Source organism: Parambassis ranga, chromosome 21 (assembly GCF_900634625.1).
Source record: "Parambassis ranga chromosome 21, fParRan2.1, whole genome shotgun sequence".
Lineage (NCBI taxonomy): Eukaryota > Metazoa > Chordata > Actinopteri > Ambassidae > Parambassis > Parambassis ranga.
The window spans coordinates 16,015,795-16,127,261 of NC_041041.1; the positions used below are offsets into that span (position 1 = coordinate 16,015,795).

Here is a 111,467-nt window from a genome sequence, read left to right on the forward strand (position 1 = left end):
CTGCCTGTCCCTTGGTGCGTGCTGAAATGGGAATGCATCTCAGCAGACTGAGGAGGATACCTCATCCAACACTTAATGAGCTGCCAGATTCTGCAACACAATTAAAAAGGAGCTTAGGATGAATGGGCAAGTGTGGCTTAATGCTGTCACTGAAGAAACCATTGATTGACTCAGCAGTTAACTCACCAATCTCCAGCTAGTTTATTAACTTTATACATAAGCTTTACATTACAAAACTTGTTTAATTTCTACTTTATCTCACAATTACATACCTTTTTATCTAATGATTAATAAATGATTTATTATCTTATCATGTAGCTTGTTATTATAACTTTCACTTTTAACCTTGTGCTAACAGGAAGCTTTTGCACTATTATGACATAACGTCTGTATATATTACATTTCTTATTGAAGTGGCAGACACAGCCTACATGGGCATAGTTGTGCTAGAGTGTTTGTTTAATGAGTATGTAATTGCCCATTGTACCCTTTGAGCTAGCCTGGCCTAACCTGGCAAACACCAGCAGTTGTTCAGTTTGCACTGAGACGCATCACAGGCTGCAACATGGTTTGCTCTGTAGCATTGTTTTTCCTCCTTTGTTATTTGTCTACACACAGAGTGGATCATGCTGTGTAATTACAGAGGAAATTGAACGTAAATGTTCACAGTGGTGTCAGTCACTGGGCTACGGCATTGTACACTTAGTGCAGAGCAGCAGGTGTCTGCATGCAGCTGGAGAAAGTTTCTGTTCTAGCATTTATAATAAGGAATAAAAGATTTCTGGGTTGCAATATGGGAAATAAAAGACCTAAAGTTTTAGTCTCTATCTCGTCTATATCTCATGCATCTACTGCTTCAGAAGATCTTTTTTTTTTATCTCTTTGAGTCTCTCACCACTTTAAAGTCATGCCATGCTAAAATGCTAACTCACCACAATGAGACTTTTATGCTGTGTTATACCAAAGTTTGACCTCTGCAATGTGTGTTCATGATCCACCTTGGATGCACATTGCTCTCAGAAGGACACAGTGAAGATGGACACTCCTCATTCGGCTGCATGTAATGTAAGCGAGGGCTGAAAATATCTGCACTCCTCTCCATTATTTATATCATGCTATAAATAATACAGTGTGCAATGAGAATAAGTAAGGAGTCTGTTTGTATCTAAACAGTTTAGTAGCTCTCTCACAGCCAGTGGATGTACATATTTATGCTCAGTGCTTTATTTTTATTACAGAGGTTCTTGCTGTAATGGATCCCTGAGTGAAATTGGCTTCATACAATACAGACTCATTTATCGGTGTGTGTTCTCAATTGGTAAAGAAAGATTGTATCATTTATTTAAAACTCTCTTTTACTCTATGTCTGCATCAGTGCCAACATTTTCACTGGATGGGAACGATGCTTTTCGTTATTGAAGTGCTTCATAGCTGTCACAAGCATTCACTTTCTGTTTATGCCCTACTTGGAGTTTAGGGTTAGGCATAAAAACTTGATGTGCTTCATTTTCAGCAAGATAATCCTCACTAATGAATGCAGCTTGTATGATTAAGTTTAAATATGAAAGACAGAAGTAAAAAGCTCATTTTATGCTATAAAAAGACATGGTCACATGACTTCTGTGGCACCACCACTAAGTATAGATAGATAGCTATTTTGTCCAAATGCCCAGATGTGCCATTCGGACAATCCAGTGTAAACGTAGCTTTCCAGCTTTACCCTCTGAAGCCTGCTTTCATAAGGACAGAAATTGCAGTCTAGTCTTATGTGAGACATTTTAATTCCAAACAACATTTGGGGTTTCACTGTATTCCAACTGCTGAAAGATGTACTACGAGGTGATCTGCCACTTTAAACAGAGTACTAGTTAAAAAGACTTGTACTTAAAACATCTCTCCAAAACCAGACAGTTCAGAGTGGCCCTTATTTTTAGAAAGCATTGTTAACGGGGCCCACAGGGCCTCTGACCATGTTGAATCTTTTTCAGAAGCAACTTTTCCCAAAAATGAACACATACAAAAACACATACACACACACACTGGCAGTTGCTCTGTGTGCCTCATCTGTACAATTTTCAGGTCACTATCACATTTTATCAGGAAACGCATGGCTGACCTTCTGTCAGATCAAAGAGCTTTACAAATTACATACATGAGTGTGTGTGTGTGTGTGTGTGTGGGGGGGGGGGGCTTAAAGTGAGAGTGGGGATTTGCACAGACACATGGCTGTGCACATGAATTAGCTTTTAGTATTTAATAATTAAGTTACTGTACATAAAAATGTGTCTCAGCCCAGTCTCATCCTCTTTTATAACAAGATCACAAGATGATTATATATAACAGATGATTGAATATCATCTTGTCATTACAGGAAGTTATACAAAGACCTTGACAAATGATCCATTTTCACCGTCTGTGTATTTCCCTGTTCACATGATAATATAGTGCCTGTTTTTATTTTTTTCTAATCATACTCCTGTGCTAGAACATGTTGGACATATACGAACACTTTAAAACCCCATCATAACACCAATGAAAAACTCTTTACAATCTACTGATTTAGTTGTAAGGCTTTTAAAAAATTGTGGGAGTGCACAACCATGAAGATTAAATAAAAGGTGCAATGCATGCAATAATGCATTATTAAATGATGAAAAAGAAATTGAATCAAAAGAACCTAAATGAGAAAGATGAAGATGTCTTCTGTACTGTCCTTGCTGGCTGGCTAAGACTGATGTTTGGGCAGGACAGGCTGGTGTAGGAGGAAACACAGCAGGGTGCAAAGCTCCAGGCTTTACAGCATCACTTCCCCACAGAGAGAGTGAGAGAGAGAGAGAGAGAGAGAGAGAGGTTTTCGAGGATGAGCTTCAGTTTCATCATTCTTACCTCTGCTGTGTACAAGATGACATTCACATTAGCAACACAACTAGCGCAACTAATTGGATAACCTATATATTTCTCTGTGTCAACAAATTTAATTAAAAAAGACCAACAATGAATAAACCACAAGACTGTGTCCATTAAAGCTCGATATATCTTATTCCCCAATGCCACATTAATAAAAGTCATCAGCAGGCCACAATAACTGTCATTTGAAAATTTAACATTAAAAGTTTGTACTACAATATCTACTACATGCTCATCAGTAAATAACACTGACCATGTGATTTGTATTCATAAAATAAAATACTATGACTCTTAATTCAAAATTAATGAAAGCTATTCTCCCAAACTCATCTGTGCTGAGGATTTATGCAGTGTTACTGTGAACTGTGAAGCTGTAAACACTTAACTGTGAGTTATTTGGCATTCAAGCTGGCATGTTTGTCTGAAAGAACAGGAGCAGTTCAAGGGGCAATTACATACCCATTAAACAAAGTTCACTTTGTCAGCCTGGAACACACATTCACTACACACACACACACACACACGGAGAAAAATCATAAATATTGCATATTCCCATCCCTGATGGGAGAATCAGAATGTCTTGACATGCACACGCCTACCATCTGTGAGTTTCATCCCATTGAGAGAAGCTGAGTGGTGATGAACTGTGCCATTCCTGGTGAGAGAACATAACAAACTGGAGGATCAAAGGAGTTTGGGATTAAGCCAAGATGAAATATGATATGTGCTGAAGTGAGTTTCTTGTTGGATCTAATTCATGACAAGCCCAGGGGAGCTGGCTACAATTTGCACTGTAAGGATTAAGTGAAAATAAACTTTCTTCCATCTTAAAGCTTCTTTAAATAGGACATTTACACAAGGGAGTCAAAGTCTGTTTCACCTCTGACCACACCAAGCTTTACTGACTGAGAATGACGGCGTGATCTCTCTCAGCCTTTATGTAATAGTGTACTTACACACACTTCACTGGTGCCTTCAGATGTAGCTATGGCGACATCTTGTTTTTTGGTGCCCTCTGGTGTAGCCACGGGGGCATCTTTTGTTTGTTCTCAACAGCCAAGGACATCATTGATCTTTGGACACTGAGTGGAGCATCTCCTGTTTCTTCTGTGTGACTGCAGGAAGGCTGCTCACTGGTGGTGAGATTCTGGATGTTGATGTCCATTGCATCACCATGTCATATGGTATTTGGAGGGCAGGTGGTGGCACAGAATAGATGCAGATCAGCATCCAGATGCAGTGTTTCTTTAATCAGTTGGACTAACAGAGGCTGATGTTCTGTCATCCATGCCATCAAATCCTTAATGTCAATATGGCAGCCAAGTCACACCTGCCATCCTCTGAATACTAACCTATTTCGTCACAGATGTTTTCTGGAGTCTTGAAGCTCTAGCACTGTTGACCGTTGTCTTGATGCTGGGAATTATATTCAGTTCTATTCCCTCGGTTCAGGATGTGATCTGCTGGCTGATCCTGAACATCCCATCCAAGGGATTATTTCAAGTTTATTGCTGAGAACCACAAAACACACCGGCAAACACCCTGAATCACACAGACATGAGAGGTGGTCAGGGATGCAGGTTGAGCATCGGCCTCAGTTCCCAGCCCTGAAAGCTGCACCCAAACTGCACCTCTCAGTGCTGAGAGCTGTAAATGCAACAGCAGATGACAGGTATATAAAACCATCATTTATTTAAGATGATTTTTTTCTGCTTTTCAGATTGCACTCTGAGCTGAGCTTCCACTTCCTCACACATCTTTACCTCAACCTCCAGCACCAGGCGCCACAGGTGCCCGGTCGGCTCAACATCCCTTCATCACACATTTTATCCACCAGGTCATCATCCAGGTTGGTAGTTGGATCATTTCTATGCTAGGGACACATTTGATACTGCTCCTGCTTTTTTGTTGGAATGAAGCCAGACTAAATGCAACATCGGCTCAATATTCAATCTCATGGTGAAGCTGAAGCCCTGCTTGGGATTCAGAGGGTTAAATAAAAACACAATCTCTTCCTGACCTTACCCAAGGTACATTTGTTGCCTAAACATAACCACATCTAGTAAACAACACAGAAATACTGGCAGACCAATGGTGCATCCCAAACCTCCAAAGGTCCCTCAGGCAGTATCCTCCTTTCCTCTGAGGTGTGGAAACATTCGTTTTTCTGACAGCCAGAGGCGATCCTATCACTGAGCAAAAGTAGGTCCCAAAGAAAGAGAGATAGTGTAAGAGGGTATTCATAACTTTGATTAAAAAAGAAAACTTTTCAATGCGACAACTTTGCACTTGATAGCATCAACATTAAATGAATGTTGAGGTGTGAGATCAGATTAGATGTAGTTGAAATCTCTAAAATACTTTATATGTAAGTCAATAAATGTTGAAGTAGTAGTAGTAGTACAATGCAGGCAGACATCAAACACAACATATCCTATAGGCTATATATACAACACTGTTTCCTGGCTCTTTTATTCTTTCACACTGCAAACCCCGCAGGAATACACTGAGAAAATGTACTTAACACTAAACAGGTGGATTGAAGCCTTAAAGCACCCACAGGGAAAACAGCTACAGTGCTCAGGCCTAGATGACCTAAATGCTGAATGCACAGTGACAACACACAGCTCGACCTGATTTTAAACAAGCAAATGTCTCATTTTGTAGGAACACAAAATGGGTTTGTTGTCTGCAGGGACCAACAGTCAGAGTCAAAGATTTATGGTTGGAACTGATGCAGCTCAAGAAGTTTTAACAGGCTGGATGGATTAGGTGGAGAAGTGTCCATTCACCCACAGTCCATACTAGTGAATCGGTCATTTATATTTATATATTGATCAAGACTGACCATCATGCATGTGGCTTGTCCATGGTGCTATATCTGATGCTTGTCTGATGCTGCTTGATTTTCTCACCAGTGCTGAAACATCTGTGTCAACAGTCAGATGGTTTTTCACTAGTTTTTGTTGCTAGGTTGCAAAACAAGCAGAAAGGTTAGCTAAGACTATGTAAACACATCGCATCATGGCGGTGGAAACAGTTCTGGGTATGGACACTTCAGTCACTGCTGCAGTCAGGGGTCTCATGGAAAACTGTAATAACACAATTAACTTGCAGTTCTTTATCTTCTCTCACACAAGCAACCTCTGTGTGTTTATTTGTGGAAGGGTGGCTGACTTATTTAGCAAAGGTTGCTGCGGGAATGTTTTGTACACTAGCTGTTGTCACTGTCACCTGTTGCAGTTTTGATTTTATACCTGTTTGCTTTCAGCTATTTGCTTAAACATCAAATATAATATATAGATTCCAGCGGAGGCACATTTTAAACCAGCACTCTTATAGTAGAAAATATTGAGTTTTGTTTTTGGTCTGGTGTTTCTCCTGCAGATTGCAGCCCTGCTGTGTGCAGAAATACTGTTTAGAATAAATCTGCAAACAATTACTGTGCAGGCAGTTGAACAAGTGGCTTAATCAGGACAAGCAGGCCTCCATTAACAAAATCAGAACACAGGGCAGCATTCAATAAGTGGACATGGAGTGCAGATAATCACCCCAACATTACAACTAATCATCAGCGAACAATACCACAAAAACAACAACATGATGATGGCTGTGTTAGAAATGTACAGAGTAATAACTCAGGTCAGCAGGGTGTTCTAAAACACTCCCCTACAATCTTAGATTGTGTATGCATACACAGATCTACTGTAGAAGTTTACAGTAGATATCAGAACCACAGCCAGGTAATAGGACTGAACATAATGCATTGTGGGATAGAGTTGGCCACACAGTGGTGTAATTGCTACTTTTGGTCATCGTATAACAGTCTGAGTTCTAGTCTTGAATGAGCTCCCACATACAGTCAGCAGTTGTTGGCTGCTTTTCCTTCACTCATCCCAACCCCTCTCAGTTTAGACTGGATTTAGGTCATTTGAGCAACACTGTGCTTCCTGGTCAGAAAAGTGTTTACAGAGCCAGCCTAGAGTTTATGGCTCAGTATCCTGCTGAAAAACAATGGGTCCATAGACCAGATAGGCTGGTGTGGTGTGGTGTGGTGTGGTGTGGTGTGGTCCCTGTCACTGTGTCACAGGATGTTGTGGCCATGTTGGTTAGACTTAAAATGAATTTTCTGACTGAAACAAATCTTGTTTTATCTGATTCAGTTTGACTGATTCTGGCTGTAGTGTTGCTCGTGGCTGAGCCTGTATTGCCGGCTGTGTGGCAAAGTTCATTTATTATTTACATGGACACATTTACTGTTGACAGAAAACATGGACATGGTCGGTGGATGTGCTCTCTTAATGCACAGCAGTGATAAAGTCATGATTCACAGTCACCTCCCTGTTGACACTGGAAACACTGATGTGTGCTCTGATCAGAGCTGTGATGTCTCCACTGCGTCAGAAAGAACTGACCTGGTCCTCAAGACGACCAGATTCATCTTCGTGTTTGATGGTTTTTCAGACGGACAGGTTTCTGTCTTTAACTAATAACATTCTGTGTCTTTTTGTTTAATGTAGGGCTGTCACAATAAAGATGTTATGGAATAAAAATAATAGATTATATATATATAATATTACCACAAGAAAACTGCAGGCAACAGGCATGTGTGTAGCTGGTGCAATACTAAATTGCAAAAGAGAAGCTTTTCCACAACCCTGAAGCTTTCAGGGCCAGGTGTCAATGATTGTCCTCCGTCTTTGTGTCTTTGTTGTCTGCCCCTGAAAACACCAGCAGAAAATATTCAGGCTGCTTACACTGCTACCGCTGTAGTAAGATTACATTATTATTCAGTTCTCCGGGACTCACACAGTGTGCGAGTGAGTGTATGAAGTGAACCGGAGAGTGAAAGATTGCAGACTAGAGAGCAGCATTTTGTAATAAAGCAGGTTGTTTGTGCACAAAGCAAACACTGAAATCACAGAACATAAAATCACATTTTTATCATTTGAGCACTTCATAACGGATATGTCCTTCATGTGGTAAGATATGATTCATTCATGTATATAAGAGATTCTCTTTCAACATTTTTAAGCTATTAACATGGCTCGTTTGCATTTCTCTGATCCTCTCCATTAGCCTTTATCATAACAGGGAGCCTGGTCTCTAAATGCCTGAATTATTAAGGATGTGACAAGAGAACAGAGGTATAGTTCATACCTTTAACAACAGTATTCTAGGCTTGTCATATGTGGAGCGCCGTGTGTCAGAGGAAGCTTTCTTCTTAACTGCTGATGAACATTTCAGAAAAGAAAGACAAAGATAAATGTTAAGCTCACATTGGGGAAACAGGTATTAAGAGGCAGGTCAGAATTTTATTTGTCTCTTGACCAATCAGTGCTTCATATCCTTACCAATTATAGATTCAGTTCTCTATCAACTGCAGCGCCTTGTAACTACCTTTGTAAAGGGAGGGATGCTGCTTCCCAGTGGTGACTTCAGTCACTGCAAAATCACATACAACAGAAGTACAGTTCATTACCAATGCAGTTGATTTTCTGCAGAGATGCATTGCGAAAGAATATCAGTGCACAGAAGCCAGGCAGTACAAAAACATGTAAATATATATAAAACTAGAGAGGAAAATAGAAATAAACAGAGGGGGGATGAAAAAGGGACAGGAAATGTATTTTTCTTTGAGGAGAAGAGAGGGAAAAAATAAAACTAAAAGGCATGGGAAGCAAAACAAACATTAAAAGAGAGGCAGTTAGTACTGATATGCAGCCCTCACTTGTATGTGTGAGCAAACATGCCATAATGAGGGCATTTGCAGTGAACACACTGAAGTGCTCTTACAGATAATAATGCTGTATAGGGCTACTTTTGAAGGTCATCATCGAAACACACTTATATGTAGAAAAAAAATCCTGTCTTTTCTCAAAATGTACATGTTTACAAGCCCTCATGTTGGAATACAAAGAAAGAGCTTGTTGAAGGGTTGACCTGTCATTAATAAGGCACAGAAAAAAGGCATCTGCAAATTGATGCCAGAGGCAGGCCTTCATTCTGAGGGTGAGTCCAAAGCTGCAGGGGGAGAAAATGAAGTGTGTGTATATGGAATAGAAGTTAATGTGTCTTTACTTTAGGCATGTAAATTATTTTAAAGTGATGAAAGCTGTTAATGGTTCAGTGTGCGTAAAAGATGCCTGTGATGCATTTCTTTGTATGTTCATATCCAATTCAAATCAGGCATTTGTGTAATGCATTCCGCATGTCTACACATCTTAACACATATTTGACACAAGTCAATTTGTCAAATTAGCTGTTTGTTGTTGGTCAAAGAATAAATTCTATCTAATAAAAATAGCACCTTGCAATTTGGCCAATGGTTACCTGCAGAAAAATTATAGGTCTTTAAACCAAATACAAGAAGCAATTCAGAAAACATTGTGGCTTTAATTTGAAGTTGCACCTTGTAGCGTTTTTACACATTTATATCGCAAACATTGTAATATATTCCTGTTAATGCAGAGGAGAACCAAAGCTTGGTAAATGTATTTATAATGGCTAAAAAAATAATCTGTCAGTGAAAGAATATTAGAGCTGTGCTGCTGCTGTCAAGCTATTTTTTAGAGGGCGGAGAGAAGAAAGGTGTGTAGTCAACAGCTTCAAAGGAAATGGGAAGATCAAAAAGAATTAAAATACAGAAATCCCCAGCACTGGCAAGGAGGAGAGCGTCTTTAGGCAGTCCTCACCGCACCGAATCCTTCAATACTTGATTGAGAAGATGACAATAAAAGAATCAATCTGAATCTATGGGTTTCTTCAAAAGTGACAATATTATATCTAACAAGCTGGAAAACATTTTTAAGTGACAACTAATCAGTTAAACTGTCTTTTAATGTATTTTAGCACACTATTGTCAAACCTTAAGATGATTAGGTCTGTTTTTATTTTTGTCCTTCTGATCTGTTAAAAATTGTGTTTTTCTTGTAATAGTTTCCCCTTTTTGACAATTTGGCGCCTCTCCATATGCGCTTTATTTATTGACTCCGTTTACGCCAAGGATTTCCACAGGCTGTATCATTGCGTTGCAGTTTGTTTTTCGGCAGCAGGGGGCAGAAACACTCCCGGCGTCCGGCAAATTTTCAAAATACAGATTCAGAGAAGAAGAGCTTTCCGGTGTGCAACAGCTAGGCATCACCATGCCTACTGCTGTGATTATGGAAGAAAATTTTGATAAATTATTAGAGCAGTGTGAAGCTCAAGAGCTTGAGGTAAGCACCGAACCGCAAAATTAATATGTGTATTTTTTTGGTCAACAATGAATGTCTTAAAGTGTCTCTGTAGAAGAGGAAATCATGTTGCTAACGGCTTGTTTAGAGTAGTTATGCTAACGTTTTGGTCAAGACACACACACATAGTCTCATTTGACTTTTTGCTTACCGTGGAAAGTTGCTTCCAAAATGACTAGTTGTTTGCTGACGATGCCATAACATATCATTGGTAGTGGAGAGCAACGGTGTAGCGTCTGTCCTATTCAGCTTATGCCGTTAGCATGTAGCAGGAAGCTAGTTAGCCGGAATCTATTGGACAATATTGTTACAGACATAACAGTATTAATTGATTTATTTGTGGTCTTTGGATGTTATTCTCGGTGTGTGTCTTTGTGTCACTTCTAAGACCAAGCGGGTTTTCTCTAATTATCTCGTAATAGCTTTTACAAATGTTAGCAGAAGCTAATATCATATTGGATAGCAGGTGTTAGTTGTCGTAGCCATAGTTTGTTGCTAACATTACGTAGCTAACATGTATTAGCGAATGATCTTTAGCATTTGTCTGGATAACTTTTGGTTTTCTATGTATTACTGTTCCAGTTTTTAATATCACGCCCGTATTTACTTTGACAGGCTCCAGGGGGCATTGCAACACCTCAAGTCTATGCACAGCTGCTGGCGCTTTATTTACTAAATAATGACATGTAAGTTAACTGTGTGTCTGTCATGCCGTACAAAGTCTACTATTTACTACATCAAGCTTTATCTGTGGGTCATCACAGAAAGGGATGGCTTTTCACATGTTACTGTATTTATGTTGAAACTAGCCTACTCATGGTTGTGCATGTTTTGTTTTGCTGCGCTGCATGCACCTCTGTGGATTGACTTGTGTGGATGTTGGTCCTACAGGAATAATGCCCGGTATCTATGGAAGCGAATTCCCCAAGCAATAAAATCGGTAAGCAGCACTGCTTTGTAGTTAAAACAGAAATGAATGTACAGCGCATCAATGTATAGCATTTAAGTGTCCTTTCATGCTATTCCATGTTCCTCCATGTCCAACACACTGCTGGGTACAGTACTGTTACTGTGTACAGCTTCAATTAAACCCTGTTTTAAACTCAATTAGTCAAAAAAAAACAATCAAACGGGAGTCTAAAGTGCGTTTTGCACTGTAGTTAACATAGATAACATGTTGTTATCTGCCTAAATACTAGAAGATTGAAAGGAAGTTGTTTCCACACAGGTCATGACTTCTGTTTTGGTTCCTCAGATTGTAAGACAAATGCAATTTACTTTTCAATTAGAATTTCAAATGAACAAGAGTTAAAAAGAGATCATCCATACAACCACCGTGGACCAGTGCCCTAAAGATTTGGCTGTGAATGCTCTTTGGTATAGCATAAAAGTATTTTTGCTGGTTAAGTGTAGCATACTTAAAAAAATTTGAAATATTTCTGTCTTGTTTCATGCAGGCAAACCCAGAATTAGCAGCAATTTGGGCTGTTGGCCAGCGCATTTGGCAAAGAGACTTTCCAGGAATCTACACAACCATCGCAGCATACCAATGGTCAGAGAATATCCTTCCTGTCATGGAAGCCCTTCAAGGTAACAACAAAAAGCACTGTCCCTCTAGACTTCTAATCAAATCATTTAATCAATTTGATTAAGTTTTTCAGGTTAATAAACCATTTAAATAATGTTTAAATCATTTTACACATTTAGCGTTTCAGGAGCTAAACCGAAATTCTCTGTAGTGACTTTAAAGTGAATTAAATATTTACATTCGCTATAAATGATGTGAAATCACAATCAGCAGGGGGCACCAGCGGAACATAGTGTAACTATGATGCAACACAGCAGTGGCAAAATAAAAACATGTTATAAAATTAAAGGGAGCTGATTCAGTTGCTTTTAACCGCCCAGGAGTGTTGCTTACAAGTATCAGACAGGGAAGGGCCAATTGCTCCAATGGAATAAGCTGTATCCCAGTTCACGTACATACTGTCTCATAATGAGAAACACAACAGATAGACACTTATGTCATGTGATGGTTTGCTTGTGCAAGAGTTTAAGAATAGCCTCACCCTCATGTTTACGCCACTTCTTGTTGATCTGCCATTGATGCTGCCATTTGATATCAGTTAGATAACAACTTTGATTACATGGTTAGATAACACTATGATACTCACCATTATAGTGATCATATTGCAATTAATAATACAATTTTTAAATCTAAATAGCCATTATTTTAATCTTTGAAGCCAAGTCCCAACCTGCTTGTATTACTGTTACATATAATATATTTTTAAGATTTATACACCGTTCAAAAGTTTGGGGTCAAATGGAAATGTCTTTATTTTTTCAAAGAAGATAACATTAAAGTAATCAGACATTGTTAATGTGGTAAATGACTATTCTAGTTAGAAAAGGCTGATTTTAAATGGAATATATACAAAGGTATACCGAGGCCCTTTTTCAGCAACCATCACTCCTACGTTCTAATGGTACATTGTGTTGGCTGATCGTGTTAAAAAGGCTAATTGATGATTAGAAAACTCCTGTGAAATTATGTTAGCACAGCTGAACTGTTATGCTGATCAGAGAAGCTATAGAACTGGCATGGTGACCCCAAACTTTTGAATGGTAGTGTATAGATGTCTTTTAAAAAACATAAAACCCTTCATCTGACCTTCATGTTTCTTTTAAATTAAACTTAGAACAGTTCTTCTTTTAATACCAAATGGAAAACTCAAAAAAGATAGCACTTAAAGAGGTGTCACAAGATGTTGTCATTGACTTGTTTACTAAGTAGACTGAGGCCTGTTTCTCAGGCGGTGGCTGTCTGACACAAACAGGATCCATGTGACTGACCCTGTTTGTCTCACTTCAGTCCACCACTTCTGTCACTGTCAGAGGGGACACAGTGGCCACCGTGACATGTGACACATGCTGCTCTGGGAGGGAGGAGGCCATTTCTGTGAAAATATCCTAGGCCAGCAAGCGGGCAGGAATGTGTGCTCTCATTGGTGGAAGGGATCGGGTGTCACCAGCTGTGAGGGACTGGTATAAAGGACAGAGCTGTTAGCTCTCAACCAGAATAGATATCAGCATCTAACAAGTAATAGCACACCGAAGATAAGTTCTTCCAGTCTGCTCTCTAGTTTAAGAACCTTTTTGAAAACAACTGAGAGGGCAGGTTTTAGTTTTCTACTTGTGGAAATTGAAAAAAAGCTTAGCTGAGACGTTGGGAGATACTTCCACCATGGACGTCCAGAGGACAGGATCTATGGTTCGGCCCCCCAGCCCTATGGATAGCCTTGAGAAGCAGCTGAGCTGCCCCATCTGCTTGGACATGTTCACCAAGCCTGTGGTGATCCTACCCTGCCAGCACAACCTGTGTCGTAGTTGTGCCAGCGACCTGTATGACTCACGCAACCCATACCGCTTTTCTGGAGGCGTCTTCCGCTGTCCTACTTGCCGGTTTGAGGTTGTGCTTGACCGCCATGGTGTGCACGGGCTCCAACGCAACCTGTTGGTTGAAAATATCATCGACATCTATAAACAGCAGCAAGAAGGTAGCAATAGTGGAAGCACAGAAACCTCATTAAAGCCTAAAGAATCCAAAGAACCAATGTGCCAAGAACATGAGGATGAGAGAATCAACATCTATTGTGTGACCTGCCAGACACCCACCTGTTCTATGTGCAAAGTGTTTGGCCAGCATAAGGACTGTGAAGTGGCACCTCTAGCAAGTGTTTACCAGACCCAGAAAGGTGAACTGAGTAATGCCATTGATACCCTGGTGGCCAGCAATGGGCGTCTGCAGGCTCTGCTCAACCAGATGGAAGATGCCTGCCGCGCTGTACAGGAGAATGCTCAGCGTGCTAAGCAAGGGTTAGCAGAACGCTTTGATCTGCTATATGCTATTTTGGAAGAACGCAAGACCATCCTACTGGAGCAGATTGGGAAAGAGCAAGATGATAAGGTGGCAGCTCTGCGGGCACTGGCTCAACGTTATGGTGAGCGGCTGCAAAATTTCTCAGAGCTGACTGATACAGCTGTCAGGGCACTGGAGCAAAGTGGAGCTGCTGAATTTCTGTTGGCTTCGAAGGGCCTCATCACACAAACCAAAGATGCAGCCAAATCTTCATTGGGAGAGGAGAGGCCAGAGCCAGGCTTCGAGAAGATGGACCACTTCAGTTTGTCCACAGAGCATGTTGAAACAGTCCTCGCAAAAATGGACTTTGGAGTGGGGGGAGATGATGAATTTGAGGATGCAGAGGAGGAAGAAGAAGAGGAGGAGGAATAATGAGAACTAAAAAGATTTTGGACCTCTAAGAATTTGTTTTTTTCTTTTTTGGGGGGGGATGGGAAAGTGTTCATTACCAGAACTTTGGATGTGATATGGAATATAAGATAAGGTGAATGTGGGCTTAAATGTCTTGCCCTTACTTTCAGTGCAATATTTAATTTAAATGTTGTATTCATGCCTTTTCTTAATTTGTTTTTTATATACTTTTGTACTCTAAGGCAGGTAAATGTAGTAATATAGGTCGAATGGAAATACTGAGGGTCTGATGATTGATTGCACATCATTTTCTTCATATGAAGCTTATTGAAACGGTTGTCGTTGTATTTATGTGGTGATCATCTGTTCTATATTCACCAAAGAGACATTGAATAAAGCTGCATGAAGACAAGAACCAACTTGGGTTGTTTCTTAATTAAGTAAACCTAGGCCTAGTTACATTTTTTTTCAAGGGGGAAGAAAATGGCCTTCTTTTTTTTTTTTAAATTGTATAATTTTTCCTTTAAGTGTTTCTATCAGAATGTTTCCAAGTCTGTTGCTGCTCTTACTTGGCAATGGACTGTATGTAAAAATAAAAGCCCTTGCCCTGTCCTGTCTGCTTTGCCTTTGCTGGTGAAAAGTGAGGGCTATTTTTAAAGAGGTGAGAAATGATAGCGGCCCTGGAATAGACTGTCAGGGAAAGACAGGCCAGGTCCTGTTTCTCCAACATAAAAACCCTTATCCTCCCACTCACGGACATCTTGCTCAGCATCTCCAGCCTGTGTGTCAGAAGGGCATGCTAAGAAAAGCAGCTTACAGTTGCCTAGTGGCCAAGAGGCCATGATAAAAATACATTCTTCCAGGGGACCAAGTTACAGAAAGCCCCTTGAGTTGACCTGCTTTGCTAGTTTGGGAGTTTCCTCATCTGCAGCCAAATAGTCGTTCGGTGAGAAAAAGCAGCTTTATGCGCTGTGACACATAGTTCACGTTTATCGAACAGAGACCCCACACCTTTATATTTAATTTTCTTCGTATTTAATTGTTTGTATTTAAGTGTTGCATTACTAGCAGATATTCCTCTACAGCCATATTTCATAACTTCTACCACCAATATAACAATTGGCTGATATGTGCTGAACTTTTTTACAGAACATAATGCAGAAAAAGCTCATTTTTGCCCCTGGGTGGTTTGAACGTGCCTTAACTCCACTATCAGTAGTCAAAGTCATGCCCATTCCAGTAGACGACCTTGCACCTTACTTTGTAAAACTTTATAACATTGTGTTATACCACTGTGTACATTGTCTAAACTGGCGATAACATAGCTCACTAGCTCTGTTCTCATTTTGTGTTTCCCAACATTTCTGGTTTTTGGTTGTCTGTCAGTCTGTTGTTCAAGGTGACATTTGACAGTGACAATGCATTGGTGAAGTTTATTGCAATGCAGTTCGCTAAGCAGTTTTCATACTAAACCATCATACTTATTTTTTTCTCACTCCTCAAATGGGATGAAAAAAAAGTGTTGCCACAGACCACCTATACCCCCAACATTCATGCTCATTCAACATGTTCACTATAGTTAGATATTGGACATATATTCAGATATTCATTATTCTTCATTCATTCATTATATTTAAATTGTTACTGGAATAACCTCCCAAAATCAATTATTGGTCAGGTTATGTACCCTTGAATGTATTGTAGTTTTCAAAGTGCTATCTTAACATTCTCCCTCCTTTTTGAGTACAAAGCACAGATGGCAGGAAACTCCTTAGACATCAGAATAGGAAAGTGCTCTTGATAAATCTCCAGCCTTCTCCTGCACAGCTGTCTTTTCTCATCCCACTTGTTATTGTTACTGCTGCTACAGACTAAGCGCTGACTGTTGGTACAAATAGCCCGTTGCTAGGCTATAAAACACGAAAGGCCGCAACCCTGAGGCATTTACGTGATAGCTGCAGGAGCAGCAGCAGCAGATACATGGCCAGCCTGTGTTGTTGCGAGGCCCCATCACCCTTAAAAGTAATCTCCATAATTAGAGCAGCATGTCAGAGTCAGGATAGATAAATAGGACTGCTTTAGAAGCCAAAGCCAGTGCATGCTGATAAAGACTTCAGCGGGCTCTGCTTCACACCAAACCTCACATTGTCTTGAACAAGCTTCATTTAGCAAGTGTGCTTGATTGGGGAATTTCTTTTAGTTCATATAAATAAATCGCATCATTTATTCCAAAGAAAATCCAGGTGGTAAAAGCCGACAGCACAGAGCTGTGTTTTATTTTTATAACCCAACACTACCTCCTCATAGAGCTGTAGTTGTGTGTGACTGTGTGTTTGTTCAGATATGCACAATTGCTATACATAACGCTCTGCTGTTAAAATGTTGTACCAGCACTGTCCCCTAGTTTCTGGAAGATCACAGTATGTTGCTGCTACACGTGTGCTGTACGCTCTTGAAATAGAAGCTGAACAGAGATTTAGCTCATATGTGCTCCATATGCACCTATCTAATATTGATGTCTTCACAGAGAGCACACGGCAAAGGGCATATGGTCTAGTGGCCCAGGCGTACACTTCCATCACAGCAGAGGATTTTGCTGCTTTTGTGGGCTACTCTGTGGAAGAGGCCGTAAAGGGTAAGGTCCTTTTGTTGTAGTTAATTTTCTGTTTTTTTTCCTGCAATTTCTGCATTCACTGATTATCCTGTTGTTCTTCTTCGTCCAAAGGTGTGGTGAGCCAGGGCTGGCAGGCAGACCCCAACACTAGGATGGTGATGCCCAAAAAGCCAGGTAGGGGGCACTGTTACTCTTATAATAGTGCCCATCATTAGCCTTGTACTCTGGTTTTCTCTTCATGAGTAACCCTGCACCCCCTCCCTGCTCTGTGCTTCTCCAGCATTTTATTAGACACACAAAAATGTTGCAGCCAGGGTTCAGTCTGAGAAAAAGAGACAGATGACATTTCCTCCTTCAAGAATCTTTTAAAAGTTTTATTTGCTCTGTGTTTGTCCACTGTCCCGCCCCTTTTCTTCTCCTTTGAACAGCATCACATGTCCTTAAGTCAGAGACTCATGGATTGATCCATCCGATTTGAGGACATATATAAGCAAACCTGTTGAGTCTGTGGTGCATCCCCCTCTCTCTCGCTGGACCATACTACGTTATTGGAGCATCTGCTGTGCACATGTTCACATCTAACATATTCATTACTGTCTTTGTGTCTGCCTCCCCAGCACCGCTGGAACGTTAAAGCTGTCTTTGATTTTGGTTGTAGATTGGCATTCGCACAGGAAATCTCTGGTTTGGTTGAATTTAAAGTCTCACTGTCACTGGGTTAGATTCTAAAAGTAGTGTTGCTAAACACTTAAAACCTGCGTCCCACTGACACTCTGAGTCAGAACACGTGGGCTATAGCTGCTGAGTTAAAACCAGAGATGCAAGAAGATCGATAGCAGTTGGCAGAATAAGGAATCCCCCTCTGACTCAACTTCTCCTCTTCCTGTCTTTCTGCTCTCTCAACAGATCCTCCCCCTGTCTCTTTGGTTCCAAATGAGCAGCAGTTGGCCAGACTCACTGACTACGTGGCTTTCCTTGAGAACTGATAACCCGTTGAGACCACCGCCACCCAATTTTACCCACCTGGTACTAAGGGGGAATACAAATTTGGATAGACTCCTTATCCTTCCTGCAAGGTCCCACTTCCTGACACAGACATCTTGCATGAATGCTGCAAGCTATTCTCTCCCCATGACATGCCTATTTATGATGAACATCGAAGAAACCCTCATTTTATTAGCCTTCACGATGCTGTATGATATTCCTTCTTGTTCTCTTGTCACCCGATATGTAAATGTGATCTTACATCAGAGGACGTACGACAGATCACTGTCTCTATAGACTCAAAGCGGTATATGCAGTCCGGCCATTTAGTTTTCAGCACTTAAAGTTTGCCTTGAAACAAACGTCATTTGGTAACAGGAGTCTTGTCATGCATGCACCACTGCGTGGAGTTAAGTCGTCAGACCTCATGTTGAAGTTTTATGTTATGAATGGTGAATAAATATTTTGCTGTTTCTAATGTTGTAGTCTTTTGTTTAATTTAAAGCTGCTTTCTGGCCACATCAGATATAAGAGAATATAAATATTAGAACAAATAACACTATACTCCAACATAAGCTGCTCTGTAATCATATACATACATAATGCTAACCTTTAATCCTCAAAATGTTTGCTAGAAAAGTCACACACAACTGAGAGCTGATAGACAATTCTGTTTTCTTCCCCTGTAAAAGGCACGCCTGGCTGCCATCTGTTCATCTGCTTTAAAACAAATGTCTGCTACTAATTTTGGTCTGTCCACTCTGCGTCCTGTTTTAACAGAGTTTGAAAGATACAGTACTTTTTGTTTTATTTTACTTTTTGCATGGTGTTTTTAATGAAGTAGAGTGACACATAATGTGAGTTTTCATGTGAAATTGTGGAGATCATTCCTTGCATGTCTGTGGCTGAATGGGGCACATTTATTTCATGGCACGGTTTCTGTTGTTTTGAAAATGGCACATTTAAGATGACTGCTAGTGTGGGATAAAGCTTTTCTCTTTACATTTCCTTCTGCATTTCAGCCTGTTTTAGGCAGAATGGTGCATGTAATCCACTGATTTATAATTCTCATCTGTGTATGTAGGAGCATACAGGATCTGTTGACAACATAGCTGTATACAAATACATGTAGACTCCAGGCATGTGTTGAACCAGCACTGGATCCATGACAGAGCAGCATGCCAGTGTCAGTCAACACGAGTGCAAGTAGGTAACTGACCCCAGTCATCCCACAGTGTTTTAGGTGTTCTTGAAGAGTCACCACAGAGCTAAATTTGTACAAATGTGCACGTGTAGACATACACACATGGCTGTGAAGGGCTGATGAAATCCTGAGGTAAAGTTTCAAACCCTGAGCCCGGTGCTGTCAGTGTATCTACACAGCCACATTTTTAAATGAGCAGATCAGACTGGGCAGGGTTTGTCTAATAAACAAACATGTGCAGTGACTTAAATGTAAACTTTTGAGAACTACAACTCAGCTTGAATTGCACTTTGCAAAAATCCAGAGTCCTGTCTGTGTGCATGAGAGACACATGATGAAAATTCCTCAGATTAAAGCATTCCTCAGACCTCCAATTATACTCTGAATGCAGTATAAATCACAGCATTAAACTGACAGGCTTTGTGCAGCCCAGAACAGTTTGAGGCAGTCAACAAGAGATATTAGGTAATTTGAAAAACCTGTATCCTGCAGCAGATACTAAATCAGTCTTTACAGTGCGATTTCTGCTGCGCTGTAAAAGCCTGTCAGGGGTCAGTGTAGAGTAACTTGATGCATGCCCATATCCAAGACAGTTTTTCAGGTTTCTATAATACATAAAGTATGTCAGACAGTGTTCTGAACCAGCCGGGAAAAAAGGCTTTGAAGTGAGGACACAAGGTCAAACTGTGTTTCCAGAATTGGCTCTGAGGACTTTCTGCTGTGGGTCTTGGAGAGAGGCTTAGTATTCACATGCTGGTTAAAAGAAGGCCAGTGAGGATGTGGCCTTGTTCTCAGTAGCCATGGCTCTGTGTACAGCTGTACACTCTTAAGTTATTTCAATATTGCAGTGCTGCACTGAGAAAGGAATGGCCTTGTATGTTTCTAACTTAGAAGGGTGGGTTACCAAGTTGGCAAGGAAGCCGAGAGATTAATGTTGGTATTGCCACCAGCATGAACTATTGCCAGCTATGCAACAAAAGCCCAGTAGTGCCATGTTAACACAGGTTTATGTGAAACCAGACAATTGTCATACAATAACCCAGGCTAGCTAACTGATACCAGCTAGTTTAACAGCAATAATCTAACATCACACAGTCAGTACAGGTTGAATGAAAATATTTCTTGATCCAGCTAAATGTGCATTACATGTGTGTGTTTGTGTTGTCAGTGTGTTTATGCAGTTTTACGGCCTTACTGTTTTTTACTACATCCTTGAGCAATGGTCAGCCTCAGTTTCAGATAGCATCTGAAGCCCATTGTGTCAGGTTACTATTTTTAACCAAGCATTCACCCAACCTACAACCCAGCAAACCTGAACCCAGCACTTGAGTTTTACAGTGTATGACCAAAAAGACTAGTAATAGTAACACCTCTGTTGGGAAAAAAGGCTGAATCTCTGGAGTGATTTCTCATTGAGTGTTGCATAAATATTACAGCTGGTGTTGCTAAATAATGGCCTCCACACCCCTGATGTCTTTTCAGAAGTCTTCAGTCCTGCCTGCTTCTCTTGAATTGGCTGAAATCATTGCCTTGCATTTTGTGTAGCCCCTTTTGTCTGAGGTGAGCTGCCACAAAAGAAAGGCAGAGGCACACACAGAGAATCATCTGTTTGTTTTGTCATTGATTATTTCATTAAAACAAAGATCTGGTGGGACGTGAATCAGCAGATTATAGTGTCCTTTGCACAGATGCTTACAGAGAACTGGGAGCTCTCGCTGGTGAGGTCATTTTTTCCAGGGGGGTCAAAAGTGACTGCTGCCTCACATCACAGCACATGCCACTGACATGATGTTATAGAAGGCTGCAGGGGTGGTATACACAAAGTTCTGTTTAGCTGTGGGGCTGCAGCTTGAGACCTGCTTTTATTTGTTTTGCACATTGGAACAAATAAAAGTGTGCATGATGGCAATTAGCCATTCCTGTTCGCATGAACGTGACACATTCAGTTACTACAAAGAAAAATGTTTTCACCAAAGACATGAAGATGTTTATCATGAGTGTATTTATGGCATCAGATATCAGTTATGATTCTAAGGAGGATGGATTTGATGCAAATTGTAGCAATATGGTGTGAATGGATTTATTGTACATTACTTTTCTCCATGAATGGGTGTTACTTTTACAATTCCAACCACTGACTATGTTGATGACACATTAAATGACAGAAACAAGCTTCCTGTTGTTTTTATAACATGAACATAAAAACACTTACGGACTGGTTAATCATATAACCATGTTTGTTAACATAGCAGATGGATAATGTGTCTACATCCTCCATGGAAGTTGATGAATTATGCAGAGAGTAGTAGTGTAGTGTTTTTTTAGTTGTTTAGATTGCAGGATGATCAGAGGATGTGTTCTCAGACGTTTAACCTATGTACTGGATGGACAAATAGCAAGCAAGAAGGGCTGAGCCAGTAGGGGGCAGTGTTCACTGACAGATGATCTCAAAGATAGAAGTTGTCTGACATGATACACATCCTTTGTGTGTGTGTGTGTGTGGGGGGGATGTTTAAATATTCATTAACAGGAGTTAAAGCTCCACAGAGAAAATGTTTCCATGTGGAATGATGAGTCATGAGCATGAGACTGAGAGAAGACTCCAAGAGGAGAGGATGTGGGAGACTGAAGAGAGGACGTTGATGAGAAAAAGAGCGGGATCAGAGAGGAGGAGGAGAAGAAAGATGGGCCGGTAGGAGCCAAAGTGAGAGAGGTGGTGGGAGGAAGAGTAAGGAGGGGGAAAGATTGCAGAGGCGTTGCTGCGCAAGAGCCAAGTGGACAAATGGGCACAGCTAAAGACCAGAGATCACATCTGATCATTTTACTTATTAAATGTTCTTTTTTCCAGCATTCACTGAGATTATGGGATTATATTATTTTTGGAGATCATGGCTTGCTTGATCTATGTAAACAAATTAGAAATGAATCTGTGACACCACAGTTTGCCTTAGTATAGGGTTTTGGTGTTTATATTTTACCTAATCTAGCATTAGGAATTATAGGTTTTCCATGGAAAACCGAAGCAGCATCTTTAAAACACTCATGAGAACCAGCAGAACATGAAAAATGCTTTCTCACGAATGGAGATTCTGTTTTTCAATGCAGCTGTTTTCCAGGGCATGTGACCTTGGTTAAGAGTTCCCAGATAATGGCCATGGGGCTCCGTGTCCTCACATCTCTAATCCATAAGATTTCCTAATCTGCTTTTTAAAAGTGGAGATATCCAGCAGGACTTGACTTGGCTGAAATGCTCCGACTGCCAGCCAAACCCTGAATGGCTCTTTTATGAGCCCAGCGTGCGCCCTTCATTCATGTCCGGCTTCTGAGGACGTCACCTTTACACTTTGTGTAATTGCAGAGGAAATTAAGTGAGGAAAATGAATACAGATCACTGGCAGAGCTCACTGAAGACACACAAAAGCAAGTTTTATTTTATAAAAGCTGACTTTGAAAAAAGTTAAATATAAACTTGCTCAGTGCCAAAAACATTTTTTGAATTAGGTGTTGCATAATACTTTTTGGAAAGTATTAGGCTGAGAGAATGAAGGGGCTGGGGGCACGCAGCAGAGGTGGCTCTTGCAGCATGCAGGCCTCAGCCAGCTGGAAAACACACACAGTCCACTTCATCACAGACTGTCTATTTCTGTCATTAGTGTGACTGTAGTTCCAGGCACAATCCCATAAATCAAATGAATTTTTCTTTTTTGTTGCACACAGGCGTCTGCACTTCTATATTTGTCACATTGTAAACAAATCCACAGAAACACAGAAAACAACACCACATGTATCCTGGTAACATGCACTCCATGTACTCAAAGCCTGTTATAATATATGTCCATTGCACATCAGTGAACCATGCTGTCGCACTGTTCTTTAATTACTATAAACACACTGTAACTTATTCTGACTGTGGTGCAGCCAGCAGTAATCAACGGGCCGCCAGATCTGCTTTAATCCACAGCTGACAATAATCCTTCACAAGAGCACAGATTCATCTGTTTGAGAAGCACATATAAAACTATAGCAACAGTTTTATGAAATATAATATAAAGCCGCAATGATGGTTAGTTCACTGCTTTCAGTTAAATAATTACAAATACCAAAACATAAATGCTAAGACATACATGAAAAGCAACTGCAGGTCCATCTAAATCCCAGCAGACTTCTAGATCACAGGTTCCAGACTCTGAAGAACCACGTCATAAACATAATAAATAAAATGGCTAACAACTGTTGCCAGTAATATGTTTGTTTGAATGTTGTGCGGCCAGGACCTGCACTTCAGACTGCTGCGTTCTGCTCCCTCACTCTATTCATATCCTGAACTCCAGTCAGAACAGAGAAAACATTTAGACATAATACTGTCACGGTAACCAAAGATGTAGGTAATACTATCACTGTGTTGGACAAGTGATCCAAAAGAAAATCTCAGCTAGGCTGTTACACAACTGCATCCTGTTATAAGATAACATCATGTTATTATTTTTTACTTTCTCTGATTTCTATAGTTATTTATTGGTTTGTATCACACAGTGGGTCTCAGGAATGTATTGTCATGTGACATGACATCGCACTTGATTTCTGTCACACAGAATGTGACTTATGGGAATCAGGCTTGAAGTTGGAAACTTACTTGAAAGCTAAATGCAACTGACTTGTCGTTATGTGAATAGACTCTGGCTCATACAGTTCTTGCTTCTAGCTGGACTGTTAAAAATTAGTTCATTCAGTTTGCCCCTGTGTCTTTGAATCGGGTGCCTGAGATCCTGTGTTAGAGTTGACATGCACAGACAGGAGTATGTGTGCAGCTCCACAACTTGGATGATGTGACTCCCTACAGTCTAAACTGAAGTAGCTGTTCAAGATAAGGCATGAATCGTTTCTTAAACTCAGCTGCCTCCCCTTAGATAGACCCTGAGCAGGAGTCTGCACAGAAAGCTTCAGGATGTCCTTTGGGGACAGTTATATGAATCTTATCAACATTGATTTAGTGTAACAGATGTTTGGAATATATAAGAGGATAAACTGAACAAAATGGTTTGGTATTGATGTTGAGCTGGCCCATGTGTAGATGCATACTCAGACTGGGCCTGCAGAAAGTGACACACTCAGAGGACAAACACAGAGGAAGCTGCAGAGGTTTTGCTGGATATTTTCCTTTTAATTTGCTTGGTTTCATTGGTACTCCCTCATGTGCAGTATTTGGAATCAGTCACCGAGTAATTACAGCATGAGGATGCAAGTTCCAGATGAATGGTTAAATCCAAATTTCAACCAAAGTGCTGCTCATTAATTAAGATAAGACAGAAAGAGGTGCAGCTCTGCTCAGAAAGCTGTTTTACTGTGTGGAATGTTAAGATGTTTTCTCCGAGCTGACCTTAAATTTCAGTGCAAACACCATCTTCTGACATCACAAGCAGACTGAAAACTAAACAAGTGTGATGTGGGCACTTGACTCCTCCGGTGCACGTAGCAGACATCTGCTGTGCATACACACAAATATGTGTATATTATTACACTGTTAGTTTTTCCATAAGACAGAGAGAAGACATACATCTAATCTTAAGAATTTTTATTGAAAAACCACATCAAACAGTTATCATTTTATATGACTTTAAGCCTGTCCGGAGGGCAACTTTAAAAAATAAATTAGTGTCAGATGTCCCAGAGAGGTGCCTCCTCCTGTTTGATGCAGAGGACATTTCTTTGGTCTGCCTATGTGGTGGGATGTGTAATGTGAAAACACAGCAGTTTCCCACAAATTATATTTTCAGTTAATTAAATCTGTTTATGTAGAAAAAATAATTATTGGAGGAACAAATTCATTCATTGAAATTGTTTAATTTGACTGTCATGCCTAATTTTGTTAACATTAAAGGTAGGGTAGGAGATTTCATTCTGATGCACTTTTTGTTAAATTAGTTTAACTTCTCTTTTTATAATCCGATAGCAACCGATTAGTTTGTCAGTTTTGCTTTAAAACGAAGAATATTAATCATCTGTGGAAGGTATAAAACGCTAAAAACATCAGCCAATCCTCCGGGTGGACCCTGCACAGAGTATGGCTGGTTGTCACTCTCTTCCTGCTCTGCGTGCACCAGAGAGGTACGTGCATGATGGTCGAAGTCACAGACTTGTGACTTCGAGAGATTCGAGAGATTCGAGAGATTCGAGAGATTACCTGAAGACTCGTCTTCAGGTAATGCTCTAACTCCGTCTAAGACTGAGGCTGATTAACATTTAAGTAGGAACATGTAACTTCCAGTCAGGTAGTTTTATACATGGCAAAATGAAGAACGTCTGTTTATGAACGTATTCAAACATTGTTTCTGTGTGTAAAATGACCGTTGGTTGCATTGTTTAAAATATATATTATTCTGTCATCATTACGTTCTGTTTTCTTTTCTCTAAATAGAATAACGCTGATGTGAATGTTGCTGTGACAATCTGGACATTTTTTATTTACATGTAATCTGTATTCTCTAACAGAATATGATGTGTCATAATGTCATGTGTTCTCAGCCACTATTATTTTTATTGTGTGTGTGTGTGTGTGTTTTGTGGTGCAGAAATATTGAACTAGAAATCAGGCTTTACAGAATAGAGCTGGGTGTTATCCTAGACTTTGAACTGAAAGATCAGGACAGTGTCATCCATAATTGTGTCACATATGTATACATGGTATGTGCCACACAGCTGACAGCACATCTCACAGTGTGAGTGGTAGACCATTTTCAGTGAAATTGGTTAAACAATGAATTAAATGCTGTGATACTGTGTCAGGGGTTTCACCCATGATAACTGAGACCCAAACTATGATCTCAGTTTTAAGCCATCTATTTTCTTTCTCTAGTGGTGGCTCACAGGGGAAGCAGCCTAAGCATGGCAGCCCAGGTCACCTTCTTCCTCTTCTGTGAAGATACCAGGGTGTTCCTCTGAGGGAGTCTGGCCTCATTTCACGCTCAGCTGAAATGAAAGCTTGCCATTTGACTTTCTCTCTTCACCACATTGGACCGGAGCAATACCTGTCAATCTCCCACTCCATTCTCCCCCCATCTGTGAACAAGGTCTTGAGATTTGAACTTGGCCACTTGCGGCAGTAACTCTTCCTCACCCCAGAAAAGGCATTCCGCCCTTTTTTGACTCATAACCATGGCCTCTAGTTTAGATGTGTTGATTCTTGTCCCCCACCGCTTCACACTTGGCTGCAAACTGCTCCAGTGAGAGCTGGAGGTCATGGCTTAAGGAAATCAACAGGACCACATCATCTCCAACAAGCAGACACAATGCTGAGGTCAGCAAACGGGACCACACTCTCTTCTTATCAGTCAGGGAAGGTGTGTACACTGAAACATAGGACAGCGCATGCACCTTTTAAACAAATGAGGGAAATCAGTTCAGAAATAGATTTATACAGATGAATTTAAAAAGCCACTAAGTAAGCACAAAGCCCATAAATGATAGCAGGGCTTGTTCTTAAACCTCTGAAAAAAACAGACTCCAGACTGGTGCTATTATAAAACAAGTCAACAAAACCACTTCCAGAGGATCTGTGGACATGTGACTTGGCACAGTTTGGCAATCTGGCATTAATACTGTTTAACCAAAAACTGCTCAAAAGAAATCTGTTGTTGTCCTCTGGCCTTTCCGTGCCAGCATCCATCACTGTATAACACAAACCCTCTGACTAATGCAGGCTAATTTGGTCGACATTGGTTGTGGCATGCAATTTGTAAAGCTCTTTTACTTTGTATGCAACGTTGTATGCAATCATAATGTTTATGCAGATTGTGATGCCACTTATATGTTATCAGCTTCCCTCCCTGTTGTTATTATCTGAAACGCGATAAAAATAAAGGCTTCCCTTGCTGATTTAACTTTTAATCTAATTATCTTCCTGTGGACACTTCACACCACTGACTCAATATGGAAAGAATGTTTTCCTTTCAGACAGGAAATGAAGGAAGTTTTACTGCTGTCTGTTAAAGTTCCACAGCATGGAATGGAAAAGAAGAAAGTGAAGTCATGTTTTGTTTGTTGTTTGTTGTTTATTTGAGTTTCTGTGCATCATGTTATCACCAAGGGCTCACATCAAATGTTTGTGGAAGACATGTAGACATGCAACTTAAGTCAGGAGCAAGGCATGTTATCGGACAAAGGAAGGTCAGTTTAGATTAGATTTTCCTGGTCAACTTCCATCCATGGGGAAATTACATGACCTCATTAACGTACCAGTAATAATGAAGAAAGTGACGCTGTCTCAAAGAAGTCTTATTATAGTGTATAGTACACTACAGCTGTCATAAAAAAGGAAACTTATCAATAGACATATTTGTTTCATTTTTAAATGTTATTAGAATGAAATTTTTCTTGCCTTTTCCTTTTCATACAAGCAGCTGTCATTTTTATTATGTTCAACATTCAACATTTGTTCAATAAAAAATCTGTCAGAATTGTTGTACTATTGCGTTTCAAAGCTTTGCATTGTGCAGTGCAGAACTACTTTAATGCCACGTCAGATCATTGGATGTCTGCTTATGTTGGACTCTTACTTCCCTGCCTCAGTTTTGTAAGGCTTAAGACTGTGCAGCAGAGGGCCTGCCAGAGTTATATCTCTGTCACAGAGGAATGCTCAGAGTTCAAATCTCCTCATCTATCACCTCTGTCCTTCTTTTCTTCAGTGTGATGACATTTCCTGCCTGTGTCTCCAGACAATTGTGAGTGTATTAAACAAATAACACCACAAGGCCTTAATACAGTCATGCTTCAAACAGCAGGAATGTCCAGTGATCTAAAGTCACCACTGCTGCATCCTGCAGGTGGCTCCACAGATGAACAGGATTAGCATCACCAGGATCAGGTCATGTGATCAGGGGGTCATTTAGGAGACATATGGATAATGGGGTCCCAAAACTCTTTAGCCTAACATATGGACCAGTTATGTAATGTCTTACATAAGCCTCTGGTTGGATCAGCCTGTGGGTACATGGCCAGTTTGAACAGAGAGAACAGTGAGATGTACGTAAGTGTAGAAGTGAATGTCTCACACACAGGAGGAAGAGTGGACTCTTAATCTGATCAGACCTGTGCAAGATATCAGACAAACAAATATGTGTCTTTACATGACCTTAAAAAGATTTGGCAATTTCCTTATTCCTATTTTTTTTAAATATTAATATTATTTGTCCAAGCTAAGAAACTCTGTTTAGTCGGCTCATGAACAGTGTAATGAAGGGTTTTGTTGACATTCTGCATTTTCCTGGCACTCTGCAGTCGATTAAACATTGTCAGACTGAGAACATCTGTCGCTCTTTAGAGAATCTAAAGAATGCAGTAAGAAAAGTCTCTTTATCAGAGTGTGTTTTCACTATCAGTCTCTGCAATTCATCTCCTGATTATGCTGTTACATTAGCTGGAGGTCAGGGGCCTGAAGGAGTCAGGATGAAAAACTCAGTGCTGAGTCGTCTGCAGAGTAAATTGTGAGAGATTTCTTAAATGTCTAGTTAACAAACAAGCATTTATGGTTTTAATGTATGTGTGTAATTGAACTGATTGCAGACAAAATGGCTTCTAATCAGTAAGTTCTGTTCTGTGTTTGTTGTTGGAGAACCAACCTATTAGAGCCTGACTGTAGAACTCATTTGTGGGAAGAAAGTGGTACTTTATGGCAGATGGTTACAATCATTTCTGAAATTATGTAGTTAGGTGTTTTTTATGGAGCATAAACAGAATGCAGTTTGAAATAGTCACATCATAAACTGACATAATTTCATAGAGGTTCAGTTTTGCTTCATGAGCCCAAAGAAACTCTTTTCAGGTTTCTCAACACTTAAGCAACAACAACTCTTCCTCTGTATACATAAAAAAGAGTCAATACCTCCAGGGGTTTCAAACAGTGTGGATGTATGTGGTGCCTGCCTGTTGCATCCATGGTGTTAAGTTTGTGTCAAAGGAGCTGTTACTATTTCAATCCAAACCACCAACAAAATCATTTTAATACTCATATTTTAACTGTTACGTTTTTAAGTTAGGCCTGGTGAAAGTCTGGTGAAAGCCTACAGCCAACCTCTGCACATTTGTGAATTTTTTTTTGGATGACCTTTTTTTCTGTGTGGACAGTCCAGAGAGAAAAACTGGACTTTATAAACCATTTCAGTTTCATGCATACCAACAGTTGCTGTTTGTCTGTCTGCTGAAATCCCATTTTTCACACATTCCACAAGCCAAAGTAGCACTGTGGGTTTTTGGAACCAACATTGTACATGAATGTTTGAGTGAGAATGAATTCCGTGTTGGTACAGATTGTGATATATCTGTTTCATGATAATTGTCATATATATTGTTTCTTCTGCTATGTGACATTTCATAAGAACTATAATGACCCTAATGACCTTACCGTCCTCCCAAAGTTATATAACAAAGTTATATATAAAAAAATCCAGAAGCTAGTGAAGTAACTTTTGTTCCTTCTGTTCTCTCAGATGCCTTTCGTGGCAGACATTTAACTTGGCACTGATCAAAGGTTACCAATCCAGGGAAATTTGCAGACTGTATGCTCAGCATTCAGCCTGACCAGGAATGGGCAGTAGCTGACTAGCATGTCAGGGATGCCACAGAATGGCCATGTTGTGCCAACAGAACCAAAAGAGACAATGAGAAAGGGGAATTAAAGAGTCTTTATGTGGCTTCTGCTCTGACTCAGGAGCTGCAGATAGTTGTGCATTTACAGCTCTGCTGCTCAATGTGAAAGTCATTACAGGCCCCTGACTTTTATGGCCCTGGTGGAAAGACGCAGAGCCAGCAGTGTGAGTCATCGATGGATGCATGTGTGCTGCTACGGCAGTTAAAAAAAAAAAAAAATCCTCTATTTTCCCCTCCCCTTGTTCTTTTGGATGAAATCGGCATAAGGTCGCCAGGGATGGAGCAGAGCTCCCACGCTCATAGTTTACTCTTGCCAAGTTCATCAACTGGAAAGTAGTTGAACAAACCAGATACATGATCATTCACCAAGGCATCTTCAAGGCCTGCTTAGCTTGATTTTCCTAGCATCAAACATAGTTCAAACCCTCTAATTATTATTAAAAAAAGTCATACAGTCAAACTAATGCCCTTTTGGTTTCAAGGTTTCATCAGACCACACATTTTTCAGTGATCTGTATGAACTGTGTAAGTTAGTGGCAGAAAGGCTCTTTTCTCCAACAGTGTTTACACTGGCAGTCCTCAGGGCCTTTATGAATCATCAGGCAGAGGAGGTGACCACAGGCACCATATGGTGGAGCCAAAGGAGCCCACTCGGTGCACTGCCAGTGATGAGAGCCTCTGTCGTCTGACCGACTCCTGATAATATTACCCTGTCACTGGTTGGATGCAAAAATGTTGCACTTCAGGACAGAAGGTTTTTGTTTGTGAGTTAAGAGATGAAAGAAAAGGCTTTAAATACAAGGAAAGAATATCAGCCTTTATTTGGTGGCAAAGCATTTGCTCATTTACAAATGTCTGCACTCACTCAAATGCCGAGTCATCATGTTGCACAAATATATGCATATCAAGCTTTTGTTCACTATAGAAGTCCTATGGAATACATGCTGTTGACAGTTCATATAAAAGACACACCCCTCAGCTACGTAACATGTAACACAGCTGCCAGTGACAGCACCAGTAATTCAATCCTACTATATACTTTTTTCTTTGCTTTTTAGTTAGTCTGCCATTTTGTTGTTTTGTTTTGTTTTGTTTTGTTTTAATGGTTGCTTATTAAAGCTAGAAAAAGTTAACAGTGAAAAAACCTCCAGCAGCTACTTACCCAGCTAATGAGCTTCAGTTGGTCAGGATTCCTTATCAACATGTATTTGACACATTGTGAAATAACTGATGCTAGTAGTGTTTTTTACTTTTATTACTTATCACCAATGCCCTCAGAAGGTGCATACTGTTACTGCACACACACTATGGTGTCACAACATGGCAGTTTGAACTGTGACCTACTTGATCAGCTGAATAGTCTCTCTGCAGCTCATGTGTCATAGTTTCCTCTGCACAGAGGATTGTGGGTAAGAAAAGACAATAAAGTCTGCTAGCTTAAGTATTGCAAAATGTGGCTGGATGTGGCAGAACATGCTCGTACTCCTGCCATCTGACATACTATGTAATGGGTCTCTGAATAGTATTGAATATGAACCATGGAACACAGCCAGAGGAAGATGATACAAGAAAAACAGGAGAAGGAACCGAGCTAAAAAGACATTCCAGCTCTTCACATGTCCTTAATGACCCATCCATTACCTTCCTGAAAGCAGTATAATGATTTGCTCTGTTTAAGGTGCTGAGGATATTTGTTTTATTTCACACTGCCTGGTGGCTGCATGTTGGAATAGAGCGGGTGCTTTGCTTTGGCCTGTGCTGAATGTGGCCACAGTGAGCTGCTGTTAGTCACGTTCTGCACACTCCGGAAACTCTGACACAGAATTTACCAGTACTGTGGCCCCCGTTTCTTCTACCACACAAGACCACTGGCAAGGTGTTTAACCTTCTGTAGCACAAAAGTACTTTTAATGAAAGTGTCACACCAAAAATGTCACAAAGGCCCTGTGTTAAACCAAACAGGGATCTGTGAGGGTGGTGGTATGGAAGTATGGAAGAATGTCTAATCCCAAAACACTACAATAGGGATTATAAAAGGAAATTACAACAGTGACGAAATTATACCAATCATTTCATAATTTTTTTCTCTAGTTAGGTTTATGGATGAAATTTAAGGTTAGGGTCAAAAAACAAAACTAAATGTTTTTGATCTCTGTTACCACAGTTACTCCTGCCACAGTGTTTGCCTGAACAAAAAACTGACTGACACGGTCTCATGGTGTTTGGTCCTTTTGCTTAAGCACTTCCATTGAAGTCTATCAGATTATCATTCTTGTTGCAGATTAGCAGACCCTAATCATGCATGTGACATCACGGAGTCTGGTTTAGAAGGGTCGACCATCTAACAAACAGTGTTTGTTAGATGTTTCCAGTTGCGAAAAACTATCACCCATTGTTTACTGGATGACTTAACAGAGTGGGCAATACATTATCTGTCATTCGATGTAAACTAAGCATGACGTGAGCTGTGTGTGTGTGTGTGTGCCTGTGTCAGTTGATATCCAGTATAACATGGTCAGAAAAAAGTAACACTAAAGATGAATTGTATAGTAGTGATGACAGCACCAGCACTTCATTAGCATTAGTATGTCATCACATTTCAGTATGATCCCTACTGTAAAGGTTCCCAGAGAGAGAAGCAGCTGCTGAGACAAGTGTGGTACTGATCATCTCCCAGTAGAGCACCATACATACCGCACAGTCAGCCGTTACACTGTAAAAACCAGTGTATGGGATACTGATAGCATGTTTGCACATCTGAATCTAAGATGCAGCGCAACTGCTTGACATGTCACATCTGTCCAAAAGTATGAATCCCCACCCACTGGGAGCACCAGTGTAAATATATCAAGTAAGTCCTGACATTAATTGTGAGCAGTTGTTTTCTGTTAGAGGGTTGAATTTGAATAAGTGCCTCTAGAGTGATGCTGACACTGTATGTAATGAGGAGTACCGAGTGCCACATTAATTAAAGCCTTGTCAGTGAATTTTACAAAACCATAATGACCAAATGTGAGATTAAAGCCAATCAAAAAGAGCCAATGCAGACTAATTAACCAGAAGTATGCAGACAGTTAAACATGCGACTGCAAGGAACAGACATTATCTGCAGCTAAAAACAGACTTTACTCTTTCTTTCTTCTTTGGAACTGCAGGATGTTTCTCCCATAGAGCATTAGTGAGATTCATCACTGATGTTGGATAGCTCTCAGTCTGCATTCAGGTTCAGGTTTCTGAGAAAAGACCGTTTCTTAATGGACACTTCTGACACTATTGAAAAACACTATTGTCTAAAAACTGAAACTGCTCAGTCTGCATCATGAATACTGCATGAGACCAAAAACAATAACAAAAAAATCCTAATTTTATTATTGCCAGAGGATTATATGATCCATTAGGTTGCATCTTGGGAATAACTGTTGTGGTGTAAAACAATGAAGCGAAGTGGTCATCTGGAGGTTTTTCTAGTTTTGAATAGAAAGCACGTCATCGGGACATTTGGTTTCTCAGACCAAATATTTAATCTCCTCTCCAGAAAATGACCAAGCCTCTTCTTACTTTGTTTGCTTATAAAGGATTATCTGATCACTCTGGGATGCTTTTGTCCAAACAAATCTGTGAGTGTGCAGTATAACATGCTCATTTAGTGCTTACACGGTGTAATGTTTACAGACTTCATGCAGTGTGCAGTACGTTAACGTTTTATAGATGAAACCTGTTCCTTTCAGAGGTGTGGCCTGTGAGAAGAAAATCGATTTAATTTTTTTGCAAGTGTAAACGTCAGTGGCGTCTCTGATGTCTGCAGTAGTCAGGAATTTTTGTTCATGTGAAATAATGATGCTCCCTGTTTATCTTCAGTTTTCTTTTTAAGGCATCCACATAAATAATAAGATCCCCAGTGTAATTCTACTGACGGCAGGGTGATCTCACTCTTTTAGCAGTAGGGAGACACCAAGAGAACAGCTGCCAGGCGATCCTTTCTCAGGGAGCAAATCATATTGTAGAAGGGCCAGGAGTTGTAACTACAGATATGCTGCTAACGTTAAAACAACATATCTGATATCTGATTCATTGTGAGTTGCTTCTCTGAAACTGTAATATTTAAGAATCCCAGTTTTCTTTCCAATCATCTTTCAAAGCTGTTTAGGAGCATGGTGGTATCTAATATTATTGTATTATATAATCAATACTTTATTTGCCAAAATGTGTACTTTCTGTCTATAAGGAGGTTTAAAACCACTTCCATTCATATAATTGATGCACAGTATAAATGCATGAAAGACACAGCTCCCATGTTGAAAGAATAGAAAACATATTGTCTTCTTCTGGATTGTTTTTCTGGTGGACGACATTTAATTCAAAACAAGGAAGAAAAGAATCAGTTGCTCATGTTTATTAGAAAGTCTAATTCATTTTTATTTCCCCTCTTACCCAGATGAAACACAAATTTCAGTAAACCCAAATGAAAACAAAATAAAAACAAAAACAGCTTGACAAGTACATTCTGTTTCTTAAAAGCTGGAAATTGTGTGTTTGAGGCCACATATCCATAAGTGCACTTAAAGCTTCATCAATGTTTGCATCCAAACAGTGTGCCATTTAAACACACACACTGCTGTACAAGCGCTGTGTAAACATTGCTGTGGATTCTGTGATGTGAGATAGTGAAGTAATGATTCCACAGGGATCAAGTGAAAACAGTATAAGCCAATGTGAATGTGGAATGTAAAAAATACAATATAAAAAGCATTACTGCATTGAATGCTGGTCCTGCATGTACTGACTTATTGCTAATCTCTGTCCAAGATATTCATATATGTTTCTTTATTATAAAACTGCATTAGAAAACGTATAAGATGTTGTTCCTGGAAACTTGATTTTACAAAACTAAATGCACTCATCTCCATCTGTAAACTACTATGTAGCACCAGTAGGTTAAAACAAATCATGCAGCAATTTGTGTTGCCTTCTTTCTTGTTGTGAACTTCAAGAATGTTTGGGGACAAAGTTCATTGGTTGTGGAATCCAGTGCAGCCACCATTGCTTAGGTATTGCATCTTTACAGTATGGCCATGTTCAGATGGTTCTCCTCAGAATCCCCTTACTGGAGGTAAAAGCTGGCCACGTCTGTCACTTCTGACCTATGTTCTTATTGAGGCAATGACTCCCTGGTTGACTGGTGCTGGTGATGAATGGAGAAGAAAAACATGGTTAGCTCTTCAGTACACAATTGAACATCATCTGCAGTCGTTTAATCTGACTCAGACTTTGACTATAATCTTTCTTCCTATGTAAACATGGGGATGACACAGGAAACACTATGTGTATGTTAGGCTAGCAGCTAAGGGTGTCTGTGTGTTCCCACATGTGTCCATAAATTAATGGACACCCCTGTGGAGGTCCATGTGTAGCTCAGCATTTGACAGCACCAGTGTGCACGCCAACTATGCCTGTAGAGTAAACTGTTCACTTTGTGCACCATGTGTGTGTCATTATGTTTTCTCTGTTACTGCTTGTTTCTTTTTTCATGCTGTTCAGCCAAACACAATATACACAGCAGCTTGTCTGCTGCCAATGGAAGGTCACCATCAGCTTTACTAGTATGGATCTTGTTTGTCTTTACACCCCACTGATTGAAGCATGTACATAGACATGTGCTATAAATCATAGGTACAGCAGCAACCAGCTGATACTGTTGCAAAAAAGATGGACTTGCCTCAGCTGTTTAGTGTCTATAGAGCAGAAAAGTGGAAATATTTTGAAATTGTTGTTACAGGACCTTTGTGGGGCTTTGTGGTTCCATTATGTCAAAGATGTAAACATCCAGGATGCACTGCCCTACAACGCAATGCTCAGTAACCTTGGTGCAAACATGTTTACTGACAGTTTTGATGTGAAAGGACATTTTTTAGGACTACTTTACTGACTGAATTTAGATATGATTGATTAGTCCTATTGTATTTAGTGCAGTGCATTATGAGTGTTCTACCATCTTTCCACTCTACAGATTCTCAAGATTGATGACGTCTATCCTTTCAGCAGCAAAGTATCACTTTGAAGTTTTGCATATTTAAGAGGCATAACTGCTTTGAGTGACAGGTTAGCATCAGATCATGAACTTCCTGCTTCCTGCCTACCTCAGCTCTACTTATGCTACACCCTATTTGCCCATATTTGGATTCTGAGCTTTAAAACCACTCTTCAGAAACCTTTAGTCACAGAATGCTCTTCCATCTTTATTCAGTCTATATGGGTTAGCTTAGGGTTGGTTGAAGTTGGTGTAGTATTATGTGACAAATGTGGACTACAAACAGTTCAAACCATGTTATAAATCAAAGATGATACTGTCTTTCATTTGAGATAAATCGTACCTGGTTTTCCACAAGCCTTCACACACTGCTCGTGTGTGTCAAAGCGATTCTGGTTTCCACCACAGCCTCCATACCAGAAGCGTGTGCAGCTCTTGCTGAGGGCATCATAATGCCACTTGAGGACAAATTTGGCACAGGTGCCTTCTTCTTTGGGAAGCTGGCAAATGTCCACGGTTGTAGAAGACACTGGATAGGAAATGACAAAGAATAATAATCAGTGAAAGTATGCATCTACAAGACATGCTAAGTATGCTTAATTACACCTTGTGCAAATGCAATCACCTGTTAGTGTGTGTCATTACCATTATAGTAATTGAAATGATGGATCTGTCATTAAACTATGTTGTAGAAATGAGTATGACGCCATTAAACTTTTCAGGGATGGAACCAAATCACTTCCAGCATAGCAGACTTTTATTTTTCCATAATCATGAGATAAAGTGCATTTGGCTGAAAGCAGATTTTGTATTACTATGCTGTATGTGGGAGTTTATTCCAACACTGATGAGGTACTGACAAATTGAACTCTGTATGAGGAGTGCTGCCAAAAACACAATGAAGCGGTGAACAAGGCTTTCCATTCATTTTCTCTGTGGTTATGACTTGGCTCACTCCTCTGACAAAAGCATAACCTTCTCATTTTTCCATGCTTGGCTTTTCACTCGCTCTGGCTTTCAGATAATCTGATGAGCAGCAGAGCAGGCGAGGAGCGTTTGTGGTGGAATACAAAAGGTTTCATTTTTTTCCCAAAGTAAGTGGAGTTTGTGGAAATTGAATTATGTAACTCTGATATAACATGCAAGGCTGGTAACTGTATGTCCGGATATATGCCCAACATTAAGGGTGGTCTAAAACGGTTTGTTTTGATGTGGATTTGCTTGACACTCAACCAAAAGAGGGAAGTGTTTTGTTCTTTCTTTCCAATGGCCAGCATGGCAGAACATACACGTGCACTCACATCAAAGTCTGTTAAGACTTTCAAATAGGGGGCTGGAATGGATGAACTGTAACTTAATATATATATATATATATATATATATATATATATATATATATATATATATATATATATATATATATATGCTATTCTCAGTCTGTGTGTATCTGATCTCACCTGGAGCAGGGAGGATCTCCACCTGTTCAACCAGCTGCTGCTGCTGCTGCTGCACATTTGATTGAGGCTCTGGCACTGTGAAAACATAAAAAACATGTGGTTTCATCATCAGGAGGATTTTCATTGTAGAAGGAATTGTGTGTAAATCTGTCACAAATCACCAATCAATTATGTTAAGACTTAGTCCATATCCCAGTGCCTCTTCAATCAAAACCTAATTATGAAAGTTCCTTTAGAACGTCTAAATTAACATTTTAATTGGCTTTTTCTCTATGCCTATTTTACAATACTTATCAACATAATAATATAAGCTAAAAGTACAGTTACTATCACATGATCAGCACCTGTTTTGATAAATATAAGCTATTACTTCAAAAGTTTGCATGACATAATGTGCTGCATGACACCGTCAGCGGCACATCCCCGCACTGACAACCACTCACCTGACCTCATGCAGTTTTTCAAGCAGAGGGACTCAGTGTCGAACCTATTTTCATTCCCTCCACAACCTCCATACCAGAACTGAGCACAGAACCCGTTTTTTCTGTCAAAGAACCACTTAGCCTGATAGTCTTTGCATGGCATTCCAGGGTCATAGTCAAGTGAGCATGGGTCTGCAAGTTCATTAGCTAGAACATGCAACAAACAAAACAAACAAAACAAAAAAACAAAGAGGTAACGTGAAGACAGACAGGGAGAGAGGATGAGTTTGTGTTAAGATCAAATGTACAACGACATGAGAAATACAGCAGATACTGAGTAAACTGTTAAAAGGTTGCAGGTAAAGACAAAATGAAAGGTTGGCATGTCCAAAGGGTCCTGTATGGTTATGAGTTATACATAGAAAGGAAAAGGAATTACATTCATCCTGGCTCTGCAGTCAGTAGAGGGGGCAGAATATTATATATGATTATTAGAGTTGTCAGTAGAACAAGAGGATGAATTCTGTGTTTTTACAGGTGAATTAAAAGTGAGTGCTAACTACTGTTAAATGTTAGTTAATTTTAGTTATCTATTGTGAACAGGGCTATGTGGCCCAGCAAGTGTTTCTTTCTGTTTAAACAGAGGAGTGGCAGTAAAATGTTTAGAGTCATTAACCGTTATATTCCGTTAATATAACTCAATGCCTGAAGGGTGGGTGGAGAATGTGTAGCCTGTAAAGATGTACTCATGTCTGAGTTATGCTTTCAGTTGTGTGTCAATTACAAGAAGCAGCAGCTGTAGGGCTACAGTCCTAAAAGAGAAATGTGTAATGTAAATCTTCTCCAGTATCCATCCATCATCTGAACCCGCTTTGTCCTGCAGTCACAGGGGGCTGGAACCTATCCCAGCTCTTTCTAGCTAAAAATGTTCCAGAGGTATTTAAGTCTGGTCTGCTTTGTTTGTCACAACACATTATGGAAAATAGTTCATCTACAAGCACTGACACTGAGCTGCAGATTTAGTAAGGCTTTCTGACCTGCAGTGCAGTCTGGCCATGTACACAGGAGGATGATTAATAACACATTTATGTAGAGTTAAATTATTGCTGCATTACAGCAAAGCACTTTATGTTCTTTGAATTGAACCATCAGGTTTTATTTAAAACCCTTTTAGTGCCGCACATCCAAAGACGACATTATGAACTAGGTAAAAAAAAAACATTTAGTTGAAAAGCTCCTCTAATGTCAGGCTGCTGATAAAATATTATAAAAACTACACAGACAGACACATGCGCAGTCACCCACCAGTTTCTGGTTTGTCCAGTGGTGTGGTCTTAACCATACTGCTGCCTGAGCTGGCTGGCTTATGCTCTGCTGCTTCTGTGAAGAGAAACAAAGTAGCCGCATTAATAGAAAGAAGTTACTTACTTACAGTATTTAGTTTTGCTTAATTTACTTGCAAAGAGACAAAACAAATGTTTGTGCTTCTGTCAGATTTAAATAATCTAAATTAGATTAAAAACTCAGAGGCCAGAAACCAAATATACAACCTGCTCTTGTGGCACAGTTGAATGCGGAACTATACTAATTTCAAAAAGAGGCAAGTTAATTGGAAAATAAAATAGAACGCTAGAAACTAGATTTTATAATCTGGCTTTGTGGAAATAAAATGAGCATAAAACTGCTTCAGAAGGTATTCAAATCCTATTCCCTTTGTTCTTCCCTAGGTTCTTCTAAGTATAAACGATTGCTTTTGATAAATTGTGGATTTTTTTTTTTTTTTTTTTTTTTTTTTTTTTTACTCACTGGTCATGACGACACCTTTGCGAGTGGAGACAGTGTGACCCTCTGCTGTGTGGGCTGTGACTACAGCATGATACGTCTGAGCACTTTCCACGTTGTCCACAGAAATTTCTGTGCCCGACACATTAGTCTTCAGCACCAGGGCGTGGTCCGACAGGCGCGTCACCACTACCTCAAAGTAGACGAAGTGCTTGGCGTCCGGGCTGCTCCAGCGCAATTTAAAGCTGCTGGAGGTGACATTATAGACGTGCAGCTCGTCTGTGTCTGAATGGTGAAGGTGTAGAGGTGTCAAGTCAGAATCAAGTGCAGTAAAATCAGGAAAAAACAATAGCATATCTATACTAGATGAATGTAATGAATGTGACAGGTGTTTCCTCCTGTAAAGAAAACGAAACTTTGAGCTTACCTTTGTGCTTACTTTCATGGACAGTTTGGTGATGTTCATGATGTTTCTGATGTTTCCTAGAAATGCAGCGATGAGATATGAACACAACAATGTTAAAAACAAATCAACAATGAAACAGTGTAAAAAGATATGCAATCTTACTCATGTTGCTGTGACGACATAAGGGCTGTTTTTAGCGGCTGATCACTCTGGACCCACTTGCAGTTTTTGGAGAATTCAGGAGACATGTAGAAGGCATTTTCAACTAAAACGCATGAAACACACTGATTAGAGGAATGTAACAAGTTGTATTGATACTAGAACATACAAACATACATATACAATGACCAGAAGAACAACCAGGCATTGAACTTACTGCTGATGTACTTTGGCAGTAGCTGGCCAAATGTCTGGATATATCTGTCATAAAAGAGTGAGATGCTCTCCAGCCTCTTGAAAAAGACATCTGTGGGCTCGCTCGCCATACGTGAGAGAACACTAGCATCCCCAGCAGTGAGTGTTTCACCCACTCCAAAGATGACTAGGATGTAGCCTCTGCACTTGACCTCAGTTGCAATACGCAACAGCTGTTCCTCTTCTTCTGCCACACTTCCTGTCACAAAGAGCATGAGGACTTTCTTGTCACGTTGGAGAGGTGCCTTCTCAAACACCTGCTCCACTGTTGATTCAATGGCTGCTGCTAGGGCCCGGCCGCCCTCTAACTGAGGCATTTTCTCCAGCAGGAATTTGACAATATCCTGAGCAGAGCGGTGCTCAGTCAACCCAATGTCCACATGGATGGGAGAGCCAGTTTTGTTGTTGAGGAACTCGTATGGTGCTTGCTGGATTACAGACACTCTGGCATGGTGAACTGATGACACCGGTTCAGAGGACACATGAAGCTGCTCCACTATGTGAGCTATGTAGCGCTTAATCTCAGTGAAGACAGCTGGGTAGGTAGACTCAGAGCTGTCCATCACAAATGCCATGTCAATATCCATGTCTAAGGTGAATGATCTTCTATCTCGACTGGCTGCTGGGGGCACGTAGTCACACATTTGGTCCGGAGAGCAGACCTCTGACAAAAAAAAAAAAAATAAACGATATACATATATATAAAATATGATTACAACTTTAAAATAGAAATGTGGCTATGGTTCTGCTTAAAAATGTAAAAAGGGACAAATCATTCCAAATTATATTTGCCCTTTGAAGCAACAAAATATATAAAATATAAGAAAAAAGCAGACTCTTAGAGCTCTTACCCAGGCAGACATGGCAGTTCATAATTTTTTGGAAGACTGACTTGTACTGTGCACTTCCAGCGGTGGGAAGGACAATTACTTGGGCCAGTGCTGTGTTGTTGACCTGGTGTTTGAGGACAAGTAAAACAACGTTATAATGTGTGTGTTCCTGAAGGCACCTGAAGTTCCCCTTTGAGATATTGGTGTTCTGTTACCTGCACTGCTCTGCTGAGTGCTCTGTCCTCACGGTTGACCAAGAACAGAGTGGAGATTCCAGCATCATGGAGGCGGAGAGCTGCACTAGTGATGGGTTGCGTCTGACCAACCTGATCACCAACAAAGAAGATGGCCACCTTCCTCATGAGGAAACCACTGCGCACCCTCTTGAAGGTGTTCTGAGCCACAAAGCTCATGGCTGTCTCCAGGCTGCGGGGCTTTCTTGTCTGTGGTATCTGCAGTCCCTCTATGCGCTCCACAAGGGCTCGTTTCCTCAACGCGTCAGCGAAGCGGACCTCAGTGGTCACTTCATTGTTATACAGGGTCAAAGCAATCCGAGCTCCTCTTGGACAGTTGCTCTCAGTGATTGTGATGTCATTGACAATACTCAGGACTGTGTTACGCATGTTGTTGAAAATTGGACGGCCAAGGCCCTGAGACACGTCCAGGGCAAAGGCCAGCTCAGTGGGATAAAGTGGGCATTCCTGTTTACCTGAGGGTGCAAACACAAAGAGAATTTTAACTGGCAGTGGAAACAACACATACATCGAACACATTATGAAATGAAATCCATGTTAGTACTTACCATAACAGCCAGCTGGTAAATAAAAATATAAAGAAAAAACACTGTTATTATTTGTATCACACAAGCATTAATATCATTACTTCAACATCCTAATAATTGGCATTTTTGAAAGTTATAAAATTATCCTTACGACAGTTGTCTCTGATCTTCTTGACCAGGTCACATTGCTGAAAGGATAAAAAACAAAACATGTGTTTGCACAGGCTGTTATGAACCTATGTATTCAAGTATGTGCTACCACTACAGGGCTCAACAAAGAGCTCTGTTTACGTTCTGTATATATTGTCTGCAAATGTGTTGACAGTTGTGTACAACTGTGGTCTTCAATCAAGTAATTGTTGTTTATTCTACACATATTATTCTACACTGATTATTTTAAGTGCATAGCTGTATTTAGATAGAAAAGTAGGGCAACTTGGTGTGAAACAATGGACACTTCTGACCTTCAATGGTCCCCATTTTGGATACATATTAAATTCAGTTGAATTAATGTAAATAAATGACCACATACCACAACACCTGGTCCTCTAGGCCCTTTGAGACCCTGTGGGAGCAAAAAAAATCTGCTTTTACAAATATGAATACATTTGCAATATACACATTGTGTTCAAAATCACAAGAAGACACAACTGGCAAATGACAATGTCATGACAATACCACAGTTATTGTGTACAGTAATTTATAATATCCATGTTATCACAATACACCACCTGCAACAATGTATTGTGTGTATTTAAAGATGCCATTGATAACTATTTTTTTTGTAGTAGTACGTTTGTATTGTGGAAACGCTAAGTGACACCACATTATTAAAATAGGATTTACAAAAGTACTGCATAATTTAAGATGCTTACATATGGACCAGGATATCCAACTTCTCCCTTCTGTCCTGGTGTCCCAATACCTCCAGAGACACCCTGGAAAGAATCAATAGTGTGATTTAAAATAAAAAAAATTGTTAAAGCATTTAGCTGCTAATAGTTCACAACAGCCTGACTTTTACAGTTCACTTACTTCAAAGACTGAAACAACATTAATGTCCATGGAACTTACTGCGAGGAATGTATGCTTTATGTATGATGCAAAAATGATGATGATGATGATGCAAAACCGGTTCTCCGGTGGACTGCACCAAACATGTGTAGTAATGCTTTGGAACAAGCTTACCCTCTGTCCGCGGTTTCCTCTTATTCCAGGTCCGCCCTTGGAGCCAGGGTCTCCGGCTGCTCCCTGAAATGATGTGAGAACCATTGCAAATGAGTAACACAAGAGATAGGCCTACTTTGGCTGATTGTACAGTGCAGCATGTTATTCAGTCTTTTCCATTACCTTAGCTCCTGGGAATCCTGGGAAACCTTCATCACCCTGTAAGGACAAAGACATGCGTACCTGAAGTATCGTTTGCCAAAAGTTTCACTTCAAACATACAACACCTCACAAACCACACACCTTTCTTCCTTTAGGTCCTGGAGTGCCAAGTCCATCTCTTCCATCTTCACCCTATGAAATCACAAAACAGTGTCAGTTCGAGGGAAAAGGGTAAACCATTCCTCTTTTCTCTCTCTCCCCTTTCGAAATGTGAAAAGCACTACAAAACTATGAATTCCCTAATTATAAACATACCACATCTTTTTCAGGATATATACTTCACAGCAACATAAGTCTTTATTTTGATGGAAAGACATTGCTTCTTAGACTTGAAGCCAAGTTGCAGTAGCAAATTGTACTACTGTCAATGTGTTCTCTTTTTCAGCTCTTTTACATGCAGTAATAGTACATGCACTGGAGATATGGTTTTGTTCTTACAGGCTCTCCAAGGGGGCCAAGGGGTCCAGCAACACCTTTAGGTCCTGGATCTCCTGGCTCTCCCTACAAAGACGCAGAGAAAAACACATCAGAAAATGTGATAAAAACAAAAATAGCTTTAAATTCAATGTGCCAAATCAGTAAATTAAGAATGAAAAATGTCAGGGATGCTGCTATAGATTTAATTTAGCTCATATGCTTTTGTGAGCAGGGCCTTCATGTTTTCTTTCAGCGACTTCCTGTCTGCTCAAATCGACTACACATGTGTGTCTAGTAACGTGAGAGAGCTTGGCTTTGGCCGGTGTGTTTATAATTGAAACAATCCTTTAGGCCAGCAAAATTACATCCCATCCAGTACCTTTCGACCAAGAGCTCCTCTTCTGCCTTTATCTCCAGCTGGGCCTGGGCTGCCTCCAGGACCCTACACAATAAAACATTAGCATTAGGCATTAGCATTTACAACATTTACAGTGTTGACTTCAGTTGAAAAACTGAACTATCACTTACCCTAGGTCCAGGGTTTCCATCTTCTCCTCTGGGTCCAGGTGCTCCATTTGGTCCGGGTGGACCCTTTAAGAAAACAAACCAGACCCCAAAGATGCACCAGTGTGTCTGATGATGTAATAATCTGCCACTTGTCAACTATTGCCAACTTACTCTAGATCCTCCAATACCAGGCTCTCCCTGCACACCGTCAGCTCCTGGTTTTCCGGCAACTCCCTTTAATGTAAGCAGCACAATGTTATGGTTACTGTCATGACTGGAGTTACTCCAACAACCATAATTTGCCATAAATTTAGGTGCTTACAGCTGGCCCTGGTGGGCCTCTTCTGCCATCAGGTCCCTAAGAGGGTAGGAGTGGACGTAAGTCTTGGTTTAAAAAAACAACACAACAACAAAAAGGTAAACAGCTTTGTTGGAAAAAATAAGACAACTGTTTACCCGTCTTCCAGGTTCACCAGGGCCTCCCTGCTTTCCATCATCACCTGGCTGTCCCTATCATTTTAGAACAGACATCTCAGCGAAAAGACTCCAAACAAACACATTTAAAACATGTTATCGTTAAAGGATAACATGCGTATGAATACATAGTGTCATTACCGCTGGTCCAGCATCGCCGGAGTCTCCTTTAGGTCCTGGTCGGTTGTTATCCTTTCCACTTGTTCCCTATTGGATGGACAGCACCTTTTCAGTTTGTCACTTCAAAAACTTAATTGTTTAAGGCTAGAGCTCACATAATATCACATAAAACCACTGCTGAGAGCTTAGCAATGGCTACTGAGAAATGAATGAGTAATTCAGTATTCGAAAAATTCAATCTGGTCTGAAAATTCACAACTGCTGATGTTTGACTTTTGGCTTATCATGTGCAGTATGCATACAAATAATTGATCATGTACATAATTTCACTTTATATATGCGTCATCAAAGACATGTCATTAATACTTACAGGATCTCCTCTGATTCCCTTTTCTCCCAAGTCACCTGCTTGTCCTTTGGCACCTTTAGGACCCTAAAGAAAAAAAAACAACATCAACGAGATACAATTAAAATATTTTAGAAGATGAACATCTATTCAAACATTTACTCACTCTTCTGCCAGAGTTTCCTCTGTCTCCTGGTGGCCCAACCACTCCACTTTTGCCCTGAGAACAAATGAATGATGGAAATTGAAGTCAACTCTGAATCAAAGCAGACTCACAAGTCACATCAATATATTTGTGGGACTCATTTGTAAGACAGCTGAAAGATGGTATAATAGTACATAACACTCTTACCTCTTCACCGTTGATGCCATCAAGCCCAATTTCTCCAAGTTCACCCTGCATAATTGTAGCAGTTTGATTAGTTGATTGTTGGTCAGCCTTTTCTTCCCAGTAGTTTTGGTTAAAATGCTTAAAAAATACTCACCTTTTCTCCTGAGTAGCCACGAGAACCCTGGTTAGAAGAAGAACATTGAACCATGATATTGTATATATAATAATCTATATTCACCTTTTATTATTACATATTAAAGAGAGAAGTTAATATTTACCTTGATACCTCTCTGTCCAGGACATCCCTGGAAACCCTGTGTTCCATTCACACCAGGAGGACCTCTCTCTCCCTGTTATCACATGAGAATCATAATAAAAGGGACAACATGAAGAAGTGGGGAAACAAAAAACAATTACAGATCAGGACAGTTTATATGCCACAGGCATGAATGCAGCAAAAAGGCATTTAGACTCACAGGGCCGCCCTCATCTCCAGGGTGACCTTGACTTCCAAGAAATCCCGAGCTACCCTAAAAGACAAAACAATAAAATAAGTTATTTAAAATGCTATGATGCAAGGTCTTTGTACTCCATGATTAAAAAAGTACCTTAGATCCTGGCTGCCCAACTCCTCCTCTGTCTCCTCTGTTTCCCGTACATTTGCATGCCACTCCACAGCATTGCCTTTCAGCAATGTTGTCCTGTGCAGCAAAAGGAAGAGTATGTCATGTGGTTTAAGGAAAAAGGTAAATAAAAAACTTTCATTTGACAGCAAAACTTTAAAGAGTGACTTGTTACTCACAAGTTCTTCCATTAGCTCATAATCCAAGTCCATGATATTGAGCCGTAGGGGTCTGGTGTATCTGAAGCCACGACCAAATTCCAGCAGTACAGCCTCCTCAAACTTTGACACCCGCTCCAACCCAACAAGAATGAAACTGTTGACTCCTGTTTTGGTTCACAAACATATTAACCCTCAAGTTTCTTTTAAATTTTTTGCTCATTATTTAACCATTGGGGTAGATGGTGATGAGTATTGTTTATCCTGAAGTATCTTTTTACCTGACAGCCGAAGCTCCTCAACTCGCCTTTTCATTTCATTATATGGAGCATCGAGACCATCAGTAAGGTGAATGACAACCTTAGGGAGAAAAGAGGAAAAACACAATTCAGTTTCATATAGATAGGTTTTATCTTAGCACATTTACACCATACCAACCTTGACAGTGTTGTCCTGTCTGATTTTGAACCTATTGGTGTAGGCAGTGATTGTTTTGCCATTGAGAATAAAGGGGCCACTGTTACGCAGGTTTCTGAAGGCCTCAAACAGCTCATCAGCATTGTCTCTGAAGTCTATCTGGACAGTGTCAGAGGCAGAATCCAGTGCCAACATGCCCACTTGAATAGATGGACTCTGATCACCTAGGCAACTGATAGGTGCTATTTTGGAAATTCTCTGCAGAATGGCACCCATTTTGCTCTGAAGGTTGGTCTGTGCACTAAATATGTTCTGGGCAGATACATCGAAGCCTACCAACACTTCTATGCTGCAGGCTGTAAAAAAAAAAACATGGCATTACTTTTGATGTTTTGGAAAGACATTTAACTCTTAGCAGAGAATTTCTTGTGAAACTGCTCAGTCAGGGAAAAAATGTGCTACTTTTCTTACATCTAGGCTCTTCAGTTATCCCAGTGCATAGATTCCCTTTTACTTCATCATCCAGCGTCTCCAGAATCTGCTCATTGAGCTCTGAAAGTTCCTGAAAGTTGCTTGCTCGAGCCACAGTGGTGGTGTCACTCGCTATGTTTTCCAACTCATTCTGAATGTTGCCCACTCCCACAGCAAAGATTCTGACACCTTGTTTTTTCAAACCAAGGGCTGCTGTCTTGCTGTCATCAGCTGAGCGTCCTCCAGTGATCACCATAAGGATCTGAGGAACACGCTCATCCATCCGGCTGCCCTTTGCTTTGGTAAAGTAAACATCTTGAACATGGCGAATGGCTGCACCAGTGTTAAGTCTACGTCCACCTTTGTACTCTACCCGTTCAATGGCGCTTAGAATGTCTTGCCTGTCTTTATATGTGTTAAGGTAAAAGGAGTCTATCACATCTGCAGCATAATGTGCCAAGCCAATCCGTAGGTCATCTCTGTCAGTGAAGAACAGATCAATGAGGTTGATGATAAACTCCATCACTTGCTTAAAGTTGTCCCGGCCCAAATTGATGGATCCATCCACCAAAAACACTATGTCAGCCTTTTTAGGAGGAGGCAGGCCTTCCGCTATGGGAAGAGAAATAAAGGCATTTTACAGGCTGCTTAGATCATAACCAAAACATAAACTAATTGTCATTGTATTTGTATGATGTGAACATTTTGTCAAAACTTACTAGGAGGGTCAGGTGTCACTGGTAGGATGGTACCACTCAACCTGGCAATAAATGTGTCCTGTATCTTTGGCAGTTCAGGGAATGTAGGAACCTGAAGGATATCCTCTGAAGTGGTGGCTATCTGTTTTAGCTGAGTTGTATCAGCTCCACTAGTTCCAACACCAATGCAGTTTACCCGTGAGCCCTTAAGCAGAGGTCCATAGATAGAAACATCCTGGCTTGACCGTCCACCTGTTAAAACCACAAGATGCTGGGAGGCCTCCGATGGACGAACTCCAGCAGCAGGCTTTAACTCATTCTGTATGACATACTCAATGGCATTAGCCAGTTCAGATGACCGCCCACCCATCTGACGGAGTCTTTTGATAGCAGAGATTACAGCTGGTTTGTTGTTGTGTGAGTTGAGTGAGAACTCAGTTTTAACTCTGTCTGCATATTGGACAACAGCCACACGCACTTGATCAGGCTGCACGTCAAGTTGCTGAACAATGTTGAGGATAAAGTCACGGATATGAGCAATCCCAGCAGGACCTGTTTTGTCTGAGCCATCAATAAGAAAGATAATGTCCTTTTTTCCAAGATTCAGGTTGTCTGCGGACAAGCACAGAAAAAAAAGATCAACTTTCTATTTTTAGAATACTGTATACAGGTCAAATGATTCTCTTACCTATGAACACTGTAGGAGGGACATAACTGGTGATGATATCAGAAGAGGATATTGTTTTGACTGAATCAATCAGCTGTGACTCCACTGTTGGAAGCTGTCGGAAATTATCAACTGTATATACAAGCTCTGGCTTTAGGGAGATTTGTCTAAGTTCATTTGCATCTGCATTCCTGGAACCAATGGCCAGTGGTGCAATGTGGTTTCTTTTAAGTTGATCAGCAGATGTGGAGACATCATCTGAAGACTTTCCACCTGTAACTAGAATGAGGAACTGAGGCACGCCATCCTCGATGCGGCTTCCTGCAGACCTCTGATAGATGTTTTTGGACACCCACTCAAGAGCACGACCAGTATTCAGATTATTTCCACCTTTGCTTTGAAGTCTTGTCACAGCCTGGCGTACCTCATTCTTAGTCGAATATTCATTAAGCAGAAATTCTTGAGTTGGTTCATCACTGTACTGCACCACTGAAATTCGGACCTTGTCCAATCCAATATCCAGTTTCTCCACAACTCTTCTTATCATTTCACGAATGGAAGGAAATTCACTTCGCACTGCTGTGGTGCCATCAATTAAAAAGACAACATCTCTCTTTTCTCCTCCAGTGGGCACTGGTGTGGCTACTGTTCAAAAAGAACACAAGCACATGAACACGATTTGATTACTGGAGTTACAAATACGTATACATACCATATGAATGAGGATAACAAAACATGTCAGTCATTTGTAGTATACAAATCTCATTTCATTGCAGCAATCGAAGTGATGTATGTGAGAATGTACAGAGAACATTTATTTTAATCAAAATTCAGTCACTCAAATTACCTTCATATCTTGGGAACTCTGGACGCAGCCTTGCCAAGTCGTCATCTGACAACTCAGTGATAGTGTTGATCAAGTTTTCTTGGACTGTGTACAAACCCGGGAGGTCATCCACAGGGAGGGCAAATTTGGACACGTAAGATACAACACGCAGCTCTATAGGGTTAACATCCCTGGTTCCAATGCTGAAAGGTACAACTCCCGATCTTTTGAGTGAAGATGCTGCACGACCAACATCATCTGTAGAAGACCCACTGGACACAACAATCACAAACTGTGGGACACCTTCTTGCTTTCTGCTGCCTCGTGCTGCCGTCAGAACATCCTGACTGACAAACTGCAAGGCCTGGCCCAGGTTTCTTTGTAGTCCTCCTCGCTGGCTCATTTCCCTGATGCCATTTAAAACACCTTCTTTGGTTGTGTGTGTGTTAAGATACATGTCAGCCTGAGCATAGTCACCATATTGGACCACTCCGATCCGGATCTGATTCTCGCCCACATTGAGACTCTCTACAACCCTGCGGATAAACTCCTGAATGATAGCAAATTCCCGTCCAACCCCATCGGAGCCATCAACAAGGAAAACAACATCCTTCTTGGGGCCCTGTCTCTCCGCTAAAGGAAAAAGAGAAAGGATGTGTTAGGCTTCATTTCAAAACTGATGCAAAAAAGGGTAAATAAAAACATTACAGAAACAATTATTAATGTCTTACAACTGTAAGACTGTAATCTTTCTCTCAATTATGATCTCTCATTTATTTATTAATTCCCTCCATAACACGACAATGACTATATAAAACTGAGGTCAGCTGTTGAATATTTAGGGGTCAATTTAATTAAGTTTTGACTGTTTTTTTATCAGACATAAACAATATCTTAAAAGCTGATATTGGGCTTCAGTCACTTTAGTTTAGATTAATCTAAAAGAAACACGCCACCGTTTTTTAAAATTCTGTGGGCAAACACATTTTTATGTCAGTACATGCTTTGTACTGACATAAAAACTGATGCAAAACAGCATTTGCTGACTTATCTAACTAGGGAAAATTGTGAATAACTGTATCTCATAAAATAGTGGCATGTTCCTTTAATCTTACAGCGTTTTTCTAAGATCAAAATGCTCATAAGGCACTTCTGCAAACCAGACCAGAGTTTTTTTAGTTCTTTTTATATTAGTTTATGTTTTGAGTGTGTGCATTATATATAATAATAATATAATTTTTCATCTTTGTATTATGATGAAAAAACATGTTGCTCAAAGAAATGGTTAAAAAAAAAGTTTAAAGATACCAGCTCATGATGTTCCAGAAAAGGAAACGAATGTTGAGAGCTCACTTGTAAAAAAAAAATCAGACAAATGTGTCAAAAAAAGAGAACATCAAGTGAAATGAGAATGATGATCTGTTAACAACAAGAATGAGTGAAGAATTTGCGACCAGTTAAAAGAAAACATGCCAGAAGGATGTCCTTTTTTCTTTTTTCAAAGCTGTTATGAAGGTTCAAGTAGATCAAAGAATAGAGTTTCCCTACTGAAAGGATCAATATAATTTTTTTTTGGGATTGTCATTTTGATACTATTTGTAATATCTAATTGTTTTGGGTTTTATTTATCCTGTGGATGGTATATACAAGAGTGTAAAATAAAGTCAGATACATTTATGACATAATAGTGTAAATAAGTTTCTTCACTGCCCCAACTGGCAACATCAGGTATACTAAGTCCATTCTACTTCAGAACTGCCTTAAATACAATGGATAACATCTTCAGAAGACTATACAGTGAGTTCACATTTTGTTCTGATTGTTTCAAGAATGGGTCAGAACAATGAAACGTGATGAAACTTAAGAGCTGTGCAGTCCAATTGCAAATGTATCTGCTTACATACCAGGTCTGGTTGGTGATTCTGGGGTTACGTCAACAGTCACACCTTCCAGGGAGGACTGAAGCTGCTGTTGGACACTGGGGAGCTCAGTGAACTCAGACACAGATAGAGCATTGCTGGGGTTGTGAGCTATTCTCTGCAGTTCTCTGCTATCAGAGCCTCTGATTCCAACTGCATAGGTCAAGACACCCAGCTGTTTGAGAACTGCAGCTGGTGCATCAACACTGTCAAAAGATCGTCCACCACATAGCAATATCAGGACCTGTGGAACACCTTCCAGGCGCCTGCTTCCAGCTGAGGTTGTAAAGACATTGTCCCTCAAGTACTGGAGAGCTGCTCCAGTGTTTAGAGGTCTTCCGCCTTTGTGCCTCAGACCTTGGACAGTGTTAAGGATCTCACCCTTTGTCACGTACGTGTTCAGATGGAACTGGACAGCTGGATCTCTGCTGTACTGAACCACTGAGACACGGTCTTTGTTGTCATCCACACTGAGTGTCTCCACTAATCTCTTAACAAAGTCTTTCATAGCTGGGAATGCATTTCTAGTGCCATCAGATCCATCCAGCAAGAACACCACATCTCTTCCTGGTACTTGTCTCACCACTAGGGGACATAACATTTGGGACATAGTTTAGTTTATGATGTCACAGGTTTCCTGTGCAAAATGGGCATGGTGAAAGCTAAGCTTTCAAGTTTACACCATACTCTGAGCTAATAACAACATAGTTTTGTCAGTGCCAGTACCGCTGACACTGGCCAATGGCACTGGTACTGGCACTTAAATCCTGTCCTACAGTGGCTGCGGAATATACAAGTTGATCAGTTTCTTACCCGTCACTGTTGGTGTCAAGGGCGTGGCCCTGAGCCGCGCTGTGCTCAATACAGAGGACAGCTGTTCTTGGACGTTGGGGAGATCAGTGAACTCAGACACCGATACAGCGTAACTAGGCTCATATGATATTTTCTGCAGCTCTCTGCTATCAGCGGTCCTTGTTCCAATGCCAATCACAGAGATGCCCTGCTGTCTGAGGGCAGAGGCTGGAGTGTCAACTTTGTCAAAAGACCTGCCACCTGTTAGTAGGACCAATATCTGTGGCACATCTTGGAGGTGCCGACTACCAGAAGAGTCTGTAAAGACGTTGTCCCTGACATACTGCAGGGCTGCCCCAGTGTTCAGGGGTCTTCCTCCTCTGTGTCTAAGCCCTCTGATCGAGTCGACAACATCCTCTTTTGTGGTATACGTGTTCAGATAGAAATGGACCTCTGGTTCTCTGCTGTACTGGACCACAGAGACACGCTCTTTGTTTTCTCCCAAGTTCAGTTTCTCCACAACTCTCTCAACAAAATCAAGCACAGCAGGGAAGCCATTCCTTGTGCCATCAGAGCCATCCAGAAGGAATACAATGTCCCTTTTGGCAGTGTCAACTGAGAAAAGACAGGAAGGCAAAACATAAAAACACTTGCTAAAGTTACGCTCATGGCCTAGTTATAATTGTCTGCCTACATATGTTAGAGGCACGTAGCCCTGCTTGCTTCCCCCTTTAAACAGTTGTTATGCACAGATGGAGCTAAGTGATATCAGACGCAGTTTCTTTCCCTCTTTGTATGTAAAATAAGTCAGGTAATATTTCAGGAGAGTAGCAGGCCATGTTTGATTACATACCAGGTCTACTTGGTGATTCTGGGGTTAGGTCAACAGCCACAGCTTCCAGGGAGGACTGAAGCTGCTGTTGGACACTGGGGAGCTCAGTGAACTCAGACACCGATAGAGCATTGCTGGGGTCGTGGGCTATTCTCTGCAGTTCTCTGCTATCAGAGCCTCTGGTTCCAACTGCATAGGTCAAGACACCCAGCTGTTTGAGAGCTGCGGCTGGTGCATCAACACTGTCAAAAGATCGTCCACCGCATAGCAATATCAGGACCTGTGGAACACCTTCCAGGTGCCTGCTTCCAGCTGAGGCCGTAAAGACATTGTCCCTCAAGTACTGGAGAGCTGCTCCAGTGTTAAGAGGTCTTCCGCCTTTGTGCCTCAGACCTTGGACAGTGTTAAGGATCTTGCCCTTGGTCACGTATGTGTTCAGATAGAACTGGACAGCTGGATCTCTGCTGTACTGAACCACTGAGACACGGTCTTTGTTGTCATCCACACTGAGTGTCTCCACTAATCTCTTAACAAAGTCTCGCATAGCTGGGAATGCGTTTCTAGTGCCATCAGATCCATCCAGCAAGAACACCACATCTCTTCCTGGTACTTGTCTCACCACTAGGGGACATAAGATTTGGGACATAGTTTAGCTTATGATGTCACAGGTTTCCTGTGCGAAATGCGCACGGTGGAAGCTAAGCTTTTGAGTTTACAACATACTCTGAGCTATTGCTGGCAAAATAATTTTGTCAAAGTGCCACTGGCCAATCTGAACCGATTGAAATTGACTTTGGTGCACCTCAAATCATGTTCTACAGTGGCTGTGGATATACAAGTTGATCAGTTTCTTACCCGTCACTGTTGGTGTCAAGGGCGTGGTCCTGAGCCGCGCTGTGCTCAATACAGAGGACAGCTGTTCTTGGACATTGGGGAGATCACTGAAGTCAGACACTGATAGAGCGTAACTAGGCTCATATGATATCTTCTGCAGCTCTCTGCTATCAGCGGTCCTTGTTCCAATGCCAATCACAGAGATGCCTTTCTGTCTGAGGGCAGAGGCTGGGGTGTCAACTTTGTCAAAAGACCTGCCACCTGTTAGTAGGACCAACATCTGTGGCACACCTCGGAGGTGCCGACTACCGGAAGAGTCTGTAAAGACGTTGTCCCTGACATATTGCAGGGCTGCCCCAGTGTTCAGGGGTCTTCCTCCTCTGTGTCTAAGCCCTCTGATCGAGTCCACAACATCCTCTTTCGTGGTATACGTGTTCAGATAAAAATGGACCTCTGGTTCTCTGCTGTACTGGACCACAGAGACACGCTCTTTGTTTTCTCCCAAGTTTAGTTTCTCCACAACTCTCTCAACAAAATCAAGCACAGCAGGGAAGCCATTCCTTGTGCCGTCAGAACCATCCAGAAGAAATACAATGTCCCTTTTGGCAGTGTCAACTGAGAAAAAACAGGAAGGCAAAACATAAAAACACTTGCTAAAGTTACGCTCATGGCCTAGTTATAATTGTCTGCCTATATATGTTAGAGGCACGTAGCCCTGCTTGCTTTCCCCTTTAAACAGTTGTTATGCACAGATGGAGCTAAGTGATATCAGACGCAGTTTCTTTCCCTCTTTGTATGTAAAATAAGTCAGGTAACATTTCAGGAGAGTAGCAGGCTGTATTTGATTACATACCAGGTCTAGTTGGTGATTCTGGGGTTAGGTCAACAGCCACAGCTTCCAGGGAGGACTGAAGCTGCTGTTGGACACTGGGGAGCTCAGTGAACTCAGACACAGATAGAGCATTGCTGGGGTCGTGTGCTATTCTCTGCAGTTCTCTGCTATCAGAGCCTCTGGTTCCAACTGCATAGGTCAAGACACCCAGCTGTTTGAGAGCTGCAGCTGGTGCATCAACACTGTCAAAAGATCGTCCACCGCATAGCAATATCAGGACCTGTGGAACACCTTCCAGGCGCCTGCTTCCGGCTGAGGCCGTAAAGACATTGTCCCTCAAGTACTGGAGAGCTGCTCCAGTGTTGAGAGGTCTTCCGCCTTTGTGCCTCAGACCTTGGACAGTGTTAAGGATCTCGCCCTTGGTCACGTATGTGTTCAGATAGAACTGGACAGCTGGATCTCTGCTGTACTGAACCACTGAGACACGGTCTTTGTTGTCATCCACACTGAGTGTCTCCACAAATCTCTTAACAAAGTCTTGCATAGCTGGGAATGCGTTTCTAGTGCCATCAGATCCATCCAGCAAGAACACCACATCTCTTCCTGGTACTTGTCTCACCACTAGGGGACATAAGATTTGGGACATAGTTTAGCTTATGATGTCACAGGTTTCCTGTGTGAAATGTGCACGGTGGAAGCTAAGCTTTCAAGTTTACAACATGCTCTTGAGCTATTTCTGGCAAAATAGTTTTGTCAAAGTGCCACTGGCCAATCTGAAACGATTGAAATTGACTTTGGTGCACCTCAAATCTTGTTCTACAGTGGCTGCGGATATACAAGTTGATCAGTTTCTTACCCGTCACTGTTGGTGTCAAGGGCGTGGCCCTGAGCCGCGCTGTGCTCAATACAGAGGACAGCTGTTCTTGGACGTTGGGGAGATCACTGAACTCAGACACTGATAGAGCATAACTAGGCTCATATGATATCTTCTGCAGCTCTCTGCTATCAGCAGTCCTTGTTCCAATGCCAATCACAGAGATGCCTTGCTGTCTGAGGGCAGAGGCTGGAGTATCTACATTGTCAAAAGACCTGCCACCAGTTAGTAGGATCAACATCTGTGGCACACCTTGGAGGCGCCGACTACCGGAAGAGTTTGTAAAGACGTTGTCCCTGACATACTGCAGGGCTGCCCCAGTGTTCAGGGGTCTTCCTCCTCTGTGTCTAAGCCCCCTGATCGAGTCCACAACATCCTCTTTTGTGGTATACGTGTTCAGATAGAAATGGACCTCTGGTTCTCTGCTGTACTGGACCACAGAGACACGCTCTTTGTTTTCTCCCAAGTTCAGTTTCTCCACAACTCTCTCAACAAAATCAAGCACAGCAGGGAAGCCATTCCTTGTGCCGTCAGAACCATCCAGAAGGAATACAATGTCCCTTTTGGCAGTGTCAACTGAGAAAAGACAGGAAGGCATAACATCAAAACACTTGCTAAAGTTACGCTAATGGCCTAGTCATAATTGTCTGCCTACATATGTTAGAGGCACGTAGCCCTGCTTGCTCCCCCTTTAAACAGTTGTTTTGCACAGATGGAGCTAAGTGATATCAGACGCAGTTTCTTTCCCTCTTTGTATGTAAAATAAGTCAGGTAATATTTCAGGAGAGTAGCAGGCCATGTTTGATTACATACCAGGTCTACTTGGTGATTCTGGGGTTAGGTCAACAGCCACAGCTTCCAGGGAGGACTGAAGCTGCTGTTGGACACTGGGGAGCTCAGTGAACTCAGACACAGATAGAGCATTGCTGGGGTCGTGGGCTATTCTCTGCAGTTCTCTGCTATCAGAGCCTCTGGTTCCAACTGCATAGGTCAAGACACCCAGCTGTTTGAGAGCTGCGGCTGGTGCATCAACACTGTCAAAAGATCGTCCACCGCATAGCAATATCAGGACCTGTGGAACACCTTCCAGGTGCCTGCTTCCAGCTGAGGCCGTAAAGACATTGTCCCTCAAGTACTGGAGAGCTGCTCCAGTGTTAAGAGGTCTTCCGCCTTTGTGCCTCAGACCTTGGACAGTGTTAAGGATCTTGCCCTTGGTCACGTATGTGTTCAGATAGAACTGGACAGCTGGATCTCTGCTGTACTGAACCACTGAGACACGGTCTTTGTTGTCATCCACACTGAGTGTCTCCACTAATCTCTTAACAAAGTCTCGCATAGCTGGGAATGCGTTTCTAGTGCCATCAGATCCATCCAGCAAGAACACCACATCTCTTCCTGGTACTTGTCTCACCACTAGGGGACATAAGATTTGGGACATAGTTTAGCTTATGATGTCACAGGTTTCCTGTGTGAAATGCGCACGGTGGAAGCTAAGCTTTGCAGTTTACAACATACTCTGAGCTATTGCTGGCAAAATAGTTTTGTCAAAGTGCCACTGGCCAATCTGAAACGATTGAAATTGACTTTGGTGCACCTCAAATCATGTTCTACAGTGGCTGCTGGATATACAAGTTGATCAGTTTCTTACCCGTCACTGTTGGTGTCAAGGGCGTGGTCCCTGAGCCGCGCTGTGCTCAATACAGAGGACAGCTGTTCTTGGACAGTTGGGGAGATCACTGAACTCAGACACTGATAGAGCGTAACTAGGCTCATATGATATCTTCTGCAGCTCTCTGCTATCAGCAGGTCCTTGTTCCAATGCCAATCACAGAGATGCCTTGCTGTCTGAGGGCAGAGGCTGGAGTATCTACATTGTCAAAAGACCTGCCACCAGTTAGTAGGATCCAACATCTGTGGCACACCTTGGAGGTGCCGACTACCGGAAGAGTCTGTAAAGACGTTGTCCCTGACATACTTGCAGGGCTGCCCCAGTGTTCAGGGGTCTTCCTCCTCTGTGTCTAAGCCCCCCTGATCGAGTCCACAACATCCTCTTTTGTGGTATACGTGTTCAGATAGAAATGGACCTCTGGTTCTCTGCTGTACTGGACCACAGAGACACGCTCTTTGTTTTCTCCCAAGTTCAGTTTCTCCACAACTCTCTCAACAAAATCAAGCACAGCAGGGAAGCCATTCCTTGTGCCGTCAGAACCATCCAGAAGGAATACAATGTCCCTTTTGGCAGTGTCAACTGAGAAAAAGACAGGAAGGCATAACATCAAAACACTTGCTAAAGTTACGCTAATGGCCTAGTCATAATTGTCTGCCTACATATGTTAGAGGCACGTAGCCCTGCTTGCTTCCCCCTTTAAACAGTTGTTATGCACAGATGGAGCTAAGTGATATCAGACGCAGTTTCTTTCCCTCTTTGTATGTAAAATAAGTCAGGTAACATTCAGGAGAGTAGCAGGCCGTGTTTGATTACATACCAGGTCTAGTTGGTGATTCTGGGGTTACGGTCAACAGCCACAGCTTCCAGGGAGGACTGAAGCTGCTGTTGGACACTGGGGAGCTCAGTGAACTCAGACACAGATAGAGCATTGCTGGGGTCGTGTGCTATTCTCTGCAGTTCTCTGCTATCAGAGCCTCTGGTTCCAACTGCATAGGTCAAGACACCCAGCTGTTTGAGAGCTGCAGCTGGTGCATCAACACTGTCAAAAGATCGTCCACCGCATAGCAATATCAGGACCTGTGGAACACCTTCCAGGCGCCTGCTTCCGGCTGAGGCCGTAAAGACATTGTCCCTCAAGTACTGGAGAGCTGCTCCAGTGTTGAGAGGTCTTCCGCCTTTGTGCCTCAGACCTTGGACAGTGTTAAGGATCTCGCCCTTGGTCACGTATGTGTTCAGATAGAACTGGACAGCTGGATCTCTGCTGTACTGAACCACTGAGACACGGTCTTTGTTGTCATCCACACTGAGTGTCTCCACAAATCTCTTAACAAAGTCTTGCATAGCTGGGAATGCGTTTCTAGTGCCATCAGATCCATCCAGCAAGAACACCACATCTCTTCCTGGTACTTGTCTCACCACTAGGGGACATAAGATTTGGGACATAGTTTAGCTTATGATGTCACAGGTTTCCTGTGTGAAATGCGCACGGTGGAAGCTAAGCTTTCAAGTTTACAACATGCTCTTGAGCTATTTCTGGCAAAATAGTTTTGTCAAAGTGCCACTGGTCAATCTGAAACGATTGAAATTGACTTTGGTGCACCTCAAATCTTGTTCTACAGTGGCTGCGGATATACAAGTTGATCAGTTTCTTACCCGTCACTGTTGGTGTCAAGGGCGTGGCCCTGAGCCGCGCTGTGCTCAATACAGAGGACAGCTGTTCTTGGACGTTGGGGAGATCACTGAACTCAGACACTGATAGAGCGTAACTAGGCTCATATGATATCTTCTGCAGCTCTCTGCTATCAGCAGTCCTTGTTCCAATGCCAATCACAGAGATGCCTTGCTGTCTGAGGGCAGAGGCTGGAGTATCTACATTGTCAAAAGACCTGCCACCAGTTAGTAGGATCAACATCTGTGGCACACCTTGGAGGCGCCGACTACCGGAAGAGTTTGTAAAGACGTTGTCCCTGACATACTGCAGGGCTGCCCCAGTGTTCAGGGGTCTTCCTCCTCTGTGTCTAAGCCCCCTGATCGAGTCCACAACATCCTCTTTTGTGGTATACGTGTTCAGATAGAAATGGACCTCTGGTTCTCTGCTGTACTGGACCACAGAGACACGCTCTTTGTTTTCTCCCAAGTTCAGTTTCTCCACAACTCTCTCAACAAAATCAAGCACAGCAGGGAAGCCATTCCTTGTGCCGTCAGAACCATCCAGAAGGAATACAATGTCCCTTTTGGCAGTGTCAACTGAGAAAAGACAGGAAGGCATAACATCAAAACACTTGCTAAAGTTACGCTAATGGCCTAGTCATAATTGTCTGCCTACATATGTTAGAGGCAGGTAGCCCTGCTTGCTCCCCCTTTAAACAGTTGTTTTGCACAGATGGAGCTAAGTGATATCAGACGCAGTTTCTTTCCCTCTTTGTATGTAAAATAAGTCAGGTAACATTCCAGGAGAGTAGCAGGCCGTGTTTGATTACATACCAGGTCTAGTTGGTGATTCTGGGGTTACGTCAACAGCCACAGCTTCCAGGGAGGACTGAAGCTGCTGTTGGACACTGGGGAGCTCAGTGAACTCAGACACAGATAGAGCATTGCTGGGGTCGTGGGCTATTCTCTGCAGTTCTCTGCTATCAGAGCCTCTGGTTCCAACTGCATAGGTCAAGACACCCAGCTGTTTGAGAGCTGCGGCTGGTGCATCAACACTGTCAAAAGATCGTCCACCGCATAGCAATATCAGGACCTGTGGGACACCTTCCAGGCGCCTGCTTCCGGCTGAGGCTGTAAAGACATTGTCCCTCAAGTACTGGAGAGCTGCTCCAGTGTTGAGAGGTCTTCCGCCTTTGTGCCTCAGACCTTGGACAGTGTTAAGGATCTCGCCCTTGGTCACGTATGTGTTCAGATAGAACTGGACAGCTGGATCTCTGCTGTACTGAACCACTGAGACACGGTCTTTGTTGTCATCCACACTGAGTGTCTCCACAAATCTCTTAACAAAGTCTTGCATAGCTGGGAATGCGTTTCTAGTGCCATCAGATCCATCCAGCAAGAACACCACATCTCTTCCTGGTACTTGTCTCACCACTAGGGGACATAAGATTTGGGACATAGTTTAGCTTATGATGTCACAGGTTTCCTGTGTGAAATGCGCACGGTGGAAGCTAAGCTTTCAAGTTTACAACATGCTCTTGAGCTATTTCTGGCAAAATAGTTTTGTCAAAGTGCCACTGGTCAATCTGAAACGATTGAAATTGACTTTGGTGCACCTCAAATCTTGTTCTACAGTGGCTGCGGATATACAAGTTGATCAGTTTCTTACCCGTCACTGTTGGTGTCAAGGGCGTGGCCCTGAGCCGCGCTGTGCTCAATACAGAGGACAGCTGTTCTTGGACGTTGGGGAGATCACTGAACTCAGACACTGATAGAGCGTAACTAGGCTCATATGATATCTTCTGCAGCTCTCTGCTATCAGCAGTCCTTGTTCCAATGCCAATCACAGAGATGCCTTGCTGTCTGAGGGCAGAGGCTGGAGTATCTACATTGTCAAAAGACCTGCCACCAGTTAGTAGGATCAACATCTGTGGCACACCTTGGAGGCGCCGACTACCGGAAGAGTTTGTAAAGACGTTGTCCCTGACATACTGCAGGGCTGCCCCAGTGTTCAGGGGTCTTCCTCCTCTGTGTCTAAGCCCCCTGATCGAGTCCACAACATCCTCTTTTGTGGTATACGTGTTCAGATAGAAATGGACCTCTGGTTCTCTGCTGTACTGGACCACAGAGACACGCTCTTTGTTTTCTCCCAAGTTCAGTTTCTCCACAACTCTCTCAACAAAATCAAGCACAGCAGGGAAGCCATTCCTTGTGCCGTCAGAACCATCCAGAAGGAATACAATGTCCCTTTTGGCAGTGTCAACTGAGAAAAGACAGGAAGGCATAACATCAAAACACTTGCTAAAGTTACGCTAATGGCCTAGTCATAATTGTCTGCCTACATATGTTAGAGGCACGTAGCCCTGCTTGCTCCCCCTTTAAACAGTTGTTTTGCACAGATGGAGCTAAGTGATATCAGACGCAGTTTCTTTCCCTCTTTGTATGTAAAATAAGTCAGGTAACATTCCAGGAGAGTAGCAGGCCGTGTTTGATTACATACCAGGTCTAGTTGGTGATTCTGGGGTTACGTCAACAACCACAGCTTCCAGGGAGGACTGAAGCTGCTGTTGGACACTGGGGAGCTCAGTGAACTCAGACACAGATAGAGCATTGCTGGGGTCGTGTGCTATTCTCTGCAGTTCTCTGCTATCAGAGCCTCTGGTTCCAACTGCATAGGTCAAGACACCCAGCTGTTTGAGAGCTGCAGCTGGTGCATCAACACTGTCAAAAGATCGTCCACCGCATAGCAATATCAGGACCTGTGGAACACCTTCCAGGCGCCTGCTTCCGGCTGAGGCCGTAAAGACATTGTCCCTCAAGTACTGGAGAGCTGCTCCAGTGTTGAGAGGTCTTCCGCCTTTGTGCCTCAGACCTTGGACAGTGTTAAGGATCTCGCCCTTGGTCACGTATGTGTTCAGATAGAACTGGACAGCTGGATCTCTGCTGTACTGAACCACTGAGACACGGTCTTTGTTGTCATCCACACTGAGTGTCTCCACAAATCTCTTAACAAAGTCTTGCATAGCTGGGAATGCGTTTCTAGTGCCATCAGATCCATCCAGCAAGAACACCACATCTCTTCCTGGTACTTGTCTCACCACTAGGGGACATAAGATTTGGGACATAGTTTAGCTTATGATGTCACAGGTTTCCTGTGTGAAATGCGCACGGTGGAAGCTAAGCTTTCAAGTTTACAACATGCTCTTGAGCTATTTCTGGCAAAATAGTTTTGTCAAAGTGCCACTGGTCAATCTGAAACGATTGAAATTGACTTTGGTGCACCTCAAATCTTGTTCTACAGTGGCTGCGGATATACAAGTTGATCAGTTTCTTACCCGTCACTGTTGGTGTCAAGGGCGTGGCCCTGAGCCGCGCTGTGCTCAATACAGAGGACAGCTGTTCTTGGACGTTGGGGAGATCACTGAACTCAGACACTGATAGAGCGTAACTAGGCTCATATGATATCTTCTGCAGCTCTCTGCTATCAGCAGTCCTTGTTCCAATGCCAATCACAGAGATGCCTTGCTGTCTGAGGGCAGAGGCTGGAGTATCTACATTGTCAAAAGACCTGCCACCAGTTAGTAGGATCAACATCTGTGGCACACCTTGGAGGCGCCGACTACCGGAAGAGTTTGTAAAGACGTTGTCCCTGACATACTGCAGGGCTGCCCCAGTGTTCAGGGGTCTTCCTCCTCTGTGTCTAAGCCCCCTGATCGAGTCCACAACATCCTCTTTTGTGGTATACGTGTTCAGATAGAAATGGACCTCTGGTTCTCTGCTGTACTGGACCACAGAGACACGCTCTTTGTTTTCTCCCAAGTTCAGTTTCTCCACAACTCTCTCAACAAAATCAAGCACAGCAGGGAAGCCATTCCTTGTGCCGTCAGAACCATCCAGAAGGAATACAATGTCCCTTTTGGCAGTGTCAACTGAGAAAAGACAGGAAGGCATAACATCAAAACACTTGCTAAAGTTACGCTAATGGCCTAGTCATAATTGTCTGCCTACATATGTTAGAGGCACGTAGCCCTGCTTGCTCCCCCTTTAAACAGTTGTTTTGCACAGATGGAGCTAAGTGATATCAGACGCAGTTTCTTTCCCTCTTTGTATGTAAAATAAGTCAGGTAACATTCCAGGAGAGTAGCAGGCCGTGTTTGATTACATACCAGGTCTAGTTGGTGATTCTGGGGTTACGTCAACAACCACAGCTTCCAGGGAGGACTGAAGCTGCTGTTGGACACTGGGGAGCTCAGTGAACTCAGACACAGATAGAGCATTGCTGGGGTCGTGTGCTATTCTCTGCAGTTCTCTGCTATCAGAGCCTCTGGTTCCAACTGCATAGGTCAAGACACCCAGCTGTTTGAGAGCTGCAGCTGGTGCATCAACACTGTCAAAAGATCGTCCACCGCATAGCAATATCAGGACCTGTGGAACACCTTCCAGGCGCCTGCTTCCGGCTGAGGCCGTAAAGACATTGTCCCTCAAGTACTGGAGAGCTGCTCCAGTGTTGAGAGGTCTTCCGCCTTTGTGCCTCAGACCTTGGACAGTGTTAAGGATCTCGCCCTTGGTCACGTATGTGTTCAGATAGAACTGGACAGCTGGATCTCTGCTGTACTGAACCACTGAGACACGGTCTTTGTTGTCATCCACACTGAGTGTCTCCACAAATCTCTTAACAAAGTCTTGCATAGCTGGGAATGCGTTTCTAGTGCCATCAGATCCATCCAGCAAGAACACCACATCTCTTCCTGGTACTTGTCTCACCACTAGGGGACATAAGATTTGGGACATAGTTTAGCTTATGATGTCACAGGTTTCCTGTGTGAAATGCGCACGGTGGAAGCTAAGCTTTCAAGTTTACAACATGCTCTTGAGCTATTTCTGGCAAAATAGTTTTGTCAAAGTGCCACTGGTCAATCTGAAACGATTGAAATTGACTTTGGTGCACCTCAAATCTTGTTCTACAGTGGCTGCGGATATACAAGTTGATCAGTTTCTTACCCGTCACTGTTGGTGTCAAGGGCGTGGCCCTGAGCCGCGCTGTGCTCAATACAGAGGACAGCTGTTCTTGGACGTTGGGGAGATCACTGAACTCAGACACTGATAGAGCGTAACTAGGCTCATATGATATCTTCTGCAGCTCTCTGCTATCAGCAGTCCTTGTTCCAATGCCAATCACAGAGATGCCTTGCTGTCTGAGGGCAGAGGCTGGAGTATCTACATTGTCAAAAGACCTGCCACCAGTTAGTAGGATCAACATCTGTGGCACACCTTGGAGGCGCCGACTACCGGAAGAGTTTGTAAAGACGTTGTCCCTGACATACTGCAGGGCTGCCCCAGTGTTCAGGGGTCTTCCTCCTCTGTGTCTAAGCCCCCTGATCGAGTCCACAACATCCTCTTTTGTGGTATACGTGTTCAGATAGAAATGGACCTCTGGTTCTCTGCTGTACTGGACCACAGAGACACGCTCTTTGTTTTCTCCCAAGTTCAGTTTCTCCACAACTCTCTCAACAAAATCAAGCACAGCAGGGAAGCCATTCCTTGTGCCGTCAGAACCATCCAGAAGGAATACAATGTCCCTTTTGGCAGTGTCAACTGAGAAAAGACAGGAAGGCATAACATCAAAACACTTGCTAAAGTTACGCTAATGGCCTAGTCATAATTGTCTGCCTACATATGTTAGAGGCACGTAGCCCTGCTTGCTCCCCCTTTAAACAGTTGTTTTGCACAGATGGAGCTAAGTGATATCAGACGTAGTTTCTTTCCCTCTTTGTATGTAAAATAAGTCAGGTAACATTCCAGGAGAGTAGCAGGCCGTGTTTGATTACATACCAGGTCTAGTTGGTGATTCTGGGGTTACGTCAACAACCACAGCTTCCAGGGAGGACTGAAGCTGCTGTTGGACACTGGGGAGCTCAGTGAACTCAGACACAGATAGAGCATTGCTGGGGTCGTGGGCTATTCTCTGCAGTTCTCTGCTATCAGAGCCTCTGGTTCCAACTGCATAGGTCAAGACACCCAGCTGTTTGAGAGCTGCGGCTGGTGCATCAACACTGTCAAAAGATCGTCCACCGCATAGCAATATCAGGACCTGTGGGACACCTTCCAGGCGCCTGCTTCCGGCTGAGGCTGTAAAGACATTGTCCCTCAAGTACTGGAGAGCTGCTCCAGTGTTGAGAGGTCTTCCGCCTTTGTGCCTCAGACCTTGGACAGTGTTAAGGATCTCGCCCTTGGTCACGTATGTGTTCAGATAGAACTGGACAGCTGGATCTCTGCTGTACTGAACCACTGAGACACGGTCTTTGTTGTCATCCACACTGAGTGTCTCCACAAATCTCTTAACAAAGTCTTGCATAGCTGGGAATGCGTTTCTAGTGCCATCAGATCCATCCAGCAAGAACACCACATCTCTTCCTGGTACTTGTCTCACCACTAGGGGACATAAGATTTGGGACATAGTTTAGCTTATGATGTCACAGGTTTCCTGTGTGAAATGCGCACGGTGGAAGCTAAGCTTTCAAGTTTACAACATGCTCTTGAGCTATTTCTGGCAAAATAGTTTTGTCAAAGTGCCACTGGTCAATCTGAAACGATTGAAATTGACTTTGGTGCACCTCAAATCTTGTTCTACAGTGGCTGCGGATATACAAGTTGATCAGTTTCTTACCCGTCACTGTTGGTGTCAAGGGCGTGGCCCTGAGCCGCGCTGTGCTCAATACAGAGGACAGCTGTTCTTGGACGTTGGGGAGATCACTGAACTCAGACACTGATAGAGCGTAACTAGGCTCATATGATATCTTCTGCAGCTCTCTGCTATCAGCAGTCCTTGTTCCAATGCCAATCACAGAGATGCCTTGCTGTCTGAGGGCAGAGGCTGGAGTATCTACATTGTCAAAAGACCTGCCACCAGTTAGTAGGATCAACATCTGTGGCACACCTTGGAGGCGCCGACTACCGGAAGAGTTTGTAAAGACGTTGTCCCTGACATACTGCAGGGCTGCCCCAGTGTTCAGGGGTCTTCCTCCTCTGTGTCTAAGCCCCCTGATCGAGTCCACAACATCCTCTTTTGTGGTATACGTGTTCAGATAGAAATGGACCTCTGGTTCTCTGCTGTACTGGACCACAGAGACACGCTCTTTGTTTTCTCCCAAGTTCAGTTTCTCCACAACTCTCTCAACAAAATCAAGCACAGCAGGGAAGCCATTCCTTGTGCCGTCAGAACCATCCAGAAGGAATACAATGTCCCTTTTGGCAGTGTCAACTGAGAAAAGACAGGAAGGCATAACATCAAAACACTTGCTAAAGTTACGCTAATGGCCTAGTCATAATTGTCTGCCTACATATGTTAGAGGCACGTAGCCCTGCTTGCTCCCCCTTTAAACAGTTGTTTTGCACAGATGGAGCTAAGTGATATCAGACGCAGTTTCTTTCCCTCTTTGTATGTAAAATAAGTCAGGTAACATTCCAGGAGAGTAGCAGGCCGTGTTTGATTACATACCAGGTCTAGTTGGTGATTCTGGGGTTACGTCAACAACCACAGCTTCCAGGGAGGACTGAAGCTGCTGTTGGACACTGGGGAGCTCAGTGAACTCAGACACAGATAGAGCATTGCTGGGGTCGTGGGCTATTCTCTGCAGTTCTCTGCTATCAGAGCCTCTGGTTCCAACTGCATAGGTCAAGACACCCAGCTGTTTGAGAGCTGCGGCTGGTGCATCAACACTGTCAAAAGATCGTCCACCGCATAGCAATATCAGGACCTGTGGGACACCTTCCAGGCGCCTGCTTCCGGCTGAGGCCGTAAAGACATTGTCCCTCAAGTACTGGAGAGCTGCTCCAGTGTTGAGAGGTCTTCCGCCTTTGTGCCTCAGACCTTGGACAGTGTTAAGGATCTCGCCCTTGGTCACGTATGTGTTCAGATAGAACTGGACAGCTGGATCTCTGCTGTACTGAACCACTGAGACACGGTCTTTGTTGTCATCCACACTGAGTGTCTCCACAAATCTCTTAACAAAGTCTTGCATAGCTGGGAATGCGTTTCTAGTGCCATCAGATCCATCCAGCAAGAACACCACATCTCTTCCTGGTACTTGTCTCACCACTAGGGGACATAAGATTTGGGACATAGTTTAGCTTATGATGTCACAGGTTTCCTGTGTGAAATGCGCACGGTGGAAGCTAAGCTTTCAAGTTTACAACATGCTCTTGAGCTATTTCTGGCAAAATAGTTTTGTCAAAGTGCCACTGGTCAATCTGAAACGATTGAAATTGACTTTGGTGCACCTCAAATCTTGTTCTACAGTGGCTGCGGATATACAAGTTGATCAGTTTCTTACCCGTCACTGTTGGTGTCAAGGGCGTGGCCCTGAGCCGCGCTGTGCTCAATACAGAGGACAGCTGTTCTTGGACGTTGGGGAGATCACTGAACTCAGACACTGATAGAGCGTAACTAGGCTCATATGATATCTTCTGCAGCTCTCTGCTATCAGCAGTCCTTGTTCCAATGCCAATCACAGAGATGCCTTGCTGTCTGAGGGCAGAGGCTGGAGTATCTACATTGTCAAAAGACCTGCCACCAGTTAGTAGGATCAACATCTGTGGCACACCTTGGAGGCGCCGACTACCGGAAGAGTTTGTAAAGACGTTGTCCCTGACATACTGCAGGGCTGCCCCAGTGTTCAGGGGTCTTCCTCCTCTGTGTCTAAGCCCCCTGATCGAGTCCACAACATCCTCTTTTGTGGTATACGTGTTCAGATAGAAATGGACCTCTGGTTCTCTGCTGTACTGGACCACAGAGACACGCTCTTTGTTTTCTCCCAAGTTCAGTTTCTCCACAACTCTCTCAACAAAATCAAGCACAGCAGGGAAGCCATTCCTTGTGCCGTCAGAACCATCCAGAAGGAATACAATGTCCCTTTTGGCAGTGTCAACTGAGAAAAGACAGGAAGGCATAACATCAAAACACTTGCTAAAGTTACGCTAATGGCCTAGTCATAATTGTCTGCCTACATATGTTAGAGGCACGTAGCCCTGCTTGCTCCCCCTTTAAACAGTTGTTTTGCACAGATGGAGCTAAGTGATATCAGACGCAGTTTCTTTCCCTCTTTGTATGTAAAATAAGTCAGGTAACATTCCAGGAGAGTAGCAGGCCGTGTTTGATTACATACCAGGTCTAGTTGGTGATTCTGGGGTTACGTCAACAACCACAGCTTCCAGGGAGGACTGAAGCTGCTGTTGGACACTGGGGAGCTCAGTGAACTCAGACACAGATAGAGCATTGCTGGGGTCGTGGGCTATTCTCTGCAGTTCTCTGCTATCAGAGCCTCTGGTTCCAACTGCATAGGTCAAGACACCCAGCTGTTTGAGAGCTGCGGCTGGTGCATCAACACTGTCAAAAGATCGTCCACCGCATAGCAATATCAGGACCTGTGGGACACCTTCCAGGCGCCTGCTTCCGGCTGAGGCCGTAAAGACATTGTCCCTCAAGTACTGGAGAGCTGCTCCAGTGTTGAGAGGTCTTCCGCCTTTGTGCCTCAGACCTTGGACAGTGTTAAGGATCTCGCCCTTGGTCACGTATGTGTTCAGATAGAACTGGACAGCTGGATCTCTGCTGTACTGAACCACTGAGACACGGTCTTTGTTGTCATCCACACTGAGTGTCTCCACAAATCTCTTAACAAAGTCTTGCATAGCTGGGAATGCGTTTCTAGTGCCATCAGATCCATCCAGCAAGAACACCACATCTCTTCCTGGTACTTGTCTCACCACTAGGGGACATAAGATTTGGGACATAGTTTAGCTTATGATGTCACAGGTTTCCTGTGTGAAATGCGCACGGTGGAAGCTAAGCTTTCAAGTTTACAACATGCTCTTGAGCTATTTCTGGCAAAATAGTTTTGTCAAAGTGCCACTGGTCAATCTGAAACGATTGAAATTGACTTTGGTGCACCTCAAATCTTGTTCTACAGTGGCTGCGGATATACAAGTTGATCAGTTTCTTACCCGTCACTGTTGGTGTCAAGGGCGTGGCCCTGAGCCGCGCTGTGCTCAATACAGAGGACAGCTGTTCTTGGACGTTGGGGAGATCACTGAACTCAGACACTGATAGAGCGTAACTAGGCTCATATGATATCTTCTGCAGCTCTCTGCTATCAGCAGTCCTTGTTCCAATGCCAATCACAGAGATGCCTTGCTGTCTGAGGGCAGAGGCTGGAGTATCTACATTGTCAAAAGACCTGCCACCAGTTAGTAGGATCAACATCTGTGGCACACCTTGGAGGCGCCGACTACCGGAAGAGTTTGTAAAGACGTTGTCCCTGACATACTGCAGGGCTGCCCCAGTGTTCAGGGGTCTTCCTCCTCTGTGTCTAAGCCCCCTGATCGAGTCCACAACATCCTCTTTTGTGGTATACGTGTTCAGATAGAAATGGACCTCTGGTTCTCTGCTGTACTGGACCACAGAGACACGCTCTTTGTTTTCTCCCAAGTTCAGTTTCTCCACAACTCTCTCAACAAAATCAAGCACAGCAGGGAAGCCATTCCTTGTGCCGTCAGAACCATCCAGAAGGAATACAATGTCCCTTTTGGCAGTGTCAACTGAGAAAAGACAGGAAGGCATAACATCAAAACACTTGCTAAAGTTACGCTAATGGCCTAGTCATAATTGTCTGCCTACATATGTTAGAGGCACGTAGCCCTGCTTGCTCCCCCTTTAAACAGTTGTTTTGCACAGATGGAGCTAAGTGATATCAGACGCAGTTTCTTTCCCTCTTTGTATGTAAAATAAGTCAGGTAACATTCCAGGAGAGTAGCAGGCCGTGTTTGATTACATACCAGGTCTAGTTGGTGATTCTGGGGTTACGTCAACAACCACAGCTTCCAGGGAGGACTGAAGCTGCTGTTGGACACTGGGGAGCTCAGTGAACTCAGACACAGATAGAGCATTGCTGGGGTCGTGGGCTATTCTCTGCAGTTCTCTGCTATCAGAGCCTCTGGTTCCAACTGCATAGGTCAAGACACCCAGCTGTTTGAGAGCTGCGGCTGGTGCATCAACACTGTCAAAAGATCGTCCACCGCATAGCAATATCAGGACCTGTGGGACACCTTCCAGGCGCCTGCTTCCGGCTGAGGCCGTAAAGACATTGTCCCTCAAGTACTGGAGAGCTGCTCCAGTGTTGAGAGGTCTTCCGCCTTTGTGCCTCAGACCTTGGACAGTGTTAAGGATCTCGCCCTTGGTCACGTATGTGTTCAGATAGAACTGGACAGCTGGATCTCTGCTGTACTGAACCACTGAGACACGGTCTTTGTTGTCATCCACACTGAGTGTCTCCACAAATCTCTTAACAAAGTCTTGCATAGCTGGGAATGCGTTTCTAGTGCCATCAGATCCATCCAGCAAGAACACCACATCTCTTCCTGGTACTTGTCTCACCACTAGGGGACATAAGATTTGGGACATAGTTTAGCTTATGATGTCACAGGTTTCCTGTGTGAAATGCGCACGGTGGAAGCTAAGCTTTCAAGTTTACAACATGCTCTTGAGCTATTTCTGGCAAAATAGTTTTGTCAAAGTGCCACTGGTCAATCTGAAACGATTGAAATTGACTTTGGTGCACCTCAAATCTTGTTCTACAGTGGCTGCGGATATACAAGTTGATCAGTTTCTTACCCTGTCAAAGTGCCACTGGTCAATCTGAAACGATTGAAATTGACTTTGGTGCACCTCAAATCTTGTTCTACAGTGGCTGCGGATATACAAGTTGATCAGTTTCTTACCCGTCACTGTTGGTGTCAAGGGCGTGGCCCTGAGCCGCGCTGTGCTCAATACAGAGGACAGCTGTTCTTGGACGTTGGGGAGATCACTGAACTCAGACACTGATAGAGCGTAACTAGGCTCATATGATATCTTCTGCAGCTCTCTGCTATCAGCAGTCCTTGTTCCAATGCCAATCACAGAGATGCCTTGCTGTCTGAGGGCAGAGGCTGGAGTATCTACATTGTCAAAAGACCTGCCACCAGTTAGTAGGATCAACATCTGTGGCACACCTTGGAGGCGCCGACTACCGGAAGAGTTTGTAAAGACGTTGTCCCTGACATACTGCAGGGCTGCCCCAGTGTTCAGGGGTCTTCCTCCTCTGTGTCTAAGCCCCCTGATCGAGTCCACAACATCCTCTTTTGTGGTATACGTGTTCAGATAGAAATGGACCTCTGGTTCTCTGCTGTACTGGACCACAGAGACACGCTCTTTGTTTTCTCCCAAGTTCAGTTTCTCCACAACTCTCTCAACAAAATCAAGCACAGCAGGGAAGCCATTCCTTGTGCCGTCAGAACCATCCAGAAGGAATACAATGTCCCTTTTGGCAGTGTCAACTGAGAAAAGACAGGAAGGCATAACATCAAAACACTTGCTAAAGTTACGCTAATGGCCTAGTCATAATTGTCTGCCTACATATGTTAGAGGCACGTAGCCCTGCTTGCTCCCCCCTTTAAACAGTTGTTTTGCACAGATGGAGCTAAGTGATATCAGACGCAGTTTCTTTCCCTCTTTGTATGTAAAATAAGTCAGGTAACATTCAGGAGAGTAGCAGGCCGTGTTTGATTACATACCAGGTCTAGTTGGTGATTCTGGGGTTACGTCAACAGCCACAGCTTCCAGGGAGGACTGAAGCTGCTGTTGGACACTGGGGAGCTCAGTGAACTCAGACACAGATAGAGCATTGCTGGGGTCGTGGGCTATTCTCTGCAGTTCTCTGCTATCAGAGCCTCTGGTTCCAACTGCATAGGTCAAGACACCCAGCTGTTTGAGAGCTGCGGCTGGTGCATCAACACTGTCAAAAGATCGTCCACCGCATAGCAATATCAGGACCTGTGGGACACCTTCCAGGCGCCTGCTTCCGGCTGAGGCTGTAAAGACATTGTCCCTCAAGTACTGGAGAGCTGCTCCAGTGTTGAGAGGTCTTCCGCCTTTGTGCCTCAGACCTTGGACAGTGTTAAGGATCTCGCCCTTGGTCACGTATGTGTTCAGATAGAACTGGACAGCTGGATCTCTGCTGTACTGAACCACTGAGACACGGTCTTTGTTGTCATCCACACTGAGTGTCTCCACAAATCTCTTAACAAAGTCTTGCATAGCTGGGAATGCGTTTCTAGTGCCATCAGATCCATCCAGCAAGAACACCACATCTCTTCCTGGTACTTGTCTCACCACTAGGGGACATAAGATTTGGGACATAGTTTAGCTTATGATGTCACAGGTTTCCTGTGTGAAATGCGCACGGTGGAAGCTAAGCTTTCAAGTTTACAACATGCTCTTGAGCTATTTCTGGCAAAATAGTTTTGTCAAAGTGCCACTGGTCAATCTGAAACGATTGAAATTGACTTTGGTGCACCTCAAATCTTGTTCTACAGTGGCTGCGGATATACAAGTTGATCAGTTTCTTACCCGTCACTGTTGGTGTCAAGGGCGTGGCCCTGAGCCGCGCTGTGCTCAATACAGAGGACAGCTGTTCTTGGACGTTGGGGAGATCACTGAACTCAGACACTGATAGAGCGTAACTAGGCTCATATGATATCTTCTGCAGCTCTCTGCTATCAGCAGTCCTTGTTCCAATGCCAATCACAGAGATGCCTTGCTGTCTGAGGGCAGAGGCTGGAGTATCTACATTGTCAAAAGACCTGCCACCAGTTAGTAGGATCAACATCTGTGGCACACCTTGGAGGCGCCGACTACCGGAAGAGTTTGTAAAGACGTTGTCCCTGACATACTGCAGGGCTGCCCCAGTGTTCAGGGGTCTTCCTCCTCTGTGTCTAAGCCCTCTGATCGAGTCCACAACATCCTCTTTTGTGGTATACGTGTTCAGATAGAAATGGACCTCTGGTTCTCTGCTGTACTGGACCACAGAGACACGCTCTTTGTTTTCTCCCAAGTTCAGTTTCTCCACAACTCTCTCAACAAAATCAAGCACAGCAGGGAAGCCATTCCTTGTGCCGTCAGAACCATCCAGAAGGAATACAATGTCCCTTTTGGCAGTGTCAACTGAGAAAAGACAGGAAGGCATAACATAAAAACACTTGCTAAAGTTACGCTCATGGCCTAGTCATAATTGTCTGCCTACATATGTTAGAGGCACGTAGCCCTGCTTGCTTCCCCCTTTAAACAGTTGTTTTGCACAGATGGAGCTAAGTGATATCAGACGCAGTTTCTTTCCCTCTTTGTATGTAAAATAAGTCAGGTAACATTTCAGGAGAGTAGCAGGCAGTGTTTGATTACATACCAGGTCTAGTTGGTGATTCTGGGGTTACGTCAACAGCCACAGCTTCCAGGGAGGACTGAAGCTGCTGTTGGACACTGGGGAGCTCAGTGAACTCAGACACAGATAGAGCATTGCTGGGGTCGTGGGCTATTCTCTGCAGTTCTCTGCTATCAGAGCCTCTGGTTCCAACTGCATAGGTCAAGACACCCAGCTGTTTGAGAGCTGCGGCTGGTGCATCAACACTGTCAAAAGATCGTCCACCGCATAGCAATATCAGGACCTGTGGGACACCTTCCAGGCGCCTGCTTCCGGCTGAGGCCGTAAAGACATTGTCCCTCAAGTACTGGAGAGCTGCTCCAGTGTTGAGAGGTCTTCCGCCTTTGTGCCTCAGACCTTGGACAGGTGTTAAGGATCTCGCCCTTGGTCACGTATGTGTTCAGATAGAACTGGACAGATGGATCTCTGCTGTACTGAATCACTGAGACACGGTCTTTGTTGTCATCCACACTGAGTGTCTCCACTAATCTCTTAACAAAGTCTTGCATAGCTGGGAATGCGTTTCTAGTGCCATCAGATCCATCCAGCAAGAACACCACATCTCTTCCTGGTACTTGTCTCACCACTAGGGGACATAAGATTTGGGACATAGTTTAGCTTATGATGTCACAGGTTTCCTGTGTGAAATGCGCACGGTGGAAGCTAAGCTTTCAAGTTTACAACATGCTCTTGAGCTATTTCTGGCAAAATAGTTTTGTCAAAGTGCCACTGGTCAATCTGAAACGATTGAAATTGACTTTGGTGCACCTCAAATCTTGTTCTACAGTGGCTGCGGATATACAAGTTGATCAGTTTCTTACCCGTCACTGTTGGTGTCAAGGGCGTGGCCCTGAGCCGCGCTGTGCTCAATACAGAGGACAGCTGTTCTTGGACGTTGGGGAGATCACTGAACTCAGACACTGATAGAGCGTAACTAGGCTCATATGATATCTTCTGCAGCTCTCTGCTATCAGCAGTCCTTGTTCCAATGCCAATCACAGAGATGCCTTGCTGTCTGAGGGCAGAGGCTGGAGTATCTACATTGTCAAAAGACCTGCCACCAGTTAGTAGGATCAACATCTGTGGCACACCTTGGAGGCGCCGACTACCGGAAGAGTTTGTAAAGACGTTGTCCCTGACATACTGCAGGGCTGCCCCAGTGTTCAGGGGTCTTCCTCCTCTGTGTCTAAGCCCTCTGATCGAGTCCACAACATCCTCTTTTGTGGTATACGTGTTCAGATAGAAATGGACCTCTGGTTCTCTGCTGTACTGGACCACAGAGACACGCTCTTTGTTTTCTCCCAAGTTCAGTTTCTCCACAACTCTCTCAACAAAATCAAGCACAGCAGGGAAGCCATTCCTTGTGCCGTCAGAACCATCCAGAAGGAATACAATGTCCCTTTTGGCAGTGTCAACTGAGAAAAGACAGGAAGGCATAACATAAAAACACTTGCTAAAGTTACGCTCATGGCCTAGTTATAATTGTCTGCCTACATATGTTAGAGGCACGTAGCCCTGCTTGCTTCCCCCTTTAAACAGTTGTTTTGCACAGATGGAGCTAAGTGATATCAGACGCAGTTTCTTTCCCTCTTTGTATGTAAAATAAGTCAGGTAACATTTCAGGAGAGTAGCAGGCCGTGTTTGATTACATACCAGGTCTAGTTGGTGATTCTGGGGTTACGTCAACAGCCACAGCTTCCAGGGAGGACTGAAGCTGCTGTTGGACACTGGGGAGCTCAGTGAACTCAGACACAGATAGAGCATTGCTGGGGTCGTGGGCTATTCTCTGCAGTTCTCTGCTATCAGAGCCTCTGGTTCCAACTGCATAGGTCAAGACACCCAGCTGTTTGAGAGCTGCGGCTGGTGCATCAACACTGTCAAAAGATCGTCCACCGCATAGCAATATCAGGACCTGTGGGACACCTTCCAGGCGCCTGCTTCCGGCTGAGGCCGTAAAGACATTGTCCCTCAAGTACTGGAGAGCTGCTCCAGTGTTGAGAGGTCTTCCGCCTTTGTGCCTCAGACCTTGGACGGTGTTAAGGATCTCGCCCTTGGTCACGTATGTGTTCAGATAGAACTGGACAGATGGATCTCTGCTGTACTGAATCACTGAGACACGGTCTTTGTTGTCATCCACACTGAGTGTCTCCACTAATCTCTTAACAAAGTCTTGCATAGCTGGGAATGCGTTTCTAGTGCCATCAGATCCATCCAGCAAGAACACCACATCTCTTCCTGGTACTTGTCTCACCACTAGGGGACATAAGATTTGGGACATAGTTTAGCTTATGATGTCACAGGTTTCCTGTGTGAAATGCGCACGGTGGAAGCTAAGCTTTCAAGTTTACAACATGCTCTTGAGCTATTTCTGGCAAAATAGTTTTGTCAAAGTGCCACTGGCCAATCTGAAACGATTGAAATTGACTTTGGTGCACCTCAAATCTTGTTCTACAGTGGCTGCGGATATACAAGTTGATCAGTTTCTTACCCGTCACTGTTGGTGTCAAGGGCGTGGCCCTGAGCCGCGCTGTGCTCAATACAGAGGACAGCTGTTCTTGGACGTTGGGGAGATCACTGAACTCAGACACTGATAGAGCGTAACTAGGCTCATATGATATCTTCTGCAGCTCTCTGCTATCAGCAGTCCTTGTTCCAATGCCAATCACAGAGATGCCTTGCTGTCTGAGGGCAGAGGCTGGAGTATCTACATTGTCAAAAGACCTGCCACCAGTTAGTAGGATCAACATCTGTGGCACACCTTGGAGGCGCCGACTACCGGAAGAGTTTGTAAAGACGTTGTCCCTGACATACTGCAGGGCTGCCCCAGTGTTCAGGGGTCTTCCTCCTCTGTGTCTAAGCCCTCTGATCGAGTCCACAACATCCTCTTTTGTGGTATACGTGTTCAGATAGAAATGGACCTCTGGTTCTCTGCTGTACTGGACCACAGAGACACGCTCTTTGTTTTCTCCCAAGTTCAGTTTCTCCACAACTCTCTCAACAAAATCAAGCACAGCAGGGAAGCCATTCCTTGTGCCGTCAGAACCATCCAGAAGGAATACAATGTCCCTTTTGGCAGTGTCAACTGAGAAAAGACAGGAAGGCATAACATAAAAACACTTGCTAAAGTTACGCTCATGGCCTAGTTATAATTGTCTGCCTACATATGTTAGAGGCACGTAGCCCTGCTTGCTTCCCCCTTTAAACAGTTGTTTTGCACAGATGGAGCTAAGTGATATCAGACGCAGTTTCTTTCCCTCTTTGTATGTAAAATAAGTCAGGTAACATTTCAGGAGAGTAGCAGGCCGTGTTTGATTACATACCAGGTCTAGTTGGTGATTCTGGGGTTACGTCAACAGCCACAGCTTCCAGGGAGGACTGAAGCTGCTGTTGGACACTGGGGAGCTCAGTGAACTCAGACACAGATAGAGCATTGCTGGGGTCGTGGGCTATTCTCTGCAGTTCTCTGCTATCAGAGCCTCTGGTTCCAACTGCATAGGTCAAGACACCCAGCTGTTTGAGAGCTGCGGCTGGTGCATCAACACTGTCAAAAGATCGTCCACCGCATAGCAATATCAGGACCTGTGGGACACCTTCCAGGCGCCTGCTTCCGGCTGAGGCCGTAAAGACATTGTCCCTCAAGTACTGGAGAGCTGCTCCAGTGTTGAGAGGTCTTCCGCCTTTGTGCCTCAGACCTTGGACGGTGTTAAGGATCTCGCCCTTGGTCACGTATGTGTTCAGATAGAACTGGACAGATGGATCTCTGCTGTACTGAATCACTGAGACACGGTCTTTGTTGTCATCCACACTGAGTGTCTCCACTAATCTCTTAACAAAGTCTTGCATAGCTGGGAATGCGTTTCTAGTGCCATCAGATCCATCCAGCAAGAACACCACATCTCTTCCTGGTACTTGTCTCACCACTAGGGGACATAAGATTTGGGACATAGTTTAGCTTATGATGTCACAGGTTTCCTGTGTGAAATGCGCACGGTGGAAGCTAAGCTTTCAAGTTTACAACATGCTCTTGAGCTATTTCTGGCAAAATAGTTTTGTCAAAGTGCCACTGGCCAATCTGAAACGATTGAAATTGACTTTGGTGCACCTCAAATCTTGTTCTACAGTGGCTGCGGATATACAAGTTGATCAGTTTCTTACCCGTCACTGTTGGTGTCAAGGGCGTGGCCCTGAGCCGCGCTGTGCTCAATACAGAGGACAGCTGTTCTTGGACGTTGGGGAGATCACTGAACTCAGACACTGATAGAGCGTAACTAGGCTCATATGATATCTTCTGCAGCTCTCTGCTATCAGCAGTCCTTGTTCCAATGCCAATCACAGAGATGCCTTGCTGTCTGAGGGCAGAGGCTGGAGTATCTACATTGTCAAAAGACCTGCCACCAGTTAGTAGGATCAACATCTGTGGCACACCTTGGAGGCGCCGACTACCGGAAGAGTTTGTAAAGACGTTGTCCCTGACATACTGCAGGGCTGCCCCAGTGTTCAGGGGTCTTCCTCCTCTGTGTCTAAGCCCTCTGATCGAGTCCACAACATCCTCTTTTGTGGTATACGTGTTCAGATAGAAATGGACCTCTGGTTCTCTGCTGTACTGGACCACAGAGACACGCTCTTTGTTTTCTCCCAAGTTCAGTTTCTCCACAACTCTCTCAACAAAATCAAGCACAGCAGGGAAGCCATTCCTTGTGCCGTCAGAACCATCCAGAAGGAATACAATGTCCCTTTTGGCAGTGTCAACTGAGAAAAGACAGGAAGGCATAACATAAAAACACTTGCTAAAGTTACGCTCATGGCCTAGTTATAATTGTCTGCCTACATATGTTAGAGGCACGTAGCCCTGCTTGCTTCCCCCTTTAAACAGTTGTTTTGCACAGATGGAGCTAAGTGATATCAGACGCAGTTTCTTTCCCTCTTTGTATGTAAAACAAGTCAGGTAACATTTCAGGAGAGTAGCAGGCCGTGTTTGATTACATACCAGGTCTAGTTGGTGATTCTGGGGTTACGTCAACAGCCACAGCTTCCAGGGAGGACTGAAGCTGCTGTTGGACACTGGGGAGCTCAGTGAACTCAGACACAGATAGAGCATTGCTGGGGTCGTGGGCTATTCTCTGCAGTTCTCTGCTATCAGAGCCTCTGGTTCCAACTGCATAGGTCAAGACACCCAGCTGTTTGAGAGCTGCGGCTGGTGCATCAACACTGTCAAAAGATCGTCCACCGCATAGCAATATCAGGACCTGTGGGACACCTTCCAGGCGCCTGCTTCCGGCTGAGGCCGTAAAGACATTGTCCCTCAAGTACTGGAGAGCTGCTCCAGTGTTGAGAGGTCTTCCGCCTTTGTGCCTCAGACCTTGGACGGTGTTAAGGATCTCGCCCTTGGTCACGTATGTGTTCAGATAGAACTGGACAGATGGATCTCTGCTGTACTGAATCACTGAGACACGGTCTTTGTTGTCATCCACACTGAGTGTCTCCACTAATCTCTTAACAAAGTCTTGCATAGCTGGGAATGCGTTTCTAGTGCCATCAGATCCATCCAGCAAGAACACCACATCTCTTCCTGGTACTTGTCTCACCACTAGGGGACATAAGATTTGGGACATAGTTTAGCTTATGATGTCACAGGTTTCCTGTGTGAAATGCGCACGGTGGAAGCTAAGCTTTCAAGTTTACAACATGCTCTTGAGCTATTTCTGGCAAAATAGTTTTGTCAAAGTGCCACTGGCCAATCTGAAACGATTGAAATTGACTTTGGTGCACCTCAAATCTTGTTCTACAGTGGCTGCGGATATACAAGTTGATCAGTTTCTTACCCGTCACTGTTGGTGTCAAGGGCGTGGCCCTGAGCCGCGCTGTGCTCAATACAGAGGACAGCTGTTCTTGGACGTTGGGGAGATCACTGAACTCAGACACTGATAGAGCGTAACTAGGCTCATATGATATCTTCTGCAGCTCTCTGCTATCAGCAGTCCTTGTTCCAATGCCAATCACAGAGATGCCTTGCTGTCTGAGGGCAGAGGCTGGAGTATCTACATTGTCAAAAGACCTGCCACCAGTTAGTAGGATCAACATCTGTGGCACACCTTGGAGGCGCCGACTACCGGAAGAGTTTGTAAAGACGTTGTCCCTGACATACTGCAGGGCTGCCCCAGTGTTCAGGGGTCTTCCTCCTCTGTGTCTAAGCCCCCTGATCGAGTCCACAACATCCTCTTTTGTGGTATACGTGTTCAGATAGAAATGGACCTCTGGTTCTCTGCTGTACTGGACCACAGAGACACGCTCTTTGTTTTCTCCCAAGTTCAGTTTCTCCACAACTCTCTCAACAAAATCAAGCACAGCAGGGAAGCCATTCCTTGTGCCGTCAGAACCATCCAGAAGGAATACAATGTCCCTTTTGGCAGTGTCAACTGAGAAAAGACAGGAAGGCATAACATAAAAACACTTGCTAAAGTTACGCTCATGGCCTAGTTATAATTGTCTGCCTACATATGTTAGAGGCACGTAGCCCTGCTTGCTTCCCCCTTTAAACAGTTGTTTTGCACAGATGGAGCTAAGTGATATCAGACGCAGTTTCTTTCCCTCTTTGTATGTAAAATAAGTCAGGTAACATTTCAGGAGAGTAGCAGGCCGTGTTTGATTACATACCAGGTCTAGTTGGTGATTCTGGGGTTACGTCAACAGCCACAGCTTCCAGGGAGGACTGAAGCTGCTGTTGGACACTGGGGAGCTCAGTGAACTCAGACACAGATAGAGCATTGCTGGGGTCGTGGGCTATTCTCTGCAGTTCTCTGCTATCAGAGCCTCTGGTTCCAACTGCATAGGTCAAGACACCCAGCTGTTTGAGAGCTGCGGCTGGTGCATCAACACTGTCAAAAGATCGTCCACCGCATAGCAATATCAGGACCTGTGGGACACCTTCCAGGCGCCTGCTTCCGGCTGAGGCCGTAAAGACATTGTCCCTCAAGTACTGGAGAGCTGCTCCAGTGTTGAGAGGTCTTCCGCCTTTGTGCCTCAGACCTTGGACGGTGTTAAGGATCTCGCCCTTGGTCACGTATGTGTTCAGATAGAACTGGACAGATGGATCTCTGCTGTACTGAATCACTGAGACACGGTCTTTGTTGTCATCCACACTGAGTGTCTCCACTAATCTCTTAACAAAGTCTTGCATAGCTGGGAATGCGTTTCTAGTGCCATCAGATCCATCCAGCAAGAACACCACATCTCTTCCTGGTACTTGTCTCACCACTAGGGGACATAAATTTGGGACATAGTTTAGCTTATGATGTCACAGGTTTCCTGTGTGAAATGCGCACGGTGGAAGCTAAGCTTTCAAGTTTACAACATGCTCTTGAGCTATTTCTGGCAAAATAGTTTTGTCAAAGTGCCACTGGCCAATCTGAAACGATTGAAATTGACTTTGGTGCACCTCAAATCTTGTTCTACAGTGGCTGCGGATATACAAGTTGATCAGTTTCTTACCCGTCACTGTTGGTGTCAAGGGCGTGGCCCTGAGCCGCGCTGTGCTCAATACAGAGGACAGCTGTTCTTGGACGTTGGGGAGATCACTGAACTCAGACACTGATAGAGCGTAACTAGGCTCATATGATATCTTCTGCAGCTCTCTGCTATCAGCAGTCCTTGTTCCAATGCCAATCACAGAGATGCCTTGCTGTCTGAGGGCAGAGGCTGGAGTATCTACATTGTCAAAAGACCTGCCACCAGTTAGTAGGATCAACATCTGTGGCACACCTTGGAGGCGCCGACTACCGGAAGAGTTTGTAAAGACGTTGTCCCTGACATACTGCAGGGCTGCCCCAGTGTTCAGGGGTCTTCCTCCTCTGTGTCTAAGCCCTCTGATCGAGTCCACAACATCCTCTTTTGTGGTATACGTGTTCAGATAGAAATGGACCTCTGGTTCTCTGCTGTACTGGACCACAGAGACACGCTCTTTGTTTTCTCCCAAGTTCAGTTTCTCCACAACTCTCTCAACAAAATCAAGCACAGCAGGGAAGCCATTCCTTGTGCCGTCAGAACCATCCAGAAGGAATACAATGTCCCTTTTGGCAGTGTCAACTGAGAAAAGACAGGAAGGCATAACATAAAAATACTTGCTAAAGTTACGCTCATGGCCTAGTCATAATTGTCTGCCTACATATGTTAGAGGCACGTAGCCCTGCTTGCTTCCCCCTTTAAACAGTTGTTTTGCACAGATGGAGCTAAGTGATATCAGACGCAGTTTCTTTCCCTCTTTGTATGTAAAATAAGTCAGGTAACATTTCAGGAGAGTAGCAGGCCGTGTTTGATTACATACCAGGTCTAGTTGGTGATTCTGGGGTTACGTCAACAGCCACAGCTTCCAGGGAGGACTGAAGCTGCTGTTGGACACTGGGGAGCTCAGTGAACTCAGACACAGATAGAGCATTGCTGGGGTCGTGGGCTATTCTCTGCAGTTCTCTGCTATCAGAGCCTCTGGTTCCAACTGCATAGGTCAAGACACCCAGCTGTTTGAGAGCTGCGGCTGGTGCATCAACACTGTCAAAAGATCGTCCACCGCATAGCAATATCAGGACCTGTGGGACACCTTCCAGGCGCCTGCTTCCGGCTGAGGCCGTAAAGACATTGTCCCTCAAGTACTGGAGAGCTGCTCCAGTGTTGAGAGGTCTTCCGCCTTTGTGCCTCAGACCTTGGACGGTGTTAAGGATCTCGCCCTTGGTCACGTATGTGTTCAGATAGAACTGGACAGCTGGATCACTGCTGTACTGAACCACTGAGACACGGTCTTTGTTGTCATCCACACTGAGTGTCTCCACTAATCTCTTAACAAAGTCTTGCATAGCTGGGAATGCGTTTCTAGTGCCATCAGATCCATCCAGCAAGAACACCACATCTCTTCCTGGTACTTGTCTCACCACTAGGGGACATAAGATTTGGGACATAGTTTAGCTTATGATGTCACAGGTTTCCTGTGTGAAATGCGCACGGTGGAAGCTAAGCTTTCAAGTTTACAACATGCTCTTGAGCTATTTTTGGCAAAATAGTTTTGTCAAAGTGCCACTGGCCAATCTAAAACGATTGAAATTGACTTTGGTGCACCTCAAATCTTGTTCTACAGTGGCTGCGGATATACAAGTTGATCAGTTTCTTACCCGTCACTGTTGGTGTCAAGGGCGTGGCCCTGAGCCGCGCTGTGCTTAATACAGAGGACAGCTGTTCTTGGACCTTGGGGAGATCACTGAACTCAGACACTGATAGAGCGTAACTAGGTTCATATGATATCTTCTGCAGCTCTCTGCTATCAGCAGTCCTTGTTCCAATGCCAATCACAGAGATGCCTTGCTGTCTGAGGGCAGAGGCTGGAGTATCTACATTGTCAAAAGACCTGCCACCAGTTAGTAGGATCAACATCTGTGGCACACCTTGGAGGCGCCGACTACCGGAAGAGATTGTAAAGACGTTGTCCCTGACATACTGCAGGGCTGCCCCAGTGTTCAGGGGTCTTCCTCCTCTGTGTCTAAGCCCTCTGATCGAGTCCACAACATCCTCTTTTGTGGTATACGTGTTCAGATAGAAATGGACCTCTGGTTCTCTGCTGTACTGGACCACAGAGACACGCTCTTTGTTTTCTCCCAAGTTCAGTTTCTCCACAACTCTCTCAACAAAATCAAGCACAGCAGGGAAGCCATTCCTTGTGCCGTCAGAACCATCCAGAAGGAATACAATGTCCCTTTTGGCAGTGTCAACTGAGAAAAGACAGGAAGGCATAACATAAAAACACTTGCTAAAGTTACGCTCATGGCCTAGTTATAATTGTCTGCCTACATATGTTAGAGGGACGTAGCCCTGCTTGCTTCCCCCTTTAAACAGTTGTTTTGCACAGATGGAGCTAAGTGATATCAGACGCAGTTTCTTTCCCTCTTTGTATGTAAAATAAGTCAGGTAACATTCCAGGAGAGTAGCAGGCCGTGTTTGATTACATACCAGGTCTAGTTGGTGATTCTGGGGTTACGTCAACAGCCACAGCTTCCAGGGAGGACTGAAGCTGCTCTTGGACACTGGTGAGCTCAGTAAACTCAGACACAGATAGAGCATTGCTGGGGTCGTGGGCTATTCTCTGCAGTTCTCTGCTATCAGAGCCTCTGGTTCCAACTGCATAGGTCAAGACACCCAGCTGTTTGAGAGCTGCGGCTGGTGCATCAACACTGTCAAAAGATCGTCCACCGCATAGCAATATTAGGACCTGTGGGACACCTTCCAGGCGCCTGCTTCCGGCTGAGGCCGTAAAGACATTGTCCCTCAAGTACTGGAGAGCTGCTCCAGTGTTGAGAGGTCTTCCGCCTTTGTGCCTTAGACCTTGGACAGTGTTAAGGATCTCGCCCTTGGTCACGTATGTGTTCAGATAGAACTGGACAGCTGGATCTCTGCTGTACTGAACCACTGAGACACGGTCTTTGTTGTCATCCACACTGAGTGTCTCCACTAATCTCTTAACAAAGTCTTGCATAGCTGGGAATGCGTTTCTAGTGCCATCAGATCCATCCAGCAAGAACACCACATCTCTTCCTGGTACTTGTCTCACCACTAGGGGACATAAGATTTGGGACATAGTTTAGCTTATGATGTCACAGGTTTCCTGTGTGAAATGCGCACGGTGGAAGCTAAGCTTTCAAGTTTACAACATGCTCTTGAGCTATTTCTGGCAAAATAGTTTTGTCAAAGTGCCACTGGCCAATCTGAAACGATTGAAATTGACTTTGGTGCACCTCAAATCTTGTTCTACAGTGGCTGCGGATATACAAGTTGATCAGTTTCTTACCCGTCACTGTTGGTGTCAAGGGCGTGGCCCTGAGCCGCGCTGTGCTCAATACAGAGGACAGCTGTTCTTGGACGTTGGGGAGATCACTGAACTCAGACACTGATAGAGCGTAACTAGGCTCATATGATATCTTCTGCAGCTCTCTGCTATCAGCAGTCCTTGTTCCAATGCCAATCACAGAGATGCCTTGCTGTCTGAGGGCAGAGGCTGGAGTATCTACATTGTCAAAAGACCTGCCACCAGTTAGTAGGATCAACATCTGTGGCACACCTTGGAGGCGCCGACTACCGGAAGAGTTTGTAAAGACGTTGTCCCTGACATACTGCAGGGCTGCCCCAGTGTTCAGGGGTCTTCCTCCTCTGTGCCTAAGCCCCCTGATCGAGTCTACAACATCCTCTTTTGTGGTATACGTGTTCAGATAGAAATGGACCTCTGGTTCTCTGCTGTACTGGACCACAGAGACACGCTCTTTGTTTTCTCCCAAGTTCAGTTTCTCCACAACACTCTCAACAAAATCAAGCACAGCAGGGAAGCCATTCCTTGTGCCGTCAGAACCGTCCAGAAGGAATACAATGTCCCTTTTGGCAGTGTCAACTGAGAACAGACAGGTAGGCAAAACATAAAAATACTTGCTAAAGTTACGCTCATAGTCTCCGTTAGAGACTAGAGTTAATTGTTATTTTTTTAAACAGATATTGATTAGATGTCTGAAAAGTGTCTCACATTCACCTTAGTTTTTTCATACAATCTTATAATATTAAGTCATTCTTACCTTCTGTAATTTCCTCATCTACTTCAATTCTATTTAGATTTCTCATTAAATCCTTCTGAATACTTGAGAGATTCACAAAGTCAGGGATGGAGTAAGTGTTCTTTGGGTCTGAGGAAATAATTTGCATCTCAGCTGGATTTGACAATCTTGATCCAACTGCAAAAGTGACGATCCCCCCTGCTTTCAGAGTACTTGCTGGGCCTCGTGGAGAATCTCGAGACCTTCCACCAACCAATATGATTAGTATCTGCTTGGCCCCTTCATGATGACGACCTCCAGCTTTTGAAACAAAGACGTTGTCCTTAACAAACTGGAGGGCTGCTCCAATATATTGAGGCCTTCCACCTTTTGGCTTTAGGTTCTCAATGTGCTTTAGAATATCATCCCTTTTGTCGTAAGTATCCAGACTGAAACTGAGTTCAGCATTGTTGCTATACTGTACAACAGCAACTTTATCTTTTTTTTGTTCCAAGTTCAAGAAGCCAACTGTTTTTGCAATAAATTCACGTATGGCTCCAAATCTACTTCTGACATCATCAGATCCGTCAATGAGAAATACAATATCTCTCTTCATGCTGGGATGTGGACCTAAGAAAAATCAATAGCCACTCAACATAAATCTGATAATTGTTAAACTTGACAACAAATACAATTTACGTTTCTTCAAATATGTTTGTTTGTAATTCTCTTATATGATTATAAAAGTCACACTCACCTACATCTGGACTGATTGTGTCTTTTACAGAGATAATGTCAGAGAGCAGCTGTTCTCTCACAATAGGGAAGTCTGAAATCTTCTTGATAAAATACTCAGCTCTAGGAGCTATTTTTTTCATTTCAAACCTATCATTATTTAGTCCAACACCAAAAACTACAATTCCAGCATTTTTAAGTGCATCCATTGGACCTAAAACATTGTCTCGTGACTTTGTCCAAGTTAAGAGGACCAGTATCTGTGGGACACCTTGCAGGGCTCTACTTCCAGATGAAGGAGTGAAAACGGTATTTTTCACATGATCAAGGGCTGCACCAATGTTCACGGTGGACCCTCCTTTCAATTTTATGTTGCTCAAATGACTCAAGACATCATCTTTAAGTGAGTATTTGTTCAGGAGAAAATGAGTAGTTGGCTCTGTGCTGTACTCGATCAAAGCAACTTGTGTTTGCCTTGGCCCAATTTCTCTTTGCTTGATGAAGTCTTTGACAAACTCCAAAATGTGTTTTTCATTTGTTTGCATATCATTCGATCCATCAAGGAGAAAAACAATATCAGCCCTCTGGAACTCAACCTCTGTAGTTGTGGGAGCGTCTGAAATAAATAAAACATTTTTTTTTGCACATAACGTAATATAACCAATGCGTACAATCACAATCTCAATGCTGTTTCTTACCAGTTACAGTTGGAAGTTCAGTTGTTTCCTGACTGCCTCTCAATGTGGCTTCAATAGATGTATGTATGTTCTGCAGACTGTTAAAATCTGTGACATAAAAGTAATTTGCTGGTGTGTAGGAAATGGTTTGCATTTCCAAAGTATCAGCATTCTTTGTTCCAAAACTAATAGTCTTTATTCCATTGTCTTGGAGTGACTGTGCTGGACCTCTAACATCATCACCTGATCGTCCGCCGCTAAATACATATAGATACTGAGGGACCAAGTCTGCTCGTCTACCTCCAACAGAAGCGGTAAAGACATTGTCTCTGACAAATTCCAGTGCTTTTCCAATGTTGAGAGGCCGTCCTGACTTATGTCTCATTGTTCTAATAGAGTTGAGAACATCATTCTTGGATGAATAGGAATTCAAGTAGAAATTCACGGTGGCATCACGGCTATATTGGACAACAGCCACTTGGTCTTTATCACTACCAAGATTTAAACTCTCAACCATTTTTTCAACAAAGCCTCTTATCTCTTCAAATCCATTTTCTGAGTCATATGATCCATCAATTAGAAATACTACATCATTTTGTTTGGAATCTGTAGCACAAAACAAAAATATAACAGCAGGTTACTGGCAAAGTCTCTCTTTATAGTGATGTTATGTCTGAGTAAAAAAAACTTACCAAAACTTGGGGTGGGAGCAGATTGCTCTACACGATGGGAAGCCTCTCTCAACAATGACAACACATCCTGCTTAGCAGTAGGAAGTTCCTCATAGTCAGTAATTGAGAGTGCATAATTGGGTTCATGAGCTACTGTCTGTAGCTCTAGAGTGTCAGCATCACTTGTTCCAATGGCCACTGGAATGACACCAATTTCCTTCAGCTCTCTGACATGAGTTCTTATGTCATCTGCTGATCGTCCACTACTAAGTAGTACAAGTATCTGTGGCACTCCCTCTCTGAGTCTACTTCCAGACTCAGGAATAAATGCATGTTCTTTCACATACTGGAGAGCAGCTCCAATATTGTGAGGATAACCACCTTTGTGACTTAGACCTCTTACTGCATCAAGTACATCATCTTCTGTGGAGTACTGTCTCAAGTTGAAATTGATCTCTGCCGTGTTACTGTACTGGACCACAGCTACACGGTCTTTGCTTGAATCAATGTCTAGGTCCATCACTGTTTTCTGTACAAAGTCTAAAATATCTGGAAATCTTCGCTGAGTACCATCTGAACCATCAAGCAAAAAAACAATGTCTCTTCTGTTGGGATCTGTAATCACATAGGAGTTTAAACAAATCAGATTATGATGAAAATCTGATGCAAATGTTTAGTCATACAATACTGAATAACAGAGCATGCACAACTTAGGTTTTTTTAAAAAGGACATTTTATTGTAATCATTATCAATTCACAGTAATAAATCTATGGTAATTAAAATGTTTGAGTAAAGCCAATGGTTCTTGTCTTGATGATGCACAAAGTAGTGTTTCCTTCATTCGCTCTCATTTTAAATGAGTGATTTCTGGCCCTGTAATTCCTCAAGTTGTGCACACCTTTAAAAAATATATATATTCATTGAAGCCTTACCATATAATACTGGTTTGGTAGAGATGATTTTGTTGTTCTTCATAGTAGAAATTAGTTTCTCTTCAATATCTGATAGATCACTAGAATCTGCTACAAAGAAAGCATGGCTGGCATCCTGTGAAATAGACTGATTCTCAAGGGTGTCTGCATTCTTTATTCCCACCACAAAAACAATCACACCAATTCCTTTTAGGTTTTCTACAGCATTCCTGACATCATCACTTGACTTTCCACCAGTTACAAGAACCACAATCTGTGGTACACCCTGTTGGGCCCTGCTTCCAGAAGAGGCTGTAAAGATATTATCTTTGACATGCTGGAGGGCTGCACCAGTATTGAGTGGTCTTCCTCCTTTGTGCCTCAAACTTCGCACACTGTCAGCAACACTCTGCTGTGTTTTGTGCGTGCCCAGAAAAAAATCCACAAATGGTTCTCTGCTGTACTGAACCACAGAAACATGATCTTTGTTCTCATCCACATTGAGTTTCTTCACCACTCTCTCGACAAAGTGAAGCACTGCCTGAAAGTCATTCTGCATTTCATCAGAGGAATCCAGTAAAAACACAACATCACGTTGGAGGTGTTCAGTTTCACTTGCAGATTCTTGGTAGACATGAGGAAATAAATAAATTAGACTTATTTATTAAGTTCCGATAGACAGATAGATACATATAGATAGATAGATAGATAGATAGATAGCCTTACCTATGACTTTCTTTGGTTCTACCTTCAGCTCCTGTCGTGGCACTCTTTTTACAAATGACACAAGTTGTTGATGGATGCTTCCATTATCATCAAATTGAAGCACAGAGAAGGCATAGGAAGGGTTATGTGCAATCATCTGGAGTTCGAGTATGTCAGCATTTCTTGTACCAACACAGAATGGAACAACATTGTCCTGTTTCAGGGCAGCAGCAGCACTTGCAACATCATCTTGAGATCTGCCCCCACTCAACAGAATCAATATTTGAGGGACACCTTCTCGGTGCCGACTCCCTGAGGACTCAGCAAAAGCTGTTTTCCTCACATAATTCAGAGCTGCACCAGTGTTGAGAGGTCTGCCACCTTTGTGGTTCAGTTGTTGAATTGCATTAAGGACATCTTGTTTTCCATTATATGTATTCAGACTGAAATGTGTCTGCTGATCATCGCTATATTGAACCACAGAAATACGATCTTTGTCCATACCAACACTGAGTTGTCCAACCACTCTTTGGACAAAGCTTTTAATTGCTGGAAAGCCACTCTGTGTGCCATCTGACCCGTCCAGGAGAAACACTATATCCCTTTGAGGAGAGTCTAATTCAACTAAAAAAAGAACATGAAAAACCATGTTTAAAAGTCACATACAAAATACATAGCCTATCATTTCACAGTATAGGCATATACTATACAAAGCCATTGGAGATATTGGTAGGAAAGAAACTAACTAAGTAAAAAACAAAGTGTTAGAGACAAGACTGTTAAAGAAAACTAATAGATGAAGAAAAATGAGCATATTCATCGCTTGAAGATGAAAACCGAAAAACGTGTTTCACTCAACAGTCAGTCAATGATGTGATTATCATTGGCTCAAGGAAGAGCTAAAGAAAGAAAGGCTCTCTGGGACACATGGAGAGAGATGATGAGATCCAAAGAAGATACACTACCAGGAGTTGCATCTAGTCAGTGGAGAGAGCTTAAGGAATGCGAAACTGATCTTCTGATTCTCAAGAAGATGATGCAGTTTCATCACAATTCAGAATATAAAAGACCAAATGTACAAGCAAGAAGTCAGTTTAGTTCTCAACTAAGAATCTTACCTACAACAGTGGGATGCTCAGTTTGTATATCCACCTGGACAAAAGCAGCTACCTGTGGCTGAATGGACAAAAGTTCGCCAAAGACAGGTAAGTTGAAAAGAAATTTTTGAGAGAAGGCAATTTTCTGAAGTTCCTTTCGTTCAGCACTTTTCATTCCAATGGCAAAAGACAGAACACCAAGTTGCTTAAGGTCAAATGCAGCAGTGGAAACCTCGTCATTAGATTTTCCTCCCGTCAGTAAAATCAGAATCTGAGGAATTCCCTCCAGGCGTCTACTTCCAAATGAAGCCGTGAAAACATGGTCTCGGACAAAGTGTAACGCTGCTCCGGTGTTGCGAGGTCTTCCTCCCTTATGTCGAAGACTTCTAACAGCATAGATGATGGACTTCTTAGATTTGTGAGTTATCAGGTTAAAATAAACTTTGGGGTCATTACTGTACAGTACAACAGCCACTCGGACCGTATCTTCACCAACATCCAGCTCTTCTGCCATTCTTCTGACAAATTCTCGGATAGCAGGAAGCCCATTTCTGGAGTCATCTGACCCATCAAGGAGAAACACTATGTCCCTCTTGTTGGTCTTTGTGTCAACTAGGCAATAAATGGATAAATAGAAAGAAGATTCATGATCTATTGTATGTTTTTATGCTCATATATGTACATGAGGATGGTCTCAATGACTAAAAAAAAGAAGCTGGAAAGACATGAGCTTTTGCTCTAAAAGCGTGTCAAGCAAAACTGCGGACGAAGCATCTTTTTAGAAAAAAAGATGTTTGAAAGAATTGGTTGGCTAATCTCCAAAGTACCATTGAGATGGATAATTGAAAAAAGAAGACAAACAAAAACAGTTTTCTCAGAAAATAGATATTACAGGGAGGAGTCACAAATGCCATGCAGCTGAAATGTGCAATATAATTTGTAGCCATTTATCATGTTTAATCATTTTTGATTAGATTAGTATTTTGTTACAGTTTTAGTGCTTGAGAAACATTAGCTCTTCTGATGATTAATACTGTAGTTCTTACCTACTAAATCTGAGATTCCATTAAGGGTTTCTGCAGCGTCTTTGTTTATATTCAGTGCAGCAATGAGTTGTGATTGGATTGAGGGTAACATGGAGAATTCAGTGACCTTGTGTGTTGCACCAGGTTTAAAAGCAATCATTTCCAATTCTGAGAGACTGGCATCTCCAACACCAACCCCCACTGACACAATGTCATGCTCCTTAAGAGCCAAAGCCGGGCCTCTCACATTATCAGTGGATGGTTTGCTGGTCAGAAGAATTAAAACCTGGGGCACTCCTTCCAGTCTTCTACTTCCCGTGGAAGAAGTGAAGACTCTGTGCCTCACAAACTGGAGAGCTGCGCCGATGTTAAGGCGTCTCCCACCTTTATGTCTTAAATTATCTATTGCATTTATGTTGTCGTCCTTTGTCTTGTGGGAATTTAAATTGAAGCTGACCTCAGGGCGATCCGCAAACTGAACCACAGACACTCTGTCCTGGTTTTCATTGACTTGTAGGCTCTCCACTACATTCTTTACAAACAGTTTTATATCTGGGAATCCATTTCTGGTGTTATCAGAGCCATCCAGTAGGAACACAATATCTCTTTTCACAGCATCGCTTTGCGCTAAGGCACAACATATAAAGTTCAGTTATTTTGATGAAGGACAAAAAACATCAGAAAAAGCGTTGAAACATCAGCACAGCATTAAGAAAAGGTTTTCTTCTTACCTTGCTGCAGGACGGTGGTTAGCTCTTCCTTTGGAAGACTCACATAGTTATTGAGCCTTTGTGGAATGCTGCTGAGCTCACTGAATTCCTTCACATTGAAGGCAAATGAAGGGTTGTGTGAAATGGCCTCGATCTGCTTTGGGTCTGCATCCTTAACACCAACGCCAAAAGGTACAACTCCCTCTGTCTTCAGTTCACCAGCAGGTTCCCTCACACTATCTGTGGACCTGCCTCCTGCCAAAACGATTAGAAATTGAGGGACGCCTTGTGCAGCCCGGCTGCCATAGCTCTCAGACAGGATGGTGTCCTTCATGAATTTCAGAGCAGATCCTGTGTTTAAACTACGTCCACCAACCAGTGTCATCCCACTGACAGCTCTCATCACCTCATCTTTGGTTTGATAAGTGTTGAGGTAGAAATTTGGAGTTGTCCTCTCACTGTGTTGAACCACTGAAATCCGCACCTTGTCAATCCCAATGTCGAGTGGTTCAATTACTTTAATGATAAAATCCTTAATGTAGCGAAAATCTGATCGAACTCTGTCTGTGCCATCAATGAGAAAGGCCACATCCCTTTGAGAGCCTGAAGAAAAAAACAAGATTCGCTGTTAGAAGTACTTCTCTCAATAATATGTCATTACATTTATTTTACTAAATAGGGAATTAGTGCAAATTAAGTACAAAACTAACCGGTTTCCTCCACGTATGTTGGTATCACATCTGTATCGCCAACCACTGATGTCAGCTTTGGCATGATTACTTCAGCCATAGCTGGTAAATCAGAGAAGCGTGGTTCATGGTAAGCAAGGTCAGGAATAAAAGCAACTGTCTTCAGTAAGTTCTCATCTGCTTGTCCAGAACTGACTGTGAAAGTCACAACCGATTCCAGAGCCATCTTATCGCCCATAGTTTTAACTTCATCTTGAGGTGGACCCCCTGTGATGAGAACCAACACCTGTGGGATTCCCTGCCTCTTGCGGGACCCAGCTGATGGCTTGAACATATTGAATAAGGTGTAATTCATGGCAGTTCCTGTATTTAAAACTGAGCCTCCGGTTAGCCTGAGTTGAGAGATTCTGTTCACGACATCTTGCCTGTTGTTGAAGGTATTCAGGTAAAATTCAATTCGTGGACGTTCAGAAAACTGCGCAAGACCAATCTGAACTCTGTCAGGGCGCACATCCAGCTGGTTGACCACGTTGATTATGAAGTCTCTTACATAGGGGAAGTTACTGCCAATGTAGCTGGAGCCATCCACAAGGAAGACAATGTCTCGGATCACTTTCTGTGTCTGCACTGTTGTTATCTCCACCTCTGATGGAAAGCAAAAAACAGAGAAAATAAATAATAATTACTCTTTGTGTATAGCACCCCCTTTTCCTAACTTCTTTTTTTCCTGGAACATATAGTGACCAATTAAATGTTTTTGTTAGACAGACATTACAATATACAGTCTTTCAGTGCTGTGGCATTGAAAGGATTTTTAAATCAAAGCAACTGCACAGTGGGTAAATCTTATCTAAAGTTATGCATAATTACGGTTTAGGGTGTGACTGCTTAAAGTGATGGGTGGGTGCCAACTTAAATCATGAGCTGCCCACTGGAGACCATCTCACTTCCACTTGGCCTACACTACATGTTTATATAGTCTGCATCCATCTGCGAGACACCACAGACACCTAGGTATTCCTTTGATACTACTTTACACTGTTGGAAGACACATTCTTCCATTCTTCCATTGGAAGACACATTTTACAGAGGAACAGGGGAGAACAATGGAACATCCTCAGATATTTTTACAATGGCAATAATCCTCTTTGTTGCTGCAGGTGTCAATTAAGCAAGTGATCAATTTTACCTTGCATCATTCTTTTTATCATTTTTTTTCTCTGGAGCATTTACATTTATACAATTCACTTTTAAAGATCACTTTAAATCGTGCATGCAATCAATTAAATTTAAACTCTGGTATACAGTCTTACCTGGCTCAGTGGGTGGTTCAGTCACTACTACCCCAGCTAGTGTAGAGAGGGCATCGACAATTTCCCTTGGGTTGCGAAACATTTGGCGGAAGTCCTTAGCCGTGAACACAACGCTGTCAGCAAAGGCAATCTGCCTTAGCTCCTGCTCATCAGCAGCCTTGGAGCCTGCAGCCAGAGTCAACACACCCATTCTGTGTAAGGCAGCAGCTGCTTCTTCCACAGGATCACTGGACTTTTTACTTGTCAACAACAGGACAAGCTGGGCTACCCCCTGACGACTGCCCCTGTCAGGCCGCAACATATTCAGTCGCACAAAGTTCAAGGCTGATCCAATGTTTACAGTCTGTCCTGGCCTTGGTTTGATGGTACCCAGAGCAGCAATTAATTCCTCCTTGGTTCCATGGCTGTTGAGATTCATCTCCAGTTTCGGGGTAGTGCTGAACTGGGCTATACCCACTTGAACTGCATCTGGACCGATTGACCTTCTCTCTACAAATCTCCTGATGAATTCACGCAAAGCATTGATGGCTGCTGTTCCCATTGTGCTGTCAATCAGGAAAATGATGTCTCGTTTCCCAACAGTCACAACTAAAAGAAAAGAACAATATGCAGCAGTTAGAATATAGGTTGGGTTTAAGGTCAGAACTGGTTCCAATTAATTAAAAATGACCAATCTATAAGTATAAATGGGAGCAAATTTCTCTAAAAACTGGCACCAAATATCTGCACATGCAAAATGATTTGGGCGCAACCCATTTTACAATTTAGTTGTCATGGAGGCAGTATGTCCCATTATCCAAGGTCGTGACAGCTCTACCTGACAGGGCTAATGTGTCACTGATCAACAGAGTAGGGTAGTATTTTACTGTTTTCCTAAGCAGCACATTGGCTAACCATTACGCTGTTTATATGTACAATGGATTAGTGGACACTGGAAATAAAGATAGATCAGGTTTAACACAAGTATGTCTTACCTTGCACATTATAATCATTATAATAAGATCTATTTACAGAGAAGTTACATACCTTCTGTAAACTCATTCTGAACTATAATGGTTCGCCGGGCCACACCGTTAACGTATGGGAGCAGCTGGTCACTCATGGTTGCCACTGCTCTGAAATCAGGAGCTGACAGGACAAAAGATTTGTCCGTAGCAACTGCTTCCAGATCTGCAGTGGCAGTATCACCAATTACCACACCGAATGTGATAACATTGGCCCTCTTAAGAGCCCGGTCACCAGCGCCAGTATCATCAGTGGATGGCCCAGCACTGATAATCACCACCATCTGGGGCACACCCTCCTCTGCCCTGCCCCCAGATGTTTCGCTCAAAAGGCTCTCGGCCACTTCCTCCAACGCTGCCCCCAGGTTAGATTCATCGCCCCCTGTGTAGGTGAGTCCCTTCACAGCATCCATGACAGATGATCTGCTGTCATAGCTATTTAGATAGAACTTTATCTCTGGGTCAGCACCATACAGTGCCAAGGCCACCCGAATAGTGTCCCTGGCCACATCAAGGCGCTCAATGATTCTCAAAACCAAATCGCGCACATAGGGGAAGTTTGCTGCTCCAACGTTCTGTGATCCATCAATTAAGAATACTAGGTCAGCTGAGTCTTGTGCTTTAAGGAGAGAAAGAGAGAGAGAAAACAAAAGAAATTGGAACTTGTGAAAGTGTTAACCCAGTGAGACAGAGACAAAGACTTTCACCAGAGAACTCGTGCTAGCATATCATTGCATGTGTCAAGTAACATTCAGAGTGAACAAATTAACAACACTGCAAAACATAATACTGCATGTAGGCTGAACCAAGGAGAGTTTCGAATTGTCATTTATTAAGTAGTTTAAAATAGTTTGGATTACAGTACAGATTGCGGGAACAACCACCATATTGTGAAATTATTCTAACATAGGTTTGACATACTATGATCAACTGGGAGATTAAATTTTTGTTACTTTAAGCCACAAGATAGACAAAATGTATAAAAAGAACAAAAATAAGGTCTAATATATCCTCAAATATGAGGAGTGGTTTCACTTAAACAACAATTAAATATAAATATTACTACATGTCTTAATATATAATAGAGTGTAGTATTTTTGGTTTGGTATGTATCTTGAGTTCAGCCATCCCATGCAGACTCTTGTTATGGACCTCAGATAAAGTGACCAGTCATGAACCTGTGAACCATCCTTGGTGCCTACATTGTACCTGAGAATATATTATAATTATATAATGTGATTCTATACATAATTAGCAAAAATCATTTGTTGATGATGCTTCCAATTCATTTGGAATCATCTGTACTTGCAATATAGCATCTGTTTTTATTATAGTCTATACAATGGACATCGACATATGAAAACATTCTCATAGTACTTCTGGTCATGGATCAGTCCAGGCAGGTTCATCACTGTTTTAAATATAGAATACTGCACATATTTTACATACAAAGACATTGTGGCTGTAAAAGACAAACATACATGTGCAGGACACATAAGCAACAGTGCATGGTTAGATATTGTTAAAAGCTTGTTGACTGATTTTGAGGCTTTAAAAAGTAAAGCATCCTGAAGATGATTTTCCAAAGATTTTCAGAGTCCTAATCTGTAGTGCCATTACATGTTTTTTGTTTTAAATTATTGAAAAATTGTGTCCTTAGTTAAGGATTATTTGTAAAATTTCTACCTTAGTTAATATTCTCTGTGACAGACTGTATCTATAACAATGCCACTTACTAATCTAAGATACAGTACGGGTGTCAATCACATGCAAATTTTGTGATTTTAAAAGCATTAGGGGCATATTAAATGTGGTCAGACAAAACAAATGTTGTTAATTTTGCAGGTGGGCAGTGAAGGGTTATTGTGGTTACTTGGTCATGTTAATAATAAAGTCCTGTCGCGTACATATGCAGCAGTGTCTTCCTGCACATGTAGACATTAGTATAGTAGTGACACTGGTCCGATTTCATTACCTTTCCCTCCTGCCACAGGGGGCTCAATTGCCATTGGAGTCCACCCTGACTGGGTCACTGCGCTGCAAAGCCCCTCTACTAAATCTTGGATTATATCCCGCAAGATCAGAAAAGAGTCTACTCTGAACACGTGTGTGTCATGAGGCTGGCTAGCCATCTCCCTGAGCTCGGACTCCACTGCATCCTGAACTCCAACTGCAAACATCTCCACGCCTGCCAGCTGCAGCACCTTAGCTGGTTCAGCCACATCATCCTGAGAGCGCCCGTCTGTTAGCACCACCACCACCTGGGTAACTCCATCAGCAGCACGGCTGCCTGAAGCTGCAGTCATGTGAGTGCGTGTAAGAAAATCCAGGCCCAGGCCAGTCCGGGTGCCCCCACCACGGTAAGGCATAGCCTTGGTGTGTGCCAGGACTCCCTGTGTGGTTGGGTAGCGGTTGAGCTGGAACTCGGTTTGGGGCTTGCTATTGTACTGCACAAGGGCAAATTTAAACCTCTCTCCTCCAACCTGGTGCAGTGATTGTATCAAGTTGTATAGAAAGTGTCTGACATGCTCAAAGTTCTCCTCTCCAATACTCCAGGATGAATCCACTAGAAAGTATATATCAGCTGCCACCCCTGCACAATCTTCAGAAGAGAGTGTGTGGAGGACAGAAGTGAAGACCAATGAAAGGATGCTTGGTGCATGGTACCAAAACATTGTTGTATTATTACTGTTGCACAGAATATTAATATTGGTACATATCTATACTTGATACCTACTTAATTTGTCAAAAACATCAGACTGAACTTAGTGCACTAATGTAGGTCATTTAATTTTTTTGTATCAATGTATTTGAATTCAAATGGCAAAACTAGGTGGTTTATCAACAACTATAATCCAAATGGAAATGTTTTATAGTACCCAACATTGCCTTTATGATATTTGAACTATATATTTACAGATCAGATAAATTATATATGCCACCAAATGTTGAGAGAAAACTTTTTAAAAAAAAAAAAATTAAAACAGATCATCTGGAAAATAAATGCAAAATTAGTGTTTGCTAACTGACACGGATGATTTCTGTTCCACTTACCATCCTGAGCATCAAGTTTAGGGAGGAGTCCTGCAAAGAGGACGCAAAGAAGGGCACACAGCGGTAACAACCGAGGGCTCCTCATCTTCAGAAGACACAAAGAGGATACCTGTGGAGCCAGAAAGAATGAAATGTGAGAAAGCACAAACACAGGTCATATCTTAGTACAACAAGATCTTTCATCAGCCTTTTAAACCATACGTCTGCTACAAAAAGTTCCTTTCATTCCACACATCTGGTCACAAGGCCATATTCACATTCATTCTCTATTGGGAACTATGGGCCATAGTTACAACAGATTTAAATCCTGCCTTTAAAATACATATATTTAAAATATGATTTATATAAAAGCATTCGCTTACACAGTCTCATGGCGTCTATTCCTGTCATTAAAGCACTTCCACTGAAGTCTGTTAAACTACTATTCAAATTGAAAACTGACACCAAAATGTGATCCTTGACTTCAAAAATGTCCAGGTCCCAGACCCTGACCATGCCACATGCCATTGTGTTTGTGCCACAGTCAGTGAGACCACCAAGCTTATTTCAAGTTATAAATTGTATTTTTTAGAAATTATTCCTCAGAGAGATGTTTCTTATTATTCCTCTCTTCATCCCAAAATAAAACTTACAGTACTGACAAGGCATGACCTTCTTTGACAGGCTTTAAAAAAACACATCAGACTGCTTACATTGAGAACCATCAGGGCCCAGCAAAAATAATATTTAAAATATTTCTAATATTTCTATTTAAAATATTTCTAGCTTTATTTTATGAAGTTACACTTTGACAACACCCAAACAAAGTGTTTCTGTGGAAAATAACTCCTTTAAACCTGAATTCAGATTGTGTTGGAGTGTGAAGAGTTAAATGTGTGCCGCCTTTTGTCTGCCTATCACAAATGAAAATGGGCGGGCTTTGTTTTCGCTAACTTCCCAAACACAGGGCGTGTCTTAAACACGCTAGCTAGCCTTTTAGTTAGTCTGCGATTCCGGGAGTAATTTCAAGGACATTGCTGTGAATTTATAATCTACGCCGTAAATGATAACCTGGAATTACTCGACCAGGGAAGACCTACTCTAGATCTAAAACCACGACATTTGAGAGTCATTTTTATGGAGCAGAAGCTGCACTGGCGACATTGTTCTGTGTGGCGCCCGCTGTCAACTTGGCTTAAAAAAGGGACTGCTGACTGATTTAAATGGAAAGGACAAGATGTATCAACTACGTTGTCCAAAAGGATAAGTGCTCATAAAAACGTAAGTTTTATATAAAATTTACCGTGATATGCTGTTATGCCAACTGGCCGCCGCTGCCGGTGTTTTGTAATCTAAAGATTTATTAAAAAAAACTGTCATTTGCTGAATTAGGGTAAATTTGGGTTTGTGCATGTAACATATATCATTTATTGACAGTGTTACTGCTTTGGTGTGGTTTCGCTGTTCACAGCCTATAAAAGGCTTGCTAATAGTTGCTCAGTTGTGTGCATCCTGCTAAAGCCATGCTAGCAATTGCAGGTACAGCTACAGATATTAAGCTAAATCTTGTTATAGAGGATTGGTTGAGGATGAAAACAGCAACAGCTGTGCGTCCTGGTACTTAAACAGACAGCTCCGATTGTCATACTTGCAAAGTTTTATAGATAAATGATGTGTGATAGAGTGCAGGTCTCTAAATGAGTCTGTGTGGCGGCTGGGTGGTGAATGCCTGCAGGCAGAATCTTAATAAGAGCTGCACATCAGCTTGTGTGTGCTGTGTCAGATTATTTGTAAGTAGTATTTGGCATTAGTTTCAGATTTTTTGTGTGTTTGCTTATTGCATTGCTCTATGGGGAAAGGTAGCCAGAAAGCCCGGGTAGTCAGAGTCACGGTTAGCTGCTGAATCAAAACCACCTGTTAAAACCACCAGCCATTGCAGAATGTAATTAACTCTGCTTGGCAAGTAATACATTTTCCAAACTCAAACAATAATATGTTCTTAAGGTGGGTGTTGAGCTGGAAAGTCCAGTCTCACAGCAGGGGTGTGTGTCAGATTTTCCCCTATTCTGACCTGAAGTGTTGTCACTTAACAGAGAGGTCACACAATTTTCACTGCTGTAATTATCAATTTTAAAGCACTGGCCATAATAAAGGAACTATTTTTGTAAGAAGGTGCAACAGTGGGAATGTATTAACCCAATGACAGCCTTATCATGAACAGGTATAGATGCGCACTAAATGATTAGCAGTGTAAAACATGTATTGGTCCTCACAAAGATACTTATCCATAGCTACAGACTGAAGCTATTAAATTTCACACAACCCTAGAGTGATAATGTAGGTCCAGAAAGACTCAAGAGCACAAAAGAAGTTACATTTAATACACAGAATTAGCCTTAAAAGTGCAGCAGAGTTGTGTGAGGAATGGAAAAAACTAAAACCCCTGAATTCCCACAATTCTAAAGGGTATAGTAAGGATTTTAAAAAGGGGGGTCCTAGTGGATAAAATGGCACACATGGCCTGTGATCAATAAAGTCCTTACCATTTAGCTAATGATAGGGAGTTTAAGTAGACCCAGTGGAGTGTCTTTAACAGCCCCTGTGCCTGGTGAGTGCAGGCACATTGTTAAAGCTCAGCACTGAGGGCAACTCTGTGGTGAGCTGTGTGAAAGGGGTGGCTGGGATTGGGGTTTGCTGTCAGTTTCTTTAGGAATAAAAAGGGGAGAGCGCTTTATAACATATGCCTTTTGCAGAACTAGAGAATAGCATAGGGTGAGTTTAGCATGACTACTGCCCTCTGGTGGATAATACCAACAACAGCACCTTATAACATGATTGCCTTTTCTGAGAGGTTTATTTATGAGCTTCTTCTGCACTAGTGTCAACATGTTGTATTTTACAGTGCCTAGCTGTAACAGCAGACTGCATTCGCTCCACTTATGAGGCCAAGTCAATGTTGACACACAACTTTTTTAAATAAAGACTGTGTTTACTCTCATGATATGAATGCATGATGAAGATGTAACAGATTGTTGTGCAAATTTATATTACTGTGGTAAGATTTGCTTTAGACTGGGTTTCGCTTTAATTTACAGATGACAGAGAAGTTACACAGTAGACAGGTATCTTATAACTGTTGCTTGTTATTGCATGCTGTCGTGGGTTATTGAGTGCAATAGGACTCCAACACTGAGCAGTGTGGGTGTGTACACATCTTGTCACCAGGTTAGATATAGCGATAAAGTCTACAGTGTAGGTGCATCAGCTAACAATAAATCTATGGCCCCTGAAGACACAGAGACATCTAGGTCTTGCTTCCAATTAAATATTGCCTTTTATATTATAATTTGGATTTCATCACATAAATGTGCCCTCACATGGTCATCTGTAAAAGAGACCTGTCATGATAGGGCAATTAATTGCAGATGTGCAGCAACTCTCTATTTAAGTTAACTTCCTATTGTGCCAGAGGAAGGTCTAGAATTGAAACATTACACTAATTCATATCATTGATGGAAGTTAGACAGTGTACAGAATGCTTTTGCACTGCTTCTGCGCATACCAGTCTTGTTAACTCTCAGTGGTGGAAATTTTCTACATTGAATTCAAGCAGCTACAGTAGCGGGGTTGTGGTGGTATGCTTCACTGTGTCCACTGCAGACCACACTTTGCTGATGAAAAGACTAAATGTTTACTCACTTTTCAGACATGTTAAAATACACAGACAGAAACGAAACATTTTTTTTAAATTGCTGTCATACATTTGAAGACACCTATCAAAAGCAGCCACAGAGCTATCAGTGTCAGTCATTAAAACCTGCTTTGATAAACACACATATACACATCACTTAAGAACAGACAGTTATAAAGAAAACTGAATGAGACATACAGTATCCCTGCTGTCCCTAAATGCTATCACTGTCCAGATATAGGGCCTAAACGACCAAGTTGATTCATTTCAAGGAAATCTAAGTTCTTTTGGACACTGCAACAGATGTTTGTGTTTTCCATTCATGGTCTTGTGATTTCAGGTCACTCAAAAGCCACTGCTTTCCTGCGTTTGCCAGGCCTGGCCAGTGTGTCAACACTATGGCTTCCCCTCATCACCACAGAAGAAAACATGGTAGCACAGTGGAGTCTTGTGTTCTCTGATACAAGCAGTCAAAACAATGGCAGCATGAGGAATTAAGTAAGAGGAAAAAGTCTGAGAGAAAAAAACTGTAACTTTTAACTTTTAAGCACAAATCCATTCATTTAGGACCCAAGCTTTTCACAGAAGCCAACAGGGTGACTGAAAGAAGTGATACTGAACCAAATCAGCTAAGATAAGTAAAAGAAACTCAATTTGATCATATCCAGGTGGGGTGTCTATGTGAGCAACCTGTTACATCTGTTGCCGTGTCAATTGTCACAACCCATCAGATGCAGTTTTAAAATATTTTGATTGTAATGTGTATCTCAAATAGGGTTCACAAAAGTGGACATTTTCATTTTTATTGTGCCAAAAACAAAAGATGTTTCTGATTGCACCCAAGCCACAATTTCTGATCCTGAATAATTAACATAAAAGTGTCAAAAACTGGAGTTCTTTTGGTGACCAGTGGGCATGGCTCCAAAAAATGAATCAATCAACATTGATCTCTGTGTTGAAATACACAACTTTAGAGCACTAGTTTCCAGCTTTGCAAAAAACAGTTTTATCTGTAATACTAACAAACTTTTCTGTGCACAGACACTTCATCTTAACCTGAAGTCACCAGTATAAAGTGGCAGACTAAACCAAAGAATTCATGATCAGTTTATGTTATACAGTGAGCAGAACATGCAGCTCTGTACATTGTAAACAGCAGCGAGTCTTGCTCGGCACTGTTATTTATGGTCTTCCATTTATGGATGCTGCACTGTGCCCATGAAACACGTCTGCAGCTGGACCCCACACACACACATTTATAACGAAGACCACACACAAACACAAAAATTTGTTCACAGAACAAATTTACCAGCTTCAGTGACAGCAACGACAATAGATGCATTTTCATTTAGCAGCGTTTATTAATGAAAGATAGTGTCACTCTTTGTTTGGGGTTCCCTTTTTAAAAATATGTACCAGTAAGTTCAGTTTGAAAAATGTATTATTCACTTCCCTAATGACTTGTTTCAAATATAACACTAAATCCTGGGGAAACATGAAAATATGTTTGCAGTCTAACATCTTTCTGCAGTCAGAGTGAGTAACATGTTATACATCTAGCCACGCTGACATAACTGCACTTTTTTGGCAACTAACACCTCAGCCACAGTGAAGCACAAATGATATAATATCCCACTGCACACATAAGATGTCAAACCAAATCCCCCCACGACCCACACATACACACATTTGCAGATGTTATTTCACTGACTGAGTCATTAATTACACATTTACATGTACTGTAACATACAGCACAATGTACCATACATAAGAAAGGAAATGACTTCACTTTCAGTTTACATTAAGCAGCTGGAATTTATCTAATATAATATGCATTTGAAGGGAAAGCATGCATTGTGCTATGGGATTAATGGATCATAATTTCTGTTTAAATTAACTAAGCAGCTCCATTTACATGTTACATGTTACAGACGGAAAGCTTAAAAATAATTCTTATATCGTCAACAACATGTATGTCAGCTTGCATAAATTAATGCCACTCACTGGTACCTTGGGAACAGATACCCCTTGTAATTTTGCATTAATCAGCCTGTAACATGTACAAATCAATGTGTGCAGGCAGCCCTCCCCTCAGCTGAGGGGATGCAACATGACATGTGTGGGGCAGATGAGGGGAGGATCAATGATAAAGTAACAGGGAGGGGGGAAGGGGGGAGGCAGGCTGAGCAGGCAGTTCTACACAGCTGGACTGTGTTAGTCTGTCTGACACCTGCCAGATGTATGCTCAGGCATTATGGCCAAGCTAAGCCAGTTCACATATTAAACTTGAAACTCAAATTCATTTCTAAATGTCCATTTTTCTCCTGATAGAGTGGATAGAGCTGATCTGTGATCCAGTAGTTGCACTGTTATCTATCAACACCATTCACTTACAAGGCTAGTGCACACTATAGTGCTGCTGTACAATTCTAAATGGTGCTTCTGCAAAAGATAACATCAGGTTAGTAGTTTTCTCTCTGACCTTTCTAAAAACTCTTCCAGACATCTGTGATGCTTTATCGTTGAAATGACAAAAATATGGAAAGCCATAAAACACATTAAGGCTGATTTATGCTACTATTTCTAAAAGTCCTTTGTCAAGTATCCTCTTGATGCAGCTCTCACAACTAAGATGCTGTCTTCAGAGCTGTAGTGCTGTCATAGCACTGTTAGTAAATTATGTGAACATTCTTCAAACACATTAAACCAAATCTGGAGCCCACACCAAGTTTCCTTTTGCTTTTTTGGACCAACAACCGGCTCTTCCCTCTCCCTGTATCCTAGCAACGGGTTACATCAAAACACACGGAAGCAGTTGTTCAGGAGAATTATTTATGACAAATTTCCAGTGTAATTTCATTATGTTCTGACTCAGAAGAACTTCATCAAATCCCACACGGACACAGGGAACCACAGTGCAAAGAAGACACAGCTAAATTCCTCCATTTCCGTGTGGACAGTCTTGCAGGCGAGGTGGAAGATTAATAGCTCACACCTGGTCAACTATAACCCTGTGGCCTACAACCTTTTTTTTTTGTCCTCCTGGTACATCTGGCCTGGAGTGTGGAAAACACTTTCTTTACACTTTTCCACTCCTGTGCCTGTTTCAGGGAGGGTGTGGTTTTTGGGCTACTGCTGCAGTGGAAACATCTAACAACTTTTCATTAAGACTTATGTAAAAAAATTGAATATGACTTTAGTAGATCCAACAAAAGGGAGCAAATTTTCATTGCAGATTAAAAAACAAGTGCTTAAAAATAGTCTGTGATTTCAATATATGAAGCCAGTTCAGTTATGCAATAAAACATTCCAACAAAAAATAGACTTTCTGCAGGACAGTGTTGCAAACGCCTCACAAGTTCACTACACTGACCTGGTATCAAAGCTTTTGCTGTATCCTGGCACATGTAGTACACAATTCTATGACCTTAATGTATGAAAGTGGGCAAAATGCAGAAATGTTAAACAGAAGTGAAACCATTTAAAACTAGAAGAGCACAGTAGTACTCACATGCATCACACACAACAAGGAGGTCTCCTCCTTCACCCTCTCTGTGGCTCACCTCCTGCCCTTTGCAGCACTCTCACCACTAAAGTATAGCCTTCAGTCATCCTGCTAAACGCATGCTGTCTCATATTTATGGGGTATAAGCCAAAAACTTACACAAACCTAACATTTACACAACCATCATGAGTTTGCATGTTATGAGTCGAAGCTGCTATGCTGGGGTCAGCACACTATACAATCTAAACACAGTGCAATTGAGGTCAATCTTAAGAGTATAATTTGTGAAACTTAGCAAGCGTGCACAAGCTGCAGTAACACCACCAGCAGACTTTAACACTTACCCTGAGCTGAAGTAGCTGTACTCCACTTTATCTGTTTTTGAAGAAAAAAAAATCAGTTATGTAAAATGACTGCAAGCTGGACCTTTGGTCATTATCCTCCTGTTAAATTCTCCTCGCTGGCTTTTCCAGCACCTCCCAAAGGAAGGCAGCTGAGCAAGACAGTGATTAGGTCACTGATAAGAGTTGTACAGAGAGTGGGGTCCTGAGTGAAGGGGGGAAATGGTTGAGACAGAAGGAGACAGGCACCCTCCCGGTCTCAAACCAGAGGAGCTGTGGTGCTGAGTTCAGTGCTGGGATGGGACAAACTTCCAAACTCCTGGAGCTCTGCCACTTCTCTCTTCCTCCTCCCACTTTCTCTAAAGAAAGAAGAAGGAGGGAGAGGAGAGGAGAGGAGAGAAGAGGGGAAGAAAAGGAGTAAATGAAAACCAGACACATAGCCCTGTTTGGTCTGGATGTGAGCAGTGGGGAAGATGATGTCACAAATAAGGAGCGGGCTTTTCTCCTTACCCTTTCCTACATGCTGCCATTTCTCCCTTCATCTCTGCAGGGCCTTTTTAATGACTCTGCCAAGTCAGATATTTACATTTTTCTATAGTTAGCAATTTGTCCTTTTGCACCCAAAAAAAAACCATACAGTTTACCTAGCATTCACTTACCCAATAATTATCCACCCGTGACTTTACATCCCACTGTCTGGACACCTGACAAGTATGCTCTGTCTGCATGCCACCTTGGAATGAAGCTTTACCAATACATACCAATACACCATTAATTTTATACACTCACAAATCTTTCAGAATGTACAAGAGAGTGTATTGGCAGGGTTTAAAAATGTGAAGCAGTGACACAGTGCCATGAATTTAATTGTTCCAAGCTACACAATAAAATTAACTATGAAGCCACACAGTGAACGAGTTCATTTGTGTTGTCCCCACATTGCAAGTGGGAATATGGATAATAAAAAATGACATTACATGTCAAGCTGCTGATCAAAATGACATGTATTCTAAGTTGAGGTGGTACCTGTATACAGCTCTAGCCACAGCACATAGATGTGTTTTAAAGGTTAAAACACATATTTTAGGATTAGCATTTGAACAAAATGATTAAACAGAAGGGATGCCAAATACTTAAAAAATGATTGATATATTTGCAGTCTCCTTGCTACAGGCAGCATTAGCATATTTCAGCTCTTTGAATTGGTTTTGTGGACCACACGTTTCCTGTTTCAGTCTAAACTCATCTTAATTTCCAGTTACAGCAAGCAGCTGTTTGCATGTGAGCTCTGATAAACTGTTTCTTAGCTTTGTGGCACAAAAGCTAAGAGCAAATGAACATAATGTTGCATCAATCCACTACAGTCCCCATCACCAACTTGCCAGCTGATTCAGTAAATTAATGTTTGGCAATATCTGCTTGCACACTGAATACATTGTGATATCATTTTAACATAATGTATTTCATGTTAGTCACAAATAGGCAATAGTTTGCTAACCTAGGCCAATGTTTTTTTGCCTGGCTATTGTTTGGCACTTTCAGGATACAGTATCTTCTGCTGATTCATTAATGACTGTATGAATAGTAGACAATTAACATATCAACAGAAAAGAGCACTGTAGTCCAGACCAAACAGAGGGAGGCTTGCTACACTTATTAAGTGTAATTGCCATTTAATTAATTTGATGTCTAAAACCAAGTCTCAAAATAAAACATGGAAATATTTATAATCAACGTGGTTAAAGGCATCCATGCTCTCTTGGCTGAAAGTTACTCAGACCACCAAAATTTCTGGCAAAGCTGTGTACTGTTATTGTTGTGCTAGGCAACCCCTGCTGTAATAGTCCTTAGCTACAAGCTGTTGCACATTCAAAGACTAAATAAAGACTGATAAGCAGCTTTTTTTTAAGAAAAAGATCAAAGTAAGATGTGGGAAGGCTGAACCCAAATACTTCCATATCATTTAGGGAATATGTCTTACATTTATTCCCTTGTGAGGGATCCTTAACCCAACACAGACCTTTCAAAATCAAAGTCATGAATTGCCTTAGTGTGACAAGCACTAATAATTACATTGTTGGGTGATGTTAATGTCACGCTCACAGCTTTTAACAATTGCCTGATATGTGGAGGCTGGGCAGTCCTGACAGATGGGGTGAGGAGCTTCTTTGATGCATGCCACCAAGGTGATGTCATGATGCAGGCAGATGAAAGCGTTTCCTGTGATGTTTTTAAAACTAATTATCTCATTAATAACTGCCAGCTTTCACAACTAAGACAGGTACAGATGAGAACAACTCAACTTGGAGCTAAAGCAAGAGACCATTTTTCTTTAGTATCACGTGATGTTTTGGGTGTGGCTGTAATTTCACTCAGTTCCTACAGTATGGAAATTATGAAAAGCAAGTGTCCTGCAAGCACTGTAAAACAGTGAACACACATTCAGTGTTTATTTTATTTTCAAGTAAAAGCACGAAACTCCCTTCTACATAACTGGAGTATTCAAACAGTCGCTTTTCTGTGAAGACGTGACCGCTAGGAACAAAGTGTTCACCGGCAGTTTGAGGGAAAAAGCGTGTGTTGCTTCCACCAACACACTTATTTCCATGTAAAGCAAATAAATGGGTGGAGATGGATTAGCCTTAGCTCACTCCTCCCATGTCTGATGAGGAAACTATTAATACTCACAGTAATGCTATATGCATTACAGAAGGAGGTGTAAATTATGGTAAAAACACTGGAGAGTTTTTTTAATAGCTGCCTTAAACTGCCAGGGCAGGTGGTTTGTTACACAGAATCATCAGTGAAGTTGCTGTGAGAAACTGAAATGGACAGGTGTGTTTTTAATAGAGTACTTTGCAGGTGATTGGACAAACCATCTGTCAGTCATCATCCATTATAAGCTATATTTGTCAGATGGTCTAATCAGGGAGAAAACACTCTGATATTTAGCAAGTATTAGCATGTAGGTAGAACAGTTTTAGATGGTAAACATTTTAATATCTATCACTTTTTATATTTTTTACAGCATTATTAGAACTACAGTTAATATTGTTTATGGCTCTCTATACTTTTTATTGTCATGTCAGTTGTGTGAGGTGTATTTTATTATTGGTACAGCGTAGATGTTGCACTTTTAATTTCATTGTATGCCATTATGATGACAGTAAAGGCGTATGTTGTCTTATTTTATAGAATCAAACTACATGCAGTTAGTCACAAATACATAGCTTATTTTGTGACTGTTTAAGGAAAGTATAAGTTTTTCAGGTTGAAGTTTTAAAAAAAAAATGACAATGGACTCATTGCTGATAGCAAATAGTTTTGTCCCATTGCCCAGCTTTAGTATGCACACTGGTGAAAGGCCTTACACATTGTATTAAAATCACGTGAGCAAGAAGAGTTGAATTTTTCTTAAATGCACCTGGAATCCAAAAGTAGTTTCACAGAGTAACAAAGTCAGAATGCAAAAAAGGAAAGTGTGTACATTTATCTCCAACTGGGATGAGTTAAAGTGATTCTCAACAAAGGTCAGATGCCAGATATTCAGTGCGAGAGAGGGTCAGGTTCAAAAGTACACCAGAGGTCAAATCAAAGCCAGCAATATGTCTGGTGAGGTTATCTCTTTCTTCTTTGGAGCTGGATCACATTTCCATGCACTGTTACATGTCATAGGAGCACGTGCAGGCACGTGGGGCACCAGACTCTTCAGTGTTTGTGTGATAATGAGGGTCTGCTGTATGTGGATGGCTTAAATACAAAGTCAAAGCCATGATAGAGAAATGCTTTCTGTGGTTTCATTTTCCTGAAAATGGAATAATCCTGAGTGGCACATGTGCTGTACTTTCCATTTTCTCCAGTACCACCCAATGACTCATGAAATTATGAGACTCCATGAAACAAGCATTTTTTGTAATTCACATAAGGATCCATGTTCTTCCTCAAACTGTCATGCAGCAATACTTTTTCAATGAACTGTGTAATTGGTACAAGAAATATACTGAAAACATTTTTAGTATTTTAGAGGTGACATGATAATGGTATCATCCTACTGCCAGACGTTTGCAGTCCATGCAGAGAGGACGGTGACTTTAGGTGACTTTTTTGTGCTTCCAGGAGGTGGCCATTCCAAAAACCAAGGCTGCTGTTCATTTCCTGAAGTTGGATATAACAATCACATCTGGACATACAAGCTGAGGTATCAGCCTGAATATGGAATTTATCTAAAGACAATCTCTTGAGCTTTAAGTTTGAATATTTGGCTAAAATATAGGCTTCATTCATCCAAAGCAAAATGCTGAGTAAACACCCAGTGTTTGCTTGAGGATGATCGAGTTCAGTCTGGCTGCACTGACCTCACTGACAGTTTGAGGGTGGTAAAGCAGTAATTTCCTCATGTATGTTATTTCTACAAACATACCTATACACATAAAAGGTCTTTCACTGAGGTAGAGATTCCCATGATAAACTATTATTATTAATGTTTGAATATATTTGTTCATTCACACATTTGTGGAGTAAATACATTTTACATTGCCAATCACGGCCATTATTCCCACTCTGTCACAAAAGCATTAAACACTTTGTATGGCATAATAGAAGGTGGGCTGATATTTGTCAGTGGTGATGTCTTACTGACACAGCTAAGCATCCCTTGTTGATCACATTATTGCATCACATTTGTATTTCTTTATTTTAGCCGCATGTTCAGTTTTTATTCATTTCTACTGTTAAGTGCTGATATTTCTGTGCTAATCTCACAATTTGGTAGAAGTTCATGCTGAATTGTTTGTGTATGGTTTTGTATAAAAAGCAGGAGATAAGAATTGGAGTTAAAATTAAAATAAATTATTATTATTAAATTATGCTGACATTTATCTGTTTCTAGTAATGTGTGGTCTGGGTACAATGGTACAGCCTGGATTCGTTCTTCCTGATGAGGAGGGCTATAAAAGCTGTCAAGGAGAATTCCTTGCAGAGGTGTGTGCATGATATCTTGAGGTGTTTTGACTTTAGTTAAATGTTTCTTATTCCACCATGGTAACACTGTAAATAAATCACATCAAATGAAACAACTTGCAGCTGCCTCCTACACAGCTTCTAGCAGCTTTGATTGGGTTTTTCACATCCTAACCTTCATCAGCACATGAACCTACTTATGCTACTAAGTTAGGCTATCATAATTTCCACTTGAATAATATGTTGAACTGTAGTTATAATAATGTTAAAACGTTACTATATAATTGATGTGGCAGCACACACAAACAAAACAAAACTCACAACCTCAAACAAATGAACTTTTTATTGTGGACTCCTGTGTGAATCAGAAGTGACATGGTTTGGTCAGGACTTTCTGTAAACACTGTATGACTGCAAACACTGGAGCTGCTATTTCCATTAGGCAGTAGATACAGAACACTGTGGGGCAGCTTTAATGCTGACAGATGCACCAGATGTGTGTGTGTGAGTGAGCTTGTGTGGGTAGGACCCCCGCTGTGCCCCCCTGGAGGTGAGAGCAGTACTTCACAGCCTAATTTAAACTGCTTTCGGATGACATTGGTAAGAAGAACAGAGTGTAGACTGAAAGAGAAACTTATCTCACTCTTAAAAATTTGTGTTAATATTTCACTGTTGTATACACTTTGCATACAGTGCAAATGTGTGCAGTTGTGTTTCCTTGTGCTTGAAACTAGTTGAGTGTGAGTGTTTTCCAGTTCGAGCTAGGTTTGAGCTATCAAACTGTTAGTGAAGTGAGGTCTTTTTGTCCAGAGTCAGGCTTGGCTTGTTTGAAAATAAACAGAAAGGACTGGAAAAGAAAAAGTTGTCGTGTCACCATTGTCAGGTTGATTTGCACTAATGGCTCTGATGCATAATACACGTGTTAGTGAGATAAGATACAATGAAGTTAACTTTTGGTGCATATTTTGTGTTTATTTCATGTTATGGGATTTTTGTTGATGTGTTTGCGAGGCGTTGCTATGGGACAAGCTTAGACACAAGGCCAAAAACTATTTACAGGATGTTTCCTCTGTAGGGATAAACCAAGCCCAATCATTCATCTGCCCAAAAAACATTATACTCTGATGTTGAACTGTTGTACTGTGATAGTCTACTTTATTCTACCTCTCATCTAAAAAATAGCCAAATATGAATTCATAGTTTGAAGCACGGCTTTAAGTCCAGACACCTTGCTTCAATCTTCTCTACAAATTATGATCTGGATGACTGAGAATCTTCATCAATCAAATATGAATTAGGTCTAAATGGAACTAGCAAGACATGATTCTCATGTGTTGTGTGGCAAAATTCAGTGTAAAAGTGACGCAGTATAAATGGTTTTTAGGATGTAAAATGCAGATTGATAATTATGTGAATCATGTATAGCTCCCGTCCTTTACCAAGAAATTATTGACATTGGTCATGCCAAGTATTCTAAATACACATCCTTTATATGAAGTCATAGCAAATGTTTTATAAAGATATCAACATGAGCACATCTTATTGTGACTTTGTGCAATAAGTTCACACAGTCTGTGAGGTCAATAAGAAATAGTGGAATTTGGAAAACCGAAGCTAAATAGGAAGCAGATAGGCCAAACAGCTGGCCAAGAGGGGAAAAAAGCAAAAGGAAAAAAAAATGTTTTAGGCCCACAAGGAGCTCTAAAATGGAAATGTGTTGCACACATGAGGAGCACAGC

The 111,467-nt window shown here is 42.4% G+C and overlaps 3 protein-coding genes and 1 long non-coding RNA gene across 5 annotated transcripts; 2 read left to right on the plus strand and 2 right to left on the minus strand.

The window, feature by feature from the left end:
- Nucleotides 1-6,561: 6,561 nt before the first annotated feature.
- On the minus strand, nucleotides 6,562-8,353 carry LOC114426720 (uncharacterized). The gene is made up of 3 exons (XR_003669388.1): nucleotides 8,262-8,353; nucleotides 8,068-8,138; nucleotides 6,562-7,628 (listed from the first exon to the last, which is right to left on the minus strand). It is a non-coding gene; the product is annotated as an uncharacterized LOC114426720 (long non-coding RNA).
- Nucleotides 8,354-9,967: 1,614 nt separating this feature from the next.
- On the plus strand, nucleotides 9,968-18,491 carry cops8 (COP9 signalosome subunit 8). 2 transcript variants are annotated; one of them, XM_028393373.1, is made up of 7 exons: nucleotides 9,968-10,124; nucleotides 10,758-10,828; nucleotides 11,034-11,082; nucleotides 11,600-11,732; nucleotides 16,943-17,050; nucleotides 17,141-17,203; nucleotides 17,936-18,491. In XM_028393373.1, the coding sequence occupies exons 1-7, from the start codon at nucleotides 10,053-10,055 to the stop codon at nucleotides 18,013-18,015; spliced, it is 576 nt and encodes a 191-aa protein (XP_028249174.1). In that variant the 5' UTR covers nucleotides 9,968-10,052; the 3' UTR covers nucleotides 18,016-18,491. The 2 variants fall into 2 exon arrangements, with proteins under 2 accessions (XP_028249174.1, XP_028249175.1); XM_028393374.1 differs by lacking the exon at nucleotides 9,968-10,124 and adding an exon at nucleotides 10,363-10,504.
- On the plus strand, nucleotides 13,197-14,834 carry LOC114426162 (E3 ubiquitin-protein ligase TRIM63). Its single transcript, XM_075353390.1, has one exon. It carries the CDS (start codon nucleotides 13,390-13,392, stop codon nucleotides 14,434-14,436), a length of 1,047 nt encoding a protein of 348 aa, XP_075209505.1. The 5' UTR covers nucleotides 13,197-13,389; the 3' UTR covers nucleotides 14,437-14,834.
- Nucleotides 18,492-34,236: 15,745 nt separating the features above from the next.
- col6a3 (collagen, type VI, alpha 3) lies at nucleotides 34,237-105,128 on the minus strand. Its single transcript, XM_028392931.1, is given in 99 exon segments — nucleotides 34,237-35,040; nucleotides 36,230-36,415; nucleotides 37,344-37,418; nucleotides 37,787-37,972; nucleotides 39,071-39,145; nucleotides 39,572-39,832; nucleotides 39,975-40,030; nucleotides 40,116-40,218; nucleotides 40,330-41,031; nucleotides 41,219-41,321; nucleotides 41,413-41,906; nucleotides 42,000-42,011; nucleotides 42,130-42,166; nucleotides 42,511-42,543; nucleotides 42,854-42,916; nucleotides 43,167-43,229; nucleotides 43,329-43,364; nucleotides 43,449-43,499; nucleotides 43,806-43,868; nucleotides 44,164-44,226; nucleotides 44,313-44,375; nucleotides 44,463-44,525; nucleotides 44,614-44,649; nucleotides 44,748-44,801; nucleotides 44,907-44,972; nucleotides 45,256-45,318; nucleotides 45,398-45,451; nucleotides 45,584-45,628; nucleotides 45,717-45,743; nucleotides 45,841-45,912; nucleotides 46,039-46,092; nucleotides 46,171-46,263; nucleotides 46,365-46,510; nucleotides 46,625-46,703; nucleotides 46,782-47,116; nucleotides 47,232-47,843; nucleotides 47,951-48,541; nucleotides 48,618-49,241; nucleotides 49,444-50,055; nucleotides 51,327-51,926; nucleotides 52,155-52,748; nucleotides 52,987-53,586; nucleotides 53,821-54,414; nucleotides 54,653-55,252; nucleotides 55,488-56,081; nucleotides 56,319-56,918; nucleotides 57,154-57,181; nucleotides 57,183-57,233; nucleotides 57,235-57,309; nucleotides 57,311-57,409; nucleotides 57,411-57,479; nucleotides 57,481-57,531; nucleotides 57,533-57,753; nucleotides 57,992-58,019; nucleotides 58,021-58,592; nucleotides 58,828-59,421; nucleotides 59,659-60,258; nucleotides 60,494-61,087; nucleotides 61,325-61,924; nucleotides 62,160-62,753; nucleotides 62,991-63,590; nucleotides 63,826-64,419; nucleotides 64,657-65,256; nucleotides 65,492-66,085; nucleotides 66,323-66,922; nucleotides 67,158-67,751; nucleotides 67,989-68,588; nucleotides 68,824-69,417; nucleotides 69,655-70,254; nucleotides 70,597-71,190; nucleotides 71,428-72,027; nucleotides 72,263-72,856; nucleotides 73,095-73,473; nucleotides 73,475-73,695; nucleotides 73,931-74,524; nucleotides 74,763-75,362; nucleotides 75,598-76,191; nucleotides 76,430-77,029; nucleotides 77,265-77,858; nucleotides 78,097-78,696; nucleotides 78,932-79,525; nucleotides 79,764-80,363; nucleotides 80,598-81,191; nucleotides 81,430-82,029; nucleotides 82,265-82,858; nucleotides 83,097-83,696; nucleotides 83,932-84,525; nucleotides 86,766-87,359; nucleotides 87,678-88,280; nucleotides 88,383-88,985; nucleotides 89,480-90,059; nucleotides 90,509-91,110; nucleotides 91,215-91,796; nucleotides 91,904-92,527; nucleotides 93,196-93,783; nucleotides 94,222-94,818; nucleotides 96,175-96,801; nucleotides 97,254-97,362; nucleotides 104,773-105,128. Coding segments are annotated over 98 exon segments (36,357 nt in total). The 5' UTR covers nucleotides 97,339-97,362; nucleotides 104,773-105,128; the 3' UTR covers nucleotides 34,237-34,999.
- Nucleotides 105,129-111,467: the final 6,339 nt, after the last annotated feature.

What these genes read in the sequence shown, in the direction of transcription:
- cops8 (XM_028393373.1), top strand. Translation starts at nt 10,053, where the DNA reads ATGCCTACTGCTGTGATTATGGAAGAAAATTTTGATAAATTATTAGAG. An exon ending in TATTTACTAAATAATGACAT is followed by an intron (nt 10,829 to 11,033) that starts GTAAGTTAACTG and finishes TTGGTCCTACAG; the next exon opens with GAATAATGCCCGGTATCTAT. An exon ending in TGTCATGGAAGCCCTTCAAG is followed by an intron (nt 11,733 to 16,942) that starts GTAACAACAAAA and finishes ATGTCTTCACAG; the next exon opens with AGAGCACACGGCAAAGGGCA.
- LOC114426162 (XM_075353390.1), top strand. Translation starts at nt 13,390, where the DNA reads ATGGACGTCCAGAGGACAGGATCTATGGTTCGGCCCCCCAGCCCTATG.